Here is a 144,179-nt window from a genome sequence, read left to right as displayed (position 1 = left end):
CATTAAACTATTCATAACCTTTAATCCAAATATCCCACTACTAGCCTCTACCCTAAGAAGGCCAAAAACAAACAGGCCCCACAAAATAGTCAGAGCAGCTTATTTTTGTAGTAGGAAAAGCCAGAATCAGTGTGGGTGCCCATCATCTGGAGAATTGCTGGTCAACTGTGGCATATGAATGTAATGTAACTATTATAACTACATGTAATGCACATATAATATAATATATATATAATGTAACTATTATACTATAAGAACTTAACATGAGAATTCAGAGAAGCATTGGGAAGACTATGAACTGATACAAAGTGAAGTAGAATCAACAGCAAACTGAAGCAAGAACAATATACAAAAAGAAATAACCAAAATAACGTAAATAAAAACAATAAAAGATAAGCAAACTGACTATAATGACCTATCGCAAAACTAGAGAACAAACAATGAAACACATTTCCCTTCTCTAGATGAGGTGGAAGACGTAAGAGATGTGGAATACTGCATAGGTTATCAGATGGACCACTGGGTTGATTGGTTTTACTTAACTGTTTTTATTATGAGTGATGGTTCACTGAAGGGAGGAATACATTAGGAAATGACTGGTGTCAAAACAAGTTGTATCAATAAAATTTTAAAAATAAAAATCAATGTAAGTTGATCTCTATGAAGGAAAATATTTAAAATAAATGAAAGCTCCATCAGTTAAAATAATTCCCTACAAATATACAACAGTGCCTTCAGGTGATTTCCCTTTTTTCTGCTTAATCAAAACAGCTTCTCTTTGTGGATTCCGATACCCCTCCTGGACAGGCTTTCACTATAGAATTTCAGTCTACAAGATCTTAGCCAGCATGGGTCAGACCTGCCTGGTTTTGTGAATGCTCTTGGAATGGCTACATCATTTCTCCTTCAGCACCCAGTTTCCCCTGCTGGTGTAAATCAAGTCCAGAACAGAAGTTCCCCTTTACAAAGCAAGTAAACCAAGAAAGTATTAGAGGCTCTTTGGCAGCAGTATGTGCATAGATAACTTAAATCCCCCATCACTACTATCCAGTGCCTTAATGGCAGGATATAGTCCTCCTTCCCTCTTTCTGAATAGGTAGCGTATGTTCTACTCCTGGGACGACACTGCCTTTTTTTTTGCCTCTGTTTACATGCCAATGAAATCTTGCCTGATTGCTGGATCTTCTCATATGACACTGTATTCTTAATATACCATACCATTACACCTCTATTCAACCTCCTTTTCCAATTTCCCTTACTTATGAATAAAGACATTCCCTTCCAGAACCAGTCCCAGGTCCTCAACTCAGTGATACTTATAAGGTAATTTTGCCTTCTTGCTTTGGGATCATCTTGTTTGTTACCCATTCTCTGTGCATTCATATAAAGAAAGATAGCTGAGGCCAGAGGCTGGACCAAGTGCTTCTCCAAAACTTTTGTCTCCTGGGTGTCTCTACTGCTATTCTTATTCCTTCATTGTAGCTGCTCCCTAAGGCATCTAAGGCATGGGTTTATAAATGCAAGGAATTTTCTCTTTTCTCCTTCCCTTTCAGTGTAGAGCCCTTCAAACGAGATTTGCAAGATCCTAACACATTTTCTTTTCAATCAGCCAATCTTTACATGTACTGCATCCCCAGCTAAGAGTTTTTCCTATATTTTAAGTCATGGTTCAAATCCTATTCTAAGATACTATCTCTCAGTCACCTATTCATCTCCCATATCTACCTCTCTCTTCTAAAACTTTGTTTTCAATGTGAAGCAGAGGTAAAAAGAATACCTATATCCCTAAAGTGACCTATTTACTGCTCAAGACTACATAATCTTTCCCAGGAATCTGTTCAGATTCCTGGTACTATCAATTTTGTTCCCATGAATTTCTACATATGAATAGAAGTCATTCAGTTTGACAAGTCTTGGGAGGTTCTCTTTCACACTCTATATAAGTTTCAGAAAAAGATAGCAATCCTCTTTCTTATTAATGTCCAATCAATAAAGAGCTGCCTTTATACCTTTCAGCAGAGAGTCAGTCACCAGCCATCACCACTCCTTTCTTTCTTATTCTGACTTTTACTGGAGTATCTCTAGTAACATTTGTGGATCCACCTAGAAGATAAGCAGCTACCTTTTCCTCCTCCAGACAATAGTCATTAGTTAGCGTTTATGGGACAGCAATTTAAAGTTAGCAAAGCACTTGTCTCCATTTTACAGAGGAAACTGAGCCCAACAAAAGTTAAGTGAATTGCCCAGAATCACATTGTCAGTATTTGGGATTATACTTGAAATCTGGTCTTCCTGACTCTAGATCCAGCAATCCAACCATTGCACTTACCTAGCTAAAAAGAGCTCCTATCTGTTACTTAACTTCAAGTATTCAAGGGTCTTTCTTTCCTTTTCCCTAGTTACAATCTTTCACTTTCCAATTTCCTGACACAGGTCAGGATTCTCCCCTGCCTCTTCAAATCCTGTTTCTCCTTTATTTTTACAAGTTCTCCATCCATTTATTAAAGGAAAAACTCATTCTTTCTGACAGGCCAAGAACAGAAGAGTTCTTCTAGTACCTCTCTCCCCTAGGGAGACCAGCCTGTTCTGGCAGAAGCAAGCAGTGCATGACCTGTGCAGGTCATTGTGAAATTCTCCCAGTTCTCTGTTTTCTGGAAGCAAAACTCTCAGTCTTGTTATCCTCTCTGGCAGCTAGGGGCCACCTTCCCAGGAAAAGTGCTAAACAAACTGACAGTGAGGGTTATCTTTGTCCTTCTCCTTGGACCATGAACAGATACAACCTATTTCCTTTCCCTGGTCTTAGCAGCAACTCCCTTTTCCTCTTCACTCTATTTCTCCTTGGGCACTTTTCTTTCTTGCCAAGTCTCAAAATCAAACAACCTGAGAGCTGGAAGAGACGTCAGATGCCATCTTGAATCTGCTGACTGATTAAGGAAAATTCTAAGGTACTCATTTCCAAAACAGCCCTTGGTATCCCACAAACACTTCTATACATCTTTCATATTTTTATACTGGAAAAAATTTTATTCTCACTGCCTCAAATTTAAGGTGGCTGGTTAACCTTAATTCCGAAATTAAGAGTCAAAATTACCTTAATATTTCAGGTCATTTTAATAAAAGCATATTAGAAAATAAAATAAATCCTTGTTTACATTCAGAAAAGTAAAATTTCTGTGAAAATGAGCACCTACGCAATGTTATGACACCTTTCAAAGCCAATGTTAATTTAATTAAAATGTTCTAAATAAGAGTAGGAAATAAACAATATTAATATTTTGTTATAACATCTAAATATGCACAAGTTCAGTATTACTCAAGGTCATTTTTAGTGCCATTTACTTAAAAAGTAAAGACTGTATGTACTTGTACCATTTTAAATTGTTCCCAAATAAGTTAGCCATAAAAGCAAAAAGGAATACTGTAAAAAAATGAATGATGTTGATAAAGAGTCTTACTAAATACAATCAAAACAACCCATTAAAACAGCTAAGTCAAAGACTGCTGAAGCCATTCAAATACCTTTTCCAAAACTGGCTTATTAAGAAAATCAACAATTTTCAAACAACGTCATGGCATTTGAGGCCTTTTCCAGCTTTAGAAATCTATAATTCAATCTTATGGCTGTAGGTTTTGATTTTATTTTTACATTAGATCTAGACTTTGGAGTCATAAGATCTGAGTTTAATATTTACTTGCTGTATTAACTCTGGTGGTGGGAATGGGGGTTGGGGGGGGGTGAGGCTCAGTTTCTAAATATACAAAACAAAGATGATGTACTAACAATGCTAGTTTCCTTCCTTCCGTTCTTCCTACTACCTGGCGTTATTCACATAAAGATCATTAGGATTACTTTTTAGATTTGTCAGGGTTAGGGTTAGAAAGGATCTTAAAGATTAACTATGTTCAACCTCTGTTGTAAGGCCCAGAAAGGTTAGGGGACTTTTCGAGGGTCACACAGGTAGGAAGTGGCGGGCCTGCGATGGAAGCCCGGGTGACTTGACACTCCATCCAACTTGCTTTACACTATATATAGTCGCTATACCTAAGACTAGTTTTAAACGATGGAAAGGTTTCTTGTTTCCGTGGGGTCTTCCTATGAGGCTCAAGAGAACCTAGCTGGGGACTAAAAGCAATGGGATGTCACCTAAAGATCACTTCCACCCCGGGGAAAGGTAAGAGAGGAATGAAGAGGAATGACAGCTCCACCGTTACTTTGGTCCCTTGCCCAACATCGCTCTGCCTCCAAGGAGGCTCCTACATCCCGCCCGGCCCGGGCAGATGATGGCGAAGAACAAAACAAGGAAGATGGAGCGAGGCAGAGAGCGCTACGCCCGGGGATGTGAAGGAGACCGAAGAGGTCAAGTCGTTTTCCAGTCTCTCGGGCCTCAGTTTCCTCCTGGGTTAAGATAAAGGGCGGGCTGGCCTGGCTGGTCTTCAGTGTCCCTAGCCCTGCGCTGCCCTGGGTGCCGACAACAATGGTCAGGGCGACGAGGGCTCCGTCTGCACGCAGGAGGACTAGGCTTCGCCTCCCCGGGCCCAACCCCTCCGCCGGTCCCTACATCTTCCCCCCACCCACCACAAAGAGGAGGCGACGGACTCACGTCCGGCGCCGAGGGAAGAGCAGGGAAAGCCCCGCGGCGGCCCTGCGCTGCCCGGTACGGCCTCTCCCACCTGAGCTCCAGCCCGAGCTTCGGAACCGCCTCGGCCCTCGGAGCCTCCGTCCGGCACTCCGTCCGGCCCTCCGTCAGTCCGTCCGTCAGTCCGTCGGCTGCGGCAGCCCGGAAGCCCCGGCGGCCCCTAGGTCCGACGACCGGAAGCGGCCCCCGCGCGCCCACGCGCCGCGCCTCTAAAGGACCGGGCCGAGCCCGTGCCTTCGGGGACGTGGGGGGGAGGGCACCTTCCGCCGCCGCACCGCTCTCCCCCGCCCGCCTAGGCTCCCTCCGCGACTCCTGGGACCGACTTACCTCGGCCCCCGACCGGCGGTAAGGAGGCGGCGACAGCGGCGGCAGCCTTTCAGCGCCCTGAGGAGAGGCGAGAGGCGGCGCGACCACGGCGAGCCGGCGGGGACACGCGCCGCCGAGACTTTTGCCTTCGCGTCGTCCCCCGCTTGCCTCAGAGCCCAGCCTGTACCCCACTAGCGCGGGCGCGTCAATTCGAGGCGCTAGGGGGCGCGAGGGGGCGGGGAGACGAGGAGACGGAGGGCCATAGAGAAAGGAAGGGAGGGATAGAGAGGAGAAGACGAGCGAGAGGAGACGGGAGAGAGAGAGGCTGGCGGGCGAGGCTGACGGGAAGGAAGGCGAGTTGAGGAGCGCTGATCGAGGGAGGGGGAGGAGGACTGCTAACAATGCCCACTCTAGGAGGCAGCCTTTGTAGGGAGCCTCGAGAGGGGAAGAAAAAGCAATTAATCCGGGGCGATCAGCAAGCTAGAGGCTGGAGGAACAAAGACAAACAGGCCCTGCCCTCGAGGAGCTTACATTCTAGAGTGATGACAAAATAAGTCCATAAGAGTTGTGGAAACTGCTCGAGTCTCCCCCCTCCCCCCAATCCAACTTCCACCCTCAGCTGTCAAACTGATTTGACAGGTCTGACCCAGTCACTTCCCTTACTCAATCAACCCCCGTGGCTCCCCATTACCCCCAGGGTCACGTATAAAATCCCGTGTTTGGCTTTTAAAGTCCCTGCCTACCCTTGCAATTACACTGTGTACTCTGGGATCCAATGAACGTGGCCTCCTTTCTGCTTCTCGCCCAATCGATAAACATTTATTAAGCACCTACCAAGTGCCAGGCCTGTGCCAATACTTAATTGGGAATATTAAAGAGGCAAAAGATAGTGCCTGCCCCTAAGGAGCTCACAGCACAGTGCCTGACACAGGAGACACAAGTGTTCTTGGATGAATAAATTAACCTAACGGGGGAGAGGGCATGCAAACAAATATACACAAAGCAAGCTCTATACAGGATAAATAGGAAGTCATTTACAGAGGAAAAGCACTGGATTGGGGAAGGTTTCCTGTACAAGGTGGCATCTTAGTTAGGACTTCAAGGAAGCCAGGGAGGTCAGTGGGGCAGAGTTGAGGAGGGAAAGCCTTCCAGGCATGGGGGACAGCCAGAGAGAATGCCTGGAGCTGAGGGTTGGAGTGTCTTGTTTGTGGAACAGCCAGGAGGCTGTTGTCACTGGACAGAAAGTCAGGGAGGAAGATGTAAGACGACTAGAAAGGTAGGAGGGAGGCAGGTTATGAAGGGCTTTGAATGCCAAACAAAGCATTTGGTACTTGCTCCTGGAGGTAAATCAGGTGTCCAGACTCCAGGCATTTTCACCGTGTTCCCCCATACCCGGAATATTTATTCTCCCTCCTCTTCTCCACCTCCTGGCTTTCTTAGCTTAAAGTTGCAGGACAAGAAACCTTTGTCTTCCATCATCCGATTATTGCCAAACTATCCTGTTTATATCTTGAGGCTGAAATTAAACTCAGGTCCTCCTGATTCCAGAGCACAATGTTCTATCTACTGCACCTACCTCCTAAATGCTTAGTGACTGGTGATATCCCCCAAATTTTATATATTTATATATATATATATATGTATGTATATATACATATATACATACATACACATACACACACGTATAAAATTTGAACATACTTTCATATTGTCTCCCCTATTAGAATCTTAGCCCTATAAGTGCAGGTACCTTGTTTTTGGCCTTCTTTCAAGCACAATTCCTGGCACATGGTAGGCACTAAATAAATGCTTGTTGACTGATTATGCTGAGCACTGGGAATGCAAAGAGAAAACAACTATTTTTAGAACAAATATAAAATAAATGCAAAGTACTTAGAAGCTTCTGTAAAAAAGTAGCGTTGGGGGCATCTAGGTGGCCCAGTGAGTACAGCAATGGCCCTGGAGTCAGGAGGACCTGAGTTCAAATTCAGCCTCAGACACATGACACACTGTGTGACCTTGGGCAAGTCACTTAAAAAGAAAGAGTAGTGTTGGAACTGCATCTTGCAGGAAGAGAAGGATTCCAAAAAGTAAAGAAAGTGAGAAGGAAGCACATTCTATCCACATAGTAGAGCCAGGACCAAAGCATGAAGATGGGAGATACCTTCCTTGTGTGAGGACCAGAGAGAAGCAGAATTGACTGGACCACAGAGCATAGGAAGGAGAGCTGAGGACATTAGAAGGATAGGCCGCAACAGTGTTGGGGGGGGGGGGAGGGGCGGGGAAGGCAGGGAGCTTACTTTGTATATAGTTTGTATCCACTTGGCAGTGTAAACAAATTTGTTCCCTGTGTCAAATGGGAGCTATTTGAGAACAGTAGATACTTGACATTTGTCATTGTATCGCAGCAGTCCTTTTGAGGCCTGTCCAGCTCTCTGTGACCCTATCTGGAGTTTTCTTGCCAAAGATGCTAGAATGGTTTGCCATTTCCTTCTCCAGCTCATTTTACAGATGAAGAAACTGAGGCAAATGAGGTTAAGTGACTTACCCAGGGTCATGCAGCTAATAAGTATGAGAGGCAGGACTTGAACTCAGGTCCTCCTGACCCCAGGGCCAGTGCTCTATTCACTGTGCCATCTAGTTGCCTCCAACACTGTACCACCTAGCTGCCCAGGAATATCAGTTTTCCAGCAATGTAGAAGTTGGATCCAAGAGAGACTGGAGGCAGGGAAACTGATTAGCAGACTATTGCAATAGTCCAAGCAAAGGCTGATGGGGGGCGGGGCAGGGCCGAATTCCAGGACCCCTCAGGGACCAGATGTTTCAACAATCCAGCTAGCAGCTTCTGTGAGGGTGTAAGATCCACCCACAGCCAGCACCCAGAAAGCTGCCAACAGCACAGGTTCTTTTGATCTGCCTTAATAAGGAAAGCAAGGTTAAAGGGGTTGACAAGCTTACTTTAATTCAGCACACAAATATCATTCACTTAGTTCAGGGGAAAAAGCCAGCACACTAAACTTCAGAGCAAAATACAAACAAATCACAAACATCAACAGACAGACCCAATACAATTCATAGTTACCAACATCTAGGTTCAGCCCAGGAGCTTAGAACAAGGGCTGGCCCAGAGTCACAAGCGCTACCACTGCTGCGTGAATGAGCTCCAAAGAACAGACAGCCAACCCCTAGTTTTTATCTTTTTCAGCATCAGGGGTGAGTCACACATGAGACTCACCCATGTGACCTAGAATCGTCACAAAGAGGCGACTTAAACCCATGTGGTCTAAAAGCCTCTGCTGTCCCAGACATGTAAACTAGGCCCTCCCTGGAGTTAGCCCCACCTTGGGCCCCACCTTAGTTGCCAATCCACACCCACATAGGTTTTACACCTAATAGGGGTTTCGGCCTGGGGCTTAGCACTTAGTAAGGCTCAATGAAATACACTGAATTACTCAAATGGAACAAAAGCCAAACTATTCAAGGGCACTTGTTGAACTAAGTGCTAAGGAGCCCATTTTGCCTACCAACACTCCGGAGTACTGGATAGGGTCATCTGGAATGAATTCACAGACTCAAGCATTCTTTGAGTCAAGGTGGCAAAGATTTGTTGTTAACGCTTTTACAGCGGGCAGAGCTACTTAGGGAACTTGTAAAAACAGGAATGAGGCTAAAGCATATATAGGAAAAGTTAGTGGATCATCCGGCAGATACACTAATTAGGTGATAACTTACAACTTGGTCGCTGGCATCATTCGCTACTGAAAAGCAGGGGAATGTCCATTATCACCCCTATTATTCAATTTGGTACTAGAAATGTTAGCTGTAGCAATAAGAGAAGAAAAAAAATTGAAGGGATTAGAATAGGCAAAGAAGAAACTAAGTTATCACTCTTTGTAGATGATAAGATGATTTACTTAGAGAATCAAGTTAAAAACTACTTGAAATAATAAACAACTTTAGCAAAGTTGCAGGATATAAAATAAACCCACATGAATCCTCAGCATTCCTATACATTACTAACAAAGCCCAACAGCAAGAGATAGAAAGAGATATTCCATTCAGAGTTACTGTAGACACTATAAAATATTTGAGAGCCTACCTGCCAAGACAAACCCAGGACCTATATGAACATAATTATGAAACACTTTAATTGTGAATAAAGTCAGATATAAATAAATGGAAAAATATCAGTTGCTCATGGTTAGGCCGAGCTAATATAATAAAAATGACAATTTTACCTAAATTAATCTATCTGTTCCATGCCATACCAATCAAACTACCAAAAAATTATTTTACAGAGCTGGATAAAATAACAAAATTCATCTGGAAGAACAAGAGCTCTAGAATATCTAGGGAATTAATAAAAAGAAATGCTAGGGAAGGTAGCCTAGGCATACCAGATATTAAACTGTAATATAAAGCAGCAGTCATCAAAACTACCTGGTACTGGCTAAGAAACAGAGCCATGGATCGGTGAAATAGGATAGGTATACAAGACACAGTGGTCAACAACTATAGCAATCTCCTCTTTAATAAATCCGAAGAATCCAGCTTCTGGACTAAGAATTCACTATTTCACAAAAACTGCTGAGAAAACTGGAAAATGGTAGGGCAGAAACTGGGCATAAACCAATATCTTACACCATATACCAAAATAAAGTCAAAATGAGTTCATGATTTAGGAATAAAGACATACTATAAGCAATTTGGGAGAGCAAGGAATAGTTTACCTATCAGATTTATGGGAAAGGAAAGAATTCATGACACAACAAGAGATAGAGAACATTACAAAATGGATAATTTTGATTATATCATATTGAAAAGTTTTGGTATAAAAAAGACAGTGCAACAAAGATTAGGAGGGAAGCAGAAAATTGGAAGAAAATCTTTACAATCAGAGTCTCTGATAAAGGGCTCATCTCTAAAATATACATGGAACTGAGCCAAATTTATAGGAATACAAGTCATTCCCCAGTGGAGAAATGGTCAAAGGATATGAACAGGCAGTTTTCAGAGGAAGAAATTAAAGATATCTATAGGCATATGAAAAAATGCTTGAAATCACTACTGATTAGAGAAATGCAAATCAAAACAACCCTTAGGTTCCACATCTCTCCTGTCAGATTGGCTAACATGACAAAACAGGAAAATGATAAATGCTAGAGAGGATGTGGGAAAATTGGAACACTGTTACATTGTTGGTGGAGTTGTGAATGGATCCAGCCATTTTGGAGAGCAATTTGGAACTATTCCCAAAGTGCATAGTTCATTTATATGCACTATAAAAATGTGCATACCCTTTGAGCCAGCAATACCTCTTCTAGGTCTGTATCCCAAAGAGATCACACAAGTGGAAAAGGGACCCATATGTACAAAAAATATTTATAGCAACTCTTTTTGTGGTAGCAAAGAATTGGAAATCAAGGGGATGCCCATCAATTGGGGAATGGCTAAACAAGTTGTAGTATATGAATGTAATGGAATACTATTGTGCTATAAGAAAGAAGATACAGACTTCATAATAACCTGGAAAGACCTACATGATATGATGCTGAGTGAGAGGAGCAGAACCAGGAGAACATTGTACACAACCACAGATATATTGATTCTGTGATGACTAACCTTGATAGACTTGGCTCTTCTCATCAATACAAGGTGCAAAGACAACTCCAAAGGAGAGAGCTATCTACATCCAGAGAAAGAACTATGGAGTCTGAATGTAGATTGAGGCAAACTATTTGTTCTCTTTTATTTTTTTTTTTTGATTTTGTTTCTTCTTGCCTATGGTTCATTCCATCGGTCATAATTCTTCTTTGCAACTTGACTATTGTGTAAATAAGTTTATTGCAAAGGTATATGTAGAAGATATATTGGATTCCATGCTGTCTTGGGGGGAGGGGAGAGAGGAGGGAGGGAAAGAAAATCTGGAACTCAAAAACATGCAGAACTGACTGTTGTAAACTAAAAATAAAAAAAATCTTAATTTAAAAAATATCAGGGGAAGGGGTTTCTCAGGGGTGTGTTTTTGGTCTTTTAGGTCTATAACTAGATAGCTTCAAGAGTTGATATCTATAGCTTGGCCTCTGGTTTGAATATGATAACTTTGAGAATCAATAAATGATAATTCTGTAGTTACAAGGCAGTCTTATTTTGCAAAACAATTTCTTCAGAGGTCAGTTCAGCTTGTTCTTGTGATAGGGAAAGATAGTTTGTTTTACTGGGGCCCACTCATGAGTAGTTTCAGGGAAAGATAGTTTGTCTTAGCGTCCTTGGGCTGGGGAGAAAACTGTCAGGGATAGTGTTTTGAAGTTAGGGAGTAATGTGATCTTGGAATCGGGGTCCAAGCACAAGCACACAAGCACCTGATCAAGGCAATAATCTTTCGTGCCTTCAACAGACCTTAAGCTTGAAGAAAAAGTGGAATGTCAAGAACCTAGTTTCAATCCCTGCAAATCTTTATTCATACTACTCTGCTTTTATATTTCTATTCCTCTGCTTTTCCTTTTGTTTTCTTTTTTTGGAGGCAATTGGGGTTAAGTGACTTAGCTAGAATTACACAGCTAATAAGTGTCTGAGGCTGCATTTGGACTCAGGTCCTCTCAACTCCAGGGCCATCTGCACTCTATCTACTGCACCACCCAACTGCCCCTCTGCTTTTCTTACGGTTACTACAAATATACTGTTAAGATGACCTTTGTAACTTGTAGCATTGAGAGGAATGAATGCAAACCTAAACATACTGGAAACCAGCAATCCTAGTGGGTACCTTTCTCCAACTGGGAAATCCCAAGTTAAGGACCTTAACCATGCCCTTGAGCAATGGGGAGCAAAGAGCAGAAGAGGGTCTGCCCCTTCCCAAGGTTTCCTCCTGGACTAGAAGTTCTGTCCCATCTCTGCTGCTTGCAGTAACTGGATTTTAGAGCTGGAAGGGCCATCTAGTCCAACCCATGCCACAAAAAGAATCTTCTCTACCAGTTGCCTAGCACAATGCCCCACTCTTAGTAGTAGCTTGATAAATGTTTATTATTTATTGACTAACTGACCAACATACTAAACAAGTACTGCTCCAGCCTTTCCTTGAGGACCTCAAATAAGGGGACTTCCACCTCCCAAGGAAGCACATTCCTCTATGGGATCAATCTAATCCAGGGGTGAGGAACCTGTGGCCTTCTATGTCCTTGGGTGTGGCCTTTTGACTGAGTCCAAGTTTTACAGAACAAATCCCTTATTAAGAAGATTTGTTCTGTGAATTTTGGAGTCTGTGAGAAACATGGTTTTGGGGATCACTGGACTTCCCCAAATTGTGAGAACATGCAGCTTTGGGGATCACTGGACTTCCTAGGCAGGGCCAAAGTCCTGAGGAAGAACCCTGTGATAATCCTTAGGGAAGTCTGTACAGACCACAGGACTCCCAGAGGAAGACTAAGTGGTAGCCCCCCCTTAATCTGTGGGGATCACAGGGCCTCCTATGGGTCAGATCCTAAGGAGGACCCAAGTGATGGCCTTTTAGGACAGCAGTAAGATCATGCAGACCACAGGGTTCCCCAAGGGAATCTGGAGGGGCAGCCCTCTTAACATTGCAGTGGGGAATCACAGAACACCCCAAGGCGAGATGAGAGTAAGCCCAGGACAAGCTTCCATTGTCCTTCACTTCAACATTCACATGATTTGCCTATTCTTACCCAAAGGCCAGAGTGAGCAAAGGCATTTTAGTGTACTCTCAGAGAGCAGGTATAGTGCTCCCAAAAACACTCCCACTGACATAGCTGCAGGAGCAGGGATAACCATTCCCTCCACTCCTGCTAGAGTTATGGTTAGTTTACAGTCTTTGTTTTTTTACATAGTTTTCCTAGGTTATACAGGTTATATAGATAGGATAATAGGATACAGAATAGGATAATAAGGATACAGAAGCAAAAGTGAAGTTAATTATATTTTCCTTGTCTTAGTTTAGGATTAAACTATATTCTTTTACTTCCCCTACTTTCCCTCTTTAACATATGCAAATTATGCAAATAAGTAGGCCTGAATTCTTGACCAAGACCAGACCCTAGATAAGCTTAAACTGGTTCAAACAGGTTTGGCCTCTCTAATCCCCCTGACTGCCTTCTCAAAAAGCATGTGCATGCGTGCAAGCTGGAGCCAGGGTCCTGAAGCTGTTCAGTTGTTTTCAATCATGCCCAACTCTTGGAGACCCCACCTGGGGTTTTCTTGGCAAAGATACTGGAATGGTTTGCCATTTTCTTCTCTAGCTCATTTGACAGATGAGGAAACTGAGGCAAATAGGGTGAAGCAACTTGCCCAGGGTCACACAGCTAGTAAGTGTCTGAGGCCAAATTTGAACTCAGGTCTTCCTGAGCCCAGGCTCAGCACTCTATCCACTGTGCCACCTAGCCGACATGAAAGCCTGAGTTCAAATCCAGCCTCAGACACTTAAGTGCTTTGTCACTCAGGGCAATTCACTTAAACTCTGTTAGCCTCAGTTTTCTGAACTGGGGGTAACAGCAGCAGCTACCTTGTAAAGTTGTGGTGAGAATCAAATGAAATGCTTTAAAAGCACTTAGCACGGTGCCTGGCACATAGTAGGCACTTGAGAAATACTTGTTCCCCTCCCCCACCAAAGCAGATCATAGCTCATATCTCATCTAGCACTCTACTCTGGCCATCTTGCCATCCACTTTGCCACCTGTAGCTTCTCTACTGCCTACTCTGGCTTAACTAATCAAATCAGTGCCACCCCACTACCATTAGCTGCTGTCAACTACTGGCTGCTCATCCCTCATTCCCCAGGCACTCGCTCCCTCACCTGACTACCACTCCCTTCTATGTGCCACTTCTCTGCCTACTTTTAATTTTGACTTTCTAGTCTTCCTCCCCTTGCCTAGCTGCCTTCCCCACCAGGAACATCCCTCCACCCCAGAAGCCCCTTTCTCCCATTGGTGAGTTTCTTTAAAGAAGAGCCCAGATCAAACATCCCTCAGTCCTCTCCTGGCTCTGCTTCTGACTCTCCAGACTTTGCCACCATCTACCCTGCACAGGTGCCTTCCCTCCTCACCAGCCTTTTCATCTCCCCTTTTGGTGTTGTCTTGCCCCACTGGAACATAAGCTCCTTGAGAGCAGGGCAAGGACCACCTTTTGTTTTTTCTCCTTTGGCTTGTATTTGTATCCACAGCACTTAGTATAATGCCTGGCACATATAATTTGCATTTTTTGAGGGGAGAAGGGAAGGTAATTGGGGTTGAGTGACTTGCCCAAGGTCACACAGCTAGTAAGTGTGTCAAGTATCTGAGGCCAGATTTGAACTCAGGTCTTCCTGACTCCAGGGCCGGTGCTCTACTCACTGTGCCACCTAGCTGCCCCACCCTTTTTAAAAGATGAGACATGCACATTAAATTTATTTAAAACCCACACAACCCCTTTCCGCACAGAAATCATAAAGTAGGTTTATTCTTTAAAAGTGAATTTTAAAAACATGACAAGAAGTTCACCAGGGCAAGCTTAGATGATGACAACTTCCTGAAGTTTGATCTAAATGTGGCACAGGGGCTGGACTGCTGGACCACTAAGTCTCTTCTTGGCTGGTAAAGATTCCAGCTTTTGGAACGTGGTTACCACCAACAACCAGCACAGTGGATAGATTCCACCCTAGGTGGAGTCAAGGAAGACTCCTCTGACACTGTGTGACCCTGGGCAAATCCCTTAACCTTTGAGTCATTGGGCCAGAAAACAGCTGAGGCAGGAAATTAATCAATATTACCCTCGACACCAAATCTCACCCTTTCTATAAACCACCCCACCATTACTACTATTTAGAAGCAAGGGCCATTAATGCCACGGACAGAGCCCTAGTGCTTTAGACCCAAGAGAGTGAGAGCAAGAGTCCAAGCAACCAGTAGCTTCGAGGAGTGGACCACAGCTGTGGGTACCAGGGAAAGCAGCTGTGTTAGAGTGGATAGAGACAATACTTGGAGGCCAGAAGACAGATCTAGGGTCAAATCCTGCCTCAGGTTCTTATTAGGTGAGTAACCTGCAGCAGAATCAGCTAGGTGGCACAAGGGATAGATAGAACACTGGGTCTGGAATCAGGAAGACCTGAGTTCAAATGCAGCTCAGACACTTACTAGCTGGGTGACCCTGGACAAGTCACTTCACCCTGTTTGCTTGTTTCCTCATCTGTAAAATGAGCTGGAGAAGGAAATGGCAAACCACTCCAGTATCATTGCCAAGAAAATTTCAAACGGAGTCACAAGTCAGACACATTTGAGAAACAGCTGAACAACAACAAACCTGTAGCAAGTAGCTTTACTTACTTCAGGATCGGTTTTCTCATGTATAAAACGGGGATAACAATGCCCATGACACAACACTTGCCTCATAGGGTTGTTGGGTCCTGCACACTTAAAAAGTTTTTGTTGTGAGGACCAGATAAGGCTAATATAAAGGACTTTGTAAATCCTAAAGAATTACATAAATGCCATCTATTATTACAGGGTGCACTACGGGAAAGGAAGGGGAACAAGGATTTTGTTAAGCACCTACCCTATAGGAGGCACTGTGCTAGAAACACTGTAACCATAGCTAACATTTATATAGGACCTACTGTGTGTCAGGCACTGTCCTAAGTGCTTTACAAGGATTATCTTATGGGATCCTCACAACTCTGGGAGGTAGGTGGTCTTGTCATTGCTATCATACAATGTTCCATTTCTTTCCTCTGCACAAAGGCAAAGACCCTTCCTCTTTTTCTCTCAGGTTCCTCAACTTTCTAGTTGTCTTCAGGGCTCAGCTCAAAGGACCACCCCCTTAAAAAGGCATTTCCTGATTCCCCTGGTTGTTAGCACACCCTGTGTATTTATTCTGTATATATGCTATAGTGACTTATCTGTGAACATGCTGAACCAGCCCCCCTCCTCCAGTAAGATCCTTGAGGGTGTGGAACATTTTATATCATTTTCGTAATTTCAATAAGACTCAGGGCCTGAACGAATTAACCAGAAGAAAAGCCTGATCCTAACAGTCTCTTTGTTCTCTGAGTAAGCTCAGAGATGCCTCTTCTTATGTCAACACACTCAGAGCATTCCTTTCTCTGTCCATGGCCATTAAGGGTGAAAACTGTGACCCCAGACACTATCTTGAATTATGTGACTTTTCCTTATCTTAATATTTTATGGGCATATACTATGTTATGGAATGTTAATGGCAAATTAAACCCAGAGATCCTGGGTTGTAATTTCAATTGACACCTTGACAACTATCTGATTTGTTGTATTGACAATCTATTCCATTAAGAAAAATCCTTGTCTTGTATCATAATTAACATACATGGGGGTCATAAAAGTGATGTAATGCAGGCTGCTGTGTTGGGACCAAAAAAATGTATTTAAGCTTACTCATTTCTTTGTTCAGGGAAGTCAGACTGAGTCTGGCCCCCATGCATGCATGTATCCGCCAAGTTTAAAGGGAATGAATGAATAAATAAGCAATATGAATTTTTCTATCACCTAGCCTGTTGTTTCCTTCAACCAACTTTCAGGTTTAACAAGGGCAGGGACCATCTCATTTTTGCATTTAGTCAGTCAGTCAACAAGCATTTATTAAGCATTTACTGTGTGTCAGGCTAAGCCTTAGGGATAATAAAAAGGACAAAATCATGGTCCCTGGCTTCAAAGCGCTCACATCTTAATGGAGAAGACAACAGTGTAAATTACTAGGGAGATAGATAGAAAATATAGAAAGTGGTCAGGAGGTCATCTCAGCAGAAATGCACTGCCAGATGGACAGACCAGGGAAGGCCTTCTAGCAGAAGATGGCATTGAAGAGGAGCCTTGAAGGAAGCCAGAGAAAGAGAGGCAGAAGGAAGGATGGAAAGCATTCCGGGAATGGAGGACAACCAGTGTAAGGCATGGAAGCCAAAGGTGGGCATTATGCCTTACAGCATAACGGATACAAATAGCACAAAATGCTTAAAGGGTCACAAAGCCTTTCGTGTACAATATCACTTCTGACCCTCAAGATAACCCTATTAGGTAAGTGTTAAGGGCCTTGTTATCCCCATTTTACAGATGGGAAAATGGAGCCCGAGCTCAATTTTGGTATTTGAATCCCCAGTGCCTGACTCACTCCCTGACTCATGGTAGGCAGTTAATAAGTGCTTGTTGAATTAAATTAAACCCTTGAAGACACAAAAGCCTCCTTTATCTGTCTGTGTCTTCCCTTTAGCACCCAACAAAAGGCCTTTTCAAATGGGATATGCTCAGAAAATGTGTTAAATTGTCCAGAAAGAAAACACTTTGCACAATCTATAAATCATAGAGTAACCCAGTGAGGAAGAAATGGACCAAAAAAAAAAAAAGTGACAAGTAGAGAAGCGCAATTTAATAAAATCATTTCTTTTAAAAAAAACACACACACATTCTCCCTTTCTCAATGTTCTAAAGTGGGTGACATTAAAAGAACGGACTAAAAGCAGATGAGAGGCAGTTTATTCTGTGATCCAAACATAGAAGGCTACCATGCTCTGGGATCCTGAAGTCAATGAAAGAACACAATCAGTCCTTTACTACAAGCATAAAATTTTCAAGTATTTCTGGCCCTGACATCCTCTATGTCAAGGACCGTGATACCGACAATTTCCACCTTCCCAGCTCCTTTCTATCATCAGTAATTGGTCACAATAAGCTGGGGATGTGTGTCTATGTGTGTTGCAGAGGGATTCGCAAAGGCCCCCTTGGTGAGATACAGACACGGCACAGCTCTGCTCCCCCTGGTGACTTGTGTCTCAGTCAGAGTCATTCCCACCTCCATCGCTGCCTTTAAGACCACCAGTAGCCTAGGAAAGAAGGGAAGAGTTTTTGATGAGTCAGTAAGAGAAGAAAAACTTGAGTGGTGCCCTGGTAAACAGAAAACTTACTCCATTTTACAAACTTGAGATAAGACACCAAATGAGCAACATTTGAGTAAGGCAGGTTCAGAGAATCATATTATCTCAAATCTGAACAGGACCTCAGTGGTCAACCCAAGTAAGAATCTCTTTGACAACATTTGCCCACAAGTGGTCACTCAGTCCCTGTTGAAAGTGTAGCCCACTACACTTCTGGACAGCTGCTAACTCTAAGAAAGTCCTTCCGACCTCGAGCCCTGAAACCTGCCTCTGTGGCTCCTACTCCTGCCTTCTGGAGCCATGCAGAACAATTTTTCTTGTTGTTTTTAAAAATTTTGTAAGTTTTTTAAAATTCCAGACTTCACAAACAACAAATAAAATAGAATAGAAAATAAGGTTTGTACATGAAACTGTGAATTTCTATGCTGTACAGCTTGCTTTTCTTAATATATGAATTCGCCCATGATATATGATATATTCTAAGTATATAAGAGGTACAAACCAAGTGCTACATGAAGTCTGGGGAGGAAAGGTTCATTATTGAATGAAGGAATCAGGAATGTCATCATGAAGGTGACATTTGAGGTGGACCTTTTAAAGGCAAGTAGTGTAGTTGACTTAGAGTAGAAGGTACAAAAAAGAGATAAGGTTGGAAAGGTAGACTTAAAAACTTTTAAAAAAAATTCTGAACATAACAAACAACCAATACGATGGGCATTTCTACGTATAAAGTAGAAGAGAAGAAGAATTATGCATGAAACGCAGATCTCTATTGAATATAACTCACTTCTCCTCTCAAGGATAGCATAAATTCAACATGTAACTTTCAAAGCTGTCCTGCTTCTTTGTGTTCACCCATGTTACTTTCAAAGCTGTCCTGCTTCTTTGTGTTCACCCATGTTACTTTCAAAGCTGTCCTGCTTGTCTGAGTACCCTTCTGTTCTCTTCTTTAAAAAAAAGTGCTTCGAGAGCCTTTTGGCCACCCTGAATTTCTAAGCTCACTCTCCCAACTGCTCTATTGTGCAAAATTTAAAAAAAAAAAAAGAAGAAAAGGGAAAAAATATATATAGACAAACAAAACAAATTCCCACACTGGTTGTGTCTGAAAATATTCATTGCATTCAAGCAAGCCAAGTTCATGTCAGCAGCATAAATACTTGAAAACCATATAAAATGTCTTTCCTAAGCCTTCTCCTCTCCATGGTAACGTGTTAACATCTCCTCGACCGAGCCTCACCTGGGACGGTGCAACAGTAATGACAAAAGCAATAAAAAGCTACTAGCATTTTTATACAGCTTTTAAGGTTTTTAAAAAGTATTTTTTATATGCATTTCACACTTAGTCCTTCCAACAACCCTGGGAGGTGGGGGCTATTATGATCTCCATTGTACAGATGAGTAAACTGAGGCAGAGGTGAAGTGACTCATCCGAGGTCACACAGCAGGATCCAGACTCAGCACTCTTACCCACCCCCACATCACCGGTGCCTTCATTATCCCGGCCATTCTCTTTGGGATAAAGCCTAACCCTGCCTGTCCTAAAAGGCGTCCGAGCCGAGATGTGGTCTGACCGGAGCAACTACGACAGGACTGTCCCTTCAATCATTCTGCAGCCGATGACTTCACCTTCATGGACAGCATTAGCTTTTGGAGCCAGCATGTCCCACGTGACGCAGTGTTCATCCATAATGACCTTAAAGTTCATTAAAAACAAACAAAAAACTTGAGATCTTTTTCGTCAGAGTTGTTTACCGAACGTACTTCTTCCTTTATCCTGTATTTGGGAAGTTGAATTTTTGGGGGGGAAGTGATCAGGGTTAAGTGACTTGCTTAGGGTCACACAACTAGTGTCTGAGCCTCAGACTGGATTTGAACTCAGGTCCTTCTGCCTCTAGGGCTGGTGCTGTATTCAGCTGCCCCTGGGAGGCTGATTTTTTTTTGAACCCGAGTATAGAGCTTTACATTCATGCTTAAATTTCCTCTTACATTAGCCTTTCAAGATCTTTCCAGAGCCTGACCTTTTTCATCCAGTGTGTTTAGTTATTCCTTCTCAGCTTCATACCAGCTACTACTTTGACACTTGGATCATCTGTGGCTTCTTCAAGTCACTGATATTGTCCAGTAGTGAGGTCTTGCCTCACTAACTGGGCTGTTAGAATTTATCAAACACCAGGCTCATTTGTGTCTGCCTTCGTTTCTCTGTTTCTTATCCAGTATCAAGTTGTTACTACCACTTGTAATATAGTTTGATATCTGGTACTAACAGGCCCCTTTTGCTTTTTTTTGGCTTTGATTTCCTTGTGTTCTTTCAGATGAATTCTGTTATTATTTTTATTAGCTCTCTGAAGTAACCCTTTGGTAATTTGGCTGATATGGCACTGAAGAAGTAAGTTCATCTAGGCAATACTGTCATTTATATTTTATTGGCTCAGCTCATGCGGTATGAATTTATGGAAGACAGCTGTTCTGCAGAAAATGAGGAAAGGGGCAGTCTCAGAGCAACATAGGAAGATCTGTATGAACTGATGCCAAATGAAGTGAGCAGAACCAGGCAGACAATTTATGCTACAGTAACAATGGAGGGAAGACAAAACTCTGGCTTGGGGGCTTTGAGGAGGAAATGGGATTAGGTGACTTGCCCAAGGTCACACAGCTAGTAAGTGCCTAATTTGAATTCAAGTCATCACGACCCCAGGCCTGGTGCTCTGTCCACTAGACCACCCAGCTGCCCCAAGACAAACAATTCTGAAAGACTACTTAAGACCTCTCATCAATACAGTGGCCGAGGAAGGGTTCAATTCCTGAGGACCCATGATAAAGCATGATACTCCCCTCTTGACAGACAGGTAGTATGGACTCAGCATAGAGGAGGAGACATGTAATTTTTGGATATTTCCAAGATGGGAATTTATTTTGCATAACTATGCTTAATTGTTATAAGGGCTTTGTTTTTCTTTTTCTTTTCAGTGAGAAGTGGGAGTGGTGGGAAGGAAAGATGACAAATTTTGGCAATTTAAAAAAAATTATTTTTAATTTAAAATACAAAAAAAAATAAAATAGTGATAGGGTCTAGATCTCTGATTTCATGGATATAAGGAATTCCTGGATGAGGAAACTCTGCTGATGCAAGTTAGCACCTTCTATGTAATCTGGAGAGTTGCTTGGAGCAATGAGAGGTTGTGCCTTGTTTAGCCCACAACCACACACAGTTTCCTCATCTACAAAATTAAGAGATTTCATCTGATGACCTTGGAGCCCCATCTCTACATCCTCTCGCCCAAGGATTTATCAAGACCTACTGTGTGTAAGGCACCTTGCTATGTGCTTTGGGAACTGACCTCAGAGCTCATGATCGAGAAAGGGAGTAGACAGAAACACATACATCTATGATACAAGGTAGAAATGTGGAAGTATCCAGAGGAAGATATTAACTGAGAGCTGCGTGAATCCCGATTAGAGAGAAGACTTGGGGCCAGACGGGTAGGTGTACCGCTGTCACTCAAAGGGACCTAGCATAATGGCCTTATTTTCCATTTTTGTTAAATTTGTTACTCACAGCCTGGTTCCTCTCCTTCTTACATGGTGTTTACCTTGTGTGGTTGTGGGCTAAACAAGGCACAACCTCTCATTGCTCCAAGCAACTCTCCAGATTACATAGAAGGTGCAACTTGCATCAGCGGAGTTTCCTCCTCCAGGAATTCCTTATATCCATGAAACTGTAGAAGTGATGTGACATGGGGCAGCTAGGTCTCACAGTGAATAGAGAGAGCACCGGCCCTGGAGTCAGGAGGACCTGAGTTTGAATCCGGCCTCAGACACCTGACATACTTACTAGCTGTGTGACCTTGGGCAAGTCACTTAACCCCAATTGCCCTGCCTTCCCCCCTCCAAAAAAAAAAAAAAAGAAGTGGTGTAACTTGCCCAAGGTCACACAAAAACATGGCACATAGTAGGTTCTTAATAAATATTTATTGATCAATTCCATTATTCACACTCACGACTACTAATTCCAAATCCAGTTCTCTTTGCCTAAACCACTTTGTCTTCCTTATGCTTGTCAAAGAACAAAGACATGAATTAAATAGTCAAGAAGCAAAATTAAGCACCTACTACATAGAGGCAGCTCGGTGGTGCAGTGGATAAAGTACTGAGTCTAGAGTCAAAGAAGACCCGTGTTCAAATCTAGCTCTGTGACCATGGTCGAGTCACTTAATCACTGTCTGACTCAAGTTCCCCAATTGTAAAATGAGGATAATAACAGCACCTACCTCACAGGGTTTAACGGTCAAATGGGATAATATTTAAAAAGCACCTAACACAGTGCCTGGCATACAGTAAGCGCTTAATAAATGCTTATTTCATTCCATGTACCAGCCATTAGCAAAGCAGTCCCTGACCCTGAGGAGTTGACATGGGGTGGAAATGAAGAAGTACTCACAAAGTGTTCATAAAAAAGGACTTCCTGAAGAAGGAACCTAGAAGGGTAATCAACATTAGAAAGGGAGAGCATCCTAGGCATGGGGTATAGCCTGTGCAAAGACGTGGAGGTCAGAGATGGAAAGTTATGGATGGGGCACACAAGCAGGTCAAATGTGTGCGGGGTATTTCTCTCTTGCATTTAATAACTAATTATTGTATTAAGGACCAAGGTTTTCGCCCTTTTCTACTTCCTCATCCAGAAATCAACCAATGTGGGAAATCTGATTTACCTACCAGGCCAAGATCTTAACAGACAGTAAAAGAATTCTAAGTTTGGGCTAATGATGGCTGTATTACTGCTTGTAGTGTTTGCTCAGACAGGTCTGGGGAAGTGTTGATTCTCCCATTTGTCTTAACAAGTGATATGGAAATTGATGTCTCTGTTAACCAAAGTTTAGGTGTCACAGGTGTACCCCAAGACTCTCATTTTAATATGTAGCCCACCTCCCATTACAATATTCTTTCTCTTGTTGGCCCTCAGGTGAACCCCAAAATCAGAGTTGATTTTCACCCTCAAGTGAAAAAGCCTTTTCCATAAGACTTTATAAATATCGAAGGTTCAAGAGGTTCAGTCTAGAGCTCCTAGAGGACACTGAGACTGTTTTTGTTGACTGCTTTTTAGGCGTAGTCAATAAAACTGATCTTAATTTACCCAGAAATTTGGTCTCTCACAATTTTTTTAATCGTCCCAAGGGACATAATGTGTAAGCAGTTTGGAAACACAGGCTTTAAGCAGCATGTGCAGAGGTTTAAATGCCCAACGGAGGAATCTGTAGGCAGGAGGCAGTCCCAGAAGCTTCCTGAGCAAGAGAATGACACAGGAAGTTTCAGGGAGCCTAGGGCTAGATTTAGTGTTCTCAGACTCACTCACAGTATTTCAGGAAGCCACAATCCCCCACCCAAAGAGTCATTTTATGAAAATTTAGAAATTAGCTTCCTACTGGGGACTCCCCTGACCTTCTTACCTTCACATCCCCGGCATCTGCCTTGGCCTCAAGACAGCCAGCATCAAAGTCATGGTTTGGAAGAGTGTTCAGCCAGTTTGTCATGGAGTGCTCTTCCATCTCCGTCTTGATGATGGTGGGGTAGATATACTGCTCTTTGAACACAGTCATCTTCTCCTCCTCTTCCACCCAGTCCAGGGGTTCATGCAGCCCATCATTCCCGAAACGCCGATTGTACTGTTCGAAATGGACCCTCTCCAGGACGAGCCCGAGCCCTGGCGCTTTGGGGATATCCACTTTCTCCTCTCCCCAGCTGCGCTCCATCACGGACTCGGGCACATAGCCCTTCATGACGGCGATCACCAAGCCGATCATCTTCCGGATCTGGTGCATCATAAAACTCTGGCCCTTGACCTTGATCACGGCAAACTCCATGCCTTCCCGCACGAAGGGCGCCTCGCAGTGCATCTCCATGATGTAGCGCCTGGCGCTCGGCTCCTTGGGGCCCTTCTGAGAGGTGAAGTTGTGAAAGTTGTGGGTCCCCTTGTAGCCAGCCAGGAGCTGGTTGACTTTCTCCAGGGTCTCTGGGCTCAGGCGGTACCTCTCGTCCTGGACATCGTGGTCCTTGTGGGCAAAGGCAAACGTCGGCAGCATGTAGAAATAGGTTCTGGCATCACATCTGTTCTTTGAATTAAAACTCCCAGTGACCCTCTTCAACCCTGAGGAGGAATGATGGGAAATGAAGGGGAGAGGGGGAAAGAAACACTGAGATGTTAGGAACTGCAATGAGATTAAGAGCACAGACTTAGAGCCCGGGCAGCTCTCATCTACAGGCCCCTGCACGGGCTGTCCCCAGTGCCCAGAATGCATAGACTCAGAATCTATCTGATGCAAGAAGCCTTTCCTGATCCCCCCTCCCAAACTCTCGCGTATTTAACTCCTTTGTATGTGTGTATATCTTTCTGTTAATTTTACATTTGCAATTCTATGTGTGCTTGTTGTCTCCTCCAATTAGAATCTAAGTTCGTTGAGAGTAGGGATTGTTTCATTCTTTGTAGTGGTATATTCAGTGTCTGGCATAGAGCACACGGCATATGGCTTAATAAATACTTCTTGATCGACTGTGCTTAGAAATCATCCAGTCATAGAGGTAGCTGGTAGCGCAGTGGACGGAACACGCGGCCTGAGTTCCAATCCAGCCTCAGATGCTTACCAGCTCTGCGACCCTAAGTAAGTCACTTAAATGATGTTTGCCTCCCAATGGGGATGATAATAGCACCTACCTCTCAGGGCTGTTGTGAGGAGTAAATGCACTTAGCACACACAATGCCTAGCCCATAGAAGGCGTTATTATTCATCGTATTCTAGATTTAAGACTGCAAGAGAGTTCAGGCACCGGCTAATTCAGCCCCTTCATCACATAATCAAGAAAACTGAGACCAAGAGAAGGTGATTTACCTAACATCACAAAGGTGGTGCCTGGCAGAGCCAGGATTCGAACCTAGGTCTCCTGAGTTAAAATTGAGTATAATGGACACTGTGACCACACTGCTTCCTCAACCAAAAATTCAGTGAAAATGTATTAAGCATCTCCCACGTACAAAAAGCAGTATGCAAGTGTGCTCCAGAACCCCTGGACATACCCAAGATCCTTTCAGGGGGTCCTCGAGGTCCAAACTATTATTATAATAACATTAAGATATTATCTGGCTACAAAATGTTCCTCTGTTTGCCAAAGGCACAGCTGTATGAGGCCAGATTTTCTTCATATACTTCAACTAAAACAACATATCACAAGAGAGTAAAAGCAGAAACAGATAGAGAACCCAGCTGTCTTCTATTAAGCCAGACATTAGAGAGATCTTTGAGGCTCTGTAAAGCGATGCCATTCTTTTCACTAAATTTTTTTGTTTTGAAAAATAAAGTTGTTTCTTATAAAAAAATATGATTTGTGGTAACATGTAATGGGTTCGTTAACTTTAAATGAATATATTTTAAAATTTTATCAGTTTTTAATTTCTAATACAGTAAATGTCAATAACCCCCATATACAAAAGCTTTCTGGGGTCCTCAATCATGTTTAGGAATGGAAAGGGGCTCCTGAGACCAAACATCTTGAACTGCTTGGTGCTGAGATAGGAGAGCTTGCCTGATAGAACTGAGCGCTCTCTTACTAGCTGTGTGGCTCTCCCTGACTTCCCCAATTTGAGCCTCAGTTTCCTCATCTGTAAAAGTTGGGTTGGACTAGATGACATCTAAAGTGCCTTCTAATGTCGTGATCCTATAAACCGTCTGAGCCTCCAAGGGGTGAGGGCACATCTTGATGGAGAAAGATCCAAACCCTGGAGTTCCCCATGCTGATAAAGATCAGTGCATGTTCTAGACATGCAAAATATTAGTTTGTGGTTTTTTTTAAGATGTCATATTCTCTGCCCAGATGCACAGATAATCATTATACAAAATAGAGTGTAACGGAGGCAAGGAAATCCCCAGAGTCCTATACGGAAGAGAGGAAGAAGCAGTTACATAACACCTACTATGTTCAGGCACTGTGCTAAGCTCTTCATGATTATTATCTTATTTGAGCTTCATAACTAGCCCAGGAGGTAGGTACTATGATTATCCCCGTTATACAGATGAGGAAACTGAGGCAGATAAAGGTGAAGAGACTTGCTCAGGGTCACACAGCTGGAATGTGTCCGAGGCTGGATTTGAATTCAGGTCTTCTTCACTCCAAGGGCAGCTAGGTGGTGCAGTCAGGAAGCCTCACCATCCTGAGTTCAAATCCAGCCTCAGACACTAACTGCATCTTGTCAAAACCATAATGGTACTGAGAAGTTGGCTTGTCCACAATTCACCTCTGATTGTCATCTTAGCTATAATTCAATAATACTGGTGCTGGAAGGGGACCTTAGCGCTGGGTCACCTAATCTAACCTCTTCATGTATTTGTTTTTTAACTCATTTAGTAAATTAATCCAGTAATTAACGGACACATTAACCAAGTCTAAGAGTGTATTTAATGTTCTATACCCATAGTCCCCCACCTCTAAGAGGTACATGAAGCCTCAGACAAGTCCTCCACCTTCTTGGTTCTTACCTAGGATCCTGATATGAGATGGAAGGTGACTATTAATCTTTTCCAAAATGTTGTCAATGAGCCACACCTTCAGGGATACAATCTGGCCAGCAGCAGACACACCCTGGAGAGGAGACACCAATTAGAACAGCTAGGGGCGGGGAGGGGAGGGGACACACAGACAAGCAGGATGGTGGTGTTGGAATTCTCATGTAAAATTTGAATTAGCTCTACATCTCTGGAGGTGGGGACTGGAGAGATAAACAGAAGTCCAGGGAAGGGCTCCATTTCAAAGTGCCTCTAACAAGACTACTGAGTATTCACAGCCGGAGTCCCATGCCCAGGGATTTTTTTCCCCTTCAAAAAAAAAAAAGAAAGAAAGAAAAAACTAGACAAGAATGAGACCCACAGGTCTGACTCTCTCTTTCTCCAAACTGCTAAGGGCCCCTGTGCCGGATACAAGGGTGACACAGTAGTTTGGAAAAGTGGGATACCTTACTTTAACCTCTCTGAATAACACTTTTCTTTTTTATAGGTAAGCATGTCTGAAATTCATTCAGTCTTCCAAGGTGACCCCGGCATGGGCAATTGACTAATTAAAAAAAAAATTATAAAAAGAACTTCTAATCCAAAATGAGATAACTGACTTGGTCATTAGCTTCTAACCACCATCCTGACAGTTAATTAAAAAGGGACAAGAGGGTTTGGGTTTTTTTAAGCTTAATCAGATCAAAGGTGAATAAGGTAATTTGAGGGTGAGCAAGGTTGTCTTGGGCATAGTTCAAACGTTAAGTAAACTTCACCCCACCCACATCCCAGGGCAATTTGCCAAAAGGTCAACCTTTCCTCTTGTAATTACCTTGACCTGGGTAACCCCACTTTCCAGAGAAACTTGATTTAAAAGGTCAAATCTTATCAATTTAAACTATAGTAGTAACTCCTACCTTCATGGGACTGAGACTACTTCCTTTGCCTGGGAATGGTGGTCTTGTGACACTGGCTGTGGGTAAGGGGGTTTCAGAAAGGGAGGTTCAACGGATGTAATCTCATTTCTCACTATGTCATTGATAGCCAATCAGAAGAAGACGCACCTATGCTGTTCACGATTTTGAGCTGTCATCTTGTGGATTGTTATAAAAGACCCTGTCTGCCCTCACTCAAGGTCTTTGGCTATTGAGAGGACATTGACCCGATTTATTGATTACTGCTAGTCTAACTAATAAATTTATCATGCTCCAAACTTTGTCTTTCAGTTTACTTTAATTTCAATCATGATAATATAAATGCCAAGGAGTTCAAAGAAAAGGAGGAAAAGTCTCACATGTACAAAAATACATTTTTCCCATAATAGAAGACAACGGTGGTGACCACGGATTAGGAGAATGACTGAAAAAACCATGGCATGTGTAAGTAATGGAATGTCACTGTGCCAAGAGAGACAATGAACAAAGACTTGTAGGAACCGATGTAGAGTGAAGGAAGCAGAGCCAAAGGAACAGCACCCACAATAACATAAGTAAAACTAACATAAAAGTCCAGTGAACTAGGAATCAGTGGAATGAGTCCAGATGACTTTCAGGGAGAATAAATTTTCCCACTGAAGAAGCATGCTTCCCACCTCCAGCTAGGTCTCAATTAGTACAAGTGATGAATCCTGTGAAGGGGCTTAATTCTCCCAGCACGTTTCCACTGGGCTGGAACCAGTGACTATAGTTTACGTGATTGACTTCGAAGAGTGAGAATCTGAATGCATGAGACCAATCATGGGTCTGAATCAGAACTTCACTGTGGTCTCAGATTTTTTTTTCCCAAAGTGTTGACTGATTTTGCTGGAATTTTTTTCCTCTTCTTCTTTTTATTTTTTATTTTTAGATTTTTTTTGTTTGTGGGAGAGGGAGAATTGAGGTGATATCAATAAAAATCTAATTCTTTAAAAAAAAAAGTCCTTTTAGGAGAAAGGTGGGGGATCATAGGTGCACAATGAGAAATAGATTATCAAACATAACCAATGCACTGCTGAGTTTTCCCTAATAGCTAGGTGACAAAGTGGATAGAGTGCTGGGTCAAAAGCTTAGAAGATTTGAGTTTAGATTTGACTTCAGATACTTACTAGGTTACCAGTCTCAGATACTTAACTGTCTGAATAACACCTTTCTTTTAAATAAGTAAGAATCGGATGTGGGCTGCAAGCCTACAGTTCTTTCAATGTTCCCAAGGAACCTACATATGTGGCAAGTTGCTTACTATGTTTGCCTCAGTTTCCTCATCTGTAAAAAGGGGATGACAGAGTAACAGCAACATTGTGCAATGATCAACTTTGGTAGATTTGGCTCTTCTCAGCAATATAATGCTCATGATGGAAAATAGCATCCGCATCCCAAAAAGTCTAAATGCAGATCGAAGCATCAGCTTTGTTTTTTCCCCTTTTATTCTGCTTCTTCTTTCATAACACGACTAATGCGGGAATATGTTTCATATGATTTTACATGTATAACATATCAGATTGCTTGCTGTCTTGGGGATGAGGGAGGGGAGAGATGGAGAAAAAAGTCTGAAACTCAAAATCTTATAATGCTGAAAACTTTCTTTACATATAATTGGAAAAAATAAAATACTGGTTTTTTTAAAAATAGAGATGATAATAGCACTGACCTCCCAGGGTTGTTGTGAGGATTGAATGAGTGAATGTTTGTAAGGCATTTAGCACAATGCCGGACACACAGTAGGCGTTATAGAAACGTTAGCTATTATTATCAATTGCATTTCCGTCACAAGGGAGAGCTCTGGTTGGCGGTTAGGGAAGTGACATGGATTTTTTTTAAAGAGCATCGGTTTTTTGAAGGAGAGGAGGATACCTTGTCTGTGCGTGCACACCTCTGAAAGGACATTTTCTTCATATCTTCTCCATGGTTCTCCGGGATGCAGCCGGACTGAACAAGGGCGGACACCAAGTCATCCTCGATAGTCTTGAATTGGGAGGACCCCAAGTTCCTCTGAGAAAGGGAGGGACATGTTTTATTTTCTACTGTTGATACAAAGCAACATAGGGTTATAGCAATACAGGGTAAAGGTCCTACTGTGAGCTAAAAAATGAAATGTTTGAAGATTGACTATCAGGTCAAATATGCTGAGGGATCACTCACATTTTCCTTAAGTATGGAGCATGAGAAAGTCTGATGGTGTTTACTTTCAAACCGAACATCAAACTCCCTCAACCTAGAGGCCAGCTGAAATTCCAAACTCCCGAGGACACCTCAAACCACTCCTGGCCAAAGCTGCCTAGGCCTGGAGCCCATGAGACCACCCTCAAAGGGGAAGGGCCTCCTCCCATTCCTCCAGTTCCACCATCTTTCTCAAATACTCAAAGATCTGTGATTGATTTCATCAGTTTGGGGCACCTACGTCGGTCCCAATCCTTCTATGCCTCTGTAGATAAGTAGAAGTGTACAGAATGATTGAACTTTTGTTTCCACAGAAATCATGGGATACACGATTTGTGAAACTTAGGAAGGCTAATGAAGGAAATAAACTGATGGGAGAGAGAGTAGCTGGGGAGGTGGAGAGCAGACATTCCCTTTTTTGTTCTCCCAAAATGCCTTTTTCCTGCAAGGCCAGGTGAAGCCCCATTAAGGATGAGGCCCATTAACCCAAGACACAGTCTTAAATAATGGGACTTTTCTTATGTTAATATGGGCAAAACACTGACATCCTGAGTAGGAATAGTCCAGAAAAGTATTTAGGGCCAGGGGCGGAGGGGGGTTTTTAGGCTGTAAACTCTGCAGTGCCCACTAAGGGCAGCTAGATGGCACAATGGACAGAGCACCAGCCCTGGAGTCATAAAGACCTGAGTTAAAACCCAGCCTCAGATAGTGAGTGACCTTGGGCAAGTCACTTACCCCCATTTGCTTCAGTTTCCTCATCTGTGAAATGAGCTAGAGAAGGAAATGGCAAACCACTGCGGTATCTTTGCCAAGAAAACCCCAAAGGGGTCACAGAGTGTTGGACATGACTGAAACAACTCAACCACAACATATCTATATATCTGGATATATTTTAATATTTACTATTTATATGTTGAATATCTAACATAATAGAATGGATATTTTTAATATTTATGCTATATTAATATGTATATAGGGGCTTGTATTTGAAATATCCATCCAGATAGTGTATATGTTATATAACAAAATATAAAATATTTCATATGCCGTATGTTACTGTGGGGATGAAAATGAATAAAGGCAGACTGAGGTTCAAAATTTCTGAACTTTATCAGTTTATTAACAAAGCCAGTAGAAATGACCACCTCAGCTCCACCAAATGACCTCCCAGTGAGGACAGACCAGGTCTTTTAATCCTAGACATGTCTTCCTTCTGACTGACCTGATGGTCCATCATTTGGGCCTCCCCTGGCAAAGGTAAGCCAATACTGCTGGTCAGTGGACATTTTAATGAGATTCACCTCAGCCCTTCCCTGTTCATAAAATGGGGAATAATCATCCGATAATAGGAGTGTGCAGCAGCTTTGGTGGAATCAACTAGAACTGGGGTTGAGTGGGTGGTGGGTGAGGTTACCACCCACTGTTCTATAGAAATGCCCAGGCCTCCTAGAGGAAAGGGTGGAGGTAATCATAAGACAAAAGTCTGACCTTCTGGCAAGTTTCTCCAGAAATTGTAGGTGAAGTTAAAAGAGTAAGGACGTCAGACTCACAGATGGTAAGAGAGGATTAAACTGATTACTGCTAAAGTCTTAAAAATAGAATTAACATAAATGTATAATTTTACATTATACCAGATTATATATTACATATGCGCTATATTAATAATATACTATATGTTATATTATCAATATAGAGTATGTGTAATATTACGTAATATATTATATAACAAAACCCCCAAATAGGGTCATGTAGAGTCAGACACGACTAAACTAAATATATACATATATATACATATATATGTATGATATGTGTTATGTATCATATTTCTAGATAGCTCTCATATACCTGTCCCTATACGTGTGTGTGTGTGTGTATGTGTGTGTAGAAGTTTTTGGTGTTCAGTTATTTCAGTTGTGTCCGACTGTTCGTGACCCCATCTAGGATTTTCTTGGCAAAGATACTGGAGTGGTTTTCCATTTCCTTCTCCAGGAAACTGAAGCAAACAGGGTTAAATGACTTGCCCGGGGTCACACAGCTACTAAGTATCTAATGCCAGATTTGAACTCAGGAAGGTGAGTCTTCTTGACTCTAGGCTCAGCTATCTCTGCTCTATGGCGCCCCCCAGCGGTCTTGCTTAGCACATAGGAGGTGTTTAATAAATGCTTATGGACTGACCTCAGGAAGGATGGGTGGGTAGGGACAGAGTGGCATGGAATGGACAGGACTGATTCATTCCAGGACATGAGGCATTCCTGGTAGAAAGGCCACTGTCCTTAGAGGATTGAGGGCTGTCTCTGACACCAGCTGTGTGACCAGAAAAGTTGGTTCACCACCAAGCCTGTTTTTTCATCTGTAAAATAAGTAGGGTGGGCTCTAAGGTCCCTTCCAGCTCTCGATCTGTGATCCTACATGGTCCTATGTGTGACCTACAACCTTCCCCCGGAAGCCTGAGCCCCACCCTCTTAGGTCTGGTTCAGAGTACATCAAGCATCTGTGACTTTATCAGCACAGGGACTCCCTCCACCAATGCAAGCTGCAACCCCTCCATGCCTCAAGGGCCTCTGACCATTTTCAGAGACTCTGGAGGTGAAGACATCTGTGGCCCAATGGCTAATGCCTGGTCACAAATCTCTCTGCGTCCTCAAGGGACCCACCATGCAAGGCTAGGGCTCCAGATCACTCCAGACCAAAGGGACCTGCCAGAGGCTAGTACTGCCTCCTAAAGCCCCACCAGGGTCACCTCCAGGTTATGGGGCTGCATCCAATGCAACACAGAACGCCAGTGTTGGAGAAGACCCGAGGGGCCAGGCAGCCCAACCTGGAACCTCAACCAGATTCGAATCTGCAGCCTACCCAAAAACTGACCATCCAGCCCTTGCTGACTTCTGGTGAGTGAGGGAGGCAGGGAGAGAGAAAGAGAAGTATGCAGTGGGGAGGGGGTACCTCCTCCGAGGGATCCTAATGGTTAGGAAGTTTTTCCACCATCACCTCAAAAATAAATCTGCCTCTTTACAATTTCTACCCCTTGATTCTAGTTCTGCCCTCTGGTTCTCCATGTAATATATGGCAAGGATCTGTGACTCCATCAATGCAGCCACTCTCTTTACCAATGCAGATAGTGACTCCTCTATGCCTTAGGCCAAGGATTCTTTACCTGGCATCCATGAACATGTGTTTTCCTGTGGACTTTCTCTCCCAATGCCACAGCAACCTTCTCATCCTAAAAGTTCACTCCGCCCCTGCTGCCCTTTCCCACTGACTGCGACTGATAAGGGAAGTGCCAAGGCCAGCTCGGCCATGTCTTCATTCCTCTTGACTTTCTGGGCTCTCTTCACCATGCCCCGCCTCAGAGAGCACTTCTTCAGCTCCCTTCAATATGCTGTTTTTCCCCCAACGGATTATAAGCTTTTTGAGGGCAGGGAGTCTTTCTGCTTGGCCTTGGTAAGATATTTGGCACTCAAGTGAGCCTTTAACAAAAGCTTCTTGACTTCACTTAATACACTGATTGACAACTATATTTCAACATAATAGTTTTCCTTTGCGATCCTATGTATTTTATTTGATGCATTTAAAAACCTTATTCTGAGAAGGAGCCCACAGGTTTCTCATCTTCTACAGGAAGCCTTTCCCAACCCCTCTTAACTTTAGCGCCTTCCTTCTTTTAATCATTTCCTATTTATCTTGTATAGAACTTGTTAGTGCACAGCTGTTTACATGTTGTCTCCCCCATTGGACTGTAAGCTCCTTGAGGGCAGGCACTGTCTTTTGCCTCCTTTTGTAACCCCAGCACCTAGCACTGAACCTGGCAAAATAAATTTAAATGACTGAATGACTGCTTCCTCTCCCTACCTATCCGTCGGGCACATAGGGTCCAGAGGGTAAAAGAAAGATCAGGAAGCATTGTCTTGGGGCAGCTAAGTGATGCAGTGGGTAAAGCACAGGCCATGGAGTCAGACACTTACTAGCTGTGTGACCCTAGGCGAGTCACTTAACAAAAGAGGAGGAAGAGGAAGAAAAGAAGGAAGAGGAGGAGAAAGGAGAGGAAGAAGAAGAAGAAGGAAGAAGAAGAAAAGGAAGAGAAAAAAGAAGAACAGGAAGAGGAGGAAGAAGGAGGAGAGGAAGGAGAGAAGGAGAGGAGGACAGGAGGAAGAGAAGGAGAAGAAGAAGCAGCAGCATTGCCTGGAAGATGACCTTTGGCCATCGGGAGCCACATCAGATCCTTCTCCCAAGTCACTCTCCCCCAAATAAGTGGAGACAAACATTATCTCATATTCTTCCCCTTTCCACTAGTTTTATTTTCTCCAGTCAAAACATCTGTATTGGAGTAAGATGTTCTAACATTTTCTTTAATTTTTTTGTTGTTTAAACATTTTTAAACACATTTTTTGATGGACCTGTGATTTCATTGGGATGGGGAGCTCATGGGAGGAGACTCTCTGCCAAAGCGGGTCATCGCTTTCGTGCCTGGGCAGGTGAGAGGTCCGGGCACTTGCCCAGGATCACACAGCTAGGTACGGCCTCTGAAGCCAGCTCTCAACACTATCCACCTGCCTTTTGGAAATCAGAGTCTTACAGTATAAACCCACAGGAATCAGACAGCAGAGCCACCCCCACGCAGTGGGCAGCCAGGACACACACATACCTGCATCCCATGGTAACCTTTCCCAGAATAGGCCATCAGCAGCACAATCTTCCTTTTGGGGAGTTTTTTACTGTGCTCCTCCTCTTCCTCATTGTTCTTCAGCCTCTTAGCTTGGGGTTCAGTTTCCTCCCACTTCTTCAGGCCCCGATCCTTGCTTCCCCTAACCTTGTTCCCTGGCTCCTCCTTGGCCACAGCCGCAGGCTCGGCCTTCACGGGCACAGCTCCCAGGTGCTCAGCCATGAGGGTCTGTCTGCAAAGAGCCAAGCAAAGGCGGTTAGGAGCAACTGGATGGGGGCATTGGTGGGAACAGTAAAGGGGCAAGGGCAACACTGGGCATGGCCCACTACCTGAGATAGCGTAGCTCAGAGCACAGCAGAGGCAGCGCCGGGCGAGTCCTACAGGCAGTTTGCTGGGCTACAGCCTCAAGCTTCAGGAGGGAAGCTCCCATGGAGAGGAGAGGGGACCACACTCCTGGCTCTGGTTACCTCGGCCACCAGCTACAAGGGCACATGGAGAGGGAAAGGAATTAGTCAACCAGCATTTGTTAGACACCTACTGTGTGCCAGGTAGTGCTTGTGCTAAGAACCGGGGATAGAAAAGCACAAACAAGAAGGAAAAGGCAGCCCCAGCTCTCAAGAAGCCCCCAGTCTATGTGGGAGACAATAATAAAAGGATAAAATGGAGATAATCGCTGAGGGAAGGTGCCAAGGACCAGGAAAGGCTTCTTGCAGAAGGTGGAATTTTAGCTGCGAATTAAAGGAAGCCAATCAATCAGCATCTATGAAGCACCTACTATATGCCAGGCATTGTGCTAAACGCTAGAAGCCAAGAGGCAGAATGAGGAGGGGGCATCCAGACACAAGGGGCAGCCAGGGAAACGCTCGGCATCTAGAGATGGAGGGCTGTTTGTGGAACAGCCAGGTGTCTAGTCACGGGGTCCAGGAGCTATGTCCTGGAGGGGAGCATTAGTAACTGGAGACAGAGGGCTGGGGGCAGGAGGAGGTCAGAGGGCAGCGGTGCAGAGTGAAGAAAAGAGTGGGAGGAAAGGAAGTGGAGGCACAGACCAAGGGTGTCCCAGCTCCCAGTGTCCCTCTCCTCTCCAATCCATCCTCCAGCAAGCAGCCGAGAGACAGAGACACAGAGACAGAGAGAGAGGGAGGGGTAAAGGGAAGGGAGAAGGAAGGAGAGAGAGAGAGACAAACAGAGACAGAGAGAGGGAGGGACGGGCAAAGGGGGGGAAGACAGAGACAGAGAAACAGACAGAGACAGAGAGGGAGGGGAAGAAAGGGGGGAGAGAAACAGAGAGACAGAGATAGAGAAGGAGGGAGGGGTAAACGGCAGGGAGAAGGAAGTGGGGAGAGAGAAAGACAGAGACACAGAGAGGGAGGGGAGGAGAGAGGGAAAGGGGCAATGGGGAAAGAGAAGGAGGGAGAGAGAGAAAGACAAAGAGACACAGAGAGACAGACAGAGATGGCGGGGAGGGAGGAGAGAGGGAAAGGGGGAATGCGGAAAGGGAGGGAGACAGAGAGAGAGAGAGAGACAGAGACACAGAGAGACAGAGACAGAGAGGGAGGGAAGGGTAAAGGGAGGGGAGAGGGAAAGGCAGAAAGGGGGAAGAAGAAAAGAGAGAGACAGAGACAGAGAGGGAGGGAGGGGTAAAGGGGGAGAGGGGGAAGAAAGAGAGAGAGACAGAGAGAAATATGTCCATGTGCGTATGAACACATATATGCCCATGTGCCACTTGATGTGCGTATATACAACATGCAAATATATGTACATATATAAATGTTTAAATTTCTATAAATACGATGCATATCATTGCTCACAATAAATATAAAACTATAACTATACACACACAGAGTGTGTGTGTGTGTGTGTGTGCGCGCGTGCTCAGACTTGTGCTTCCAGTGGATATGTATGTGTGTACACACCACATCCTTCAAGCACAAGTCTCAGTATATTTATTAGATGGATAGACAGACAGACAGACAGACAGACAGACAGACAGACGCGTAGGTAGGCAGATAGATCCCCTCCAAGCACAGGTCTGAGTCTATTTTATTAGACAGACGATGGATGGACAGACATGTAGGTAGGTAATAGATATCCTTCCAGCACAGGTCTGACTATGTCTCTTCCCCACATTTCCTCTAGGATAAAATACAAACTTCTCTGGCATTTAAAGCTCTTTACTCTCTGGTCCTAACCTGTCTTTCCAGACTTCATTACATATCTACACCTCTTCCTCCTCCTCCTCCTGCACACACTAGAGAACCCCCCCAGATCAGCCTACTTGCTGCCCTGGACACCGCACTGCACTTCCAGCCCCTTGGAATCCTTGGGTCCCTTGAAGGTGCAGCTTAAGCGACCTTGGTGAACCAGGACTTGGCGGCTCTGCCCAGTCTCCAGCTCGCCAAACTTGCTTTGTACGCAGTATGTAATTACCTTTGTCTCCCCCATCCAAATTTAAGCTTCTTGATAGAGATTTTTTTCATTTCTGCCTTAGCATCCCCAGCACCTCCCACGGTAGCAAGCTCTGTTAACCCCCCTGGGGCCTCGGTTTCCTCATCTGTAAGATGATGAGTTTGAACCAGACAGGTTCCCTTAATGCTTGCGGAATTGTATCTCCTGACTTCCTCTGCCCCATCCCCTAATGACTTCGGCCCCTGACGTGACCACCCCTCTACCTCTGTGAGAAGGGATGCGGTGGAGAGACAACCGGACTCAGAGGCAGGAGGACGCTGGTTCAGGTCTCAACTCAAAACACTACAATCCTCAGCAAATCACTTAACTGCCCTGGGCCTCGGTTTCCCTCTCTGTAAAATGGGAGTAACAGCACCTGTTTCCCAAAACCGTGGCATCAAATCAGTGAACACGAGTAAAGTGCTAGGGAAGCCCTGAAGCCCTTTATAAATGCTGGCTACTGTTATCACTACAATTGTTAGAATCTTTAAATATCCTAAACCCCTCCGGAAATGGCTTTTAAAAAGATGAGGGATTACTAGGGATCAATGATGATGAAAGGTGATTATCTAAATACATGTGATATGTACATGTATGTGCGTGTCTGTGTTAATAAACCCCTGATCTAGATGCACCTCCTCCTGAAGGGAGCATTTATTAATCACTTACTGCATACTGGAAAACGCATTTATCAAGCACTTACTGCCTAGGGAGAAGCGGTGTTTAATTGCTTATTGTGCGTTGGAGCATTTATTAAAGCACTTACTGTCTAGGGAGAAGCAATAATTGATCGCTTACTGTGTACCGGACCTTCCTGACCCCATTGGGGTTTCCTCCGCCAAGACTGCAACTCATTTTACAGACCTGGCAACTGAGGCCAATAGGGTTAAGTCACTTAAATGACCTCCAGGCCCGGCGCTGTACCCGCAGCGCCACCTATCTGATCCTACTGTGTACTGGAAGTGCATTTATTAAGCGCTTACTGGCTACAAAGGAGCAAGGACTGGTTACTGTATGCCGGGTATACAATGCAAAGTGGCATTAACAAGGGGATTAATACGCGACGCCCCCAACTTCATCACGATCACATTTTAAAAATTGGGGTCACCCGCCGTCGGGACTCGAACCCAGATCTTCGCGACCCCGGGGCGGCACGCGGAGCCCTCCAGCGGGCCCCGGCGGCGTCCGGGGTCCGGCTCCCCCACCCACCCCACCCTGCCGGTACGTCGCAGAGCCTGCTCTCCCCCCTCCCCTCCCCGCGCCTCCCGCTCAGCGCGCAGCCACCCCCTCGGCCCCCGCCTGCGCAGCCACGTGCGCCCCTCCTCAGCCCCCACCGCCCCGTACACCACCCCTCGCCCCCGCCCCACTTACGGAGCTGCGCGCGCGCCGAGCGGTTCAAGACCACGTGGGCTCCCAGACATCCCGGGAGCGCGCATGGAGGGGCGGGGCCTAGCGAAGGAGGCGACGGCGGCCGGGTAGGGACAATATTATCAAAACGCGCTGCAAAAGTGGACTAGGAATGAAGAAGACGAAGGAGAGGGGGATTCCCTGGGATTAGAAGAAACCACAGTCATGTTGCAAATGAGGAAACTGAGACCCAGAGAGGAGAAGGGATTCCCCCGAAAATAATAATATTATCACCAAAATGATAAAGCTATCATTTCTATCGCGCTCTAGAGTTTGCAATGATCTCATTTGATCCTCAGAAACGACCCTGCCAGGGAGGCGTTGCTGTTATTATACCCACTTTACGGATGAGGAAACTGAGTCCCAGAGAAGCGGCGAAGTCAGACCGCCCACCTCTGTTAAGTGCATGCCGTGTGACAAGCATTGGGATGACCCTGCCTTCAGGGATCTTGCATTCCAACGGGAGAATGAACAAGTTCTCGGCACAAACTAAGTGCAAAGAAGAAATACACTGAGCAAGTGAAAGGCTATCTCCGAAGTAAAGGTCCTGAGCCGCTGGGGGCGCCAGGGTGCACAGAGCGCTGACGTCTGCTACTCAGGCTAGCTGTCACCTCAGACAGCTCACTTAACCTCGAGTCCTCCGCTCTAAAGTGGGCACGGTTCTTACTGCTTTACTCCATTGTGTCCAACTCCTCATGATCCCACGGACCGGACCGTACACAGCACGTCAGCACCCTCTACCCTTCACTGTCACTGCCTGTCCTGCTCATCATCACCACCTCACATCAAGAGGAGAAATCTGAGACGACGGTGCTGGGGTGTCATCATCATTAGGGGACCCACTGCGAACCGCAAAGATGTGGCATCACCCATCGCATGGACCAGACTGTGAGCCTTGGACTCAGCCTGTCTGAAGAAGGAAGGAAAGGCTTAAGGACTTCACATTGTCTCCCTTTTTCCTACCTTGTGACAGGAGGACTACTTAGTTATTTAAATGATGGAAAATTCCGTAGAAAATCATTAGGACCTTGACACTAAGGGGTAGTATGTAGTAGAAAGCAGTCTCCTGACAGCTTCCTCCCCATACCCCACCCCACACACACACACTGACTCTCAATCTCTCTCTCTCTCTCTCTCTCTCTCTCTCTCTCTCTCTCTCTCACACACACACACACACACACACACACAAAACTTCCTTTGAATCAGTTTCCTTAGCAGCTTCCCTAGTGAAGTTTGCACCACCCAACCCCTCCCCCCCCCCATCAAATTGATTGGCCCCAACTTTTTTGTCTCAGCAAAGGTCTTTTAGACATCTCGACCTGGATATCCAGAAGATACCTTGAATCTTCCTGACTTCAAAGACTGCCCTTTATCCTTTGTACATTGCCTCTCTGACATTTGTCTCACATTTAATGAGTTAAGTTGTAATTTCTTTTGTTGTATGAATAAAGATAGGGTCCTTTGTGATTGAATATTCAGTAAGTGAAGAAAGAAGAAAAGAAAGAGGAAAAAAAGAAAAAAGAGGGAGGAAAAGATGAAGGGAGGGAGGAGGAAGGAAAGAGAGAGAGAGAGAGAGAGAGAGAGAGAGAGAGAGAGAGAGAGAGAGAGAGAGAGAGAGAGGAAAAGAGGGAGGGAGGGAAGAAAGAAAGGAGAGAAAGAGATAGTACCCTTATGAAATATGCTACCTGTGACTATCGGGTTGGCAAAAATCATAGCAATCTTGTACAAATTTAACTCTGAAGCAGCTGTGAGATGGGGGAAAGAGTGTTAGATGGGATGTTGAAGAACCTGGGTACTCAAATCCTAGCCCTTGGGTAAATCACTTCAAGATTCTTGGCCTCAGTTTCCTCATCTGTAAAATTAAGGGCTAATCTCTAAGGTTTCCTCTAGCACTCAGTCTGTGATCCTAATAAATCCCTCATTTTGACAAGGAGGAGACCGAGGCAGACAGAAGTGAAGGCACTTGCCCAGGGTAACACAGCTAATAAGTGACAGGCAGGATTTGAATCCTGGCCTCCTGACTCTCATTCCAGTGCCCTTCCTATGTTACAGCCTACCTCTCAACAAAGGAAAAGTAGGACTTCATAGAGAGAGGATTCAGCTACCAACTTTGCATTGACCAAGTGTCTGACCTCAGTTAGGTAAACCACTTAACCTCAAGTGAGGGCCACACATTTTCCCTTCCCTAAAAGGGGAGTTGCTGCTAAATCGGCTCTAGATATGAGTATATCACAGAATTCTCAAGTCAGGACAGAAGGGTATCCCATGACCAATGTTCCCGTCCCAATCTGGCTGCAGCTACCATTCCAGGCTCCTAGGGGAGCTAAGCTGTGCCCATTTCCCAATGCTAGGACCAAGGGATGGTGACATGCAACCACCTCAACACCTCCCCTTAAGCCCCTTTGGAGATATTCCAAAACCCTCTGCCCAAGGACCCCAAGAACAGCAGCAGCCACCAGACTACCAGTTCTGTGTCCAATCCTGCCCTCATAGTCATTCATTGAATAAGGAAGCAATCCTTCTGGAAATGCAAGCTGGGAAATGCATCTGCAAATGCTCCCCTACCCAGTGGGCACAACTACAAAGACCCAGAGAAGAAGCTTCTTGACACCAAAGCCCTTAGCACTGTGATATGGTTTAGCACCAGATATAGATATGGTTTTATGAGTGGAGATGACAGGAAAGAAGATGCCTGACCATCAACCTTGGTACTGGGCCCGAGGACCTCTATCTTACATGGGGCCTCTCCCTCTGACTTACAGCTGAACCCTTCCATAGGTGATGTCTGCCCCACTCTGAGCTCCTTGAGAGCAGGGACTGTCTGACTGTTCTATTCGTGGCCATTATCCAGCCAATCCTACTTTTCCAGTCTTTTTACACCTTATAAGCCCCCTGTACTCTGAGATTCTGGGGCAGCTAGGTGGTACAGTGGTTAGAGTACCGGGCCTGCAGCCAGAAAGACTCTTCTTCCTGAGTTCAAATTTGGCCTCAGACACTTAACTGTGTGACCCTGGGCAAGTCACTTCACCCTGTTTGCCTCAGTTCCCTTATCTGTAAAATGAAGAGAATGGCAAACTACTCTAGTATCTTGGCCAAGAAAACCCCAAATGGGGTCCTTGAGAGTCAGATGTAACTGAATAATAGCAACAATAAGGTGCTGTAAGAATCCCCAACAACAAAAATGGGGATAATAATAGCACCTTGTTGTTTAGTCATTTTCAGTCACGTCCAACTCTCCATGGCCTTCCTGCCTTCCTTTTTCTCCTTCATTTCTTTCTTTCTTTTTCTTTCTTTCTCTTTCTTCCTTTCTTTTCTTTTAGATTATTTTTATTTCATTAAATATTTCTCAATTACATGTAAACATTTTTAACAATCATTTTTTAAAAGTTTGAGTTCCAGATTCTCTCCCCCCTCCCACTTCTCTCCCCTCCTTGAGAAGGCAAGCAATTTGATATTGATCAGACATGTGAAAAAACTTCTGACTTACTTTAAAAATATATAATTCAGGTTTTCCCACTAAATCAAATCTGTTCACCATAATTAGTAATGTTTTATATGTTTTTTTAAAATTCTGACCCATTTGATCAAGAGACATTCAAAGGAAGGAAGGAAGGAGGGGAGGGAGGGAGGGAGGAAGGGAGGGAGGAAAGAAAGAAGGAAGGAAGGAAGGAAGGAAGGAAGGAAGGAAGGAAGGAAGGAAGGAAGGAAGGAAGTCAGAAGTTTTAAATGGGTAAAATCACTGGCTGTATGACCTTGGGTAAATCACCTAACCTCCCAGTGCTCCAGGAAGCTTTCTAAAAATGTGTACATCACAGAGCAGGTGCCATCTGCCTTAGTAAAGGGAATTTCTACATCAGGAATTCCCTATATCGATATTTTAAAAGCTTATACTTATACTATTTAATTTTTAAATAATATTTTATTTCCCCCCATTACATGTTAAAACAATTTTTAACATTCATTTTAAGTTTTGAGTTCCAAATTCTATCCCTCCTTCCCTCCCTCCCCCTTCCCTCCCTGAGATGGTAAGCAATCAGATATAGGTTATATATGTGCAATCATGTAAAATATTTCCATATTAGTCATTTTGTACAAGAAGACTAGAATAAAAAAAGAAGGAAAATAAAAAATAGTATGCTTCAGTCTGCATTAAGACTCAGTTCTTTCTCTGGAGATGGATAGCGTATTTTGTCATGAGTCCTTTGGAATTGTCTTGGATCATCGTATTGATGAGAATAGCTCAGTCATTCACAGTTGATCATCATTACAATATTGCTGTTACTATGTACAATATGCTTTTGGTTCTGCTCACTTCACTCTGTATCAGTTCATGTAAGTCTTTCTAGGTTTTTCTGAAATCATCCTGCTTGTCATTATAGCATAATAATACTCCACAGTTTGTTCAGTCATTCCCCAGTTGATTGATGTCCCCTCGATTTCCAAATCTTAGCCACCACCAAAAAAAGCTGCTATAAATATCTTTGTACAAATGGGTCCTCTCCCTTTTCTTTTGACCTCCTTGGAACACAGACCCAGTAGTGGTATTGCTGGGTCAAAAGGTACGCACAGTTTTATAGCTCATTGGGCATGGTTCCAAATTTCTTTCCAGAATAGTTGGATCAGTGCACAACTTTACCAACAGTGCATTAGTGTCCCCGTTTTCCTCCTTTTTGTCATATTAGCCGATCTGCCTATACTATTTAAAACACTTTGTAACCCGCTCTCTCCTACCTTAACAATCTTTTTACACCTCACTTCCCTCCGTGTTCTTTGGGATCTACCAACACTCACCTCCTTGCTGTTGGTCAGGCAAGATACTCTGTCTCCCAACTCTGGGCATTTTCTCTGGTCGTACCTTATGCCTGGGCTGCTCTCCCTCTTCAGCTCCATCTGTTGGCTTTTCTAGCTTCCTTCAAGGCCCAGCTAAATTCCCACCTTGTACAAGAAGGCTTTTCCAGTTTTCCTTAATCTTAGTGCTTTCCCTCTGAGGTTATCCCAAATTTACCATTTATACATCTTGTTTGTATATAACATTTTTTCATGTTGTCTTCCCCATTGGAATGTGAACTCCTAGAGAGCAGGGACTATTTTTAACCTTTGTATTTGTGACACTTAGCACATTACCTGGTACATAGTAGGTACTTAATATTTTACTTGGTGATTTGACTTCATAGAGCTGGTTTAGAAAAAATTAAATTGACCTAGCAATGCCTTACCACAGTCCTTTAGAGCAGAGGTGTCAAACTCCCATGGCAACTTGGAACCAGATTAAAATAGAACTGGAAAACACTTAGCAAAATTAACAAAAATATAATTCAACATTGTTCAGTCATTGAAGTCGTGTCTGACTCTTCATGACCCCATTTGGGGTTTTCTTGGCAAAGATACTGGAGTGGTGTGCCATTTCCTTCTCCAGCTTATTTGACAGATGAGGAAACTGAGGGAAACAGGGCAAAGAGACCTGCCCAGGGTCACACAGCTAGTAAGTATCTAAGGCCAGATTTGAACTCATAAAGATGAATCCTCCTGATTCCAAGTCAGGTGCTCTACCCACTGTGTCACCTAGCTGCCCCTATAATAGACTATAGATAATGTTAATTTGTGGTTTTCTAAGTCTATAAGCAGCCAGTATTTCAGTGTAACACCGCTGCTTTGGAGAACCTATGATAATGAATACATAAGGGCAACTTGTAATTGCTACATCTTTTAAAACATTACTTGATTCTACTATGGCCCTTTTTGACAGTTTTCAGTACTTCTGATTTAATCCTCTCACCGAGGCTGGGAGGTTGACAGGACCGATGTTCTCATTTTGTAGATAATGACACTCAGGTTAAAGGACTTATCCACAGTCACTCAAGTAGCAAGAAAAAGAAACAGAGCCAGCAACGGTTTGAGTCTAGCTCTAACACCGGTGCTCTTCTCTTACATTATTCCGCTACTTTGACTGTTAAAATGCTGTCCAACCCATAGGAATGGAATGGAATATTATGGAGCCATGAAATAAATGATGAGAAAGGGAAGGTTTCTGAGAAACCTGGAAACGTATGTATGAGCTGATGTAGAATGACGTGAGAAGATGGGAGAGGAAGAGAAGCAAATAAACATTTATATGACACCTACTGTGCGCCAGGCACTGTTTTTACTAAGTGCTTTACAAATATCTCATTGCATCTTCACGATAACCCTGGAAGGTGATATTATTCACAACCTACTTGGGAGGCGGGTGCTATTAATATCACCCCCCATTTTACAGATGAGGAAACTGAGGCTAGTAGAGGTTAAGGTGATTTGTTCAGGGTTAGACAGCTCATCAGTGTCTGAGGTCTTCCTGACTCCAGGCCCAGTGCTTTCTATCCACGCGGGAACTATAGAAAAATAGACTGAAAGATCAAAGAATTCTGATCAATGCAATGGCCAGTCAAGATCACAAAGGACCAGGGGTGAAGCACACTTTCAACTTCCTCTTAGAGAGGTGGTGGACTCAAGGTACAGGATGGGACATACAACTTCAGACATGGTCAATGTGGGAATTTGTGTTTTGTTTGACTATGTAAATTTTTAATTTTTAAAAATTTTTTCAGAGATATATATATAGTTCTATTAATGAAAATGATATTTTTAAAAAATTTTAGTTTACAATACTCAGTTCCACAAGTTTTGGAGTTCCAAATTTTCTCCCCCTCCTTCTCCTCCCTCTCCCCCCAAGACGGCACATAATCCAATGTAGGTTCTACATATACCTTCACATTAAACTTATTTAGATAACAGTCAAGTTATAAAGAAGAATTATAACCAATGGAATGAATCATGAGAAAGAAGAAACAACATTTTAAAAGGAGGGGAAAAAAGAGAGAGGAAATAGTTTGTCTCAATCTGCATTCAGACTCCATAGTTCTTTCTCTGGATGTGCATAGCTTTTTTCCATCATGAGTCCTTTGGAGCTGTCTTTGAGCCTTGAACTGTTGAGAAGAGCCAAGTCTATCAAAGTTAGTCATCACAGATACTGTGTGTCTATAATTGCGTATAACATTCTCCTGGTTCTTCTCCCCTCACTCAGCATCAGATTATGTAGGTCTTTCCAGATTAACATAAAGTCCATTTGCTCCTCATTTCTTATAGCACAATAGTATTCCATTACATTCATACATCACAACTTGTTTAGCCATTCCCCAATTGATGGGCATCCCCTTGATTTCCAGTTCTTTGCCACTACAAAAAGAGCCGCTATAAATATTTTTGTACATACTGGTCCATTCCCCACTTGTGTGATCTCTTTGGGATACTGCCCTAGCAGTGGTAATGCAGGGTCAAAGGGTATGCACATTTTTATAGTCCTTTGGGCATAGTTCAAATTGCTCTCCGGAATGGCTGGATCCATTCACAACTCCACCAACAATATAGTGTTCCAATTTTCCCACATCCTCTCCAGCATTTATCATTTTCCTGTTTTGTCATGTTAGCCAATCTGACAGGAGAGATGTGGTACCTGAGAGTTGTTTTGATTTGCATTTCTCTAATCAATAGTGATTTAGAGCATTTTTTCATATGCCTATAGATATCTTTAATTTCTTCCTCTGAAAACTGCCTGTTCATAGCCTTTGACCATTTCTTAACTGGGGAATGACTTGTATTCCTATAAATTTGACTCAGTTTCCTGTGTATTTTAGAGATGAGGCCTTTATCAGAGACAGTGGTTGTAAAAATTCCTTCCCAATTTTCCACTTCCCTCCTAATCTTGGTTGCATTGGCTTTGCTTGTACAAAAACTTTTCAATTTAACATAATCAAAATGATCCATTTTGCATTTCATAATGCTCTCTATCTCTTGTTTGGTCATAAATTCTTCCCTTATCCATAAATTTGACAGGTAAACTATTCTATGTAAATTTTCAAAGGGTTTTGTTTTTATTTTTATTTTTTCAAGTGAAGAGTCGATGGGAGGGATAGTTACCAGAAAGAAAAAAGATAGAAAAGCGAGTCACTGAAGAATTTTTTCCAAATGCACAGGAGAGAAGAGAAGGAAGGGCGAGAAGGAATCACAGACAAACAGGACAGTTTTGAAAGTTACATGTTGAATTTTTTATACATATTTTAAAAACCAAGCTACACATAAGAGATACACGGTTTTGTGTACAATCCTCGTTTTCTGTTCTGTGTATATAGAAATGCTGATTTTATTTATGTCTGATAAATTTAGAATATGTTTTTAAATGCAAACGTGTTTTCGGTTAGATTAAACAGTCTCTAAAAAGTTTCTGCCCACTCTAAATCCTTGGAAAGCCTGCTTTATCTGGATCCCTGAAATTGGTACCCAAATGCTCTCTGGCCACCAGAGGGCAGTGTCCTACAACCCAACTGGGAATGGAGGGTCACCAACCAGGAGGTTTGGAGCGGGCAGGACTCACACCCCCCCCCAGGCCCCACCACTTAACAATCCTCCTGCCCCTGGCTGCCCCGTCAGATCATGGGGTCACAGGCTTAGAGCTGGAAAAGACCTCAGAGACCATCTAAGTCCAATTTCCTCATTTCACACATGAGGAAACTGAGGCCCAGAACATTTAAGTCACTGTCTACCGTCACAGAGGTAGCAACTGGAAGAAGCAGGATTTGAACCCACATCCTTCCTTTAGCTCCAAATGCAACATTCTCGAATTTAGGTTATGGTTTCTTAACCTTCTTTGTGTCATGTTCCCCTCTGGCAGTCTGATGAAGCTTATGATGGATCCCCTCCTCAGAATCTTGTTTTTAAATGCGTGAAATAATAGAGGTTTATATAGTTTTACAAAGGAAACCAATTATGTTGAAATACAGTTTTTGATCTCTTTTTCTTGGTGTGACCTGGGGAATCTTCAATCCTAGTGAAGCTGGAGGAGGAAAGGGCTGGGATACATCTCTCCCACCTCTTCTCTTCCTTAAGACCACCCCCCCCACACACACACAGACACTTTGCTGTGTCTGGGGGTGTTATGTTGTGCATCTTACTCTATTTCCCTTTGTCCTTCTGAGTTCCAGGTGCCAGTGGCCATCCCCACCTTACCTGAGGTTGGAGCCTTGATGGATCCAAGATTGTAGGAGGGATATTGCAGCAGCCAACTGGGCAGGGGAAACTCTGAAAGGCCAGGGACTTGAGACCTGAGCGTGTTTTGAACTTGAAACTGGGACTTGGCTCTATGGGAACTAAGCTAAGATGTTTATTTATCCTTTTTATACCTTGGAAGTCAAGGTTTCTTTGTAAAAGTTAACCTTACTTTCAGTGACTAAATGGATCTAAGGTGCAGGGCAGCCCTCCTCCTCCGCTCTAGGGAACAGTACAAGGGAACACATTGGGGGAAATTTGCAAACTTGTCATTTATGGATTGACTGAGGACTGATACTGTTCATAATACTTAATCCTGTTGAAGAAGCATTGCTATGCTGAGGGGTTCTGCATTTCTGAATCCTGTCTGAGTATTGATGGGAAGCTTAATTTGGCTTTCAGAGTGACCTCTACTGTCCTGCCTTTTGTGAAAGCAAAGCACCCCGCACCTTGTTAGGGTGAGATGCTTGAGCCTCAGATCCCTAGATAGCTGAGGTTCTTTGCTTCTTGTCTAGCTGATCCTACTGGTCTTCTTGTCCTGATAGGAGAGTCTGCAATTTCATTTGATTTGTCCTGGCAGTAGCATAGACTTATGGAGGCCATTTCTGGTGCCCTTTGGAATAATGACCGAGAGGACATTGGCTGAATTTCTTACCGTAGGGAGACCTCCTATGGTAGAGTGAGACCCCTAGAGTTTGTGAGTGTGTCCTGTATAGGAAGGGACACTTTGTCCAGACCCAAATTAGATGGCCTTGTGTGTGGAGAGAATCATGGGTGAGCTTCTACCCAGAACAGTGTTTTCAGCGGAGAAAGGGGTAAGGCCATAGAGGTTTCCAGGTCCAAAGTCCCTGTGGGGAGAGCTCAGGGCAGACCAAGTTTCCCTGGGAAATCCACTTTCTTTGCCTATTTTTGGTCTTTCTTTCACTTATGGGTTGAGAAAAGGCCCTGCCAAGCTAAGCCTAGCAAGGAAAAATATTTGGAGAACTTTGTAAAATAAGTTTTGTTTTGTGAGTTTTGGGAATAATCACGATTTCCATTTGCACATGTAAGATCGTACGTATATGATTGTAAAACACTGCCTGTTTGGAGACCTGAGTGTATGCCATTGGAAGAAGTCAACGAATGGAAATTATTTCTGCCTCCCCAGAGTCCACAAGTTCTGAATTTGGAACAAAGGCCTGTTTGTGGGAGACCCCAACTTTGAAGCGGGGTGGGGGGGAGTGTGTATTGAAACCTTTGGAGCTTATATATTCAGGGGGTCTGATATGGAGGTTCTCTTGTTCCCTGAATCCCCTGTCTTGTGACTTTACTCAGGTAAAGCTGGGTGTTGTGGCCACAATGACCCCTGTCTATCTCTTTTTCTTGGTGTGACCAGCGGCTGTAGATTCCCCAGGTCACACCAAGAAAAAGAGATCAAAAACTGTTTTTCAACATAATTGGTTTCCTTTGTAAAACTATATAAACCTCTATTATTTCACACAAGATTCTGAGGAGGGGATCCATCATAAGCTTCATCAGACTGCCAGAGGGGAACATGACACAAAGAAGGTTAAGAAACCATGACCTAAATTCGAGAATGTTGCATTTGGAGCTAGAGGAAGGATGTGGGTTCAAATCCTGCTTCTTCCAGCTGCTACCTCTGTGACCGTAGACACTGACTTAAATGTTCTGGGCCTCAGTTTCCTCATGTGTGAAATGAGGAAATTGGACTTAGATGGTCTCTGAGGTCCTTTCCAGCTCTAAGCCTGTGACCCCATGATCTGACGGGGCAGCCAGGGGCAGGAGGATTGTTAAGTGGTGGGGCCTGGGGGGGGGGTGAGCCCTGCCCCCTCCAACCTCCTGGTTGGTGACCCTCCATTCCCAGTTGGGTTGTAGGACACTGCCCTCTGGTGGCCAGAGAGCATTTGGGCACCAATTTCAGGGATCCAGATAAAGCAGGCTTTCCAAGGATTTAGAGTGGGCAGGAATTTTTTCGGTTTCTTCATCTATAAAATGGGAGAGTTAAATTAGATAGATAACCACTGGGATCTCTTCCAAATCTAAACTAGGATCTGACAAACTTATTCTGTGCAAAGCACCAAGCTAGACACTTGGGATACACAGACAAAAAGATACCAAGCCCTCACTTTATCTCCTGAGCTTATCTGCTTAAGAGTCACATCTCCCCAGAGCCATACCAAGCAATTCTGGTGCCCAGCATCAACACTAGCAGAAACATTTGAGGCAAACAGCATAAATATCTCCCACAAATCAGCTTCGTAAGACAAAATTGGCTGAGAGGGGAGGGGGGGGAAAAGGGAGGAGTTAGGCCTTGGGATACAAGGTCCATGGGGTATCTGGCCACTGGACCCAAATGGCTCCAGAGGAGAGAGTGAGACTGGTGACTTTGCTCAGCCCTCCCTCACTCAAATCCAATTCAACTGCAAGTCATGGCGTCATCTTCCTGATGTCATGGTCCTCTTCGAGAACAGAGGACAGGACAAACCATAACCACAACCACACAACCATGGGATGAGAGATCCTGGGATATTGGAAGGCCACTTCTCGGGCAGGCCACCACCAGGGGTGGGACAGGACCAAGGAGGAGCTCACACAGCATGTGCAAGGAGGGCATTTGGCGGCTTCCCCTTTCAATCAAATTTTTTTCCTTAATAGATTCTCACTGCAGTTTCCTCTACCTGTTGTAGGAGGGTAGGTGCCAACACCACCATCTACATTTTGGCTTCTCTTCCCCCACCCCACCCTAGTTAGGATTCGATGTTCTCTTCCCTGCCTTCCCCTCCCAATAACCCTCATCGGGTATAAACTCCAGGAACCAGTCAGTCATTCAATAAACATTTATTAAGCTCCTACTATAAAAGGGGATTCATTAAGTAGATTAATTTATATAAATTAAAATTTTATTAAGGGCATTTGTTCTATGAAGTTTGGATTCGGTCAAAGGGCTGCACTTGAGGGCCATTCCCCATCCCTGACTGTCTGGTTCTCAGTTTCCTTATCTAGAAAATGAGAGGGATTAGACTGGATGACCACTAAGATTTCTTCAGGGCTCTAGATCTATGATCCTAAGAACAGTTATGTCCTTGGCACCAGACAGTGGGGAAGACCCTCACAGACCAACACCCCTCTGACTCTGCCTCCCACCAGTCTCTGGGAGACCTAGAGTCATCATTTTCAACTTGGAAGAGGCATGTCATTTATTCCCACCCTCGCCCCATTTTAGCACAGTGCTTGGCACTGAGGGAGCGCCTTATGAATGCTTTTTCATTACCTAGGGTCACAGAACTAGCATCTGATATGGCACATGACCTCTTCATGACTTTGTCCTCTAGAAAGAGGGAAGGGCTGGGAAAATTTGTGTTTGGAGGAGGAAAAACAAGCAAAAAGAAAAAAAAAAAAAAGACCTTCCCCAGCTCAGCTTAGGTCAGCCCCAGACTTGAAAGGCTGGAGAGGCTGAGTGTGCTAGGGGTGGGTGGGGTTGGGGGGGTGGTATTATTCACAGCCTAAACGTTTCTTCTCATTCTGCTGTTTATGTTTTTCGATTTCCTGTTTCAAGGGAAACAAACTTTCATGTGTTTCAGAAAGGCTAAATTTGGCAGCGCTCCCTCCTGGGACCAAAAATTTCAAAGTCCCCAACCTTTCACTTCCTCAATGGCGCCAGGGTTCTTTGAAGTCTGCAGGCTGGGCTCTCAACTCCTTTGGGACAGAAGACAGTCCCACAAGCCACACTTACTGCCCACTCAGGAGTCCCAGGGCTCCAGATCTGAATTTAAAACACAACCTGGGGAATCCCGGGGTGAGCAGAGCTATTGTCTAAAGGAATCTTTGGGCCAATATCATAGCATTTTAGGAAATGATGTTTGCTTTCTGAATATCTGGGGTTTATTCTGGGGGGGAAGGGATGGGACGGGAGTAGTTAACCTTCCTTTTTGCAGTTATTATGAGCCTAGATGGCATTGTGCAAATGTCAAGAACTTCTGGGACTTCTGGAATGTAAAGGCTAAACTCTGGAGAGTTTTTTGTGTTTAAGACAGATAATGGAGGCCCAGACATAGAGCAGTAACTCGGCTTTGCCCCAAGCACTCAGAAATTCAGAGGGCACCAATCACCACCCTCACCCCCAATGACTTTCTTGCTGGGCCCTACCCTCATCAACTGGCAGCGCCATTCCTGGAGCATGGACTTTCCATGGCTACACATCTCCTCCCTCCCAGTCATCAAATCCCTACAGCAGCAAGTCAACACTGTTGGTTGTTGTCCTTTGTTCTAGAAGAGGACCAGAACAGTAACCAACAGTGTTGACTCGATGCTGTAGGGATTTGAAGGCTGGGAGGAGGGACACGTGTAGCCATTGCTGGAGTCCTTGGGCAGCCCCTAGCTGTCACACCATAGGTGAGCTCCTCCTCATCTGCTCATCACCCCCTCTCTTGCTCCAAATGCAAAAAGTGCCAGAGAAAGAACGGGATTTTCCCAAGGTCACATAGCAAATGAGTGGCAGAGTTGGAATAGAACCCGTTTCCTGACTCCCAAGCCAGTGTACTTTCCTCTTCTCTCCACTATGAGAAATGAGTATCACTAACCAATATCTTGGAGAGATTCAGAGCCTCTCTGCCTTTTTCCAAAGTCCCAACTATAAGTTAAGTTTTTCTTTTGAAGGACATTACTAATCATGAGATTGCATTGACTCTCCTCCATCTTGGTCAGACCCCCAACCTTGTAAGGAATTTAAGCTAGGATGGGGAAGCCCATTGTGTTCTGTTCACTCTTGGGTGAAGACAGATCCTTTTGTCAAGATAGCCCAAGGCTGTGGTGGTCTGAGGAGAGATGATTTCTCTATCTGAGGGTGACATGATACCCCTAGCAGTCCCTCCTTGCTTTGAAGGGCATATAAACTGTGAGCCCAACCACCATAATTCTCTTTGGTCTAAGAGAGACAGCCAAAATGATTAAATTACCCAGAAACTACATCTCTCAAAACTTTTTAAACATCACACATAGTTGTATGATGTGCTGTAGATAAGGTCATGTTGACTGGAGTGGGGCATACAACAGCGATGCCATCCTAGATGGAGGATTAAGTATAAACCTGATCCCAAAGGAATGGCTGGTGGCCGTAATGAAGACATGGGAGGGATGATAAATCATTCTTAGTGATTTGTTCATACCCCTGACCACACAGCTTGGCACATAGCAAGTAGGCACTTACTAAATAATGATTGATTGAATGAATAAAGAATTCCCTGATAGGCATGAGAATCCCCCCCAGCACAGCACCACCCAATAGTTCAGCTGGGCCAATTGCTATGGGGGAGGGGAAGGCAGCAGATAGAGACTAGCATATCCTTCCCAGGACTAGCTATGGGCACAGACAGGCCTCAAGCCTTGCAGACTCTGCTCCCCCATTCCACTAGCAGCCCATAAGGAGTTACACCAGCAACCAGCATTCATATGCTGAACCACATTCATATAAGCCATGCCTGAATAACCCAAGCACAGATGTATAAACTGCTGATAGAACTTCCCATTAAATCAAAGCCACTCCCCCTTTGCCTTATGCACCCCAAGCCTTCGGTAAGAGGCTCCCGCCTCACCCTCATCCCAGTGCATACTTCTTCAAGCTGATCCAAGCCTCTACCTTAGACCCAGAACCTCACCTAGAACCTGACCTTGACCCTAATACTAACCCTAGACCGAAGTCTAGGTTCAGACTCAGATCCAGACCCCGACCTAGACCTCGAACTAGAATTTTATCTGGACCTGACACTATCCTTGACCAGGCTAGATAGACCTAGACTTTGACCTAGACCCAGATCCTGACCTAGAATTTTGTCTGGACCCTGACATTATTCTTGACTTAGGCTAGCTGGAGTAGATCTAGAACCTGACCCAAGCCTGGACTTGACCTTGACCATAATACAGACCTTGGCCTAGATCTAGATTCAGATTCTAACCCTGAGTCTGAGGTTGATAAGCTAGAGAGTATCCAAGAGAGCAAGTAGGCTGGTGAAGGGCTGGGTCACATGATGGGGACAGAACCGGAGGATATAGTTACAGTCACCAAGTACTTTAAGAGTATGTACTAGAAGGATGAGTGTCATGCTGTTTGGCCCCAGGAGGCAGAACCAGGAGTGAGGGGTGGAGGAGGCAAACAAGCCATTTTAACCAGGGAATGGACCCAAACCCAGACCCAGCCTCATCCTTGGCTCAGTTCACTATGAGCAAGAGGTGAGAGCCCCCGATGGAGACTCTAGCGCTCTCCTACTTGTGGCTTCATTTTAAGGTTCGCAGTCACTATAAGCCCTGCCCATTCTGTGACCAATGCTAGGTGCCACTCACGGACACCTACAACCCCAGAGCCTTCTAATTGACTTCTTAAAGGTCACTGCCTTCTTAAAAACCCTCCCCTTTTGCGCCAGCCTTCATTTGGGATGGGAGCTTGGTCTGTGCCAGCTTTCTGAGGCTCCCCAGGCAGGTGGGGGCACTCTGCTTCCGGCCTGTGTTGGTGGTCCAGGGGCTCACCTGGCCTCAGGGAGGTGAGGCCATAGACAGAGCAGATCCCATAGTTCCCACAAACCAAACAGTCAAGAACGAATGACCTGCTGTCTAGGGTCACTTCATTCAAGACAAACTTCAGGCTCGTGGAACCATCCAGATCAGCAGTTTTTAACAAACACTTTGGAATGATGGGGAGGGAAGCTAGGGGAGCAGAGTTCAGAATAAAAAAAAAAACATAAACATGGAGTTCTTCTCTCCTCAAGGGACAGACTCAAGGGTTCAAAGCGGATTTCTTGAAGGCAAGGCAGGGTTAAACGTCTATGGGGGGGTTGTTCTCTGATTTTCCAAATAAAGTAATTTCAGAAGCAGCCTTTGAGACCTAGCCAGAGGAATTGGGGGATAGGATGGGGTGGGGGGCCAGGAGGGTGTAGTGAGACCGGGGCCTCAACTCTGGGATCATAGGAAAGAATAATACCATCTAGGGCCATACAACTAAAAAGCAAGTTATCATTTTAATAATGGCTACTGTTTATACAGCCTTTTCAAGTCTGCAAAGTGGGCTTCACACGTGTCAACTCATGTGAGCCTCACAACCACTCTGGGAAGTAGATGCTATTATCACCCGCATTTTACAGATGAAGAAACCGAAGCTGAGAGATTAAGTTGATTCACCAACGGCCATACAGCTAGCAGGTAACTAAGGCAGGATTCAAACTCAGGTCTTTCTGACACTCCGTTTTCCAAATCTGGGCATTTTCGCTGGAATGATTTCCTTCCTCATCTCCATCTTCCGGCTTCCTTCAAGTCCCTGGTGTATGGGGTATCCAGGGAGGACTAGAACCTCAGGTGTGAGGGCTGCTGGAGCCTTTTTCAAGGCTGCTTATCCACTGTTGGTGCCTACCTGGCACTCAGCTCTCGCCTGTGGCTCCAAAAAGCTGTAGCATGTGCAGTGGCCAAACTAGTGAGCTGTCTAGGTGGACCAGCTAAACCAGGCTGAGGATAACTGTGAGTTGACGGGAACTGTGAGTCTGGGTCTGCCCCAAGTAAGTGAAGACCTCTTGGGATGGGTGGAATGGACAGATGAGAACAATTTGTTCCAAAGGCCATGAAGGCAGTGGAAGCAGGTGCTGTGGAACACTTAGAACTTGGTCAGGCATTGAAGACGCCAAGGTCCCCGGGACCATCGCCAGTCATCCTGACTTGTCCTGCCACTGGTAAAATGGTATGAGTAATGTCTTTTGACTTACATATAAATCAGATTTAAGCAAGGCCGAGTTGCGGGAAGTCGCTGGCCTTACTCTCTCTTTCAGTCATTAAAGTCCAGTGTCAAGACAAAAGTCAGCATTACTAGAGATTGCCTGGGATGCAGGTCAGGCATCTTTGATGCCTGACCAAGCTCTAAGCTCATAGCACCTGCTTCTACCTTCTTCATGGCCATTGGAACAAGTTGTTCTCATCTGCCCATTCCACTGAGGGTGAAGTCTTCACATGCTTGGGGTAGGCATCTCCCTAGATCACCAGCCTGTTGGTTACCCACAACCTGGTTTAGTCTGCTGAGATGGTTTTATCAGGGTGTAGTTGCTGTGCTTGTCCTGGCACCAGAGGTGCTGGTCCTTCCTGAACACCCCATACAGCCCAAGGAAGGAAAGAAGGGAAGGGAAGGAAATTTAGGAAGAACTTTAACAGACTGATCAGTCAATGAACAAACATTTATTAAGCACCTACTACGTGCTACAGACCAGGAATACAAAGACAAAACTAAGATAGTCCCTGTCTTCAAGGCGCTTACATTCTGAGAGAATAACCAGTCTATCAACAAGCATTTGTGCCAAAAAGTTGAGGGCACAAAAAAGAAAAACACAGGGTTCCTGTCTAATTAATGGATGTGACACGTATACAAAAAGGTATACAGATGATGCGTCTCCTATAAGAGCAAAGGCCTTAGCAGACAGAGGCGAGAAGAGCAGCGATTGTGTAAAGTCCTCCTCCTGGTGGGGGATGATGGAGGTGAGGAAGCGGAGTCACCAGAGATGGTCAAAACAAAAAGATGGGAGATGGGACATCAAATTAGCAAGCAGCCAGCATGGCTGGACCCGAAAGTGCCTGGAAAGGAGTCATACACAAGAAGATTGGGAAGAGAGGAGAGTTGTGAAGAGCTCTAAATGCAAAACAGAAATTTTTATTTTATACTTGAAATAATAGGGAACCATTGAAATTTATTGAGTAGACTATGTGGTTCAACTGATAGTTTAAAAAAATTACTTTGTTGGAGTAGCTAGGTGGGTGTAGTGAATAGAACACTGGCCCTGGAGTCAGGAGGCCCCGAGTTCAAATTTGGCTTCAGACTCTTACTAGCTGTGTGACCCTGGGCAAGTCACTTAACCCCAATTGCCTCTTCCTCACACCACCAAAAAAAAAATCACTCCTATGGAGGATAGATTGGAAGGAGACCAATTAGGAGGTTACTCCAGCAGTCCAGGGAGAAAGGCCATGAGTGCCAGGGCCCTAGGATGGTGGGATCCAACATATTCACAGATAAGTAAATACAGGACATAATTCAAACCTGCCTCAGTTTCCTCATTTGCAAAATGGGAATCATAACCTACCTTTAGGATAAATGTGAAGTGCTTTAGATACCTTAAGGCAGGATAGTCAGGAAGGAGGTAATAAGGAAGGGCGCTCTTAAGCATTGCACCACCCAGCCGCCAGTAGAGAGGAAGGCTGGATATGTAGCATTTGATAAATGCTTGTCAGCTTGCTCTAAAGTCATGTAGCTGGTGTAGGAAGGCATTGGGAGTCTTAAACACAAAGCACCCAACAATTTCAAATCAGTTTATTTACTTAAATTGATATTACACAATTTAAAGAAAAAAAAAGGGGGGGAGGGTGTCACACAAACAGAACCTTAAAAAAAAAACCCAACACGTATCAGGCATTAATTACCGTGAAGAATAACCGGATGTCCGTTCCACGCAATCCTGAAGCTACGCATTCATCGTTAGGCTGAGGGCTCTCAAAACCTATTAAGACACTAGTAACACACAAACGTGGCCACAGACACAACTCTGGAACGTGGAGGATGCCAGCAACAATCCCCGTGTCAGGTTTCCCTGCTGATGTTTGTTTGCATTCCATGATGGACCACAAAGCAAGAAATTACTGACTGATCAGCAGGGAAAGTTAATTAACACACTACATGCAATTAGGTGAAAATGTTCGCCAAAATTATGGCAAAGAAAATAGTGCGCCCCACCCCCCATCTTAATTCCAAGCAGTGGCAAACAGTTTCAAGTATTGAGAAAAAATATATGTGTGCACATACATGAGTACGTATACACACACCTATACGAATCTTACATATACATATATGTATGTATGTGTATATATATAGAAAATTTGTAAACCACTTGTGGGGGAAGGCAATGAGTCTATTGAATGGGGACTCGTGATACATTCAAGTAATGTGAAGCAGGGGTGGGAGATGGGTTCCAGGTTGACCAACTCACATGGCTTTATCTTCTCAAGCATACAACAGGGCCCTATACCTGAGTTGGGGACTCTGGGGGCCATGCCCCACTACCTTTCAGGTTTGTGGGGATGCCCCCACTATATGCCCTAGATGAAGGTTCTCCAGGAAACTGGATTCATGGGTTGGGGAAGGCAGGACACCCCGGCCATGACCACTGAACCCCTTTTAAGCAGCTGCCAAAGACATGGAAGCTGATGGGCCCATTAGAAGGTCTCAGTCAGTGAATTCGTTCCTGGGATGCAGGGCTGGAAGGTCCCCTCATTGAATGTCAGGGCCAAACATAGGCTTTAGGGAAGTTTCTTGCATATACTGTTTTTTAATGGCACAGAATGTGCAAACTAAAATCCATATTCTGTCACATCTGGGGAGTCACTGGTCACCCAGTAAGAGCTTGCTTGGGGAAAGGGGTGGTCTTTAACGCCACTCCCTCCACACACATATATATATGCCTCTGTCGGCCCTAGGTTTGTCACTCCCTCAGGGGCTCACACAATACTGCTGCCAGGACCCTGTGTTCAGAGAAGACCTGAGAGGCCACTGAGCTCACACCCGATGTACACTCACCATTCATCACACAAAGCAAAGCACACACCCAGTCATTCACCCATGGCTCCAAAGTCTCATCAGAAAAGAAACATTTGAGCTTTCCCTCACACTAAGCACCCACACACACCCAGCCCCCACCCAAACCCCACCCCACCCTTCCAAACAACAGAAAGAAAACCAAAACTCTTTATATAAAGTTTTTTTTTCTTTAAAAAGAAACACTTTTTTTTTTAGGTCTGAAGTGTGTGAGATTTTTCAACGTCTGTTCTGAAATTAGAAAGCCTGGAGGCTTTATATTCATACTGTCTGTCCTTAAAAGAACATTAAATTAAAAGGACTGTATCTCTTCTCTTGGAACGGCAGGTCCCAAGCTGGCACAGTGTGGTGCTCATCTGTTGTTTCCATCACAAGTACAGGATACAGTTCCGTTAAATACACACAACATACACACACTCACACACACATATTTATATATATATATATACACGCTCGTAGTGCAATATAGTAACTGGGGGTGTGAGGGGAATAAGAGGGAGAAGACAACAGTTTTTTCTATCAGTCAGTATGGTTGTAGGGAACCTGGGAGGCATGATCAAAGGTCCTCCTCTCCAACCATGGTGTGTAAAGTGCTCCTTCCGATTCACAAAGCTAGCATGGGTTGGCTTAGGGGCTTTTTTAAAATTTTTAAATTCCCCCTAAAGTCAGATTAAAAGCAAGAGATGACGTGCATTCTCATTTGGGCTCATTTGAGCATGTTGAGGATGAAGCCACTGAGAATATGCACATTTTGGCGTTAAGAGATCCAGCACACAAAAATCATCCAAGTTCTTGAGGCGAAAAGTCGGTCTTTTTTGGTTCCCCACCCATCCTGGGTGGCTCCAGCCCTGGCCATTTGCAGGTTGCTAGTTTGCTGCTGGAGGGCCAGGTTGGGGCAGAGCCATCTTGGAAAAGTGATTGACTGGCAGAAAGCATGGCGGGTGGGTGGGGGGAGGGGAAGGGGAAGAAGGGTGGGGAAAGTGACTGGCCTGGTGTCAGGGTTTCATGCTTGGGGTTCCCTCCTTCTGTCTCAGTGTCCACTGCCTGCAACGGACATAGCATCGGAGGGGCCCGACCCCTGGAAATGGTAAGAGTTAATTATGTAGCAGCTTGACTCTCTTCGAAGGACAAGGGACAACGGGGACGGAAGTTCCATGGTCTCCCCCAGGGAGAGAAACACCTCCCCTGTTTCTGGGTGGCTGAGTCAGCTGGGACTGACTGTAGTCACTTCTAATCTTCTCTGCTCTGTTCCTGGGAGAGAGGCAGGTCACAGGGCTCCAAAACCGGGGTGTGGATTCTTGGAGACAGATCCAACAGCCTTTGTCCCGACAAGTCTGTCTGGCCCAGAGTGCAGACATGATGCAGCCCACACTGCTGCCAGGAACTGACCCACAGTTGACAAGTGGGCGGATGGCTGTTCCGTGAAGCATAAAAGGCTGGTGGGTGGGCAAGAGGAGCTGCATGGGGGGCTTAGGCACAAATGCCAGATAGCAGGGCCGAGAGTCTCCGCTCAATGCACATCTTGCCTGCGGTGGGGAGAGGGGGGAAGAAAGGACAGTGAAGACTCTCTATAAGTGGGTAGGTTGAGGAAAAAAAGTGGAGAGGGGAACGTAAGAGGGGGCAAAGCGAGTATGGGAACTGAGACACTTAATAACCACAGGGCATGAGGAGGGAAACTGGGTGCCCAAAGGGTCAGTCCTTGATAGCTCATGTGTAGCATGGTACATTCCCCAAAAGGGAGATGGTACACTCCCTGGTTAGAGTGGGTGCCAAGATGTGGCATCGGGGAAAAAAATGTCAGATGGCAGTCACTTACTACACCTTGGGATCCCAGGCAAGTCAGTCTCTTGGTCAGAGAGATTTTGTTCATTTGTAAAACGGGAAGTGAGTGGCAATAGATGACCTCAGATATCCCCTTCCAGATTTAATTATATGATCTATTTCAAGAAAACTGGGCAGGGCTTGCCTGGCTCTCTCCTTCCTTTCCCTCTTTTGGTAAACTTTCCTTCCCCTCAGAGACTGGGGATTGCCCTGGGAAAACAGTATGCCATAGTAGACATGGTCAGGAAGACCCAGGGTTCAAATCCTGCCTCATGCTAAGCTTCTCTAGGACAATGCTCTCATCTCCGTCCAAAGTGGGGCTGGTGGGATCCCATGGCTTTCAGGGTTTGCCCACGTCCTGCTTGGGGCAGCCTTGGTGTGCACCATGGTGCAGCTCAACTCACATTTGCTGATGTTCTCAATGTCCCCCTGCTCCGTGAGGATCTGCTGGAGGCCCTCCATGAGCAGCAAGGCCTTGTGGTAGCGCTGCACGCAGTCCTCACGGTGGTGGAACATCTCATCCAGGGCCGCAGAGCGCACCTACAGAGGGCAGGACAGGGGAGAAGTGAGAAACCAGGCACCCGGATCTGCTCTCCACCAAACCGTTCCCCTCTCCTCCCCTGCAGGTAGCCTTCCCAAACGTCTCTTCTCAAAACCCTGAGGGCCTCTCCCCAGACTCCAAACTCCAGAACCAGAGTCAGGGTTTCTACCTTCACCTCACCACCCCTGTGAAGCCCATTTTGACCTGCCATTAGTGAGGCCAGGTTCAAATCACATACACCGGAATAGGCTGTTACAAGAGGTGGTAAGCTTCCCATCACTGGGAGGTCTTCAAGCAGCAGCTGGATGATCAGGATAGAGACTAGACCTCTACTAATACAGGCCAGTTAGCACCTTCTCTGCATGACAAGAGTCTTACAGCTGCCTCTCACATAGTAGTTCGTTTTTATTTTGATACCTGTGAGGTCAGTATCAGGAATTCGGCTAACCAAAGTATGGGAATCTAACACTCACATACCTGCAGGGGTTGGACACCAATGCAGCTTGGCACTCGAGTCTCTTGAGAGAGTTGCCTTGAGCCCTAGGAGTTACGGGACTTACCCAGGGTCCCTGTGCCTGTGACAGTGCATGTCAGAGAAGACACTAGAATCTGGCTCTTCCTGGCTTTGAGGGCAGCTATCCACCCATGCCTTTTAGGGCATGATGTCAGGGAATTCCTGTTCAAGGTGGACCACAAGCTCTAAGTGACCTAAAAGGATTCTATGAGTGTACTTCTGGGCTCTGGAGAAGGATCCCTGAATCCAGCCCAAAACATAGAGAAAAGTCAGGCAGTGAGGCACAGTGGAGACAGTGCCACATTTGGGAGCTGGGAAGAAGTGAGCTCAAAGACCAGCCTCCAACACATGCAGGCTGAGACCCAGAGCAAATGATCTAACTTCTCAGTGCCCCGGGTTCTTTAAGACTAAGTCCTAGGTGCTGCTGATCTGCATCAGGGGAAGGGTTTTCTATACCTGGAGTTACAAACACACACACACACACACACACACACACACACACACACACACACACACACACAACCTGCAGATACTAAAAGCAGGGGCTGTAGGAGCTATCATCTCTCCCATTAGACTCTAAGCGATTGAGGGCAGGTTTGGCACAGCCCCCTGCACATAGCAGGCGTTTAATAAACATTTTTAGACTGAAACTGAAATGAGATCATGCCCAGGATGTCCTTTGCATACCATAAGGCATTCCATAGGGCGCTCCCAAAGTCTCCGAGGAGCTACGAGCTATGCTGACTTTGGGGATACTCTGACGTATGGTACAGAGAGGCAGAGTCCACCGGCTCAGACATAAAGCTGATGCCCTTGAAGGATGAGTCAGCTAGCCTCCCAGGCCTCTATTTCCATCTCTAGATCTGGGAGTCATAACTAGTGAAAACTCCCCATCTCCCCATCTTGTGCAGAGCCCAGCCAGGGCAGCAGAAGCCTGGATTTCAGGTGAGGGAGCCCCGTACCATCTGCACGGCGTAGTTGAAGATCAACTTCTCGGCAGTGATGCTGTTGATTCGGTCCATGAGCTTCTGCTTATCCAGGAAGAATTTCTGCAGCTGCAGGTTCAGGCAGTGGCAGGATGATACACTGGACTTATAAAGTTCGTTCAGTTTCCGCACGACTGCAGCCAAGTTAAGTGGAGGACAGAGAGAGGGCAGAGGTCAGTCTGAGGATGCTGCACCTCCTTCTCCCTCCCCTGAGGGGACCACCTAGCTAGGGGGGGCTGGATGAAGCCTTTTCTGCCTGTGGTCATGGGCCTCAGGCCCTCTGCCAGGTGCCCACCCTGCGCTGCAGGAGGCAGGGAGCATGGGCACAGGTGAGTGAATATGTGTGTGTAAGCATGACTCAGCACGCCCCGCCCTGCCCGGGTGCAGAGAGAGGATTGGCAGAGGACTGGATGGTGTGATGGAGACACAGGAAACTCAGCCCAGCCCTGGAGGCAGTGCCAGGAATGGCTACAGCAGGATCCCCATCAGTGGCATCCAGAGTCAGAGAGAGAGGATAGTGCAATGCACCAGTAGCCCCCGATTTCTCTCCCTCTTGCACCCAGAGCTGCAGAGATGGGCTCACCTTTGGACTGAAAATTTGCACTCAAAACATCCTCCATTCACTCTTTGCAGAGGTGGGGGGCTACGAACACTATACACCTGACCAGACTGAGAAATCACTGGAGATGTCAAACAGTTTTGCTGAACTGCCCTTTTCCTTCTTTCTTTTTTATTCATTTGTTGTTATAAGGAATGTCTCTCCGGGTGAGGGGAGGAGGGTAGGATATATTATGAAACAAAAATGAGGGGGCTGGACTAGACTGGACTCAGAGGCCCCTCTGAGCCTAAGATCCCTGCATGATTGACAGGGGCTGCTCTCTGGCAGATGGAGGCATACACAGGACAACACCCAGCCCCACCCTCCACCACAAGTGTTGGTTCTGAAAAGAGGAGCCCCTCTCCCAGGATTCTTAGTCACTCCTAAGAAGCAGCAGCAGGGATTTGATCATCTCAACCCACTTGGGCACATGAGGGAGTTTTGTGTGTACACACTTCTGGGGGGGACCACCCTTCCTCAGGGTGTTAAGGTCCCTTGTCCACACCCTTCTTTGTGGTGTCCCACCTGAGACACTTACTAGCTGTGTCCCGAGGACTTAGTTTCCACATCTGAGATGTGAAAGGGTTGCCTCAGAGGGCTTTCCAGCTTTATGTATGATCTTAAGGGATGGCCATCAACCTGAACCTCAGTTTCCCCATCTGAAATTCAAGGTGGTTGAACCAGATGACCTGAGATCTCTTCTGGCTTTAGACCTACAGTCCTATAATCCTATGAATAAACATGCCCATCAGGTGATGCAGGCTGGTCTGTGCCCATCTATAAATATTCCCATGTCTAATCTATTTGCCCTAAAACATTCTTCCCCGTGGGGATTGGGAGGGGGCATGGTCTCACCTTGCTTGACTGTGGAGGACAGGCAGAGCTTTCCAGCTTTGATCTGTTCAATGGCCGTCTGCAGGCCAGAGGAGAGCAGCTCAGCCACCTTTAGATATAACACCAGCTGTTCTGCATAACTGAGGGGAAAGAAGGAAGGCGTCAAGTAAGCCCCAAGTCCCTGCTGCCCAGATCCTGGGGGGCCGGACATGTGTGGCCTGCCCTTAGCCTCCCTCTGCCCTAGTCTACGCCCACCAGGACCTCTGACCTCCACTCTCGGCTCAGCAGGCTGATCTGGTCGGCCACGATGCTCTCCTGCAGTTGGTACTCAGAGGCCATGGAGCTGCCCATCTCACCCGTGCTGCCCTTGGCAGCGGCCATCTCCATGACACAGTGGACGAAGGCCAGCGTGAATCGGAGGCTACGGAGGATGTCTGTGTGCTCTTGCTGTGAGGAGAAAAGAGAGACAGGGCTCAGGAATGGGGAGAGAAGACCCAGCTAAGCTGGCTGTACCCCACAGGGCCCAGAAAGACCTCCATCCATCCAATGCCTGCCTTCCTCCTCAGACATCTGTTTGCACCAAATCTGAAACACTATCTTATATTGTGTAGGGCCCCCTCTGTAGCATCCTTCTGACTCATGATGTGGAAACCAACGGGAGTTTGGCTTAAGCATTGGCCCAGTGAGGAAACCAATGGAAATTCTGAGCACTCCCGTATCTGGAGAATGCTCTCCCTGCTCTCCTCCACCTTCTGAAATTCCTTGCTTCCTTCAAGCCTACGTTGAAGCATCACTTTTTTTTTAATGGTATTTTTTTTCAATTACATGTAAGTTTTCAACATTAAATTTTATAAGATTTTGAGTTCCAAACTGTTTTCTCCCTCCCTCTCTCCCCTTACCCTCCCAAGATGGCAAGCAATCTGTCATACACTATACACGTGCAATCATATTAAACATATTTTCACATTAGTCATGTTGTGAAAGAATCAGAATAAAAGGGAAAAACCATGAAAGTAAAAACAAAAAGGTGAAAATAGTATGAAGCATCATTTTCTCCATGAGATCTTTCCCAATTCTCCCCTCCCAAACTACTCTGTGTGTGTGTGTGTATTTTCTCATTCATTCTCCCCCCACCCTACAAAATCAGTTCTTTGAGGACTGAGCTCATTTCGTCCTCAGCACTTGGCATAGGACCACCCTTTGCACGTATATCTCCAGGGGCTAGCACAAATTCTGCACACAGTAGGTGCTTAATACTTGATTCATTTCTCTATGTGGAGGTGGGTTGGGGCTAGGCAAGAAAAGCTGGAGGAACAGGGAATGATTCTTTCAAGACCAGAAGCTTCCTGCCCCCTCCCTCTGGGCTATCCACTGAAGATTAGCCAGGCTTTTCCCTCTTGTTCTTTGCCTTCTAAATCTGGGAGATGAGAGTGAACACCATCCCATTTCTATAGCCCTTTATGGCTTATAAAACCTTTCTTCCCAAGAGACAAGTGTTTCATCATCTTCAGTTTTACCTATAGGGGAAACTGAGGCTTGGGCTACAAGGCTGTCCTTCTAAAGTAAGCCAGGCTTTGGAGACGGGGAAAACTGGGCCTCGAGGCCCAAAGAATACAGGCTGAAGACGCCAAAAGAAATCAGAGGCTGGCCAAAGTATGGCAACCTAACAGTCACACACCTGTGGGGATTGGCCACCAAGGTCTATGGGGCTTTCCCCAATTGCTACTGGGGAAGGATGAGCTTGGGGAAGTCACTTGACCAGGGTTACACAGTGAATAATGGGGTTGTTCCTAAACAAGTAGGGAAGGAAGCTTGGGGAGGTTGGAGGTGTCAACCACCCTTTCCCAAGGCCACAGAGAACAAACTGAATGTACCCGGTTCTATCACTAACCCTCCCCTCACTTGTTAGTGAAGTAAGCAAGGTGCAGAGGGAGGAAATCTGGGCTCCCAGATCAGTCCCAGACAAGCTTCGGAAGGCAGGGCTGGGAATTGCCCTCGGGCCACTTCTCTCCCTCCCCTCCCCCCAAATATAGGATTAGACAGATCCGGCAGGATGGATAAAAATACTCTCTCCCTCCCAGGGAGAAGGCCGCTGGACAGGGAAGATGAGAATTTCAGGAGCAATACAGCCAGAGCAGCTTGTTCTAAATTAAGCATTTTCTCTCCCCCTCCTCCTTTCTTTCATCAAGGTGACTCATTTTCCCTCCCCCACCCCCATCCCAGCTCCCCACCCACCCACTCACATGCAAGTGCTGAGGGTTAACCCATCTGTGCCTGCCTCACCTCCATGAGCGTCTCCTCAGGCAGGTCGGGGGCCTCGAAGGTCACGGCCCCTTCCAGGTTGGCAGTGATGGGATCGGTGAAGCCGTAGCAACGCAGATTGGCTGAAGCCTCTGCCGCCTCTCCTCCCATGCCAGGGATCAGGTGGCGACCACTGAAGGAGCCCCCCGAGCTCTGGGAGCTAGAGGAGCCCACTGGTGGAGAGAGGAAGGAGTCTGGGTTGAGGTCCCCAGAGATACCCACTGGTACTCCTAAGCCCACCCTGCCAGGCACAGAGAAACCGGGTCATGGGGCTGTCCTCCTAAAGCAAAGCTCTGGGACCAGGGGAGGAGCTGGGCTGTTCGGCTAACCAAAGTATGGGAATCTAACACTCACATACCTGCAGGGGTTGGACACCAAGTCTACGTCACTGTCCTAGAGGAGTCTAAGAGGAGCTGGGGAAGGACAGGGACCACAAATCTTGCTTGCTCTCTATATATGTATCTACTCTCTCCCTACCACCCACAATGCCCCACAATGCCAGCCTGTTCCCTTGCCCAGTGATTCTCTTAGCATATGAAGAGGGCTTAGGGAAGAAATTACTGCCCTGTCTCACCATGCAGGGAGACAGGGTCCCTGGCAGAGGAAGCCTTTCATCATTCTTGGGGAACACATGCCTTTAGTTGCCCCTGCTCTGCTTCTTCCTATCCCTCTGAAGATTCGAGGGCCCCCCAAATTTCCCCTGGGAACTCCCCTAATATGTCCCACAACCCTCCCACCCCCACTCCTGGCCCTGCTATCAGGCTTTTGTCCCCTGAGATGTGGGAATGCACAGAAGGAAGGGGCAGAGATCTCAAAGTTCTCTGGGGACCAGCCCCAACACCTCCCCTTTCCATCTTCCTTTCCAAATATCTCTTATCTTTTCCTTCTTGGTCCTCCTTTCTTTCTCCCTCCTTTCCTTACTCCCCTTCATGCACCAGGAGCTGGGGCCATGGTACAATATTTCAAGTTCCCCAAACCACAGCTCCATTTTTCCCAGGACCAGCTGGAGGTTGATGGGGTGGGGGGAGAAGAGCTCTAAGGTCCCAGCCTGCAGGGAGAGGAGTCTGCCACTGCTTCAGGTACAGACTCGTGCCTCGCCTGGCATGTTTGGGCATCAGCGGGGCAGGTAAAGAGACGCTACTTATTCTGTGGACTCACGGAGGGTATCTGCATGTGTGTGAAGGAGAGGCAGCCAGCGGGGACCTAGGAGAACAATACATTCCCAGAGGGGATATGGAGGTTAACCCACAGAACTCAAAGGGCATGAAAGAGAGGCAAGGTGGGGTGGAGATGTCCCCTTCTCCCAAAAGCAAAGATAAAGATCCAATGACACCAGCCAGAGAGGAAACAAGAGCCCAGGATGTGGAATGGACCTCGAGGGACCCACTCAGAACTAGCACCAGACTGGTGTGGGGCCCAGTCCACTTAACCAAGAATGTGTCAGGCTTACTGCCTCATTAAGGCCCTTTCCTAAGAAGCATTAATGATAATGGTCCAGTGGATAGAGAGGAGGCTTTCCCATCAGGAAGACCTTCTGGATTCAAGTCCATTCTTTTTCCTTTCTTTCTTTTAAAAAGCACTTTAAGGTTTTTTCCCCCCAAGTGCTTGAGATATGTGAATACATATGTTCCTCACAACAAACCTGGCTGTTATATATCTTCATTTTACAGATAAGGAAACTGAGACAGACACGCACTCATAAATCTAGAGTTGAAAGGGTCCTTGGGAGCTTTTTGGTTCAAACCTCTCATTTTATACGTAAGGAAACTGAGGCTGAATTTGGAATCAGGCCTTCCTAAATTCATAGAATGAGTCTATGAATAACTAGGGGCCATGGGGTGGTCCCTAAGCCATGATCCAAAACACCAAAAGTGAGTTTCAAGTGGCAAAATGAGTGATCAGACAAGTGTCTGAACTAGCACTTAAAACGGGGCTTAAAAACCTGTCACAGTCCCTTATAGGGTCACCCCTACCCTGACGAAACCCCAAATTCAGTAAGAATCTACTAGACCCTTTTAAAGGGGCATTTCCAAGGTTTCAAGGGCTTTCCTTATAGCCACTGTGTCAAGTTGTATTATCCCCATGTTCAAACCTAGGTTTGATTAAGTAAGTGGAGACTCTCTCCATTTAACTAGGATGGGGAAGGGGGGGAAGAAGAGGGTTGATGGAGGGGTAAAGGAATCTTTACCCCAACTCTCTTGAATTTAGGGCCATGTTTCACATACAGCAGGCCAGCAGGCACTTAATAAATGCTTGTTGGTTGGTTCTAAAGGAAGCCAGCAGCTTCTGGGCTTGGAGTCTAAAGGTCTGGCTTCCATCTCTTTGGAAATTTGACTTACCCACTCAGGAAATGGAGACAACAGTCTTTTGGTCCCCATCAAACCTCCTGGAGCTGGAGCAACCAACTAAGGTGTCACCTTAGGGTCTGAGGAATTTAGCCAAGCCCATTTTGGGGGACCCCTCTTTTTCCACTACTCCCCAACACGCATCATGTGCTGTTGGCCAGGCCTCCATCTCCCACTGCTTCCCTCACCTCTGCTTCCAGTTATCAAATGAGGTATTTGTAAAGCACTTGGCATTGTGCTACTTTACATAGTCCTACTGCACACAGCAGGAACTTAATAAATGTTTGTTTCCTCTCCTCCATGTTCCAGCTCCCTTCAAGGCTGAGCTCAAGGAAGCAGGAAGCCTTTTCAAATGTTCATGCCCATGCTGTAAACCCCACAGTAGACTATAAACTCCCTGAGGGCAGGATTACTTTTCTGGTTTGTCTTTGTATCTAGCAGGCACCAGAAGTTCATACACCTAGAATTTGAAGCAACCCTGATTTTGTACAGCTGAGGGCCTATGAGGCCCATGGCTCGACCAAGGTCCCCCAAGCCACAGAGGCAGAGACAGCAAGCAAGGTCCCACAAGTCATAGAGGCTGGGACTGGGCCTACACCAGATGGCAGAGGTCACAGCAGTCCCAGAAGAACCCAAAGCCAGGGACATCAGAGAGGCGGGCTGCAGAGAGCACCCTTACCTGAGAACATCCGGGTCCGAGGGATCTGGGGTGGGGTTGTGCCACTGGGAGGGGAGCCCACCGTGAATATGACAGGAGAGGGACTGGAGGAGCCACCAGCCCTAGCCCCAGGGAGCAGGTTCCCTCCATATCCAGCAGAGGGAGCTGGGGGAGACAGAAATACAGGAGGGTAAAGACCAGGTCCCAGAACAAGGTCAACCACAGACGTAATATCCCAATCTGGCTGAGGGTCTTCCTGAATCACTAAGGCTCTCTCCCGCATGAACTAAATAAACTCTTCTCCAACTGATCCTCATCTCTTTCAAAACCCCCACTCAGGACTCACTTCCTCCAAGAGGTATGAGCTCCACCCACTATTAGACAAGTTAGGTTGACCATGTGCCTCAGTTTCTCCTCTCCCTGGGATCAGACTTAAGAGGAAAGGCCCAAATGAGGCCCAAACCACATCCAGGTCATGCAGGTAGATCTGAGGCTTTCTAGGTCAAATCCCTCACTTTACAGATGAGGAAACTGAGACCCTGTAAAGGCCAAGAGACAAGGCCAGGTGGCACAGGTAACATCAGACCACACCATCAGAAATCTAAAGTTGACAGGGGCCTCAGGGGCTTCCTGGTTCAAACATTCCAGAGGGCAAGTGACTGGCCAGGTCATGCAGGTGACTCCAGACTCATCTTCCTTCCACCGTAGCCTGCTGCCTCTGGGGGTCCCCCCTGCACCTCTCTGATTCACATGCACAGTCTAGGTAGCCCCTGTTCAGCACTCCTCACCAATCTCCATGGGCTTCTCCTGAAGGCTTTCACTACTCCCCGTGTCAGGGGCCTGGGACCCAAACGCAGCTTTGAGGAGCAGGTCAGTGAGACGGCCGGTGCTGAGGGACCTGTGGGGATGGAGACCCAGGGCTCAGAGCTTGGCAGGGGCAGAGGACAGAGCCAGGGACCATGCCAGGGGAGATCAAGTTACTTCAGTCCCTCTAATACCATCCTGGTTATTCACCATGATACGGGCTAGCCCCAGCATCGGGGCAGGGGACCCCAGCAGGGTCCTGAGATTCACACCAAGCTAGACTTCTCCACTGTCTCTTCTACCCTCCCCATAGGGACCCAGTCTTGTTCTGCAACTGCCCCTGGCCCAACTTTCCACAAGGCCCTTTCTCTATCAACTCAGAAATGTGTATTTAAATGACCACTCTGGTCACAGTAACTACTCCCATCAAAGAATACCTCCCTGCTCTCTCTCTCCCCTCACTTCAACTTCTAATTAATATACAGCTCACACCACTTAGTGCCTGACCATATGCTTTCCGGTACTGGTTTAATGCTTAGGTCTCAGCTAGATCCCTGAGCTCTCCCCCCTCAGCACCTAGGACAGGGCCAGGCACACACACAGTACATGCCTATGACTTGCTCTGGATGCGCCACTGATCAGTTTCATTGAGTCACAGAGAGTCTAAGGTCTAACCACCTTGTTTTGCAAACAGAGAAACTAAGGCCCAGAAGAGAATCAAACAGGACCTTATTAAGTCCATCTAGTCTAACCTTTGTCTCATTTTACAAATGAGGAAACTGAGGCCCAGAACAGGGAAGTCACAGAGCCCATAAGTGGCAGAATCAGGGCTAGAATTCAGTCGTGGGCTCTGATACACCAGGGCTGAGCACTCGAAAGTGGTAATAGTCTAGTGACAATAGCTTGATAAGGGAGAAGTTAAATACCACATATATAGACAGACACGTCCAAAGAGGGGGGAGTTCACCAAGAAGTGAAATTTGTAATAGATACAGGAGCGCCACCCCAGCCACAGGGCTACGAGGGCCTTCCCTAGCCAAGACCTGCTTCTAGCTTCTCCCTTCCACAGCTCCCACACCTGCCAAAGGGTCCCTTGATGTCTTCCACAGGCCTCAAGCCCAGGTTGGGTGGGCTCTGGAAGTGGCCCATCTCTCGGAGGTCAGGCAGAGTCCTGTTCCGTGTGGGGGTCACCACTACCCCTTGATGGGCCAGGAGGGTGAGCAGGTTCTGGGAGCTCGGTGTCTTGGGGAACTCAAAAGCAGGTACAGCCTAGATGGGGACAGAGCAATGTTTAGGTTGTGGCTCCTCCCATCCCTGTTTTCCAATTCCTTCTCCCAACCATTGCTGCCCTGTCACTCTGAAACCCCAGCCTCCACTTTGTCTCCCCATTGCTGCTGAAGGGGCTTCCCATCCTTGTCATCCCAAGGATGGCAAACACCCAATTATATTCTTCCTTATTTACACACCAAGTCCAAGATCCAGCCTCAGACTGTCCCCAAACATCCAGTTACCTTGGTGGGAGAGCCCATGATGGGGGGCAGGGGGTTCCGCTGCATGAAGTCGGGCAGCTTCGGGGATGCCCTGAGGGTCCGGCAGGGCTGCAACCCATAATGCTGTTGGGGAGGACTGGCCTGGGGGTAAGCAAAGGGGGCCACCAGAGGGTCTGTGGGTGGCTTGGGCAGTTTGGGCCTCACCAGGTGTAGGTCAGAGAGGTTGGGTGCGCTATGCAGTCGGTAGCCCAGCCCCCTGGGAGAATGTTCTGGGAGAGAGGTGCCTGAGGAAGAGAAAGGTATAGCTTCAGCCTCTTTCTGCAAGAAAGGACCACTTCTCCAAGAAGCCTTCCCTGGCTAAACTCATTTGAAGTCCAATCTCTCCTTCATTCCTTGGTATGGCTGGGGAAGACCCCCAACTCTCCCTCACCCCCCACTGCAAAAGAATCCAGAATCCTTAAGACCTGAGTTTGAGCACTGCTTACTAGCTATGAGACCCTGGGTCTCAGTTTCCTCATCTGTAAAAATGAGAAGGAAAGTTAAGACCAACAGATGGCAGGGGCATGATTAGTAAGACCTTGCTAGGTCAAGAAGGCTGAGCTGAAATGAAAGCCAACTTCACAAAGGACACAAAGGGGTGGGCAAGGCCAGGGGGCAATGGACTTGAAAAATGTCTAGGGGATTCCCACCAAATCTAAAACTGTAGTCCTACTATGGCACTTTGTAAAGTGTCAGCTATTAGACCAGCAACTCTTAATCTGTCATCTGTGAACTTTTAAAAAATGCTTGGATGAAGAAATGACAAGCAGAATGATTTCAGAAAAACCTAGAAAAACCTTACATGAACTGATGCAGAGAGATGGCAGCGGAGCCAGAAGAATGTTGTAGACAGCAATTACATTACTGTACAATGATTCTCTGCAACACAATGACCCAAGACAGTTCCAAAGGACTCACGATGAAAAGTACTACCAGCCTCCAGAGAAAGAACTGATGCTGTCTGAACACAGACCGAAGCGTTCTAGTTTTTCTTACTTTTTTTTTTTTAGTTTTCTTGCACAAAATGACTAATATGGAAATGTTTTACATGACTGCACATGTATAACCAATATCAGATTACTTATGCTCTCAGGAAAGGAAGAGGAGGGAAGGATAGAATTTGGCACTCCAAACTTAAATGTTAAAGATTGTTTTTACATGTAATTGGGTAAAAAAAAAAATACATAAAAATAATAATGAATCATTAAATGTTAAAAAAAAAACCCTTGGATAACAGCGTGTCTGATTTCCTTTGTAATCCTCTAATTTTATGCATTTAAAACGTGGTTCAGAGAAGGGTGGGGTCCAGAGGCTTCACCAGACTGACTGCCACAGGAGTCCCAGACACAAACAAGGTTAAGAATGCCAGGATCCAACAATAAGCTTCTTTGGAATTAAATTGTCCTGCTTTGCCCCTCTAGGGCTACTGAGGTCTTAGTCATATAGTGCCACTTCCCAAAAAGACTGCAGCCTTCCAATAGTGGCCTCTTAAGACGAGGGGCAACCCAAAGGGACGGTATGTATCTCCCCATCCCAGGGGCAGGGGCTTCAGATTCAACACACCCCCTTGAAACATACCAGGCCTGGAGACCCTGCCACCGCTGCTGCCAACTCCACACATCTCAGTGCCTTGTGGGGAGGGGACCCTGCTCTGTCCTGGACGCTCTGGGATGGCTCCAGCTGTTACAGCAATAAAAGAGTCAGTGTCCTAGCAAGAGGGGGAAACTGAGATACTCCCAGCCTGACAGTCTCCCAGTCCTAAAATAAACTCTTCCTGGCAAACTCCTTGACTTCTAAAGGGGCTTTCTAAGGATCCCTGGGATGTGGGATCAAAAAGCTTCTATCTACCCTGGAGGATGGTTCTCCCCCTGGTCTTCACCAATTCAGGTGTCTTAGACTTGAAGCCTGGTCCCACAGTCCCCTCCACACAGATTACACCATCCTAAGTCTCGCATCCTCAACTGGCTCTAAGGTCCAGAAAGGCAGGGACTGCATGTCACTGTATCAGAATGCCCACAACAGGGCTCTGCCCAGAGGAAAAGACACACAGGCAGGTAGAGACACCACTGACAGGGTAGCTCCATCTAATAATCTATGAGGTTGAGCAGGCTCTGCGGAGGGAGACTCACCTTGGGGAGATGGGTTATACGGCTTGGCACCTCCCAAAGAAGACTTCCTGGGAAAGGTGGCTCCATGCTCAGGGAAGAATGGAGGGGAGATGCCAGTCTTAAAGCCCAGGGGGCTGGTACTGCTGGACCTCCGAACCATGCTGGACCTGAGGGGACAGAGGGGCAGTGAGGCCCTGGCCCTGCCCCGCCCCATTCATGCAACCTTGCCACAGCATGGCAGAAGGAGGTCATGAGAGCCCAGGCTGCTGACATCCCACAGCAAGGATCCTTCCAAGGCCCTTGTGAGCAGGGCTAAGAAAAGTCAAGAGAGCATGGGATCAACCTAGGATCCACAGAACCCCAAATTTTCTGTTTTCCTGGGAAGCAGCCCCTGACCAAGGATAAATTCAACTATTCCAGCTCCAGACAACACAGATCTCAGGACCAGCCAGCATATGTTGGAGAATATGACCACCCCTGACCCCACCCATGTCACGACTCCTCAAGAGTTCCACCCCAGACTTGGGGCTTAGCTCAAGGGCCAAGTCCCCCGCACCCCTGCTGACCAAAATTATAGTTTGTATTTACTTTCTACAGCACAATGGAGCTGATAGTGGCCCTGAAGCCAGCATGACCTGAGTTCAAGTCTTGCCTCTGACACATAGAGGCTGTGCGACCCTGGGTTAGTCCCTTAAATCCTCAGTGCCCTGGGCAGGTCCTGACTAAAATCTCACCTTCTCCTGGAAGGCTTCCCTGAGGTCCCTTTAATGCTAGTGCCTCTCTCTACACATTTATCCTGTACTCAGCTTGCTTTGTGTAGATTAGCACAGTATCTACCCCCTTAGATTGGAAGCTCCCTAAGGACAGCTCTTCTTTTCTGGTGGTTTTTGTCTCCCTCCTATCTAGCGCAGTGCCTGCAGGGAGCTTAGCAAGTTGATTGATGAATGTTTTCTCCCAGGAGAAGGCCAAATCTTAGAGGAGGGCCTGCTTGATTTTTGTCTCTCTACCCTTTCCCCCAAGGGCCCAGCCCTGGATAATGGATCTTAATACTTAATGAATAAATGGAAGGATGGGAGGGGGCCGGAGGCCTTTCTCCAGTCTCTAGGCTAGCCCACTCCAGGTGAGATGGAGAGCTCTAAGACTTCAGAGAAAAAGCATTGTGCTATAGTGGGGAAAAAAAGCACAGGCTTGGGAGTCTGAGGGTGTGTGTTCAAGCCTTGCCCCCGTGATGCTTACCAGCTAACCTTGGGTAAGTCACTTTGTGGCCCTGAGCCTCCGTTTTCCCATCTGGGAGTGAGAGTGGACAGGAGGTTCCATTTTACCTGTTTCCTCTTTGGTAAAAAGAGGCTTGCTTCCATCTATGAATCCGTGATCTTAGGATTCCTTTGGCCCCTACAGACTGAGGAGAAGGCAGCTCAAAGAGGAAGTGGGGCAGTGGACCCAGAGGCCACTCTACTCACCCGTAACCAAGTTCCCTACTTCATATTCATAACCCGCCCACCTCAATTAAGGACTGACAAAAAAAAAACCCAACTCTGGCCCGGCCGATTGATGCTTGTGCCCTATTTGTATCGTCATCCTCATCTCAACCACAGGCCCCTCCCAAATTTTTCTTAGCACACAGCAGGCATGCTATTTTATTAAAATGTGTATTCTCTTCCTCCTACCTAACCACCTGGGATAAAGCAGCGAGCCTCCTGGATTGTGTCAGGATACCTAGTCTCAAAGTCATGGCTCTGACCTCTTTCTCTGTTCTAAGCCTCAGTCCCCTGACCTATAAAATGGGTATCATAATCCTTGCCTTATTACCTGCTACAACACAGGGCTGTACTGAGGTTAGCCTCATCTTTTTCGCCTTGGGGGCTCAGATAGAAATGGTCCTGGGACAGGCTTCTTTCTCCCTCTCCTGTTATTCATCTTTTGAATTTAATGTTCTATGGATGATAATGGCTATTATTCCAACAATGAATGGTAATAGATAGTAATAATCTCCAGCCAACAGCCTAGAGCTGGGAAAGGCCCCAGGAAGCTTGTCTGTGGCCTGGGCAGGAAGGCCAACACTCACCGTGGTGGTGGCGGAGTGTACTGGTTGGGGGACTGGAGGTTCTGTTCGATTCTCCTGTAGTTCTGGATCTGAGTGGGGACAGGGATGGGGACAGACAGGCCGTACCTGCTACTGGAGAAAGCATTTGGTCGGCTGGCGTGGCAGAGAAGGAAGGACAAAAGAAGACAGAAAGGTTGTGAGGCCGGGGTCGCCATCTGCTCAAAGACTGGAGAGAAACCACCTCCTCCTACCCCACCCAGCCCCCTACCTGTTCAGAGTTTGGGCTCGTTGGGGAAATTCAACTAGGGAGAACAATTCTCCACGTCTCTTCAGACAGAGACATTCCCTCAAAAGGACCCCACACCTGTGACGGGGCAGCAGGCAGAGCCTCCTTGCACCTAAGGAAATGCCACTGGCCCTGCCTCACCCCAGCCTCCAGCTGGATCTCATCTTGATCAGACACATCTGGGGTTTTCCACAGCCTGAGCCCTGGGGACTTTTCCCATAAACTGACCCCATTCTGGGCTCGGGGAATTCCTGGCCCTGACACCAAGGTCACAGCAATGTCTGAAATGAATGAACCCCAGCCCCTAACAAGGGATGGAGTCCCCAGTTAGGGGCATAAAGCTTGTTGTATTTGCCGAACTTCAGAACTGGGGGCTTCTCAAGTTTCATCCCTGGCTGTTCTGGGAGCAAAGTTAGTCACATGCACACGGGGCAGGGGGCTCTGGTGGAGCCATAGGAAGACATGATGGCAGGACGCCCAGGGTGTATCCCCAAACCAGGAAGATCTGTGAAAGCAGGACCATGAGATGGGCGCTACCTGAGGGCAGGAGGCTTTGCTCTCCCATAGACTGAGGGGGATTTCCTAGGGTATCGGGTTTTCTATCACCCCCTCTACCTTGAGCCATGCATGGACAACCCCCTGGGGTCCCCTAACCATCACCAAGACCTGCTTACCCAGAGGGGCTGGGGGAACCACTGTAGGGGGGTGAGGGAGACGGCGTCCGTCCCTGGCTCTCCAGCCCAGCTGAAGTTACCAGGGAGCTCCTGGAAAGACAATAAGCCTTCAGTGGAGACACGCCAGACTGTCAGACCCTCTCCTCTCAGTTTCCCAAGGGCAGGCTGCAACTTGGCAATTGAACTTAAGAAAGACAGCACACTGGCCTTCCTGGGAGCAGGGAGACCTGGATTCTAATCTCTCTGTACCTCAAACCCTGCTTTGTCATGAAGCACAAATAAAGACAAAATGAAGAAGAGCGTTCAAGGTGGCCCCAGAGGAGCAGTGGGGTGGGAGGGAGGGGGCAGATGCAGGCTTCTCAAAAACGAAAGCTGTCCACGATCAGAAAGGGACAGTTCGAGGGGTAGAGGGGGATCCCCTTGCTGAAGGGCTTGAAGCAGGGGCTAGAGCCCCTGTAAATGGAGATGCTTGTTTAGGGCTGGGTTGGATTTGATGATCTCTGAGGTGTTAGTGGGGGTGGCAAGGTTGGGCCAGGGGAACTCCATGTCAGGAGTGGGGAGGGGGCCTTACCCACTGTACATCAGACTGTCCTGAGGGGCCTTGGCTCCGGCGGCTTCCCCTGTCAGGTCAGCTGAGGTCGAAGAGAAAGAGAAAAGTTCATTCAGTGATATAGGGACCCAGGTAGACCTCTGGCCTCTAGGTATTTTCTCCACCTGCACTCCCAATATACCCCTCCCATAGTAGCCTAAAACATTACAGGATTGAGATTCCTAAAGGCCACCCTGTTGCCCGTCTGCTGGAGAGCCCTCTAAGCATCCCCCTGGTTCTGGGAGTCTAAATTCCTTAGTGGGGCATGTAAGACTCCCCCAACCTCTGTGCCACCCCTGTACCCCAGCATGCTCCACCACTGCTGGTACCAACCCACATATACTAATATATTCATGGGGTACCAGGAGTCCAAAAACCTGCCACTGACCATACTAACCCTTCTGGGCCTCAGATTCCTTATCTGTGAAATGAGGGGGTCAGGTTAGATGACGCCTGGGGTCCCTTCCAGCTCAAGAGAGATAACTAGGCCCTCAAAAAACAACAGGACAGTTCAGTGGATAGAGCCTCCTGACCTAGGGTCAGAGTTCAAATTCAGCCTCAGACACCTTGTGACCCTAGGGGCTCTCTTAGCCTCAGTTTCCCTGTCTGTAAAATGGGGATGATAACAACACCTCCCTCCCCAGGGCTGTTGTAAGGATCAAAGGATGTGATATGTATAAAGTACTACATAAACGCTATTATGATTACTCCGTGACTCAGTAAAGGCTCCGCACGATGAAAGTAGGCATCTTGAATTTGGGGTCAAAAAACGCTGAGGTTAGGATGGAACCACATGACCTCTAAGGCCTTTCCCAGCTCTAAATTAATAATGTGATCCTATGATCTAGGTTTGGGCTCAAAAGGGACCTTTTGCTGCCAGTCACACCTCCGGCCTACATGGCTTGCTTGCCTGGTACTGGGGAGCGGGGTGCTGAAAGAACCCCAAGGCAGCAGGAGTCCATACTCAGAAAAGGCTGGTCTCAGTTCTTCACCAGAACCTCATCTCCCAAACAGCTTTCAGGCCACTGTAAAATCCCAGGAGGGGCCGGCCAGGGCTTACTGTAATTGGTGACTCATCCCTGCTGCCCAATGCCCTGTCTCTGGCAGAGCCTGGGGCCCGGGCCAGCTCCATTCAAGCCCCAGTTACTGGCCAGTGGTTTCCAGGCTACTCAGTGGGGACTTCCCAGAGATCGAGGGGAAAGAGTGGAAAGCCTTCAAGTTCTGCCCAAAGGCCACACAGGCAGCAGGAAACACATGTAAATAATGACGAGCCCCCTGAGGCAAAGCTGGAGTCAAGAAAGGGGGAGAAAGCACCAGGTTTCTGTGCAAGAACCCAAATGAAATCCAGCCCCAGGAGATGTATTTGTTTAAACAGAAATCAACTCAATTTCCCCAAAAGGTTTAGGTTAGATTTTTTTGGATCCAAAAGCTTTAAGTACTCACTAAAAACCATGTGACCTGGAACAAGTCACTTCTGCCTCACTAGGGAAAAAGAGGATTCCGTTCTATGTTCCTATGTATCAAGAACCCAACTTGGCAAATCCAGGAGTCTAGGATCTCTAGAACCTAGGGAAAGGGCTCGAGAACTACACAGATGCTCACATGGCCTGGCGAAGGGCAGCTATGAAAGATGGCTCCTAGGAACTTCTATCCATGGCCACCCCCACAACCTTTCGCAGCGGGCCTTACTTGGAAACTGGGCAGGAACCATGACAAAATCATCTGTGTCACAGGAAGAGTTCTTGCTGCTGCCACCTGAGTCCTTGGAGCCCTGGAGGAAGCCTCCAGTGTCTGGTGCTGGGGAGGTCAGTGTCTTCTGCAGCTGCTGCTGCATCTCCCCAAGGGACTGTTCCAAGCAAGAGGGAAGGGGGAAGGCAGCTGGTGAGGAGAGGATGGGGAGCAGAGGGAGGGCAGGCAAGGAATTCTCTGGGCCTAACAAGCTTTCTGAAGCCAAGAATTACTCTACTCTCATCTGGGGGAATGAAAGCAGATGGGTGGCCCCGATGGAAGGAAGGTCACGGCTAGCTCCATCTAATACTTCAGTTTGCCTGAGCAGCCAGAGTACTGGGGAACCCCAGACAAGAAGTAAGAGACTTGGGGGTCTCTGCAATGAATTCACTCAGATGGCACATGCCAGCCCCCATCTGCAAAGTGAAGGGAGCTGGCTGGATCTCCCAAACCCTGCCCGGTCTGAAGGAGTACTGCCTCGTGCTTCCATAATAACCCTACCCTCCTTTGGAGGATGGAGCAGCACATGTGGGCGCACTTCATTAGGAGAGAATATCAGCCCCTTCACCTTGGACATCCATCTCCCCTGGGCCTGCACATGGCAGGTGCTTTTAATACATGCTTGTGGGCTGATCGATCCTGTCTGGGAGGATACTCACAGGAGGTGAGGCCAGGTGGGAGGTAGAGCTGCTGCTGGAAGAACTGCCTGAGCTGGGATATGAGGGCATGGGCACTGGGGGAGCTGCAGAGACAGAAAGAGAGAAATGTCACCACTGATCTCACTCCCAGGTACCCTGGACAGAGAGGGGATGGGGGGAAGGTGGGGTCTCTCTACTCACATTTCTTGATGGAGGAGCCTGCATCCAGGAAAGGGTGATGGAAAAATTCATCTAAATGAGAAAAGAAGGCTGAGTTCAGGAAAGGAGAAGGCCAAGGAAAGGTCAGGCGCAGGCAGGCCCCTCGCTGCACTTCCACACCCCAGGCTACATATTTGGTAAGGAGGAAGGCCCAGAGGGAGGCCCCGGAGGTTCAGATCCAGCCTCAGACACTTTCCTAGTATTCTTTGACTTTGGGCGCCTCCTCTACGGCTTCGTTTTCCTCATCTGACATGATTGTAAGGACTTCTCTCAAACCTTAATGGAGCAGGGTGGGGTGTGGGTGTCTCACCCAGAAGGGGTCAGAGAGATAAAGAAAGTTCCCACAGACGAGATTTGCAGCAGGACTTTTTGCAGAGACCAGAACTAGGGACGGCGATGCCTGGCCAATGAATGGGAGTATTACTGTAGCAGGAGCCACGAGGGTTGGCAAGAATGTAGAGAGCTCGAGGGACACTTACATGAACTGACTCGAAGAGAAAGAAGAGCCGGGAAAACAATGACCGACAAGGTAAATGGTAAGAGGTGGAAAAGTCTAGTCTAGGTCACAGCTCACAGCTCTCTATGGCTTTAAGGATCTTTTTTTAGGGTTTGTTTTTAAATAAAATTATAATTTATTTTAGCATCCTTTTTTTAAAAATTTTGAGTTCTGAATTCCCTCTCCTTCTGCTTGCCTGTTCCTCCCCCATCTACTGAGGAGGCAAGAAATGGACTATCAATTATTTATTTAAAATCGGGCAAAACCTATTTCCATTTTAGCCATGTTGCAAAGAGAAAGCAAGAAAAATAAAGTTAAAAAAGGATGAAATGCCCATCAGTTCTCTCTCTCCTAAATCCTTCTGAAGCATCTGGGAAGGCTGCACTGATCAGAATACTAAGGCTTTTAAGAATTATAAAAAGTACACGACCATTGCACCCATTTTACAGACGATATAGCTGGTTTATTTTCCCCATATCACACACAGGGTGGGGGAGTAGGTGTTACTAGGGAAGCACACTGGCCTCTGGAGTCAGGGAGACCCGTGTGTGTGAATCCTTCCCTCCTCAGAAGCTTGTATTAACCATGTGACTTGGGGCAGGCGACTTGGCTTGTCTGCAAAACGGGAGATGACAATTCCTATGACGATTACAGGGGTTGTCGTAAGGCTCCAAGGATTCTTTGCAAACCTACAAACGTCAGTTAACATGCAAATAACAAAGAACCTCCGGCTGACAACCGAGCTAGCTGCCTCCCACTCCAGCACCCTACGAGGTGGAGTTAAGAGAAAGGCCCTCCACCACTGAAGCAAATGCCCAGTCTGCCCCTTCTGCTGTCCATCTTCTGCCTCCAACGCAGCCAAGGGGTGTGGGATGGAGAGCCATGGTCTTGGAAGTGGGACGACCAGAGTTCCAATCCAGCTATAGACATGACCTAGTAGCATGACCCTGGGCAAGTCATTTAATGGCTATGTGCCTCGGTTTCCTCATCTGTAAAATGGGAATAATAATAGCCCCTACCTCCCAGGGTTGCTGCGAGGACCAAATGAGTTGATTATAAAGCATTTAGCACAGTGCATGGCACACAGTAAGCATTATATAAATATTAGCTATGATGACAATGATGATAAAGTGCCTTAGGAACCTCAAAACACCACATAAACACCGGCTATCATCATCATCATTGTCATTTCATTTTTGTCTCTGTGCCCTTATCATCTTGCAGAGGGCGAGGACTTAATAAATAAAATAATAAAAAAAAACTGAACCGAACGTTCTCTAGTTCTTAAACTTTGGCCCTATCCAGGAAATAAGGGCTTGTCCAGAGCTCCCAATAAATCCAAGACTGGACCAAGTGCTGGGTTACCTAGGATGCTGCAACGCCCTCTAGCCTGGAAATCGAGATCTCCCTCCCTCGTCTGGTGCCCCATACCACTTACAAAAACAGAAAGGACAAAGTCCTGGAGAATAAATCATCTACCTGCCCTGTGTACCAGTGATAAGCAAGGTGTGCTGGGGGCATGAAGCTCTGTGGGTGGGTGTGTGGAAGGAGGAGGTATCTTTGGCAGTAGTGGTCAAGATCAAGGTATGGAGGCTTTCAAAAGCCTGGACAGAGCATCCTCTTTGTTCTGGCCATGAGTATGTGATCAGAAGAATTTCCACAACACTTTCGCCCCATTGACTGGGAAATCAATGGACAAGAAGGGGAATACACAGACTGAGGCCCTTTTAGCCTCCCTTCCCAAAACCTGGGGCTGCTTTGCCACTTACCAAAGTCCATCCGATCTTTATGGTTCCGCTGAAGAAGGCCCAGAAGCAGCTGTCTCAAGGGACTGGACGTCTCCCTGGGGATGCTGGATGTCCCGACACAGAGATATGTCAACACAAAAAAATATGGATAAGTATATCAAATGTATAAAAATGTGTGTGTATAAAGCATATATATATGCAAACACACATCATATACACACCAGAGAGATAACAGTTGTTACAATTGACTCTTTGTCACTCCATTTGGGCTTTTCTTGACAAAGATACTAGAGTGGTTTGCCATTTCCTTCTCCAGCTCACTTTACAGATGAGGACACAGAGGCAGACAGGGTTGAGTGACTTGCCCAAGGTCACAGAGCTAGTAAGTGTCTGAGGCCAGATTTGAATTTAGGTCTTCCTGACTCCAAGCCCAGTGTTCTATTCACTGGGCCACCTATCTGCTCCATATTGTTAGGTACAGATCTCTAACTATCTGTCTCTATATATCTTACAACTATCTGTATATCTATCTATAACACTTTAATGTAGGTTAAATGCTTGACAATAACCTGAAAGAGTGGGGGCTATTATTATCACCCCCATTTTGCAGAAAGAGAAACTGACTGAGAGTCAAAGAAGTCACATGACTTGGCCACAATCAATATCTGAACCCATATCTTCTTAACTCACAGGCTGAGAACTCTATGGACCAGGCCAATGATGTCAAACAGAAACAGGGGCCATGAACCCACACCTAAGGATCCCCGCAGGCTCCATACTGATTTAGAAAAGCACATACTCCTGTGAACATCTATGTATTTCCATTTGTTCTGTTAAATATTTACCAGCTACATTTTAACCTGGCTTGTGCTCCATTGAGCCACGTGTTGGCCGCCTGTGCCCTGAGCCACAGTGGTCAACCTACAAAGGTTGGAGTGAGCATGATGCCAGGGAACACGGAGTACCAGCACTGGAAACTTGGCTCTGCCCTGGACGTTTACAGAGCGCTGGGTGTGGAGGAAGGGGGGATTTGGGTTCAAATCCCATCATGGATACTCAGTCCACACAGAACCTTGGACGAGTCACAAAAACCTCTCTCCAAGGCGAAGTCTCGAATGAAGGTCGGGAAGGGCCTTTAACCCAGGACCTATGTGACCTCTGAGCCTCAGTGTCTCCTCCCCTACTTTGCAAAATGATGGAATTGGATCAGATCTTCTCTTAGGTCTCATCTGGGTCTAAAGGCAATAATCTAGGTCTGGGTTATCCTGGGGATGGGGAAAAAAATGGGGAAGGCCAAGGCTACCAAGAGAAACTCACCTGGGCAACAGTGTCTTATTCTTCTCATAGAACAGTCGTAGATCCTGTGGACTGCTGGCCTGTGAGAGCAAAAAACACCATGTAATAATAGTAATAATAACTGGCACATCTGGCAGATTTCCAAAGGGTTGTGGTCATCTGAGGCCATCTCATTTGCACCAGGCTGTAGCCTTTCCACATACGCCCCGCTCGGACCCATACTCTCACTCTCATCCCGACTTGGGATGTAGTGATTCCTCATCAGGGTTTGGAAGGCTGGAGCAGGAAAGCCCAGCTAAACGATCTTCTGCTGGCTCAGGTCCGAGCTGACCCTCATGATGACTAACGGGGTTTATTAGGCCCTTCTTCCCTCCACAGCAGAGATGAAGTGCTTAGAAACTGAGGGTGGCCTTTAACAACACAAGATTTTTGGCCTGTTGGGACCAGAAGCATCCAAAAAGTTGACCAAAAAAAAAAAAGAAAATGACACACTGGAGGGGCTGTGCGAAAACAGGCACACTGTTGGCGTGGGGCTGGATGCCTAGGCACAAGACTACATCATAAAAGTCTAAGTTGGTGCTGTAAATGTAACAGATCATAAATCTAATGAATCTTTCCAAATGATAGAATAAACATTTAACAAGGCTATAAAATAAAAACTGAACTCCCATTAAGTAAAAAAAATAAACAAAAACCAGACAGCTGATAGAGCCATGAATTGGTCCAGCCATCTTGGAGCATAATTTGGAAATCATGCTCCTTAATTCCCTACAATGCTCATGTGCATTACCCTCTGAACCAGCTCTACCACTGCTAAGCCTATATCCCAAAGACATCAAAGAAGAAAAGAACTCCCTTATGTATAAAAACATTTACAGTAGTTTTTGTGGTGGCAAAGAACTGGAAACTAGGGAGCTTCTCATCAATCGGAGAACAGGTAAGTTAGGGTATGTGAATGTAATTGAATATTCCTCTACAAGAAATGATAAAGAGGAACCGTTTTCAAAAGAGGGATGAAAGGGAGGGTTCAACAGAAACCTGGGGAGGCTTGTATGGAACTGAGCCAGTATGAATTAAGCAGAACCAGGAGAATAAGTTACAAAGTCACAAACAACTCTGAAAGACTTAACTGTGATCAATAGCAATGATCGACCACAATGTCAGAGGACTCATGATTTCACATGCTACCAGCCTCCTGACAAAGGCGATGGACTCGGGTGCAGAATGACTCAGGACTTTTGGACGTGAGCTTGTTGTACTTGACAATGCACATCTGCTACAAAGGTTTTTACCTCTCACTGGGGAGAGAGGGAGGGGGTAAAATTGAGGGCAAGAAGAAAACAGATTTTTTGGTGGTTCCTCTCATTAGTCCTAATTCTTCTTTAGATCATGACTAATGTGCAAATGTTTAATAAAAATGCCTAAGTAGAGCCTATATTGAATTGCACACCATCTTGGGAAAGGGTGACAAAATTTGAAACTCAAAATCTTATGGAAGTGAATGTTGAAAACTAAAAACTAATAAAAAAATTTATTTATTAAAAAAAACCATACGTAAGAAAGGGCAACCCAGCCAGGGGATTTCCTTCTTCTGCTCAGAGCTGCTCAAGGTCCCTAAAGGTGGGCAGGCCTCCTCCCCTAAACACTCACCTGGAAGGGGGCCTTGCCCGTCAGACACTGGTAGATGATTGTCCCTATACTCCACAGATCAGCTTTGGCATCATAATGTTGGGACATGATGACTTCGGGGGCCTGTGGAAACACAAGGTATTTCTTAGTGGGTCAATGAGCATGGTATAAGTGCCAATTATGTGCCCGGCCGGGCACCATGCTATGTGCTGCTGAGAGAAAGGGGAAAACCCATGGTCCACACCCTCAAGGTCCTACTGAATGGTGGGAGTGGGGAGGCAACACATAAATAGTGTCATAAGACACCTCCAGGGAACATCTCCAAGTTCTGTTCTTCCCAGGGGGACCAGCTGAGGGCTGACTCCTGCCTTCAAGAACGTCTGTGACCCCATGGAACTTGGACCCTCCCTGATACCTGTACTTGGGTTTGCAGGGGCATAAAAAGATGAAGGTGGGGGGTGTCACTGCTAGGAACATCCCTGGTGCCTGCCACAGACTATATATGCATGAGTACATGTGACTTTTGTCAGCACAGGGAACTCTCAGTGTGGGATCTCCCTCCACCAGGCCAAGTCCTAGCCTAGCTCAGAGAGACCTGAATCACAGACAGGGAGCCGCAAGGGACCCCTCAGGGGTTACCTAGTCCAACTCCCTTCATTTTACAAATGAGAAAGAGGAATGATTTTTTTTTAAGCGTATAGTATATAGAAGGAGATCTGAGTTCAAATCAAGCCTTGACACATATGAGCGGTGTGACTCTGAGCAAGTCACTTAACCTGTTTGCCTCAGTTTCCTCATCTGTAAAATGGGGATAATAACAGCCCCTGCCTCCCCAGGGTTGTTGTGAGGAGCGAAGAGATAATATTTACAAAGCACTCAGCACAGTGCCTGGCACATAAAGGTGCTCTATAAACATCAGCCATTATCACCATCATTATTACTGTAGCTATCATCGCCACCGCCATTTTGATGCTGATGACATGGCCAAGTTCTAAACCCTGGTCCTTGACTCCAAATCTAGTGTTCTTACTACCACTGCACCACACTGTCTCCCATATGAACTGAGCTGTTTGGTCTAAGTTGGGGTCAGTTACAGAGAGGACCCGAAAGACACATGAAACCCCCCCAAGGATGTAGTTATCGTTAGGATGGATGGACAGTCAAGGGCCTAAGGGATCAAGCATTTCTAATTATTTTTTTCTAGATTAAAGGGACCCTTCAGATAAAAGGAGCAAAGAGAATAGTGGCCCATGCCTGGAAAAGTGGAAACAGGTCTGTGAGCTGGACCAGAGTCTCCTTCCATAGTCAAGGAGGTGGAGGAGGAGGGGAAAGGGAAGGCTGAGAAACATTATCAAATGAAGACTTTCTGGGCAGGGTGACTGCCTGAAAGTAGGCAGGAAAACCAGCTACCCTACCACATGAGAGCAAAACCATATATATCCTAAACAGGCTGATGAATGATTGAGAAACCCAGACCGAAACTATGGTGACTTCTTCTACCCCAGAACACCACAAAGCCAACCAGAAGCCTATAGGCTTCTGCAGCAGAGGGACTTCTTTGATGGCGAATGCAGCACCACACTCAGGCAAAAAAGCCAGTAGCCTCTCAAAGCTTGCAGGACTTACTAGTATCTGAAAGGAAGAGCTGAGGGTTCCCTGAAAAAATTCCAGGGTGGGTGGAAAACCACAGCATAGGCTCTGGAAACCCCTCAGAGTGGCAGCAAGCAGCTCTCTGAACAACAAAGCACCAGACCCTGGAGTCTGTGTGAGTGTATGGGGTGTGGGGGGGAAGTGGTAACAGCCCTGACAGATGAGGCTGAGTGCATGAAGCCTGGTGATCCAGTTCAAGTCTGACCACCCCAAAAACACAGCAAGAGATGGAGCCTGGCCCTAGCACAAAGCTCCAGTCCAAGAACTAAGGCTGGAGAGATAAGTGAACCAAAAGACCCTGACCACTACTGTCCAGAGACCCCCTCAAAATCCAACCTGGAGAGAGTAATGCCATGACAACCATGGGCAGAGACTCAAAGGAAAACAAGCATTTTCCACAAGATCTACATGAATACATCAAAGAAATGAAGTGAGAAAAAAAACCAACAAAATAAAAATACTGGAGGAAAGATATGGAAGGAGAATAAGTAGTAAACCTTACCAAAAATAGAAATCCCTGAAAACTAAAATGGACTAATTAGTAACCAATGGCTCCATGAGTCAACAAGAAGTCTTAGAAAAAAACTGAAGAAAATGCAGGATATCAGACAGACATCAAAAACAAGTGACCTAGAAAATAGGGCAAGGAGAAATAATTTTCTCATTGGACTCCCTGAAAGTTATGATTTAAAAAAAAAAAAGCCCAGACACACTATTTTAAGAAATCATTAATTAAAACTGTCCAAATGTATTAGAACCAGAGGACAAATAAAGACAGGAAAAAAAATTGCCAATCACCTGCTGAAACACCAAAAGCGTAAGTCTCAGGAGTGTCATAGCCAAAATACAGAATTTCCAAAATACTATAAGCAACCAGAAAGGAGCTCAAATACCAAGAAACCACAGTCAAAAATTATACAAGACCTGGCAGCTTTTACTTTAAAGTGAGAGGAGAGCTCGGAAGACAAAAAGCAAGATAATATATAAAACTCTGTATCTCTCATGCTATATAAACACAGAGAGAGCAAGTAAGTGGGCAAGAGGGAGACCAAGAAAGAGAGGAGAGAGATTCTCTCTCTCTCCATATATATATATACACATCTACAAAGATAAATCTATAGATATATACAGAGGGGATAAATGGGAGGGCTTGCAACCAAGAATAACTTACCCTGTAAGTTGAGTACAACACTAAAGGGAAAAAAATGTACCTTTAATAGAATAGGATTATTAATTATTCTTGATGAAAATAAAACAGCTAAGTCAGAACTCTGAAATGGAAGAGCAATACTTAGCAGAAACCTAAAGATAAACATATCTGAGCAATACAGGAAGGGGCCTTTTGATAAGAGTTCTAATATTCTAATAGGGGAGAATACACAAGTGCCCCTTCATAACCTTAATGTCTTCTAAGGGTATTAAGGGAGTTAAATGATTTAAGACTAGAAAACAAATTTCTTGACCCAAAAAATGGGATTAAAAATGGGGGCAGCTAGGTGGCGCAGTGAGTAGAGCACCAGCCCTGGAGTCAGGAGGACCTGAGTTCAAATTTGACCTCAGACATTTGACACATTTACTAGCTATGTGACCTTGGGAAAGTCACTTAACCCCAACTGCCCTGCCTTCCCCTGCTCAAAAAAAAAAAAAAAAGGAAAAAAACAAAGAGCTAAGAACTGGAACTCAAAGGGGTGCCCATCAATCAGGGACTGCCTGGAAGAAACTACAGTATGTGAATTTAATGGAATATTATTAGGTCATTAAGACATGACCAAAGGGAAGGTTTCAGAGAATTCTCAGAAATGGGAACGAGTGGGAAGTGAATCAAGAAGGACATGGAAAACAATCAATACAATAACAAACGCGATAAAGAAAAACAACTCTGAAAGACCTATGAACTCGGCTCTGATCAAAACCGTGACCAACCACAGAACCACAAAACCTAAGATGAAGCTTGTTACACACTTCCCCACAGAGAGGTGGTGGACACAAGGTACCGAAGGAGATAAAGGTTTTTCTCACAAAGATCTCTCTCTGAATGGATCTGTTTCGCTTGACTATGATTAACATAATATAATAATATACATAATGATTAACATAATAATAACAAGCTCCCTCCCTCCTGCTCCCCAGCCCCTTCTTAATGGTGGGAGTGGGGGAAGGCAATAGCACTGATATTGTGACACATTTTTTTTTTAAATAACAGATAAACTGCCTAAGGATTAAGCTTCTATCCCCACAGAGGGAACAGATCTGGCCTTCTGCTGGGCTGAGCCTGGCTCCAGGTGGGGTAGCTATCTCGGCATGAGTTGGTAGTTGTCAAGAACACTGGGTCTCGCAAGAAAAAATGACCATGAAGAACCCCAAGAAACCTGGGGGGAGAGCTGTATGAACCAGAAGAACAATGTACATGATGACTGCCATGATGCACAAGACTATTGGTGAAATCAGCCTCATGGCAGAGAAGCCAAAGGGATGGGGCGTCCGTAAGGGACAACCCCTGCATGTGTGTGCATCCGCTCCAGTCAAAGCCAAACTCCTATGACAGGCCTCTCTGAGTCCCTCACAGCAGCTTGTGCCTTGCCATCAAAATTACCTCGTAGATCTCTTACAAGCGGACACATTCTATTGTGCTCCTGCCACCCCTCTCTCTCCCCACCCCCCCCAACAGAATGTAAGGTTCTTGAGGAGAATGTCTGATTTCCATTTACATACCTCCAGCATTGAAGACAATGCCAACTACCTTGTGGGTGTGCCCGCTGACTGATAGTGGGCTCTCCCTAATTAATGCTTGCTGACTAAAGGATTCTATTGGAGTGAGGAGGGAGTTATTGGAAAAAGTGATTTAAAAAAAATCAGTAATACATCAAAGAAGAGAACACAGCTAAAGGAACAATGAAGCCATGGGTATGACTTCAGGATAAGAGAGACCCCCTGGGTCAGGAGCTTTCCACAAATGAGCCAGAAACCCTATTCCTTGTTCCCTAGATCTGCCTCCTAAGCCACTCAAAACCAAGCAGCTATAATGATGGAGTAAGGACCCTGGGGTGCAGAACCTAGAAGCTCGCAGTTCTTAGACAGGAATGTCTGAGGCTGTGTGTGCGCACAGATATAAGGGCAGGAAGAAGGCTCACAGGAGGACCCCTGGGTGTTGCACACGCACATGGATGTGCACATGGGCCAAGCAAGGACACGGCGTTATCATGTACATGAGAGAATTATTTCATTGTCCACAAATGCACATACATACAAGCGCACGTATAAGGAGAGTGTTTCTACACACACATGAGAACTCCATCTATTAGGTGGGCACAGGTAGGTAGAGACACATGCCCGGGGGCAGTGTTCATCACTAACATGGTTGAATCTCTACGTTACTTCCTTCCTGCCCATGTGTATGCTCATGTATATGTAGATAAACACATATGTGGCAGGGTGGGAGGGAAGGGGAAGGACAGGGAAGCTGCTCACCATGTACATGGGAGATCCGCAGAGCGTGGCTGCCATCATGTTGTTCTGTAGGTAACGGGCGAAGCCAAAATCAGCTACAACAAAGAGATAAAAAATGAATTCAGGGTTGATCCTGCAAAGACCCTGTTTGCTTGGGCTGCCCAGCGATGCCCCAACTCCCTTTGTCCTAAGATACTGAAAATTATAATACTGACGAGAGGTCCAACTCCTGACATGGACTCTCATGCCTCTAGAGACACACACAAAGACATGTGGGAGATAAGGCATTGGTTGAGCCAGACCTCCCTACCAAGACCCCACCCAGAGGCTCTGGTGGCCAAGGAGTTAATAGCCCTTTCTCTTTCCCTCCCTCTCTTTCTCCCCTGTCTCCTATTTCTCTTTCTCTCCCTACTTCCCCTCTCCCTCCCTCTTCTTTGTCTCTCTCTCCTCCCATTCCCATCTCTCTCTGCCCGGAGGGAGTCCTGGGCACAGCTGGACCACAACAACACTGGGCCTCAGCATCTATCCCTCACTCTTAGCTGCATGTGGTCAGGGTCAGTTGGTTGTGCTCCAAAAGTGAAAGAGGGCTACGCAAGTGCTGCTTGTATTGACTTGATGTTCCCAACAGAAGGAAAGCTTCTTCAGGGCAGGGATTGCTTCCTTTTTGTCTCAGTAGCCCCCAGAACCTGGCACAATGCCAGGCACAACAACTTAAGATGCTGAAAATTCTGCTCTCCCACTTTACAGATGGGTCCCCAAGGGAGCTTGATCCAAGTAGGATGCTGAGCTGGGCCTTGAACCCCGATGTCACTGCCTTCTACAACTCTCCCTCCCTCCCTTCCCCTAGCTAGGTGGTGCACTGGATAGAGTGCTAGGCCTGCTGTCAGGAAGACCCGAGTTCAAGTCTAGTCTCAAGAGTGAGTAAATACAGCTGTAACCTTGGACAAATCACTTAACTTCTGTTTGCCTTGAGGAGAACAGCATCATCTTCCTCAGAGGAGTTGTAAGAATAAAAGAATATTTGCACATAGTAGGTGCTTAGTAAATATCTATTCCCTTCTCATCCTATCACCAATGCTATATATAGCTTTCCCATAATGTGAAGGTCAGAAGAAACATACTGACTTCAAGAGCAAGAAAAGTCTTCGTTTGGACCCAAGGGGGTTTTCTTGACTCAGGGAGGGGTGTTTGGATGCTTGCCCAGGCGGCCAATTACCACCCAAGGGACCTTGCTTGGTTTCCTCCTCTACAAAGAAAACTGGAGACGATCATTTTCTAAGGGCCCCTGTGGCTTAAATCCTAAGACAGCCGTTTGGAGGTAGAGGGATGGACCAGGGGATTCTCTGACCAGAAGAGGCCTGCGCCTCATGGGGCCCAAGAGCTTTCACTGGCTCCTGAGGGACTAGGGCAAAAGCAATCTCTGCATTCACCAGCCCCTGTATCTCCACACCAGTCATAAAAGCCTGAGGAAGAAGACCTCAGATGACCCCATCTGCACTCGTTAAGCAAACTAACTCATTAAACAAACCTGTGGGGAGACAGGGCCGGAAATCAGCTCTGCTCCTGGCTTGGTTACCCATTAACCTGCGCTGGCCCAGACAGAGAGAGGCAAAGTGGAAACAAGTGACTCTGGAGGCCTTGTCCTCAGGAGTGTCCCCCAGGGGAGTGCACGTAGTGCCTTTGGAGTCACGGGACCTGGGTTCCAATACTGCCTCAGATACCAGCTAGGACAAGTCACTGGACTCCTTGGGCCTCAGGTTCCCTCTCTCTAAAATCTGAGGGCTGGACCAGATGACTTCTCCAGATCTATGATCCCAGGAAAATCAGGCTTTGGGATTGGCAATCATAAATTCTGGATCACACTTTTACAGATCAGGAAACCAATCAGTGACTCCCCTGAGGTCACACAGGGTGGGATCTGAACCCGGGTCCCCAATTCCAAATCCAATCCTCTTTGGACCAGAAAAATTCATCCTTCTCAAACCTTCCAAGGCTGCCTAGATAATTAAGGCTTTTGGGGCAGCTGGGTGGTAGAGTGAGTAGAGCACCAGCCCTGAAGTCAGGAGGACCTGAGTTCAAATCCAGCCTCAGACACTTGACACACTAGCTGTGTGACCTTGGACAAGTCACTTAACCCCAACTACTGCCCTGCCTTCCCCCCTTCCAAAAAAAAAAAAATAGAAGATAATTAATGCTTTTCGAGGTCAGGGCAAGGTTTGGACATGCTGCACATTTATTGTTCTACGGGCCTTGGTTACCCCAAGTCCCAGTGTTGGGACTTTTCCATCTCCTCCCTCTTGTACTGTGGATCACAGGCTCCCAAAGTTGACATCCATGATCATAATGACTGACTTTTTAATAGTGCTTAGGAGAGAGCCCTGGATGTGGAGTCAGAGGTTTTGTCGTCTTAAGTTGGTTCAGGCATGCCTAACTCTCTGTGACCTCATTTGAAGGTTCCTGGGCCAAGACACTGCACTGGTTTGCCATTTCCTTGAAGAAATGGAGTCAAACAAGGTTAAGTCTGACTCTTTATGACTCCATTGGGGGTGTTCTTGGCAAAGGTGCTGGAGTGGTTTGCCATTTCCTTCTCCAGCTCATTTTACAGATGAAGAAACTGAGGCAAACAGGGTTAAGTGACTTGCCCAGGGTTGCACAGCTATTAAGAGTCTGAGGCTAGATTTGTACTCAAGTCCTCCTGACCCCAGGCCCAGTCCACTATCCACTGCACCCAGCCAGCTGCCCATCATGTTTACTATCCCCATTTGAAACTCAGGATCACAGAGAGATGACAAGTGCCTAAGGTAGGATTTGAACCTGGCCCTTCCTAACTTCAAGGTTAATGCGCAATCCTTAATGCTGCAGGTGGCCTATATCTCATAAATCTGGGCCCAGGTTTGGAGGGGGAGGGGAAGAAGACTCCCCTCAAGGGACCAATCCCTCCAGGGAAACCACAAGTCAATTCTGCTTTTAGTACCTGCTTTAAATGGAAATGGAAACAGCTGCCACAGAACAAATTGAAAATGGAACTGGCCCCAAAGAATAGAGCGCTAAGAGAGAAGCACTCCCCGCCATATCCCTCCCAGAGGTGGAGGATGGGCCATGAGCGTGCAATACGGCAGAGAATAGAGATTTTTTTTCAATGTATTCATTAGATTATGGAATCATTTTTTCCTTTTGGCTTAAAAAAACTCCTCCTAGACACTAACAATAATTAACACAGACACACACAGAGCACTTTAAGGTTTACAAATATTATCTCATTTTATCCTAACAATTTTACAGCTGAGGAAATTGAGGCATAGAGGTAAATGACTTGCTCAGGGTCACAAAGCTAGTCAAGTGTCTGAGGTCACATTTGAACTCAGGTGTCCTTGACTCCAGGCCCGGCGCTTTATCCACTTCTTCTCAATGCCCCAGTAGGTTCTTAATAAATGCTTGTTGACTGACAAGAGGAGATTTTAGGCAAAGTAAAACCAAAAGATATAAACTTTAAGAATCTTCTCTCTCTCTTTTTTTTTTAAAGGAAAAGTATGGAGCTTGTTATTGGAGCAGATGGCAAGTTCCCAAAAGGCATCCACGGGCCCTGCCTGTGTCCTAGGACAGAACTGGTCCCCTCTGAGCCAGGGCTGGGTCCCTCAGTCTCTGGTACTCACCAATCTTCACTCGGATGTTGTTGGGGTTGGACTTTCGCCCTCCAGAGTAGGACAAGAGGATATTCTGGGGCTTCAGGTCCCGGTGGATGATGCCCTTGCTGTGCAGCATCTTCATGGCGCCTGCTATCTGCTGGAGGAAGAGCCGGATGGTGTCCTCACTCAGGGTCCGCATGGCTGGGAGAGAGAGGAGAGAAAGGGAAAAAAATTCAATCAACCCATCAATGGTTATGAAGTGCCTATTATGGTCTCCTGTTTGTTTCTGGGGCTCACCTGTCATGACAACATCCCACCTCCCTAAAAGGACTAAGCCCACAGAAGAGCCCCCACTTCCTGAAATCAAACAATTCTCCAACCTCCCTCCCCCTTTATATCTTCCAAAGCCCCCCTTCTCTGCCCCCAGCCATTAGAAGGAGACTGAGGCCCCAAGAAGGAAAGGGACATCACATGTCCAGGCTCACTGGGTTAAGTTACAAAACTAGGGATAAATTCATACAAAAGCCTCTGACCACCTAACCCAAAGGTGGGGAACCTGCCCTCAAGTACGACCCTTTGACAGAATCCAAACCTCATGTGGCCTCGAGGCTGAAGGTTCCCCACCCCCGACCTAACCTCTCACTCTGGTGCTCCTTCCTCAGAATTAGAAGGCAGGATGGAAGGAGTCCTTAGGGTATAAGGGGTAAAACCTGCTTTCTACACATGCCCAGGGACTGCGATCAAAGCTCAGTCTGGGACCAGGCTCAGGGGATTTGGGGGAAACTCCCTCCAAAATCCCCAATCTTATCCTTCAGTTATCTATCACAACTAAGGCCAAATGAAGGCTCCTTCCCTCTTCCTGGACACACACTGTGAATTTTATCTTCAGCAGAACATCTAGAAAGACCAGATGTTTGCATCAAGATCAGCTCCTGGGCACTCCTAATCATCCCAAGGGGACATAAAGAAATAAGGGCTGTCGGGGGGACTCTCTGTTTTCAAGGGACTAGCTCTGGCTAACCCAGATGGCTCCCTTCTGAGGGATGTGGAGAGAAAGGGTGTAAGGGAGAGCTTCATTTAGCAAAAAAAAAAAAAAAAATACAAACACATGCATGCACACATGTGTGCGCACACACACAAAGCACAGCAAATTTCTGGAAAAATGTAGGAAGGAAACCTTGTCAATGTCCATTTTCTAAAAGCAATCTCATAGTTTCATATACAATCCTCTTTAGTACTTTGTATACTGAAATGTTTCAATGACACAAAAAATTAAAATACAAGAACTAAGAAATTTGTTTAAAAATTTAAAATTTGAAAATATCCTCCTGGATACAATACACCTTCCCCTGCTATACCCTCCACTCTCAAGGTGCAGGAACATGGCAGATAACATCAGATTTTTTTCTGATGGGTGGAAGGATTTTGGCTAAATTTCCATTTTTCCAGCATTCAGGTCATAGGATTGAGAGTAAATTTTCACAATCCCTCCTCCCTCCAGAGAAACCTAAAACTATTGGGACTCAGGAGCAAAATTAGAACAGATATGTGTGTGTGTGTGTCTGTCTGTCTGTCTCTCCATGGCCCTTCCTTCCCAGCTCCCATGGTCACCAGCTTGCTTCCCTGTGAACAAGGTCCTGGCATCACAAGGCCCATGGCTCTGATGCTTACTAGCTCTGAGATGTAAAATAAAATGAGGGAGGTCTAAATCTCTCCTAGCTTTCAATCTTACAGTCCTCTGTACAGACTCTGCTAAAGATACCTCAAGGGCAGAAGAACAAAACTGGGTCAGCTGCCCTCCCCTCCCCTCAAAGCCCAGATGCCTGGAAGAAGTCTTTCCTAGTTAGACATGGTCTCTGTCACAGGGTCTGTCTTTGCCAGCAGTGGGGGGAGGGCAACATCAAAGTATCCTTCCACCTACCTCTCCTCCAGGCCCCCTTCTAACCAGAACAGAAACAGGGGGCTTAGTCTGGAGTTTGGAAACACGCAAAAGCTAAGTGGATTATGGTGGAACTGAACCAAGACCATCAGTGTTCTAACCCTACACTAGCTAGACACCGAACTTGGTCCTTCCTCCTGCTCCCTTCAAGGAGAAACTCTCCAACCATTTATTTCTTGCATACTAGCTCCGGGGGCGGGATTCCTACCCCCATTTTACAGATGAAAACACCCAAGGCCAGAGAGGAGGAAGTGATCTGCCCACAGATGCACAGGCTGGTAGACAGACTTACAGATGGGTGTATGCATGGACACACACAGCTGAACAGCGCACCCAGGCCCACATGGCACATCACCAGACCACAACCCATGCTCAAGAGCTGTAATAATCCGAGTCCTTCCATCACACCCCACAATGAACAAACAATGGCTCTGGGATTGATCGATCAATCAGAAGGGGCCTCCCAGAAAAAAGGGGGAAAGGCTAGAGAGGAAGAGCCATCTGCCTCCCTGAGGGGCCTCCTGGGCACTTGGCTGGACAGTCTGGACAGCTCAGCAGTGAGGCCCCTGTAGTGGACCCTGAGGACACAAGCTTATCAGCACACCAAAGGTCATGATGCTGAGCTCAGACAGGCCATCCAGACAGCTGTCAAAGAGAAGGATAAACAGAGCAGGGGGCCTTCAATCAACCCAAATATTGACAGACTGCCTACTGCTTATGTAGGTGTGCATGTACAGGGGAGGAGGCCTAACCCTAGAGAATGGTCTTTTGGCCCCTCTGTGGGCTGCAGCCAGTGTTCAGCCCTGCTAGATACACCAAGGGCCCAGGTCTAGGAATGAAGAGCCTCTAACTGACTGTCCCAAGCCACTAACTGGATGGATGACCTTGGGTAAGACACTTATTTGCTTCATCTGAGGCCTCAGATGGCCCCTCTTCCAGCTACAATTTCCAACATAACTTGCATTTCTAGAACATCCTGATCTAAGATGAAGGGTTTTGTCACATTCTTCCAACAAATAAGCCAGTGAGTTCAAGAGTACAAGACTTTTCATTCCCCCTACCTAAGAGGAGACCAGCTTGGACACTATGACCTGCTCTGACCCAAGAACAAAGAACTGAGATGTAAACACCCAGAGGGACTTTGGTCCCTCCAGACCCAGCACTCTCTTTCCAGCAAGCCCTGCTCCCTCCTCCCAGCCTCTCAAACCCCTGGTTCTCACTGTAAGCTTGCTTTCTGGAAGCTCCCACAGGCCTCCCCCTCTCCTGGAAGCCACCCTACGGACACTCACTGTCACACTCAGCAACCAGAGAATGCAAGCCCTCATCTCTCCCTAAGCCCTCTCACCAACCAGGGTTATAAAGGCACCTCTTCTAAGGAGCCCCCACCCTTGGGGGAGATGCCTCCCTACTTTATTTAGGGTCCCCAAAGAAGATCTGGAGGGCAGGCCAAAAACCTCAGGGCCACTGACCACCCCGGGGCAAGAGAAGTGGGATTGTCTGCCCCCTCATCTCTCTCCATGCCAAACCACCCGTCCCAAACCCCAGACCCCAACGCACTCCCTTCTCTCTCTCTCTCCATGGCCATAACATCTGCTCTGGTCAGAAGTTAACTTATTAATAATTTAATAATTTATTCTCTTTGCCTATGGTGGGCCCCCATGGCTGATAATAAAAAGGCAAAGAGAGAGAAGCCGAACTAATGAGAGCAGCTGGCATTTCTATCACTCTTTGAAGCACTTTACCTATGATAATAATCATAGCCAACAATTATACAGCGCTTACTATGCGCCAGGCACTGTGCTGCTTTACGATGATTATCTCTAGGAAGTGGGTGCATTTAACCCCATTGCACACATTAGTACACTACTTGTCCAGGGTCACATATCACTGAGGGCAGATTCGAACTCAGATATTCCTGACTATCCCCTGTCAGGTCACAGATACCCACAACAATGCTGGGAGGCCATCACACTTCCTATCTTACGGAGAAGAAAACTAAGCACAGATGGGTTAAACAACTCTTCCAGGGTCACAGTCAGCAAGTGCCCAAGGAGGGATTTGAGCTCAGCTCTCTCTGACTTCCAGTCTCTACCAGTTTACCAGGTAAATCCAAACCAGTGGCTGGGCAATCCTCAGCAAGCCACACTCTATACCCCCCTCCCCAGCTGTGTTGGCTTTCTGCTCCCAAGAACCCTCTTCTGCTCCCTCATCATGAGTGGGGTGTGTTACTCACAGTGCAGGTAGTCAGCAAGGTCGCCCCCATTGCAGTACTGAAAGAGAAAAGTCAACATCAGAGGGTCACGACACAGTTTCCCACCTGTAAAACCTCCAAAGGCACCACCCCCCCAGCCTGGCATCCTGTGTTCTAAGGGCCTTCCCAGCCCTGATATCCTGTGTTCTAAACCCACCCCCCCAGCCTGACATGCTGTGTTCTAAGGGCCAATCCAGCCCTGACATTCTATGTTCTAAGGGCCCTCCCAGCCCTGCCATCCTGTGTTCTAAGGGCAATCCAGCCCTGACATTCTCTGTCCTGAGGGCCCTCCCAGCTCTGACATCCTGTGTTCTAAGGGTCTCCCTAGCTCTGATGTTGTCTTTTAAAGGCTCTCTAAGGTGACCTTTCTGTGTACTGAGGATGCTTTCAGTTCTGATATTCTGGGGTCTAAGGTTTCTCTCTTAGACTCTAACATTTTACACTCCCAGGGCCTTCCCAGATCTGAGTTAATGCCATTCTGACAGGTCCTCCTAATCTCAAAACAAAGGGAAGGAGAAAAGAAGGCCTGGCTTCACTTAGTCCTCTTTTCTCCCACTGTGACTGTACCAGGACCAGAGAGCTCACCTCCATAACCAGGTACACAGAGCTGGCCACCTCCTGAAACACACAAAATAACTGGTGGTCAATTGATGAGGATTTTGGAAAAGTCAGCCCCTCCAGGGTCACAGAGAAGAAGCATGCTGTGAATTCTAAAGCCAGGAGCTTAACATTAAGGGAGACCCCTAGCCAAGGACTTCCAGCTGGGGCTGCTTTCCAGCCAATGGAGGGGAGAGGATGGGTCTCCCTGGAGACCTAAGCAGCCTCCCTGGGTTTGTGGGAACAGCCCATTTCAATGCTTCCTTAATGCAAGACGCCAGGAAAATTATAGGTCAGTGCCACACCGAGGGTGAGTCAGGCCCCTGGGACCACGGCAGCAGTGGGCGGGCTCTGAGCCTGTACCAGCCACAGATGCCAGTCGAGCATTCTACTGGCATCTCACCCCACCCCCTTTTATTTAAATGGTCACTCCCAGGCCTTAGGTGTCAGGGAGGCCCCACCTCCAGTAGGACTTGGGCCTCCCTCCTTAAGCTCTTGGAATCCTTCTTCAGCCCCAAACATAAAAATATACAGATGCTACGTGCTTACAGTCATGTGCTGAGAGAGGCACCCTGGTCCTGTAGAAAGGCCAATGAATTTGGATCTAGGCTGGAATCCTAGCTCTGACTCTTGCTACCAACAGGACCTTGAACCAAGGTCCTTAAACTCTGTCCTCAGTCTCCCCATATGTAAAAATGAAGGGTTTGGACTAAAATGACTTCCAAAGTCAGCTCTAAGTGGCCTACTTTGATTCCAGGGAACTAATGATGAAGACAGTACCCACCTCCTGATAGAAGTGGTGGACTGAGGGGGTGGAATGACATACAGGTTTTTGGGCATGGCCAATGTGGGTATTTGTATTGCTTGACTATGCTTGTTAACTGACATTTTTTTAAAATCTCACGATTGAGGAGATCTGCATTTCAGACAAGGGAGACCAAAAAAAAAATAACCTCATAATTTTGCATATAACTACTGACATCCTTGAAGGTAAGAACATGCAGACACACACATATGTAGGCTGACATACAAAATAATCTGCTAAACTAAGCCTTGGGCTTTTTTCTTACTTTCTTCCCTCTTTTTCTTACCTTTCTGCTAAGCAGAGCCAGGCCAGGGAACCCAGGACAGCCCCACACATTCCCAGGCAGTTAATTATGAATGTTTTAGAGAAAGATGACTGACCCCTGGATGGTAACAGGATCCCCATGTCACCCTGTCTGACCCGGGGTGGGATTCTAGCCCAGATCAGATCCCTCCAGTAAGGGATGGATGACCACGAATGACACTGCCAGCATGGACGGGGGAGCTCCAGGCCTCTACTGGCTTCAGGGTGGTAGGGGTACACCGAGTCAGGAGTCGAGAGGATCGAGGATCCACAAGCTGGTCCTCTGGCTATAAGAACATTTACAGCATCATCTGTGCAAAGGATGGGGCTGGAAGTACACAGTGGAGTGTGGGATGAGGATGCCTGTGACCATGGCAAAGCCTTCCCCACTTTGGCCAATGGCCAAAGAGCTGCCCCCAGGTCTTTCTAGTGCTCCCTGGCTCTTTCTCAATAAAAGAATCATCTCCTTGAGGGCAGGAACTATTTCATTCATGTCTTTTGAATCCTTAACACCTGGCACACAGTTAGGCATTTATTTCATAAATGTTTGTTGACTGTTTGGCCTAGGTCTACTTCCTCAAAGGGGGCGCTGTAGAGCACCCCCAGGCTGTGTCAATACCCACTCAAGTAACCTTTCCCTGAAGGCACCATGCTCTTGTTTAATCTCAATTCAGCAATCATTTATTAAGTACCTATGATGTGTCAGATGCAAAAGACCATGTGATCAATGTTCTAGGGCTAAAAGGCACTTCAGAGTTGCAACCTATGCTCCCGGCCCGTTCCAAAGAAGAGGAAGAAGCCCCAGACTGGCTAAGTGACTGGACCAAGCTGTCAGAGTCAGGATGTGAATCCTGCCCAGTGGCCCCAGACTGAGGACTTTCTCCACCACACTGGCCACTCTAGAAAGACCCCCCCCCCACCCTTCAACACGGAATGTGAGAAGCCAATACCATTCATACCACATTTGATCTCACTTACTGCAGACCAGAAAAAGCCTTGAAGAAACATGATTGGGGGAGGGGTATCTTAAAAACTGGGGTCACAGTTCCAGATCAGTACGGACACCTGCCCCAGCCAAAATGCACAAGAATACAGCTGGCTCCTAGAGGATGAGTCAGGACACTGGTCCGAGAAATATCTCTAGCTCTTAGCTCCCCAGGAACACGCTCCTCTTCCCCACACCAGCAGAGGTGGGGTTATTAATCAGGCCATCCAAGTTACTCCTCCCTTTCCCCCAGAACAAATCGCTCATTCAGCAGGAGACAGGACTTGGGGATATCTTTGGGGCTAAGGAGGAAACCCAGGCTGATGTGGTTACTGATCCTGACCACAGTCTCATCCCCACCCATGGAAATGATGAAATGGGTAATCTTTCTTTCTTCCTTCCTCCCCAATAGAAACCAAGCCCTGCTGACCTACCTTGTATCCTCAACAGGCTGCTAATGCCCAGGAGGGAGACTATAAGCTCCTTGAGGGCAAGGGATGCTTTTCTTTTTTGTGTATCTCTCCCCAAGCACAGTAAACGCAGGTTGGGTAGAGTCACAGAATCTCAGAGCTAAAAGATACCAAAATGGGCCATCGAATCGAAATCATACCTAAAAGCAAGACCCTTTCCAGCCACCCAGTGAGCATCCAGCCTTTGACCTGGGGGGCAGGGTGGGGTGAGGGGGACAGGAACAGAACTAATCCTTTTCTCTTTAATCAGAATACTCCAGGAAGAGGTCTCCTTATCTCATCAGCTGGGGGCAGCTCAGGGTATGCCCAGATGAATCAATGAATTACCAAGCTTTTATTAAGCAGCTATAATGTACATTTGGAACCCAGGTCTTATGACTGGAAAAAGGCTTCCCAAGTCTCTCAGAGTCTCCCACTCCAGCTGCAGTTCTGAGCCTCTTTCATTCAAATGTGCACCACACCCCTCCCTGCTTTTTTTCTTATTACTGGGGGGTGGGCAGCTAGGTGACTCAGTGGATAGAGCACTGCATGGGGCCTGGAGTCAGGAGGAGTTCAAATCCAACCTCAGACATTCACTAGCTGTGTGACCCTGGGTAAGTCATTTATCCCTGTTTGCCTCAGTTTCCTCATTTGTAAAATGAGCTGGAGAAGGAAATGGCAAACCGCTCCAGTATCTTTGCCAGGAAAACCCCAAATGGGGTCACAAAGAGTCAGACATAACTGAAATGACTGCACAACAACAAAATCCCCCATCTATTATTTCTTCCACTGGTTCAGACAGCAACCCCTCTGTGCCTGACACTCTTATGTGACTCTTGTCCAAACCAACTGAGCCCCCCAAGGCTGACCTTGGTCTTTTTTAGTTCCAGGCTACACGCCCAACTAACTTATCTTCTCTTCCCACTGTTCACTCCTGCCCCTGGCTCTCCCTACTGTGCTTAGGTATGAGCCCCAATTTCAGCTCTTTGGAGGTAGATTTTTCTGATATACAGCAGCTCCCACCCAGGCCATCAATAGGACACTCAAGTCATTCTAGTACTTGAACCTCCAGGCCTCACCTCATCCTCATGGCGTGGGATCAAGGTCCTTCACCATCCTAGTGGCCCTGAAGTTTATCAACAGCCTTCCCAAAGTGTGGCACCCAGCACGCAATGAATGGAGTTGGATGAGCGCAGAATGCTGAAGAATCACACCACACCTCTTTATTCCTCTTTCAGTGTAACCCAAGATTTTAGGGGCTTCCCTATCACATTATGGATTCAATTCCTAGCACCTTGTTGGGGGGGGGGGCACGCCAAAGGATGAGCTACACCCAGGTCCTGCCCTTCCCCCCACCAGGAAACCATCCTTCATCCTGGATCTATACCCCCGGAGCTCCTGGGTCTTAGTAGAAGATGGCGTGTCTCCTAAACCCTTGGAGAAAATATGAATTTGGGGCAGCTATGTGGCTTAGTGAGTATAGCACCAGCTCTGGAGTCAGGAGGACCTGAGTTCAAATTCAGCCTCAGACACTTGACACACTAGCTGTGTGACCTTGGGCAAGTCACTTAATCCCAACTGCCCTGCCTTCCCCCCCTACCAAAAAAAAAAAAAGAAAATGTGAATTCACAGAACAGATTATGTGGGGGGGTGGGTCAGAGAGGAGGCCAAGAAATTAGGGGTGGGGGAAGTTCCTTCTCCTTTAATCAGAACAAAGTACAGAACAAATAGGAGTAGTTCTTATTTCTAGGACTGACAATTTACAAAGAACTTTGTTCACAGCAGCCCAAAGCTAGATTTTGTACCTATTTCACATCTTAGGAGATCACAGGAAATAAACATGAAACAATCTAAGATCTCTACTTCTACCCAATAGTTTTTCAGATTAAGTAAACTGAGGCCCAGAGAGCTAAGGAAACTGACATCTAGACAATTTAAGTTACTTGCTCTGGGTAACATGAGCATCAGTCACATTAAAGCAGGACTCAAACACAGCTCTACATACTTTGTACCAGTTGCCCCCAAACACTAACGAAATTTCCACCAGCTCACTGAAATACATTTTATACAACTTTTCAGGAATATCTTCTATGTAAATCTTCCCCACCGCCCTCTACAGTTGCCCTATTTCAGTCACCATCCCTCCCAGACACTCAAGTTCAAGGTCATCTTTGATCCCTTCCCCCCCCCCCCCATAATTTCTAACAAAATCTCTGACCCTTTCTCTGTATTCACATGGCCAACAACCTCTCTTTGTAACCTCTGTTCTTCCTCCTCACCTTGAAACTCAAGAGTTAACTATGGAAAAAAAAAATCTTTGTAGCCAGCTCCTCTGACCAACATCTCATTTCCAAGATATAAGAATGGATTCAAATTTATGAGAAAGGGAGCCCTCCCCAATTTGACAGATGGTCAAAGGATATCAACAGGCCCTTTTCAAAGGAAGAATTATGACCACGTGGAAAAACGCTACAAATCACTAATGATAAAAGAAATGCAAATTAAAGCAACTCAGAGGTTCTACTTCTCACCTGCTAGATTGACTGAAAAAATGGGACAAAAGGACAAAATTCCTCTGTGAAGCCTTTCCTGATCCCACTTCCTAGTGTCCTTGTTCCCAATAAATCTATTCTGTATGTGCACATATTGTGCGCCCCCCCCCCCATGAGAACATAAGCTCCTTGAGGACAGGAACAATTTACTTGTCTTCGTATCTACTACCAAGTAGCACACAGTAGGCACTTAATAAATGTTTCTTATTTCAAACAGCCTCCTAATTGGTCTCTCAGCTTCTAGTCCTTCTCCGATCCATCTTCCATAAAATTGTTCAACAGTGAGCACAGGCCTCTATCACAAGCCTGACTATATCACTCCCCTGCCCCCAAACCTTTTGCAGCTCACTGTTGCTCACAAGGATAAAATTTCAAACTCCAGGGCCTGGTTTGGGGCCCTCCGAAAGCTGAAGTCAAATCTTCCAGCTTTATTTCATGCTGCTTCCTTTCAAACACTCTCCAGTCCTCATAAAGTAGACTGTTTGCTCTTCCCTGGAACCTCTCTGCACATACTTAGGCAGTATTTCAGTCACATTCGACTCTGTGACCCATCTGGGGCTTTCTTAGCAAAGATACTAGAGTGGTTCTCTACTATGCACATACAAGCTGTCCCAAATCTGGATCAAATGACTTAACATACATCAGGCACTTGGAAAGCTTTTCAGGTGTGATATAAATGATAGCTCCTGCCTCAGCACCATCCCTCTCCCCTCCTCCTCCCCCCCCCCCCCAAAATGAGCCATGGCTGCCTCTGTCAGATAGGCCTCCTTTCTCATTCCTAGGCACTTAATAAAGGATTGTTGACAAATCCCTGAGACCCTTATCCAGGCTGAGCGAAGTCACCCATTCTCCTGGATGATTCCCTAACTCTGAGCCTGGGGGGAAATGAGCCTTTTTAATATTCCCCTCAGAATCTGAAGAGTTTATCTAGGCAGGGGAGCTCACCTTTCCTCAACTTCCCTGGAGGGTAACCCAAGTCTTAGAACAAAAATGATTAGGTCTTCCTAGAACTCAGAACTGTCTCAGAGAAACTCCCTAAACTGAAACCTGGGGCTGGAAAGGGTTGGATATGCTGAAGCAGCAGTCCTAAATTGGCTCTGTGACGTGTGACCTAAAAGTCACTGGGCTAGGGATGCCCTATAAAATGGGGGGGTGTCGTGAGCCAGCTGATCCCTGGGGTTCCTTCCAGCAGTGAATGCTGTGATTCTGAGACATGAGATTGGGGTGCTCCTGCCTTTACCATCTGACAGCAGACATCGTAGGTCCCTGTTCTCGAGGATAGAGACAACCTCATTTCACTCATTGGAGGCCCTGTCCTCAAGTCCCATGTAGACCTAACCAGCCTGTCCTCCCTCTCCCTAGCAACAACAGAGGCCCTCCCTTTGGGCCGCCCTGTTCCCTCTTAAGTCCAGCCTCCCCCATCCTGCAGGGGCCAGCTGCTGCAGAGAGATAGCAGAGAGGTAGATACTGGCCATCTGCTCTCACTGGGAGGGTCCCCAAACACACAGGGCCAGAGACAGCACAGGGCCGATCAATCACACAGATACCACTCTGCTCCTTGCTTCTCAGTGAGAAAGGTCTGTGCCCATGCTAGAAGGCAGAGGGTCAGATAGGCAAACAAGGTTGTAGGGGTCAGTGATTCTTGAAGAAGGGAAACTTCAGTCACTCACAGAGTGGGGGAGCCAGGCCTAGCTGACCCCCAAACCCCATCCTGTTGCTTCTCCCCCTCCCCCCAAGGCTGGGGGCCCAGGTGCAGAATCCTGGCATGCAGCAGGTGCTTAATAAATGCCTGCTGATTAAATGCTAACTAGTAGGCACTTCCCTCAGAGCTCCCTCAGCCCCACAACCCCCATTCAGTCTCTCCAGCCTCAACACAAACCTTCTGGCAAGGCAGGTCTCCACAGGCTTGGTCTGATCCCTGCCTCTACTCACAGGGTCTAATTCAATTAAACTGCTGGACTCCTTCCAGACCCAAGGCTGGCCCACATCCCCACAGTTGTCCAAGCATTGCTCTGAAAGGCTACTCATTGGGCCAAGACCTGCTTTATCTGAAGTGTACCCCCTGACCTTGGCAAGGGACCAAATCCTAACCACTACCACCACCATGGCCACCACTTCCCCTCCCCTACTCACTAGTAATGGAAGTGTGGACCTGACAATATCAGCCTCGGGCCCTAATAGTGACCCAAGAATTCACCATGACCCACGTGGGGAGTGGGGAAGGGAGGTGCCTGGGACCATCCTGAAGCCAGGATGGGAGGACAGGTCCCAGGGAGACTGAACTAGCAAGAAGAATGAGCCTGGAGACCCACACCCCCCCAATCCCAGATGTCAGGCAGCCAGCCAGCAACCACACTCTCAGGCTCTCAGCTGGGGGGCAGGGGAGGTGTCTGGGGCTAAACCAAAAGAATAGAACTCACGTGTGTCTAGAGCCTCCCTGCCTCCCCTCAGGGCCCAGGCCTCATTAACTCCCCCCTCCTTCTACCCTACATTCCACACTTGGCACTAACTATAAGAAGCTCTCCTACTCTCCTAACTCCTTAGGCTATCTCCAAATGGCTGCCTGCACTTATGCCCCCTCATCTCTCCAACCAAAGGCATCCCAGCATGGTGGACCAGAAGTGACTCCTCTAATGTCTCCTGCCCAGGGATCTCAAAGCACAGGCCTCCTCTCAGGCTAGAAGGGGTCATCTGGCAGGGTTAGAGTTCAGTGGTCTAAGCTGGCCTGCCCAGGGCCACAGCATCAAGTTCCATCATATCCTGCTAAATTTGGTTTTAACAACCTCCCCCAGGGAGGCAACAGGTGTTGCCCTGGGCATGGGCATGGCTTGGACCCCCACAATCTTCAGTCTTGTCACCTAAAAGAACCACCCACTCCCTTCTTTCTCAAGGTCTAAATTAAGGCTGGGACCCCTGAGAACTTTAAAAACAAAAAAGAAATCCCAAATTCCATCCATTTTCAATTAGACTAGATTCTAATCCAACTCACCTACCTGCTGCCTCTTGTAAATGAGGTGTTGGCATCTACTCTTGCACTGGTGGTCTCGATGCCAGGAAGGCCCTCCTTCCCTCCCCTCCACCTTACAGTACACACAGCTAACATGCCACGTGGGGTCTCCTCCCTCCCACAACAAAATCAGTCTCTATCTTATTTATATTTATCTGCGTATATGGAAAAGATGAGCTCCCTGAAGGGAGGACTGTTTGGTTTCTGATCTCCACTGGTTAGCACAGAGTAGACCTTTAATAAGAGACAACTGAATGAGGTCAGAATGGCCAAGAAACCTCGGTGCAAGTCCTGGCCCCCACATTTAGAAGCTTAAATTTGATCCTAGCCTATGTAAGACTGTGGAGGTAGAGCTAGAAGGGATCCCCAAAACCATCTAATCCCAAACTCTTTGTTTAACAGGAAAGGAAATTGAGAGCCCAAGTCACACAAGTGGCAAACATCACAGGCAGCAAATAGGAGAGATTCCCCTGGGACTCCAGAGCTGCACCACGGGGTCTGTCTCTCTGCAAACCATGTATTGGGATGTCAGTTCTCTTTGGGTCACAATTTCTCCAACCCCTTCATTTCACTGATGGGGAAACTGAGGCCCAGAGAGTTGAAATGACTTGACTAGGAAGTGGCAGAGCTGAGATTCTAGCCCAGGATCAGTCCTGACCCTAAATCCAGCCTTCCGGAGAAACAGAATCATGCTGAGACGGAAAGAGTTAGTAATTCCAACTACCAGAAACAATTCTTGTCATTTCTATTCTGTGTGTTTTATACACACACACACACACACACACACACACATATATATACACATATATATTTAACATAAAACTTATACATATATAATTTACATATTTATATAGAAAAAATTTACTTCCAAGGACAGGATCCCAGATTATGGGCTGGAAGGGCCCTTACAGGCCATAGAATCCCAACCCCTTGTTTTATGGATGAGGAAAGTGAGGCACAGGCTAGCACAGCTATTGTCTGAGGCAGGATTTGAACCCAGGTCCTCCCAACTAAGACCAACATCCCTTATCCACCACACCACACCTGCCTCTTCACAATAATCCTGGAAGGTAGGGAGCACCCAAGGATTCAATCTCCATTGTACTGAGAGGGGAACTCAGGACCAGAGAAACAACTCACCCCAGGAAATATGACCTTCACTGCCAAAAGCGGGGCTACATAGCCCCCAATGGGGAATAAGCCCATAATCCCTTATACTTGACTTTCCTGAACTTTCCAGATCCATCTATACTACTCGTGGGGGTGAAGTCAGACTGTCTGTGTGATCCCCTGACAGAGACCCCATAGCCGCAGCTAACCTGGGAATAAACCTACATAATTGAGACAGGGTCATTTTTAAAGAGGTCTCCAGCCCCTCAAAACACACACACACCCCTCTCTAAAGACACTAAGCCTGCCAACCCCACCCCCCTTTTTCTTTCTGGGAGACTTAAGTCTCTCTGCCTAATAGGATCTCCTGGCCCAGCAGCCAAGGCCAGGTCTGGTGATCGCAGGCCTGAGAGAGCATCTGACCTACTTAACTCCTTCCTTCCCAGCCTGACTCCCACGGAGAAACCAGAGGCTGGAGTGCTCTTATCCTCCGGAACCCAGATCATGGTAACTCTGGCCCCACCTTGGCCAGGCCTCAGATAAGGAATTATGTAGCCATTTCCCCCTAGAAAGCACAGTCTAGGTCCCAAGGCTAGCCCCAATTCAGTTGTTTTCTAAAAGGATCCCACCCCCAACCCCCCCAATTCCAAAGGTCCCTGTCAATCTCTCTCCCTTACACCAGAAAAAATAAGCCTTAATCCCTCCTCTCAGGGAGCTCACACCAGCTCTTGGTTCCATGGGCTGCATGTCAGTCTAGGGCCTGCATACAGACCCATAACACATGCAAATGTGCACCTTCCATCATGGGGATCCCTTCTGGGATCAAATATGAACTCCTGCTTGGAATTTAAGGGCAGCTAGGTGGCTCAGTGGATAGAGCACTGGGCCTGGAAGCATTAAGACCTGAGTTCAAATTTGGCCTCAGATACTTCCTAGCTGTGTGACCCTGGGCAAGTTGCATCACCCTGTCTGCCTCAGTTTCCTCATCTGTAAAATGGGCCAGGGAAGGAAATGGCAAACCGCTCCAGTATCTTTTCAAAAGAAATCCCCGAGTGAGATCACCAAGAGTGAGACACAACTGAAAAACTGGACAACAACAAAGAGTGGTCTACTGGGAATTGATAAAACAATTTGGAGTTTAAAAACTTTTCATAACTGGCACCAGCCTCATTGCCTCCCTGCATGCCTGCGAACAATAATTTTAATAATGATGGCAGTTCATATTTATAAAGCTCTTTAGGGTTTCCACATTACTTATTTTTCTTCCTCACAAGGGCCCTATGAGATAGATTCTGAAGTTAAGTGCCTGCCCAAGGTCACACAGCTAGTGTCTGAAGCATCATTTAAACCAGGGTCTTCCTGATTCCCAGGCATACTTTAACCACACTGTCTCTCAAAATAAGGATCACAGGTCAAGAGAGCTGGAACAGACCTCTGGAAGGTCACCTGGCCCAACCAGCTCACTTTATAGATGAGGGAACCAAGGCCCAGAGAAACCATAACCTGCCCCAAGGTCACAAATTTCAACCTAGGTCTTCTGCCTCTTTCCACTGTTCCATACTGGGGGGAGGCAGGGTAGGGAGGATGAGGGAAGAATTACTTTCAACCCCTCCTCCCTACGAAGAAAGACAGGAAAGATGGGGGCAGGGGGAGGTAATCAGACTAAAACTGCCCTACAGCCCCCAGATTCCACCTCATCTCCCAAGTCAGGAACCTACAGGCCCCCAAGGCAGACCTATCACCCTCAGGGTTCTTGTATCTGGTCTCAAGCCAGGCCCTTCCTCAGGGCTATCACCTGCCAGCCAGAACAACCCTCCAACACTCCTGAGGCTATTCAAGAAGAAGGCTCTGCAAACCTAACCAAAATGGGTTGGGAAGGCACTTAGACCACCTCTACAAATATTCTAGCTCTGATATCAGTCTGTGAGTTGTTATTTTTTTCTTTCTTTTAAACACAGGAAGAGGAAAATGAGGTTAGGAGGAGCTCACACTCTTTCCCCTCCAGCTTTCAAAAGAAAAGCAAAAGCAAAAAATTAAAATCCCCAAGTCAGGTGTATATGCACATGTGTGCACACACAGACACACAGGACAAACAACTCCCTCCTGTCTATGCAGCAGAAAGGCTTCTGAGTCACTGCAATGGTGAGGAATTCCCAGGGTGCTGGGAGAACAGGTTAGGCAGGCACGGGTGTCCTTGTGGAGGGGTTAGCCCACTGGAAGCCTATCCCCCCACCACCCCACCCCGTCCTGTCCTACCTGGGGGTGGAGTTACCATCCTCAAGGTGTCAGAGCTGGGGATCCCCTGGTTCCAGAGGGAGCTATTCTTACTGAGGACAGACCTGCTCAGGTACCGAAGGTGGGAGCAGGGAGAGACGTGAGCAGAGCCTTCATTCAGCCTCCACAGAGAATCTCCCAGGAGCCAGGCCACACCACACCCACCGGACACCCAGTTCATGGCCAGGGCACCACTTCTCCTCCATACTGCCCTGGCAGAGGGTACTGGTGGGCCTCACTCCCTAAATCAGCCTCAAGAAGCAAACAAAAAATAATGGAGAACACTCCATTTGGGAAGAGTCAGGAAGTTCAAACCCCAAGACACTCATGTTAGCTAGCTCTCTGTGTAACATTAGGCAAGTCACCTTAACCTCTTAGCCTAATAATCAAAGTCATAATCACCAGTCTCTTGGGCCTTCTTTGGGGTGGGGGGAGCGGGGAGGAGGGATGAAAGCCCTTTGTAAACCTTAAAGAGCCACATAAATGACATCTATCATAATAGATCAACCTGATTCCCAGAACCATTGGAGCCTCTAATGACGATGGGGGAGGGGGCCCAGAAATGGGGGCCAACAGAGGCAGATGGGTGTGTGTGTGTAGTGTGGGTTACCCAGGGGCTAGCCTCTGCTCCTACAGGGACCAGCTGGAGCAAGGGTTGTTGTCTTGCGTACAGGTGTGGAAGTCACAAGGCTGGATTTAAAATCCAAATACGTACTACCTCCCAGACCTTGAGCCAAAGGAACAGTGAAGGAAACCCTCTCTGGCCAGTTAAGTAGTACAGTGCTGATACAGCTCTAGACCTGGAGTCAGGAAGACCTGAGTTCAAAACTGGCCTTAGACACTTACTAGCTGTGTGACCCTGAGCATGTCACTTCATCCTGTTTGCCTCAGTTTCCTCATCTGTAAAGGCAAACACCCCAGGACCTCTGCCAAGAAAACCTTAAGAAAAGGCTCATGGAAGAGTCAGACATTGCAGAAACTGAACAAACCCGCTCTGAAATCCCTTTCATCTCTACATCCTATGAAAAGTTGTCAGGCTGACTCAGAGAGAGGATTCTGGACGCTCCTCCTTGCCACTTCAAGAGGGTGGGAAGGTTTGGAGAAATGGGAATGATAAATACCTAGCACTTTCTCATCTGAGCCCATGGAAGCAGGTGTTTAAAGGTACTCTCCCCATTTTACAGAGAGGGAAACTGAGGGTCAGAGTGGAAATGACTCTCCCATGACTTCGGAAGCTAGTTCAGCCTCTGAAGTGGGAATCTAAACCCAAGCCTTCCCAACTCCAGGTCCAACTAAGTGACAGGGAATACGGGTGTTTTGTTTTTATTTTTGCCTAATAGTCCAGTCAGCTAAAAAGTAACTAAAGTCAGTGATTCCACTACGGGGTGGGGGGGGGGGCGGGGCATTTTCCCCAAAACCCAATCACTCTGGGCTTCTGAAAGCCGGAGAAAAGTGTATCACATGCTACCTGTGTGACCTTGACCAAAAAATATCTGCTCTCTCTGGGCCTCAGGTCCCCCACCAATAAAATGAGCAGATGGAGCTACAAGAGCTTCTAAGGTCCCTGGCAACTCTGAGTCTCATGATTCTATCGAATGAGCCAGGTGTAATACAAACTTTTTCTTCTCTCTCAAAGGAAAAAAGAAGCTGGGGAAGAAAAGGTTAATGTAGAACCTTCTTCCCCCTCCCCCCATCTGACTTGTGTTGTTATGCACCTGTTATGAGATGCCTGCGCCACCCAGCCCCCTCCCCAAAAACAAACAGGAGCTGGGCACAGGGAGGAAAGAGGGGGTGGGCAGGAAGTCCCTCCCCATCACTGAGGCTTCCTGGAACACGGTGTCTTCTGTCCCTAGTTTTCCAGGTATTTGAACGTCCATGACCCTGACCCTTCTCCTCTTAAGCTCCGCCCAGCCATCTCCAACCAGATCTTTACCAGGGTAGCCCCTATCAGTCAAGCAGCACAAAGGGAAGCCTCCTCCCATCCCCCAGCCCCCCTCCCCACGGCCCAGTCCAACCTGGGGCACCGGAAACTTCCTGTCCTTGGTAAACATGTTTCAAAACCATTAGTCAGCAAGACCAGCTGTCACTGACACAAACACCAAAGCTTCCAATCCCTTCTCTGGGATCCCTATCCTGGGTACCAACTCTGACAACAGGATCCAAATCCCCCCTCATCCCTGCTCCCCCACCCCAAGTAGTCCAAGCTTCCTGAGCTGCCAAGCCTAAGAAAAAACGACCGACCCTGGGCACAGAGAGCCTCTGCCCTCACTCTACATCCCCCTTGGCCCTTGGGTGAGGGGCACCGTGGGAAAAGCAGTCTGGCCTCTGAGAGAGAGCTGTGGAGACGACACAGGGGTGGGAGGAGCAGAGCCCCTGATCCCGGCACGCCTGGCCATAAAGGAATCTCGCTTTAGACTCTGACGCAAAGAGGCGGCTGGATCCCTGCCAGCCTCCAGGAGCAATGTCAACAAACAGTAGAGAAAGAGCCCAGCTGAGGCTCTCTTAAAGGCCTACCCTCCCCCCAAGCCGGGGCCCCTCAAAGACCCAGAAGAAACAGTCCAGGTGGGCCTATAGAAGCTCCTCTCAGCATCCTCCCCCATGAAGGCTTGGAGAAAAGCCCCATTCAGGGCTTTCCCTATCTGAGGGCCCCTGAGCAGCACCAGGAGAGGGGGGCCAGACATACTACCCAGGAAGTTTGTGCCCAGTCTCTGCAAGACCTCAAAAGCCCCCAGGCGCTAGTGTGCCAGGGAACAGCTGCCCACAGTGGCTGGAGGCTGCAGGAAGGCCAAGTGGGCACCGAAACAACTCGTGGAGTCAGCAGAGATCAGCTCCGGCCTGGACCTGCTCCCCTCCCCCCTCCTTAGGGCAGAGTATGTGGTCCAGAGGCTTTTCTCCCCCATCCCCCAACTCCAAAAAACAAAAGATTAGCCACAGAATCAAAATCAGTACCTGGAAATCATACAAGGCCACAATATTTTCATGTTTCAATTCCTAGAAAACAAGAGAAGAGGTTAAAAACAGATTAAACGATGATAATAAATAGATGTCTATAGCACAATTAAGGCATGCAAAGCACTTGACATTAGATTAAGCCATCTGAGGATAGGAAAACCCATCACTTAGTCGATATAGGAGAATATTAAACTGTTTATTTACAGACTGAATAACCCTGTTAAGAAAGCTCTGGAGGAACTGTCCCCACTTTACAGACAAAGGTTCAGAAGTGACTTGCCTATGGACAAACAGGTAGGCAGTAGTAGGACTACTTGAACCCAGGTGTTCCTTTTTTTTAGGTCACAATGGAGAAAAGAACTTGGGACCAGGACCCCCCCCCCCAGATATACATATATAATATACAAAATATATCCACAAACAGCTACCAAATTCCCCAAACCCCTCCATTCACCTTCAGGATTTTGATTTCCTTCCCCAAAAGGGTCTGAGACTTGGCCAGGTTTTTCTTGTTGATGCACTTGACTGCCACCTCCAGATCATGTTTCTGAAACCCAAAGACCCATGTTTTCAGGGAGCCCAGGCTCAGGAGGGCCTATCCCATTCCTGGAAAACCAGGCCCCAACCACAGAAAGCCATATTTCTAAGCTTAGTCAAGGGTCCCCAGCCCCATCGGGGCAGGTGCCCAGACTTGTCAGGACATGAAACTACTGGCCCCAGGTCTCCTTCTGGATCCAGCAACAGCCACCCCAAGCCCCTCCCCCTCCTAAAAAAAAAGCCAATCTGAGAAGAATTTGACTTCCTAAAGAAGTTCTCCAGTGTCTGGAAAGGGGGAGGCAGTGCCCCTTCCCAAGGGGAGGAATGGCCTTAGAGCCGGGGAATAGATGGTGAATCCTTGAGGAAAGGCTACCCCTCACTCACTGGGGCTGTGGGCCCCTAGAACTATAAGCAACACAGTGTCAAAGCCCTTTCTCCTCTGGCTTCTTTCTAAAGCCTTTTGGGGGGAGGGTGACTGTGGCCAAGCCGACTCCAGGGGAAATGTGCTGACTCGGCATCTCTGGATACAACCACAGGATCCCCTGCCGGCTGGGGTGCTTAAGGCTGAAACGGGGAAGGAAGGGGGAGGGGACCAATGCAACCCCCCCACCCCTCGTCCTTTCTCACCTCTTTGTGTCTCCCTTTAAAGACCACGGCGAAGGCGCCGTGGCCAATAAGGTCCTTCCTGCTGAACTCAAACTTCCCCACTGTCTCCATCCCCTTGGGCGGGCGTCCGGCACGCAGCTGGGGGGGGGGGGGGGGCCGAAGAAGAGAAGGCTGTGGACGTGGGCTGGACGCAGGAGAGGGCGGCGGGCGCCTGGGGCCGGGTTCCAGCACGGGGCAGGCTCACGAATGAGCCCGGGGCTGGCCAGGCCCACGGAGGGTTCCCACGAACTCGGGGTCGCTGGGCCTGTGGCTCCTTTCCCCCACTCCCCGGTCCATGGGCTGCTCTCCCCTTAAGTACGGATGGGTGGGGGGCATTGTTGGCAGCTGGATGGGATGGGGGGTGGGGGGCTGGGGTCCGTCCTCCTGCTCCTGGTCTTCTCTCTCTCTGTGGCCGCTTAACTCCGGACACCCCGAGGGTCAAGCCCCGCGGGGAAAGGGTCAAAGTCCTCCCGATCCGGCCGCAGCGCCAGAATCCAGCGAGCGTCTGATGCAAGAGGGGGGGAAAGATGAGAAAGAGGGGGATGAAGGATAAAAGGACCACCCCACCGTCCCCTGCACGGGCGCCGGTCCACCTTAAGCAGTCAAGTCCACCTTAAGAGGCGCCAGCCCCCGCGGTCCTTGTTTGTACACAGCTCCGGGCGGAGCGGTGAGGTCCGGCAGGGGCGGCCGCAGCCCGAGCCCCTCGGCCCGGCCCGGGCCTCCTCTTGTCCGCGGGTCCTGCACCCGCACAGCCCTCCCCGAGCCCCGGACCCTCCCCCCCGAGTCCCACAAACGCAGCGCTGCCTCCCGCCGGGCCTCCTCCTCCTCCTCCTCTGCCCGGCTGACGCGGGGCTGGAGCCGGGGCTGTAGCTGCTGCCGCCGCTGGGCGGGGCTCCGTGGATCCAGATGTGCAGCAGCTGGGGCCCCCCCCGGGCTGCGCTCAGAGCCTGCCTGCGCCGCCGCCGCCGCTGCTGCTGCTGCTGCTGCTGCTGCTATGGCTGCTGCTCCTGCTGCTGCTCCTACTCCTGCTCCTGCTCCGCTCGCCGCCGCTCCGGCTCTGAGACAAAGACTCGAGGCCCGCCCCGGCCCTCGAGCCTAGGCCGCCCCGGCGCAGCCGCACTACGGACAGACGGCAGCCAGCCACGGCCCAGACGGACGGACGGGCCCGCTGAGGCTGCGGGGAGGGCGGGGACTGGAGAGGGGGCGGGGCCGCGCTGCGGGTGGGGCGGGGCCTGAGGAAGCGCCGGGGGCGGGGCGGCAGTTACACCCACTCCACCCCCCATCCTCCCCTGGAGTCTCACCCCGCCCTCCGCCCACCCACGGCATCTTCACGTTCCTCCCCCCAGGCTAAGTTTTAGCCATTAAAGACCGAAGTAGATATCATTTAAAAATATACAAATAAAATATGAACATCATATAATTGTATTATTTGTGATTATATAAATGCATAAATAACCAACATAAAAAGTAACATGAATACATAATATATAATTCTGAAATACTCAACTATGCAATTCTTAAAAATACAGATGTAAAGGATAATTGTATTATATTATAAATATAATAAAGGAACTAATAATGTGCATCTATAATAGATAAGTGTGAAATACACAATTCTCAGAATGCATATGCATAATTTTATTATACATTATAAATATAAATATAAAATAATGTGAATCTATAATATTTCAATGTGAAATATGCAAATATACAATTCTTAGAATACACATATGCATTATATATGCATCTATAATGTATATATAATTCTATATTATGATAGAAATGTATGAACATGATAAAACATACTATGAACATAATATATAATGTTGAAATACTCAAGTATACAATTCTTAGAATATATATATAATGTACAATTTTATTATGTTATAATACAAATATATACATGTAAAACACTTAATGCAAATATATAATATATAATTCTGAAATTCACAAATATAATTCTTAGAATGCACATAATATATAATTTTGTTATATTTATAATGTGAACATAATAAAATAACTAATAATGTAAATAAATAATATTGAAATACAGCAGAATACAATCTTAGAATAAAATGCATATAATTATATTATATTATAAATATATAAATTTGATAATGCATATATATAACAATTTTGAAATGCACACAAGTATACAATTCTTAGAATACATATGATTTTATCATTTATAATAAAATTAATAATATTAATATATAATATACAGCTTTGAAATAAATAGAAGTTTAGTATACATAAATATATGATTTTAATAATAATAATAGCTAACATTTATTTAGTGCTTACCATGTGCCAGGCACTGTGCTAAGTGCTTTACAAATATTATTTCTTTTGAGCCTTACAACAACCCTTAAGGATAGATGCTATTGTTATCTGCATTTTACAGATTAGGAAACTGAGGTAGACAGAAAGCAAATGATTTGTCCAGGGTCACACAGTTAATAAAAATGTGAAGTCGGATTTGAAGTGCCAGGTGTTCTATCCACTATAACACCCAGCAGCCCCACAAACACATAAATATATAATCTTAAAATATATAATTTTTAAATATAAAAAATATCTTTATTAATCTGTCTGTCCCTCTATCCCACCATTAACCAAATTTAAAAACCCCTGAAAATAAAGCCCTCAGTCAACCGATCCATCAATAAACATTAGTAAGCGCCTACTGTTAAGGGGACCCCTCAACATTCCTTAACACTACTGTGGTAAATACTGGGGAATTCAAAGAGGACACATTTGACATTCCCTGCCCTTAAGGGGCTTATAATGTACTAGGGGAGACAACATGCAAACAAATACATACAAACAAGTTACATGCAGGATAAATTGGTGTGAAAGTGATTTTGATATCCCTACTCAATTTAATCAGTATTGTGATTTGTGGGTATCAGTGATTGTAGGAGCCAGTTAGGTATGATAAAATTAAGTTTGACTTGGTTAACGCTATTAGAATAAGAGTTATGTGGGTTAGAATTCATTAATCCACTATGTACTGATGACCATATTACTTATATTTGGGTTAGGCGATAGATTTATACTTTACAGGCTTAGACTCTGTTAGTTAGGCCTATGTTAACTTTTACTAGAGCTAGGGACAGACATCTGCTGTATGACTGCCAACCTATACCCGTACCTCCTATGAGTGTACTATGAGCATTGTGCTTGAAAAACCACAGATGATTTGTCATAAATGTGCATTTTATGCCTTTGCTGACAAGTGGAAGGCCTAAGGACTTGCTCACTGAGCCTTATGAACTCTGGGAAGCCCCTGAATACTGATGACAAGTCTGTAGTGACTGGTAGTGGGTGGAAGCCTGCTAAAAGAGGCCAAGAGGTTAATGAACATTTTCCTTAGCTAATAATGAGTCCCCACCCCTCATTATCTAATCACAGGTATTTCCCCAATTCTGCAGAGACATCACTAGGATTTGGGACCTCCCCAGGACTTCCCAAGATCTATAAACATCTTTAGCCCCTGACCAGAGGGATCCTTGGTCATGGGGAAGGTCTTAGATCCAATTGCTTACGGAACATGGATCTCCCTAATAAATTGATACCTGCCTCAGTTGCCTTTTGTTGCTGATTGGATTTTGGGGCCCACATAGAAAATAGTTTATAGAGGGAAAGCTCTAAAATTAAGAGAGGTTGGGGAAGGCCACCTAGAAGAGATGGGATCTTCAAGGAAGCCAGGGAGGTCTGTAGGTAGAGTGGAGGAAGAAGAGCATTCCAGGCATGGGGGACAGCTGGAGAGAATACCTGGAGGGAAGAGATGGAGGGTTCATGGAACAGCCAGACTAAAGAGTAAAGAAGACTTTAGTGGCTGAGTGGAGAATGGATTGGAGTGGAGAGACGCTTGAGGCAGGCAGACCCACCATTGGCTATTACAAGGATTCAGGCATAGGGTGATAAGTCCTGTAGGACCAGGGTGATGGCAGCTTGCTTTACAGTTGAAGAAACTGAGGCAAACAGGGTGAAGTGACCTGACCAGGGTCACACAGCTAATAAGTGTCTGAGGCTGGATTTGAACTAAGGTCTTCCTGACTCTGGGCCTAGTGTACTTCTCACTTTCTCCTTCACCCCCGGTTGCCTCCAAAGAAACCCATAACAATCTATTAGGGGAGGCAAAAAGCAAACAAATATGTACAAACAAGCTAAATATAAGATAAATGGGATATAATTAACACAGAGAAGGCACCAGAATTAAAAGAGATTGAGGTCCATCCTCCCAGTTACTCAGGTTTTTCAACCTCGGTATCATCCTCAACTCTTCATTCTCTCTCACCTCCCATATCCAATCTGTTGTTAAGGACTGTCTGTGTTAGCTAGGGCATATGTCCTTTCTTTATAAGTCTTAATACAATGCCTGGAACGTAGTAGGAGCCTAATAAGTGTTTATGGAATGATTGACTCAGTTCATGTCTTGTGTGAGTAACAGTAAGGAGGCCCGCCTCACAAGATAGAAGAGATCAAAGTGGGATGTGAGATCTAAGAAGACTGGAGAGGGATGGGAGGGTGGGGAGAGGCTGGGCTGAGGCTGGGCTAGGTTTTGAAGGGATTTTGATTGCCTAACTGGATTTAGTATTTAATCCTGGAGGTGATGAGAAGTTATAGGAGTTGATTGAATGAGGAGTGGGGTGGGTGAGGAGGTAACTTAGTCCCACCTGTGCTTTAGGAACATGAATGGAGGACAGGCCAGGGTGTACAGAGACTTGTACCAGGAGTGTAACTTAGCATGTCATTGCAAATGTCCAGGTATGAGATGAGGAAGGTCTGCACCTGGGTGGTGGCAAGATTATAGGAGAGAATGTTCTCTCAAAGGACTCATGATTTACCAAGAGGAGACAAAGTGTAAATAACTGTACAAAGAGAGATAACCTGGAGATAAATCCAGACTTTTATCTCAATTTCCCAGAGAGATCTTAATTCCCCTGAATGAGATTATTTGAAGCAAGGAAGAAAAGCAGGCCTCCCTTTCCCTGGTGGATCGCAGGTGTGGCTGCCTAGTTAGACTAGGGGAGGGGCTGGAAGCCTTTGTTTTCTCCCATCTGGAACTTTTCCCCAGCCCCACCTGAGGGGGAGGTGGGGAGGGCTTGCCTTCTCTGGGAAAGCTGGATTTAGCTGCTGAAAGAAATCATTATTATTGCAGTGGTGGCCCCATGGGGTGGAAAAGGTGGATGCTGTCCTTGTAGCCACCAAACTCTGTGTGTGTGTGTGTGTGTGTGTGTGTGTGTGTGTGTGTGTGTGTGTGTGTGTGTGTGTGTGAGAGAGAGAGAGAGAGAGAGAGAGACAGCTGGCCAGAGTCTGGTGCTAGGTCAGGGAAGAAGAGCCTATCTGGATGCTGAGCCTGAAGCCAGGGGGAAGGGCTCAGTCTAGGGCAGAGATGGAGCTGCCTCCCTCTTAATTCTAGGATCAAATATAAATGCCTCTGTTTCCCATTTAGAGCGCTGCACATCCTGGCCCTTCCCTAGCTTTCTAATCTTCTACTTCTCCCCGTCCATGGACTTTAGGGTCCAGCCACAGTGGCCTATTTCTCATTCTCCCTCTCTCTTCTCTGTGTCCTTATGCTGGCCGTTGCCCAAGCCTGGGGTGCTCTCCTCTGTCACTTAGGACTCCTGGCTTTTTCCAAGATTTGCCTCAAACACTTTCTGCAGGGGGCCTTCTGAGTCCATCCCACCCCACCCAGGTGCCAGTGCTTTCCCTTCCAAGGCTGCCTAGCACATTTGATACACACACACATGTCCTCTCCCCTGTGAGAAAGTAAAATCTCTGAGGGCTAGAATTATTATTATTTTAGTATCAATATCATTAAACATTGTCAAGCGTGACAGGCACTAAGCCAAGCATTGGGGATACAGAAGGAGGCAAAAAATAGCCCCTACCCTCAAGAAGCTTACTATCTAATGGAAAAGCTGCAGGCTGGAGAATTATTTTTGGTTTTTCTTTGTAATTCTGTAGCTTACCATAGTGCTTAACATACTTAGTAAATGTTTATTGACTGACTGTTTGGGCCTAGGTTCAGCCCATCAGTGGGAAGCATTATCATATGTCCAGTGGGGGTCAAATTCAAATAGATTGGATGTCCATTAGGCTATACAGAAGAATCCCTGTGGGCAGCATACTGACTAAGAAAATCATGTTATGCGTTTTTATTCATTTTGTTAAATATTTTCCAATTACATTTTAATCTGGTTCCTGTCTCAGTAGGGACTGTTGTGGGCCATGTTTTGACTCCTCTGTGGTAGATAGTGAACTTTATCCTCTAGGCCGTAGGTTCCCAAAGTGGTCAATACTGCCCCCTGGGGGGGCACTGGAAGGGGGAGATGTTGTAGCCTCTGGTGCAATTGGAGGGGGGGGGGGATTGAATAAAAATAAGGGGGCAGTGGAAACATAAGAAAAGAGAAGAAAATTTTGAAAAATCATTTATACATGTTTCATCTATTATGTAACAGAGTTCAAATACTAGTGATTACATTATTTTCCAAATAAACACACAAAATACAAGTTATAACCAATCAATGGTCAAGACAGCTGACAAGTCTTAACAAGCAAGTGTTGGCAGGTGAGTGTATCCCATATTGTCGGGAAGTCAGCAGGAATATGTGCATGTAATGACTTGTTTACAATACAATACTATATGGTTACATGAAGCAATGTTGTGTCATCAAAATTTCAACATAGGAAAAACCCCACAAATTTACAATAAATTATTAAATTTAAGATATATCATTTAAAAATATTTTATATATTTCTGAGGTGCAAATTTCAAAAAAAAAAAAGCATTAAAGGGTTAAAGAAATTAGATTTTGGAGGGGGGTGGTGCCAAGTAATTTTTTTTAAGGGACAGGCAAGCCAAATAAATTTGGGAACCTCTGCTCTAGGCAAAGGGACCTTCAGTCAATCAGCCAATTAACATTTATTTAGTTTTAAGTGCCAGGCACAGTGCTAAGTGCTAGGGATATAAACATGAAAAAGAAAGTGCCTGCCCTCAACCAGCTTATAATCTGATAAGGGAAATCTATACATACTGGAAAGGGGGCAGGGTATGATAGAAAAGAAAGGAATATAGCCAGATGGAAAATGGAGAGATAGCTGGTAAATGGAGGTTTAAAAGGAGCTCTCTACTCTGAGAGGCTGCTAAATGTTGCAGTGGATAGAGTGCTGGACCTAGAAGCAGGAAGACCCAAGTTCAAATCTGGCCTCAGATACTTGCTAGCTGTGTGACCCTGGGCAAGTCACTTTAACCTTGTTTGCCTCAGTTTCTTCATCCATAACATGAGCTGGAGAAAGAAATGGCAAACCACTCCAATGTCTTTTCCAAGAAAACCCCGAATGGGGTCAGGAAGAGTCAGACATGACTGAAACTATCGAACAGCAAGTAAATTGAAGCAGTGTGTTCTGGTGGAAAGAAAGCTGAATTTGGAGTTAGGAGAGACATTGAATAACAACTCTACTCTTCACTCCAGAGGAGTATAAGGGGCAGAGGGTATTGATGAAGTAAAAGTACCAAGATTTTTGTGATTTTGTGGGGAAGGCAATTGGTGCTAAGTGACTTTCCCAGGGTCACACAGCTAGTAAGTATCTGAGGCTGAATTTGAATTCAGGTCCTCCTGATTCCAGGGCTGGTGCTCTATCTACTGTGCCACCTAGTTGCCCCAGTCTTTTTGATCTTGCAGGATTTTGTAATTTCTAGTTACATGATAAAGTCATCCAAAGGAGTGTATAGCCAGGGAGGCTATAAAGTGCATTCATCTTCCACCTCCATGCCTTTGCATAGGCTCTCCCTAGGCCTGTAAGTGGCTCTCCTCCTCAGCTCTGCTCTCTTGAAATCTCTAGGTCTCTTTGAGGCACAGGTCAAATCCCACCTACTTCAAAAGGCCTTTTCTAGATTCTCCCAGTTATTAGTGACTACCCATTACCATGTAAATTTTTGTACATAGCCTGTAATATCAGTGAGACAGTTCTTGCCCTCAAGGAGTTTATATTCTACAAGGGGAGCCCTACCATGTGCCAGGTACTGATACAAATACACCCGCTAGACAATCTATGTCACTACCATATGCCTAGATGCTGCACTTGGAGCCTAGGGTGCCCATCTCAGAACCCTAGCAGGCACCATGATTCAGTCAGTCCACCAGGAAGTCTCTCCTGAGCTCCTCCGAGAGCCCAGCCCTTGCTTAAAAAACTGGGGGTAAAGGAGAAAGTGAGAAGTACAATATATGCTTTAGCTCTTGGTAGGGGGTGGGGAGGGAAGAGCCCTCTGCCCCTTTGAAGAGAAAAGAAGCCTGGATTAAATGCTGATGGATTGTTTGCTTTTTATCTCCAAGGACACAGAGCTAAATTGTTGTTGTTGCTTGTCCTTCCTTTTGGAAGACGACCAATGACATCATGAGGGTGACGTCTTGACTTGCTTGTGCATTGGATTTAAGTGAGGCAGAGCTGAGCAAAGTCCTTAGCCTCACTCTCTTCTCTGGTCATCCAAGTCCAGTGGCAGGACAAAGGTCAAGATGACTTATCCCTGGCCTGGTGTTCAGTGGGTAACCTTGACCTTTCTAAATTAAGGTCTTTGTCCTGTCTCTGTTTGTCTGAGGCTCTGCCCATTCAATGACTAAGGGCTAGGTAAGAACTGAGAGGAAAGATAGGCTAATTCACCATCACAAAAATATCAGTCTGGGTGGGGAAGACTTGGAGTTTCTGGCCTGAATACAAAACGATTGCTATTTACACTCACTCTAAGCCAACGTCAAAACCTAAATGATAAGCCCTGGAGGCTTGGTCTGGGGACTATTATTGGCCATTCAATGAAAGCCCTACTGAAGTGGAATTAAGCCCAGGGTAGTCTGAGGAAGGTTCACTAGAGCCCAAGTGTCCTGGAACACTACAAGAACCACACAACAACAATTTCTATTTCTGGTTTGCTACATGCTTCACAAGTTGACTTGCACTGCCGAAGAGAAGCATAGCTTTCCAGGAATTAGGTGATAAGGTAAAGAGTCCTGAACCTTCTGTCCTTGTCATTTCTGGACTACAGAGTTTAGCAAAAACATTGATAAGATTCAGGAAGTTGAAGAGAGGACAGTTAGGGTGGCAAAGGTCCTTGAATTCATGTTATATAAGGGTTGGTTGGAGGAAGTGGGAATGTTCAGGCAGGAGAAAAGAGACTTAGAGTCAAGAATGCCTGTTTCAATCTTGGCCTTAAACTCTTACAGGCTATATGACCCTGGGCAAGTCACACCCCATCTGGCCTTTAGTTTCCTGACCTGTAAAATGAGCAGGTTGGATCAATGACCTCTAACTTCCCTTCCAGTTCTGTATTTCCCCCAATGTTTTTAAAAACATTTTTATTTAAAGATTTGAGTTTCAAATTGTATCCCTCCCTCCCTCCCCTCCCCCATCCCTGAGATGGTAAGCAATCAGATACAGATTATACATGTGCAATTATGGAAAACATTTCCATATGAGGCATCTTATACAAGAGGACACAAATGAAAGAAAAAAATGAAAGAGTTAAAAAATAGCATGCTTCAGTCTGTATTCAATCAATATCAGTTCTTTTTCTGGAGGTGGATAGTATGTATCATTAGTGTTTTGGGATTGTCTTGAATCATTGTATTGCTGAGAATAGCCAAGTCTATTACAGTTGATCATTGCACAATGTTGCCTTTACTGGGTACAATGTTGTCTTGGTTCTGCTCACTTCACTATACATCAGTTCATGTTGGTCTTTCCAGGTTTTTCTGAAATCATCCTACTTGTCATTTATTATAGCACAATAATATTCCATCACAATCCTATACCACAGCTTGTTTAGTCATTCCCCAATTGATAGGCATCCCTTTGATTTCCAATTCTTAGCCACCACAAAAAAGAGTGGCTATAAATTTTTTTGTACAAATAAATCCTTTTCCCTTTTTTTGGGATGTCTTTGAGAGACCTAGCAGTGGTATTGCTGGATCAAAGGGTATGAACAGTTTTATAGACCTTTGGACACAGTTCTAAATTGTTCTCTAGAATGGTTGGATCAGTTCACAACTCCACCAACAATGCATTAGTGTCACAAAAACTGCAGATTCTTAGAATCACACCCACTCAACCAGTGTTATAATAAAACCTCACTGCTCTGACTGAAAGAAGACTTGAGTGGTTGAATTCTTTCAAAGCCCTGTACCCTTGAATTTCAGGGTTCCTACCACCCCTAGTGGTGAAGAAAGAGAAGAGAGGAGAGGAGGGAAGAGCATGATATGTGTGAGCCTGAGTGTAAGGGCAGGATGTTAGTGAGGGAACTCAGGGACATCCCAGTGCCCCTCTTTTTTCCCCTTTATTTTCCCACACAGACCTCCCTAACTACAGGGATACAACATTGACCTCCTTGTTCCCTTTCCCCTTCACAGTTAGGGTTGAAGAAGTTCTTACTCCAAGTGAATATCTGCCATTTCACTAGAAGCTGGCTGGACTTTGGGCAGAAGGGGCGTGTGTGTGTGTGTGTATGTGTGTGTGTGTGTATGTGTGTATATGTGTGTGTGTATGTGTGTATGTGTGTAAGAGGGGTCCAGGGATCATATATAGTATCTCCCAGGACCATAGGTTTTATGGTTCAAAAGGCACTTTCTTTCGAGTTCATTAATCCAACACCATTAACATAGAGAGGTGGGAAGGGGAGGGAGCTGCCCCAGGTTACAGATTCAAATCCAGATCTTTCTTGCACATTCTTTCCCTGACACCAGACAGCTGTGTCCTTAGCCCTGGACACTGGGGACAACCTCATCTGCCCTGCCCATCCCTAATTCTGAAGTTTCTGCTAAAATGGACCCTGACTCAGAAAAGGCTCTAAGAGTCAGAATTAGTACCAAGAGAGAGCTCAGAGAAAATCCAGTCCAAAGGGGGAAAGTGAGACAACAGTGATACAGGCAGTGACAGAGCTGGAGCTCAAACCCAGGTCCTCTGATTCCAAATCCAGCACTTTTATTTTGGAAGCAATTGAGGTTAGGGTTAAGTGACTTGCCCAGTGTCACACAGCTAGTAAGAGTATGAGGCTGGATTTGAACTCAGGTCCTCCTGACTCCAGGAATCGTGCTCTATCCACTATGCCTAGCTGCCCTCTGGGAAATCTAACACTTTCTTCTGTGTCTTGGGCAGAGGCTACAAGTACTTGACCTTGTGGGTTTCAGGGGCGCCCCTGATGGCTTATATAAACAGGGCTGCTTGTGTAGCCTTAAGGAAAGGAAGCCTCCAAAGAATCCACTTCCACATTTTGAGAGAGGGGTCCAGGGGCTGTCCTCTCTTTGCTGAAGACTCCCATATCTATACTCTTCCAATTGCCTCCCGGATATTTCCAGCTGGATGTCCTAGAGGCATTTCAAACTTAGGATGTTCATAATGGAGCTGAGTGTCCTTCCCACCCATGGAGCAATTAGAAAAAGAAAGGAAACAAGCATTTCTTTATAGTATAGCACCTACTATGGGAAAAGTGCTTTCTTGTTCAAAGTCCAATTCTTCCAGACCCCTTAGGAGATTTTTGTGGTAAGGATACCTGGATGGTTTGTCATTTCCTTCTCTAGTGCATTACAGCAAATGGAGGTTAAGTGACTTGTCCAAGGTCACACAGCTAGTGAGTGTCTGAGTTCAGATTTGAACTCTGCTCTTCCTGACTCCAAGTCTAGTGCCCTTCTCACAGGGTCATTGAGCAGCTTTTCACTATCTGGGCTCCAGCCTATTATTCCATGCTGATTCCCTCTTATTACCCTCACTAATTCTACATTTCAGCCGAATCTCCCTGCTAGCTGGTGCATTCCATCTCCAGCCTCACACCTTTGCACAAACTTGCCTCCTGTGCTCTGAATTCTTGACCATCTCCCCTCAGCCCTTTCAGAATGGAGTCCAAATGCGAGCTCCTTCCAGAAGCCTTCCCTAACGTCCCATTTCTTAGTGTGTCAAGCATTTATTAAACACCCGCACTATACAGCACCGTGTTAAGTGCCCCAGATACAAAGTAAGACAAGAATATGGTCCTGGACCTCAAAGAGCCCACATTTTAGTGAGGAGATAACACAAAGATAGACCCATTTTACAGATCATTGGCTCAATCAGACAACCAACCAGCTATGTGCTGGGAATACAAACAGAAAGAATAAAACAAAAATTACTACTCTCAAGAAGTTTATCTTTTAAACAGGGAGACAAAAAGCATAAAATATAAGTATATGTATACAAATATAGTACGTACTCTGGGACTATTATGCCAAACCCTACCCACATTGGTAGTTTGGCTCTGTAGAGCTCAGCTAGATACATTTCCCTTCAGGGTCAGAAGCAGAGGGGCAGCTAGGTGTTGCAGTGGACAGAACATTGGACCTGAAGTTAGGAGGAACTGAGTTCAAATCCAGCCTCAGACTCTTATTCAATGTGTGACCCTGGTCAAGTCACTTAACTTCTGTCTGCCTCAGTATCCTCAACTGTGAAATGGGAATAATAACAGTATCTCCCTCCCAGGGATGTTGTCAGGATCAAATGAGGTAATAGTTGTAAAGACTTAGATCAGTGCCTGGCAAAATATAGTAGGTGCTATATAAAAGCTTTTTCCTTCCCTGGTGCTATTCTTGTTCACAAGCACCTACTTATGTGCTCACCCCATTTATGTACTTGTAGGATATTCACTGTATAGAAGGAAGGTGATTTCAGAGGAAAAGCCCTGAGGGGATGTTTTGGGGCAATGACTGGGAAAGGACCTTTGAGACCATGGCATTTGAGTGAAATCTTGGAGGAAGCCAGGGAAATTAGAAGGTGGAGGTAAGTGGGGAAAGCCAGCCAGTGGCAAGGGACAGAGCAAAGAGGAAGCAGGCCAGGGTCATTAGATCATGGAATTTGGGGAAGGTTCCCCTCCATGACATTTTATATTTATTTTGTGTATATATTGTATTTACTTATCCGTGAACATTTTGTATAGAAGGTCCTTGAGCCCTGGGATTCTGCGATTGATTGATTGATTTAATGAAGGAACAAGGAATGAGAAGACATTTATTAAGCCCTTTTGGTATACCAGGCACCATGCTAATCACTCAGGATACTAAAGACAAGCAAGCAAATCAGCCCCTGCCCTCAAGGAACTGCAATCTAATGGAAGATGAAGACAAGTCCACAAAGGGGAAGTGACTATGGAGATCTGGTTCCAGACAAGAGGGAAGAGAAGGTGCCAAATCCAACTTCTTGGGGGAAGGCAATGAGGGGAGGGAGAATAAGATGGTTGATGGATCAGACTCCATTTCCAATTGAATTCCATGTAATTCAACAAACTTTTATCAATTTCTTTTGTTGAGTCATTTTTCAGTTGTGCCTGACTCTTTGTGACCCCATTTGAGGTTTTCTTGACAAATATTCTGGAGTAGTTTTTGACATTTCCTTCTCTAGCTCATTTTACAGATGAGGAAACTGAGGCAAACAGAGTAAAGGGACTTGCCAAGGGTCACACGGGTAGTAAGTGACTTGCCCAGGGTCACACAGCTAGTAAGTGACTTGCTCAGGGTCACACAGCTAAGTAAGTGTCTAAGGTGGGATTTTTACTCAAGTCTTCCTGATTCCAGACTCAGTTCTCTATCCACTTTGCCACCTAGCTTCTCATATTGTATTAGGTATGTTTTAATTCCCATCCCTAGGCAATGTATTAGGGATACAAACACAAAATTAGTAGTCCTTTGTCTTCAGGGAGTTTATATTCCACTGGGTAGAAACGATACATACTCAGATAAATGCAAAATACATACAAAGTAAATACCAAGGAAGTTAGGGGTAGGGGAACATTTACTAATGGAAGGAGGGATCAGCCTCCCCACAAATAATTATCCAGTATTAAATGCCTAGTAAAAGGCATTGTGGTAAATGGATATAAGGTAGGCAGGCTCAGGAGTCTGTATAATCTGGATTCAAATCCTGCCTCAGCAGGATTTACAGGCCTGGTGACCTTGGGCAAGTCAATTAACTCTCTCTGGGCCTCAAGCAATTATCTAAGATCTGTATCAGGGGAGTGGGTGTTCACACCGGAATTTCACAGTGATGAAATCCAGGTGTGAGCCCCCCTCTGCCCCCCCCCCCCCAAATGAAAAGGTTCTGGAATCGAGGCTGGAGATTTGGGAGAAAGGATCAGGAATACAAGGCAATAATAACCTTGACTTTCTTTGGTTCTTCCCCAGCCAAAGGCCTGGCCCTAGGCTGTTCTCAGACCTCTAGCCTGACAATTCTCTATTCCCAGGAAAACTCTTCCCCCTTCCCCCTTCCTTTCTTCCCCTCTAGGCTGTGGTCTGAGGCCAGGGCAGTGACCCTACTCCCCATCTTGGCTGCAGACTTAACACTAAGTTTGGCATGGTTCCCATAGCTAGCCCAACTGGTTACTCTGAAATCATCAGCATAACCACTGATCCTTCCATTCCTGCCTGACTCAGCCTGAGGCTGACAAGAGACTGGCCTCCAGCTGATGAGGCTGTCTGGCTACCGTCACGAGGCAGGCTGGGCATCCAAATGGCATGCAGAGTGTACCGGAGAGTGCAGGGCCCTCACCACTTGGGAATGTCAAAGTTACTTAGGCCCTGAGTCATGGCCAGACCAGTCCTTGGGGATGCCCCTCCTGGATTCTTAGCATCATAGAAGAGTTGTCTGTCACCTCTTATTAAGGTCCTCCGAACAAGCACTCTACTTTCATGGTTTAAGGGACCACCCTCACAAAGCCCTTGACTCTGAAGCCAACAGACTTCTGAGACTGAGAAACTGCTCTTGGAGAAGGCTGTGTTCTCTGCCTGATCTCCCTCCTCACTGGAAAAGAAACCAACGACCCATGTGTCCACCTGGAGCATATTCTCAACTCTTCTGTCCCTGTCTCTCTCCCTCCCCCACCCAGCAGTACCACCTGGGCTCTGGTTACAGGTGTGCCAGGCCCCTATCCTCCTCATCTATTCAGAGAGCAGGAAATTAGAGATGAAAGCCTGCAGTGCTTCAGGACAGCTTTATCCTTTGACCCCTCCTTTCTCCCTTTTCATCCTCTTGTTATCACTGACTCTCCTCTCCCCACCCTCTCTCTGCCTCCCACAGCCTCCTCCCCCAGGTAGGTCCCTGTTCTGAGCTAGCTGTCTACTAATCATCGTGGTTACTAAACACTTAGATAACAAAGAAGTGAGGTCTCACCAGCTCCCAAAAGTGTTTGGATTTTAATAGTGGAATTGAGACCACCCAAAAGCCTTCCAGATGGGATGCCTTGCCACATCTGGAGCTGGTGTGGGATGATGAGGATGCGATTTGTAATGTGGAATAGCAATGAAGTGGTCTTGGCTATGAGGGTGGCTTATGCCCAGTGCTTGGGCACAGAGTACTGCCCCTATCAAAAAGCCTTTTCTGATTATTCTTCTCTTCTGGTTCTGCTCCTGAGTCTCTCCAGGCTTCTCCACTTTGTCAACATCAGCCTCCTTACCACAGAGATGTGGCTAACTGTGCTGAGACCTTATCTCAGGGAAGTTCCCTGCCATTCATGCTCACTTCTACCCTGGCTCCACTCCTGAAGTGGTCTAGACTTTTTCATCTTCCCCTCCCCCACCCCAAGTTTCCCTTTCCACACTCCACCCCCACCCCCCCGCCCCGCCCCGGCCATTAGAACATGACAACCCTGAGGGTAGGACTGTCTTTTTTGCTTGTATTTGTATTCTTAGTTAATAAATACTTTCTTTCTCTCCTTTCGGTCCTCCCTTTTCTCTCTCTTTCACTCTTTCTTTTTTCTCTCTGTGCCTTTTTCTCTCTGTCTCTCCCTCTCTCTATGTGCTTCTGTTTATCTCTCTGTCTCTCTCCTGTCTCTGTCTCTGTTTGTTTCTCCCTCTCCCTCTCCCCTCTCCCTCCCCCCTCTCTCCCCCCCCTCTCTGCCTCTCCCCTTCCCCTCCCTCCCTCTCTCTCTCCCTCTCCCCCTCCCCTCCCTCTCCCCCTCTTCTCTCCCCCTCTCTCCTCCTCTCTCCCTCTCCCTCCACCTCCCCCTCTCTCATTCTCTCTCTGTCTCTCTCCCTCCAATCTCTCTCTCAATCTCTCTCTCTTTCTTCTCTGACTCTCTCTCATCTGTTTCTCTCTCTCTTTCTCTCTCTTCTCTGTCTCTCTCATTAGTAGTGCCCCCTCCCCAGCCAGTGTTTCTTTTATATATTACCTGTATTTACTTATCTCTGGAAATGTTGCAGTGAAACATCACTCACTCCTTAGCACAGTGGCTGGCTAGTACACATTGAATGAGTGCTTATTGACTGATCAGCATGTAAGCTTCTTTAGGAGGTCTGGGATCATTTCACTTTGGTCTTTGAGAGATGCCGATCGTTGACTGAGTGAGGGCAGCAGGACCAGCAGCCCTGGTAGGCTCTCTGACTCTCCTCAGGTGGTACTATCCTGGGGTAATTCCTTCAGCCCAGACACTTCTGTTCCCTCTCCTCTGTCCCTGAAAAATATTCAAATATTTCTCCTTCACATTTACATAGCATACCTTACTTCTGTAGGTTAAGTAAAAATCGCCAACATTATAGGATTTGATCCTCCCCATAGCCCTGTCAGGTAGGTCACAAAAGTCTTATGTCCTTTTTAGAGATGAGCAAACAGAGATCCAGAGGGTGACAGTAATTTGCTCAAGGTCATTGGGCTTATAAATAGTGGAGACAGAACCCAATTCAAGGTCTCTGGACTCCTTTGTTCTTTCCACTAGATTGTAAAACCCATGTAAACATGGGGTGTATGGGGTGTTCAAGGAGGACCAGCCGTCTAGTGCAAGGGCTTTCTGAGGGCTGCTCATCCCCCTTTGGTGTCCACCTGTTCCCAGCTCTCACCAGTGGCTCCAAGAAGCTGTAGCATGGGTAGCGTCCACACCCAGTAAATCATCTTGGCAGATGGGCTAAACCAAGTTGAGGGTAACTGACAGGCCTCAAACCCATTGGTGAGTTGGGGGGGGTGTCTGCCCCCAGCATGTGAAGATGTCCCTGGCAGAATAGGCAGAAGTAAACAATTTGTTCCAATGGGCCTTGAAGGGGGCAGAATCGGGTGCTGTGGAGTGCTTAGAGGTTGGTCAGACATTAAAGATGTCAAGGCCTGCATCCCAGGACATTGCCACACCTAGACCACTACCTCCTTATCTCTGCCTCCTGGTTTTCTTCAAATCCCAGCTAAAATCCCCCCTTCTACAGGAAGCCTTCCTTTGCTCCTCCTTAATGCTACTGCCTTCTCTCGGATGATCACCTCCCATTTATCATGTCTACATCTTGTCTGCACATAGCTATTTGCATATTGTCTCCTCCATTAGACTCTGAGCTACTTGAAAGCAGGTTCTTTTGCCATTATTTGTATCCCCATTACTTAGTACAGTGCCTGGCACATAGTATCTACTTAATAAACCCTTACTGACTGACTCACTGACAGGGTGTGGATCCTCTGGGGAAGGGGCACTGTTGTGGAAATTGATCTGATCCAAACCAGAGTAGTTAGCTGAATGTTGCTCAAATTGCCTTAGTAATGATCTACTATGGTGACACAGATAGCAGGACCCAAGGGGTCTGACATAAACCAAGGGAGTCCTGTCAGAGTCATAACTAGAAAACTTGACTCCTAGGACAAATGTTCTGAAAGTACCTTGAATTCAACTTTTTTTAAAAAAAGTTATTTACTTAGCTATGACAGGAGGAAGATATTCAACAATGATAAACTTTGAGGACAGATCAATTCAACTTCTGAAGGGATGGAAGAAATTTTGGAGAACAATGACTCTGCCCTGAAACCATTGCAAGTGGTTAGGCCAGGGCTTCACCAAGGTTGTGGTGCCTTGGGAGAAGAAGCTGGCCAACTGCTGGCTTGCTATCTGAGTTATTCTTGCTAATGATTTGAGTTATTCTTGCTAATTAGGTGCTAAGCTTACTTAGTTGGTATTATGCTGTGAAAGGACTACAAGTGCTATCAATATGGTCTGCACCCTTTAAATTTTAGTGCCCTGGGGCAAAGCCCAGTTCACCTGCCCTAGTTCCAGCACTCCCCACCCTAACAGGCCTGGCTGGTAATGACTTGAGAGCTAAGATGGGTGTATCTGGCTGTGAAGGACTGAGTCCTATTGCTTTTGTTGGACAATTTGTTTAAACTTAATTCCCTTCTACCTTCTGGCAGGCCTAACTATTTAGTATCCTCTAAGGGGACACTTGAGTGGGAGGAGCTGAAATGTTGAAGTTGGCCGGATAGGGTTGAAAAGAGAGCCAATTCTACCTCCATCACTGGTTGGGGGTCAATGTTTTCTTATTAGGTAGGAGAAGCCCACCTCCTTCCCCCCAGTCTAGAGTCTGAGTCTGATGGTTAGGGGTCAGGGCTAACTGCCCGGTTTCTAGGTGGGTATGGGGCACACGTCTAGCCCTGTTGATAAGGAAGAGCTGGGTATTCTCTGGCCAATCCCTAATTAGCTATCTAAATCACTCTTCAAGGAGACTACATTCTCAGCCCTGACACCTTGAGGGCTGGCTGTTGTGCTCTCATCTCCACCAGACTTGGGCTCTGACACTTGATAGATGATACCTGATAACAGGTATAGGGTCATATTGACCTGTGGGCGAAGGGTACAGAGTGGGGAGCAGGGTGGAGGAGAGGGGAAAAAAGCCTAGGAAGATTCTAATTGGATCCCAGTTGCTGGAAGCTCAGGGGGTGACAGAAGAGTGATGGTTTGATTACTAGGTCCTACTTCCCAGGAAAACAGGCTGGGAGTGTGCCCAGACTCAGCTGTGGGCATCCTGCCTAGGTCCTTGAAGGTCAGATGGCATATTTGCCTCGGATCTCAGATTTCGCTGCGAGCTGCTTCTGATATCAGGCAAAGGGAGCCTGTTGAGGTTACTGGGAGGTCAGAAACTCCCAGGGGGCTTGTTGGTCAGAATTTGTGGGCCTGGGAGGGGTTAGTCAGGGATAGAGCACCCTAACACTGCCCAAAGATGTCCAGAGGGTGAGTGGAGGAGATGCCACCTGGGGAGAAGATGTTCCTGAACCAGTTGAAGGGGACTGACTAAGTGTTCCTCTCAAGCAAATTCCATTCCTTTGAAATGACCCTGCGGAATGCACTCAAGTGTGTCATCCCATAAATATGGTATCTCTGACTAAGCCTACTTTAGCTCCTCACTTTCTATCTCTTTCCTCCCAGCTTCTTGGAGTACACAGTGCCTGCCTCCAGCCTCCTTCTTTTCTGTACCAGCTGCAGAAATGATACTCCTCCAGTCTGATCATTACTCCCCTGCTCAAGAAGCTGCTGTTGCTCCCTATTACCTCTAGGACAAACTACAAACTCCTCTTTTTGCTACTGAAAGTGCTTGGGAATCCTCTTTACACTCTCTGTTTTCCAGTCAAAACAGCCTGTTTCCTATTCCTTGTACAGGACATTGTACTTCCCACCTCTTTTGGAGTATCTCCACTCATGGCTCAGCTAAATGGAGGCCTTTGCTAATCCCTCCGGGTGTTGTTCTCCTCAGCACTCTAGTCCCTTAATGCCCTCTATTACTTTGTGTATGTGTGTGTGTGTGTGTGTGTATGTATGTATATACATTACTTTGTAAATTACATGTGTAATATACATATACATATTACATATGCTATATATATTACTTTATTTATATTTAAAATTAATTTTTGTTCATATGTTATTAATCTGTGAGTGTAAACTCCCAGAGGGCAGGCACCGATTTTTATTTTTGTCTTTCTATCCTCAGTACACAGCTGGCCGCATAGTAGGCACTTAATAAATTTTCAAAGGATCATTGATTTAGAGCTGGAAGACACCTAAGAGAACACTAAGTTCAAATACCCTCATTTTACAGATAATGACACTGCATCCTAGTGAGGTTAAATGACTCACCCAAGGTCATACAGCTAGAAAGAATTTGAAGTAGGATTCAAATCTATATCTGATGAAACCATCCATTGTACCACAGTAATTGTTGAATAGAATAGAACTAAATTATGATGGCCCCAGAAGTTTTAGTCCCTAAAGGCTGAGAAGACCTCTCTAAACCCTTCAGTCCTTTCTGATTCCCCAGCTGCTGTAAGATGAACATAGAACCTTTTAGACCAGATATGATAGTTCCTACTCCCAGGAGATTTTGTGGTGCTCTCTTACTCATTCACTCACTGGGTCATCCAGCTATTCCTCAGTAAACATTTAATGAGCAACTCCAAGATTCAAGGATTTGCTACACAGCCCTGCCCTCAGTGAGTTCACCTTCTAGCAAGGCAGATTTTTGAATGTGAGTCATAGAATCTCAAAGCCAGAAAGGGAACCTAGCAGCCAGCTAGTCCAACCTGGGGATTTTGTGGAAGGAGGTCAATCAGTAAGAGAAAGAGAAAGCTAAGAAAGAGTAGACCTAATTCCTTGTAGTTGATTTGTAGGATTAAGACTTATCCTTTAGGCTAATGCTAGAGGCAGTGTGCTACTGTTGTAAGAGTGTCAGGTTTGGAGTCAGAGACTTGGGTCTGAATCTTGGCTCAAATATTTACTAACTGTGTTACCTTGGGCAAGTCACTCTCTGTGGGTCTCATTTTCCCAATCTTTAAAATGAGAGGTTTGGGGGCAGCTATGTGGCTCAGTGGATAAAGCACTGGCCCTAGAGTCAGGAGGACCTGAGTTTGAATCCAGCCTTAGACACTTAACTAGCTGTATGAACCTGGGCAAGTCACTTAACCTTGATTGACTCCATAAAAAATAAAATAAAATGAGAGGTTTGGGTTACCTGGCCTCTGAGGTTCCTTCCAGTTCCCAGTCTCTGATCTATGAGTCATGGGACTTGGGGTCCATTTCTGGCTCTGCTCTTTACCACCTGTATGATCTTGAGCAAGTCTCTTAGACTCCTTGGGCTTCAGTTTTTATCATCTGTAAAATCTCCTCAGGATTACACTATAGAGTCCTTGGGGGAGAAGTAGTTAATTATCCTCTAAGAACCCAAACTGCCTGATTAGAGAAATGTGAATTAAAACAACTCTAAAATGCTACTTCATATTTTTTAGATTGGTAACATGATAGAAAAGGAAAATGATAAATGTTGGAGGGGATGTGGAAAAATTGGGACACTAATGCACTGTTGGTAGAGTTATGAACTACCCCAACTCTCCCGGAGAACAATTTTGGACTATATCCAATGAGCTATAAAACTATACATACTCTTTGACCCAGCAATACCACTACCAGATTTTATCCCAAAGAGATCAAAGAAAAGGGAAAAGGATCTATTTGCACAAAAACATTTATAGCAGCTCTTTTTGTGGTGGCAAACAGTTGGAAAGCAAGGGGATGCCCATCAGTTGGGGAATAGTTGAACAAGCTGTGACATACAATTGTGATGGGACATTATTGTGCTATCAGACATGACAAGGAGGATGATTTCAGAAAAACTTGGAAAGACTTACATGAATTGATGCATAGTGAAGTGAGCAGAACCAGGAGAACATTGTATACAGTAACAGCAACATTGTGCAATGATCAACTATGATAGACTTAGCTATCCTCAGGAGAATATTGTACATAGCTCTTGTGGTTGTTAATCCTTCTTTCTCTAAGAGGACTAATGACACCATGAGGGTGATGTCTTAATTTGTGTGTGAACTGGATTTAAGTGAGGCAGAGCTGCACAAAATCACACACACACAAAAATGCTTTTTGTCCAGAGTCATCGAAGTCCAGTGGCAAAACAAAAGTCAAGACCACTGGATCTGTACACAGTAACAGCGATATTGTAAGGATGATCAGCTGTGAAAGACTTAGCTACTGTAGTTAAAACAATGATCCAAAACAATGATGAAAAATGCTATCTACCTCCGAAGAGAAAACTGGTAGAATCTGAATGCAGATCAAAGCATACTTTTTAAACTTTATTTTTCTCATTTTATTTTTTGTCTGTGGTTTCTTTTACAGTATAGCTGATGTGGAAATATGTTTTGCATGACTGCACGTGTCTAGTCAATATCAACTTCCTTGACTTCTCAAAGAGGGGGAAGGGAGAGGAGAGGCAGGGGGGAGGGAGAGAATTTGAAACTCAAAATTAAAAAAAAAATGAATGTTAGAAAATTTTTTACATGTAATTGGGAAATATTTAATGAAATAAATAAAAACATATTTTAAAAAAAGAACCCAAATTACCAGTGCGTGTGGAAATTGGAAGAGTGAGCCCACAAGTGGTGCTATCCTATGATTCTATTTGTTCCTAGTTCTGTCATACTGAATAAGCCTAATCCGTCTTTGGCATGGTTGCCCCTCAAAATCCTGAAGACAACTATTATGTCCATCTCCCTCCAAGTCTTCTCTTCTCCAGGTTAAGCATTCTCTATTCTTTCTCTCCTTTTATGCCTTGGTCTGTAGTCCTGGTAGGAAGCACTGAGCGAAATAGATCAAGAAGGGAATTCAATTTGGTGGTCAGAGGGAGAAATCCCATACAGCTAGGGGCATCAAAGGAGGCTTCCTGGAAGAGGTGGCACCATTTCAGTTTGGTGGAAGCCACTCACTAAATCTCCCTCATAGCTAGTTCGCTGCTGGGCATACAGAAGGCTGTCCCCTCCCCCCACACACACACCAAAAAAACCCCAACAACCCCAAATCCTTAACCCACTTAGTGATGGATATCCAAAGTAGCTATTTGTCAGTCAACCAAGCTTGGAGAATAGTAACCGTGATAATATCTGACATTTAATTAATGCTTTAAGATTGGTGAAGCATTTTCCAGCTCTTCACAGTCTGGTTCCCACCTCCCTTTCTAGCATCACCGTATGAAACTCTTCTTCTAGAACTCTGTGGTTGAGCCAATCTGGTCTTGTCTCTGTTTCTCCTACAGTACAGTCCATCTTCCAGCTCCATGACTTTTCACTGACTGAACCCCATGCTTGGAACAATCTCCCTCCTCACCTCTGCTTCCAGGATATACAGAGGTTTTTCTGATCCCTCCCTATCTTGAATGTATTTTGTGTACATACACATGTATGTATACAATGCATATTTATATAGATATGTATATATGTGTATATATATGTAATATATATATATAATATATATATGTATATATTTGTTGTCCAGTCATTTTCAGTCCTGTCTGTCTCTTTGTGACCCTATTTGGGGTTTTCTTGGCAGAGATACCGGAGTGGTTTGCCATTTCCTTCACCTCATTTGACAGATGAGGAAACTGAGGCAAGCAGGGTTATGTGACTAGCCCAGGGTCATATAGCTAGTAAATGTCTGAGGCTGGATTTGAACTCAGGTCTTCCCAACTCCAGGCCAAGTGCCTTATGCACTGCACAATCTAGCTGCGCCATATATATGTATACACAGTTATTGTATATACATATATGTATGTTTCATATACATATAATATATATTATAAAGCAAGCTTTCTCTCCCTCTACCCCTCTCCCTCTCTTTCTCTCCCTCTCTCTGTTTCTCTCTCTCTCCCTGTTTCTCTCCTCCCTCTATACCCTCTATAGAATTTAAGTACTTTGACAATAGAGACTTTTCAGCTTTGTATCACCAGCATCTTGCATGGTGCTGACACACAGTAGATGCTTTATAAATGCTTACTGATTGATTATCTCCATCTGAGGAGGAGAGATCAGTGGGAGGGAAGAGCTTTCTTGATGGCCTTCTGTAAAAGGAAAGAAAACATTCCTAGTAGAAAAGGCATTGGATTTAGAAGCTGGAAACATGGGATGGTGCCCAGTCTCTGATACTAGCTGTGTGTCCTAAGTTCTTTTTTCTTTTCTTTTGGAGGAAATCAGGGTTAAGTGATTTGTCTAGGGTCACACAGCTAGTAAGTGTCTGGGGCTGGATTTGAACTCAGGTCCTCCGGATTCCAGGACTGGTACTTTATCCACTGTGCCATCTAGCTGGCCCCCATGGGTTCTTTGATCTTCAGTTTCTGGTTCTTTAAAATGGGGGTGATGATACTCTTATGCCATGTAACTCACAGAATTATTTGAACATGGCTAGTCTCTTTGGGTTAAAGTCCCAGGTGAGATTTCTAGTTAAAACCCCATTGAGGTTCTAGACCTTGTGGGGGACAGAGAGAGTATGGAGAGGATTAGGGGAGTGAGATTATAATAGCTAATAATAATTGCTAACATTTTTATATAGTGCTTACTATGTGCCAGGTACTGTGCTAGTTGCTTTACAATTATTATCTCATTTAGTCCTCTTGACAACTTTGGGAGGTACCCAGCTTACAGATGAAGAAACTGAGGCAGACAGGTGAAGTGACTTGTCCAGGGTTACACAGCTCATAAGTATCTGAGGCTGGATTTGAACTCAGGGCTTTCTTACTCTGCGCCTGGTGCTCTATCCTCTTTGAATCAACCTAGATTCCCACGCCTCTCCCCTTCTAGGTCTCTCATGTTGAAAGAAGTCATTTTTTTTCAAGGGTGAGGACTGCCTTGAATACCCTTGACTTCTAAGTCCCCTTCTCTCTCCAAGTTGGACAGTTTTGCCCTTCTTTCTTTCATTAATAGAATCTCTAAAGTGGGGGTTCTTAACTTGGTTAAGAACCTGGGTCCCTGAACTTGTTTTTGTTTTTAATATTTTGATAGCTATTTTAATAGACAGTTTCCTTCGTAATCTTATGTATTTTATTGGATACATTTAAAAACCTGATTCTGAGAAGGGCAGGTTTCATCAGAAGGCCAGAGGGGTCCATGCCACACAAAAGATTAAGAACCCCTAATCTAAAGATCGACAGCCCTTCCCCGCCTTGTCTTGGTTGGGTGTTAGTGGCTGGGCAGGTGGAAGAAGGTCTCCCAGAGCATCTGGCCTGGCCCCAAGGGGGTGGACCTTGGCTCTCGGCCAGGCCAGAGAAAATGGGTTTTCCCCTTCTCTGTACTCCTTTGTGTTTAGACGAAGACCAGGTGCAGGCCCTGTGATAAAGGCTTGTCCCTGATGAGTGTCCAGAGCAGAGAGTGAGCCAAGACTGAGGAGTTGCATATTAACCAGGCAGACAGAAGAGGTTCCAGGAGGAGGAGCAGAGACACACACAGCCAGACAAAACCATCTCTCATCATCCTCCTGCCCCTAGCTCCGCTAAAAGGAGCAGAGAAGGGCTGTGGTATTCCTGGACTCAGGGCCTAGTTGGTTTTCTGAGGTTCCTCCCCCACTTCTTTGCCTATGCCTGATCTATTGAGAACTCAGAAACAGTCCACAGCCCTATGAAAAGCCAGTAGGCCCAGAGCTAGTCAGTTGCTGCACTGCCCACACCCTCAGGGTGGTCCTGATTTCCCCTAGCTAGCCTGATTAGGGGGAAGAAATTATAGAAGGTAAGGGCACCAGGTGCCTAACCTGAGGCCCCTGACCATCCCCCTCAGCCCCATGAATCAAGCAACAAGCATTTATTATTGAATACCTACTATGTGCTAGGTATGCTACCAGATGCTGGGAGTACAAAGATAAACTTAGAGAGACTCTGCCCCAAGGGTGGCCTGGGCCGGGCCAGGTGTCATCTCCCAGAAACCTTTGGTTGCTTGAATTCTCAGTAAGCCCTTTGTTTGGTCCTCACCCTGAAACTCCACGTACCTGGAATCTTGGATTCTTTATTCCTCCTTTTCTTCTTTTCAGGTGGCAGCTCTCACAATTGGTTTGCTTTGAAAATTGCTTAAATATTTGGTAACTGGACAGTGCAGTGGATAGAATGAAGGATGTGGGTCAGGAAGCCCTGAATTCAAATCCACCCTCAGACACTACTAGCTGTGTGACCCCTGGGCAAGCCACTTAACCCCTGTCTGCTTCAGCTTCCTCATCTGTAAAATGGGCATAGGAATTGCCCTACCTACCCCCCTAACGAGTTTGTGACAGCCCTTGGAAAGCCTGTAAATGGTACAGAAATGTGAGATATTGTTATCAACATAATAATATCAAGAAGCAGCAGCATAACACAGGATCATTGAGCAGGAAGGAATCTTCTATGTCTTCTAGCCCTATCCCCTCATTTTACAGTTAGAGAAACTGAGGGTCAGAGAGGTGAAGTGATTTGCTCATAGATAGCTGGCCTCCGTTAGAAAGTTCGGGTGTAAGTCTGGCCTCTGACCCTTACTGATTGTGTGTCCCTGGACAAGTCACCTTACTTTTCAACACCCTGGGCAACCCTTTAAGACTATAAATTGTCCATCTGCATCAGGACAGGGAGATCTGGGATCAGTGAAATAACAGGCCTGGTATGAAAAAGAAAAAAAACCCAATAATAAGAGAGCATGAAATCAGCAATGGAGGGATATCCATTGAAGGAAGCCAAGAGAAGAGAAGCTTCAGGTGGGAATGAGATGATGGGTGGTTCTGGGGTGCTTAACAGTCTGTCTTCTGGAAGGAGAATTATACTTATTCTGATTAATAATAATTAATAATAACCAGAATTTACATAACTCATTACATTTTCCAAAATACAATATATTTGCTCATTTGATTCTCACAACAACTTCAGGACATAGGTGCTATTATTTATCCTTATTTTACAGATGAGGAAATGGAGGCAGACAGAGGTTAAGTGACTTGCCCAGGGTCACACAGCTAGCAAGCATGTCAGGAATTTGCTGACTCTAAGTCCTGCACTCTATTCAAGATGCCAAGAGTGAGGAGCAATGAGTGGACATGGCCAGTTTTCTTCTCTGGATGTCAAAATAACTTAATAATTAGAGCTGTCCCAAGGTGGAATGGTCTGGTTCAGGATGGAGTGAAACCTCCTTCATGAAAGGCCTTCAAGCAGAGGTCAGATGACTCATTGTCAACTCTAATTTTCAAGGAGTTCCTTTCCTTGGTGAGGTTTTGTACCTTTCCCCAAACGATTAATTCTCTTTTCATATCTTTCTTCCATATCTCTCATTTGGTTTTGGAAATCTTTTTTTAGCTCCTTTAAAAAACTCTTTCTTTAAATCTTCAGGTTCTTTTGGGGGTTTGCCTGTAGATTTTTTTGGAGCTATTTTCTCCTTTGGTATTTGTGTCTTTAGCTCCGCTGTCACCAAAGTAGATTTTTATGTTTAGGTTCTTTTTTTTTTCTCATTTTTTTTTTCTAGCCTGTTTCTTGACTTTGGATGTGATATTGCATTAGGTTCTGTGTACTTCTGGTAGCGGGGGGAACGGCCGGCCTGAGCTTCTGTCCTCTTAAGTCCTTTTATTGCTTTTGAAGCTCAGTCTGGGGGCCTGCAAGCTTTCCCTGCTCCCCAAGATCAAGAGAAGTCTGCTTGCTGGTCACCTGGTCAGAGCGCTTGTAATTGCCTGTTCCACATTTGGGCTTCTCAGCTGGTTTGTGGTTGGGAGACTCAGTAGACTGCTGCTGGGCTATGTTCCTTGGTCAGTATCTAGCAAGGGCCTCAGTTCCTGATCACTCCTGTTTGCCCTTAATCTGGAACTGGGTAATGGGTGACAGAGCTGCCCTTTGGCACCCATTGCTTGTTCAGGGTTCTCCTGGGATATTTTTCTGCCTCTTTCCATCCCTGTGGGCTGGAGTGCTCTATATTCATACTCTATCCCTGGGGTCCACAGACCTCTCTATTTCCCTAAGCTGCCTCAGGCTGAAAAAAACTCGTTCATTAAGATTTTTTTTCTTGGCTTTCCAATCAGAATATGGACTGGTACAATTTCTAAATCTTTGTGGAGAAGGGATAGTTGGGGAGAATCAATTGATCGATTAATCACTACTTCCTCTCCTTCCCCTTTCCCCCCACAACCACTTGTCTGGGATGTCAAAGAGGGATTCTTATTCTGGCAAGGGTTGGATCAGATGGCTGAAAAGAGATTCTGTGAGCTGGGGAGAGAGCTGGGTGGGTTTCTTGGGTGACTAACGGAGCTATTCTCCAGGTCACAGAATTGGTCCTGTAACAGGGGGAAGAAATTGCATCAGTGTTTGAGGTCAGGGTCTTATTTCTTTAGGAAGGGGACTTGGACCTCTCCTGTCCCAGAACCTGATGGATGGCTGATGCAAACTTGGCCTCCTGCCCAGTCACCCAATGAGAGATTCTAAATTCCAGATTCCATAGTCAACTAAAGAACTTGGCTGTCTCAGGATGAGTTGGAATTCTGGGCCAGAGCCACTGAGGCAACCCTTTTATTCTTGGCTCCATAACTGAGACCCGCATTTCCAGACTTAAAGCAACTGCTGAGCCTGGGGAGAGGATGGGGAAAGGATCCACCCAGCTGCTACTATGTTCCTTCCCCAGAAATTACTTGGTATACAAGTTGTATTGAATTTTTTGTGTATAGGTTGTTTTCCATACAAGACAGTAAAAGCTCCTGGAGGGCAGGGACTGTTTTATCTATGTATGTATTCCAAGGGCCTGGCACATTTTTTTTTGTTGTCATTCATTCTTTTTTAGTCGTGTTTGATGCCATTTGAGATTTTCTTGACAAAGATGCTGAAGTGTTTTGCCATTTCCTTCTCCAGCTCATTTGACAGATGAGGAAACTGAGGCAAACAGGGTGAAGCGACTTGCTCAGCGTTACACAGGTTGCGTCTGAGGTCAGATTTGAACTCAAGTCCTCCTGACCAAAAGGCTGGCTCCCTAAGCCAACTCCACCAAAGCCCTCCCAAAGGGAGGAAAGTAGTAATCAAGTTCCTTCTATCTGCGGGTCAAAGTCAGACTCCAAACCTCAGCCCCTGAAAATCCCCCCAAAGCTTGACTTTGGGCTGATTTTGGAAGGCAACTTGCTGATTTCTGAGCCCAGGTTTAGAGTCCGCTCATTGTCTTTGACCTGCTGCTTCCATGACTCCCAAACCTGATCAGGGTTTTTATATTATTATTATTTTGGAGTCAGAGGATTTGGGTTCTAATCTTGGCTCTATTATGACTTCCTGTGTCACTTAGGGCAAATCACTTCCCCTAGGGATGGGGGGCCAGTAGGACTGCCATTTCCTTTTCCTTTGACACTGGGCTTGGTGATTTTCCTTTTCAGCTGTAAATCTATGATTTTACAATCCCAACCTCAGCTCCAGGACCTGGCAACTCGATCATCCTCACTCTTGACCTCAGGTCTCAGTCACCAGACCCTGACTCTGATTTAGCCCTCCAGGGCAGCAAGGTAGGAAATTGCGTCAGGGTCTGTGGGAGGGAGAGGCTTGCGCTTTAGGGTGGGAACCTGTGCCTTTCCTGCTCCAGGCCTTGCTGGCTGATGCAACTTTACTTTGGCTGCTACTTTCTATTAGGCCTGGAGATTGTAGGCCTTGTTTTTATGAAAGGGAAGGATTTCCTACCTCCCCTTCCCTCCACCCCCCCCCCCCCCCCCCCCCCGGGCATCTTCATTTCCAATTCACTGGTACTTCTTAGTGTCTAAGATGTATGGCTAGTCTTCCATTAAAGTGGCCTCTGAGATCACATTGTTGTATGGTATTAGGCAGGTATCTTCGTACTTGTATCCCCTATGCTTAGCACATCTTTGATAAATGCTTGCAGATTGATTCTTCCCAAAGGCTATTTGAGGAGAGCCCGAGCCCTGGTGGGTCCTGATGAGTGGGGAGATGGGCTATAGGTTTGTCATCCAAGGATCATCCTGCCTAAACTCAGAGCAGGAGAGCTAGAGTGGGGAGGGTCCTCAGAGGCCGTCTGATCTCACCCCTGAATTTTACAGATGAAGAAACTGAGGCAGAGAGATCTGAAGTAACTTATAGAAACTCGCATAGAGATTCACTCAGAGTTAGAATTCATTTTCAGGGTAATACCAGGCTGTACCACAAGTTGGCTGCAGGGTAATGGATTTTTTGAAAAAAGTCCCAGAAAGTCTTGAAGACCATCTACCAAGGCAAAGAGGTTATAGGAGCATAGATTCAGAAGGGACCTTAGAGGCCTTGAGTCTAAAAACCAAGGCAAAGGATTCGAACTCAGGTCCTGTGAATCTGAATCAAGCTATCTTTCTTCTGAACCTCTGGGCACCATGTCAAATCACAGAGCTAGGAGCCTGTGTAGGGCTAATGACCAGATCAGGGGCTGTCTAGGGCTGGTCAGTTTGTTGCTATAGGAGCTGGGAGACTGTATTGGGAGACTATATTGGGAGATATATAGGATACTATATGAAAGCTAGGAGACTCAGGAATAGTAGTCAGGGCTAAGGGATGAGTGAGGGACCTCTCATTCACTGGCTCCTTCTGGTCTTGGGCCAAATTGGGACACCAGAGAAAGACACCAGGGCCCTGAGGCTAGTACAGTGAAGAGTTCTGGTTTTGGAATCAGAGAATCTGGGTTTGCAACCTGCCTCACTACCAGAGTGAGTCGACAAATCACAACCCTCTGGATTTCTACTTTTTCCTCTGTAAAATGAGGGGTTTGGGAGTACAGGGTCTCTAAGGTGCCTTCCAGGCCTGGATTTATGACTCTATAATCCTCCAACCCTGAGGCCCTGGCCAATGCACGGGCCTGTGGGCCAAGACCTCAGTGACCCTTGCAGGAAATACAGGAAATCAGGCTGTAGCCACTAAGCCAGTCCTGGAACTGAGATCTGAACACCTGGCTCCCTGTTTCCAGGGTCAGTCCTAGATGCTGTCTCTGCTGTCCCCTGGTGGTGAAATGCACAAATCTTCATCGCATTTCCCCAGCTCCTCCAGCCCCATCTTAAACCCTGCCTGGGACCTGACTGACCTGTGGAGGGCAGGGCTTTCTCCAACACAGCATCTCATCACCTCACACTTCAGGTAAGGCGAGGAAAGACTTCGGGGCCACCTTGGGATATGGGAGACAACTCTCCCTCTCCTCCCTTCTCCCCACCCCCCAATCTCTGGCCATGACTGCCAAAGCCTGGCATGAGAGAAATAGCCCTGGGCTGAGTCTGAGGTTGTAGGCTCTCCACCTGGCTCTGAAGTTGACATGTTCTGTGATCTTAGCTGTCATTTATCCTCTCTAGGTCTTGGCTCCCTCTTTGATCAAATTGGGGGGGGGGGCAATTGGTTCTCAAACTTTTTGATCACAAAAAATTATATTTTATTCTCTTAAAAATGACTGAGAATCCCGTTCTACCC

General features: G+C 46.2%; 2 protein-coding genes across 3 annotated transcripts; both read right to left on the bottom strand.

Moving 5' to 3' along the window:
- Positions 1-17,297: 17,297 nt before the first annotated feature.
- PUS1 (pseudouridine synthase 1) lies at positions 17,298-38,009 on the bottom strand. The gene is made up of 7 exons (XM_036748808.1): positions 37,962-38,009; positions 34,475-34,624; positions 34,128-34,377; positions 29,180-29,317; positions 26,346-26,448; positions 23,268-23,965; positions 17,298-17,772 (listed from the first exon to the last, which is right to left on the bottom strand). Exons 2-7 carry the CDS (start codon positions 34,573-34,575, stop codon positions 17,722-17,724), a joined length of 1,341 nt encoding a protein of 446 aa, XP_036604703.1. The 5' UTR covers positions 34,576-34,624; positions 37,962-38,009; the 3' UTR covers positions 17,298-17,721.
- Positions 38,010-56,387: 18,378 nt separating this feature from the next.
- Positions 56,388-113,541, bottom strand: ULK1 (unc-51 like autophagy activating kinase 1). Of its 2 annotated transcripts, XM_036743010.1 has the most exons (29): positions 113,179-113,541; positions 112,469-112,561; positions 112,012-112,053; positions 97,566-97,598; positions 96,963-96,999; positions 92,818-92,991; positions 89,186-89,259; positions 84,089-84,190; positions 82,460-82,518; positions 81,164-81,246; positions 78,881-78,931; positions 78,701-78,783; positions 78,003-78,159; positions 76,296-76,356; positions 75,725-75,814; positions 74,786-74,917; positions 72,742-72,887; positions 72,191-72,292; positions 70,595-70,857; positions 70,162-70,352; positions 69,068-69,177; positions 68,301-68,444; positions 66,435-66,479; positions 65,259-65,449; positions 63,244-63,422; positions 62,997-63,115; positions 61,520-61,677; positions 59,907-60,042; positions 56,388-59,207 (listed from the first exon to the last, which is right to left on the bottom strand). In XM_036743010.1, the coding sequence occupies exons 1-29, from the start codon at positions 113,266-113,268 to the stop codon at positions 59,152-59,154; spliced, it is 3,201 nt and encodes a 1,066-aa protein (XP_036598905.1). In that variant the 5' UTR covers positions 113,269-113,541; the 3' UTR covers positions 56,388-59,151. The 2 variants fall into 2 exon arrangements, with proteins under 2 accessions (XP_036598905.1, XP_036598914.1); XM_036743019.1 differs by lacking the exon at positions 66,435-66,479 and having other exon boundaries at positions 113,179-113,538.
- Positions 113,542-144,179: the final 30,638 nt, after the last annotated feature.

Source organism: Trichosurus vulpecula, chromosome 1, assembly GCF_011100635.1.
Source record: "Trichosurus vulpecula isolate mTriVul1 chromosome 1, mTriVul1.pri, whole genome shotgun sequence".
NCBI lineage: Eukaryota > Metazoa > Chordata > Mammalia > Diprotodontia > Phalangeridae > Trichosurus > Trichosurus vulpecula.
Note: the sequence above shows the minus strand (reverse complement) of the source record. Positions and strands in the feature narration are given on the sequence as shown.

Coding starts and splice junctions, on each gene's coding strand:
- PUS1 (XM_036748808.1), bottom strand. CDS start 34,575: ATGGGAGCTTCCCTCCTGAAGCTTGAGGCTGTAGCCCAGCAAACTGCC. Junction 29,318..34,127: donor AAGGTTACCATGGGATGCAG/GTATGTGTGTGT, acceptor TCCCTTTCTCAG/AGGAACTTGGGGTCCTCCCA. Junction 23,966..26,345: donor ATCTCATATCAGGATCCTAG/GTAAGAACCAAG, acceptor ATTCCTCCTCAG/GGTTGAAGAGGGTCACTGGG.
- ULK1 (XM_036743010.1), bottom strand. CDS start 113,268: ATGGAGACAGTGGGGAAGTTTGAGTTCAGCAGGAAGGACCTTATTGGC. Junction 69,178..70,161: donor ATCAAGGGACCCTTTGGCAG/GTGTGGGAGCTG, acceptor CCATCCCCACAG/GTCCCTCAGCACCGGCCGTC. Junction 63,116..63,243: donor CTGCTGAGCCGAGAGTGGAG/GTCAGAGGTCCT, acceptor CTTTCCCCTCAG/TTATGCAGAACAGCTGGTGT.